Raw genomic sequence first — 144,179 nt, forward strand, 5'->3', positions numbered from 1 at the left:
TCGGGTTACTGTGAAGAACAAGTACCCACTTCCACGTATTGATGACTTGTTTGATCAGCTTCAAGGTACTTCGGTATACTCTAAGATTGATCTTCGTTCTCGATATCATCAAGTACGTGTTCGAGACGAAGATGTGCCCAAGACTGCTTTTTGTACGAGGTATGGCCATTATGAATTCCTGGTTATGCCTTTTGCTCTTACGAATGCTCCTGCTATTTTTATGGACTTAATGAATCGTGTCTTCCGAGATTATCTGGACCGATTCGTTATTGTTTTTATTGATGACATTCTTGTATATTCGAAATCGAAGAAGGAGCATGCTGAACATCTGAGACTGGTACTTCAAACTCTTCGTACTAGTCATTTGTATGTCAAATTTTCCAAATGTGAATTCTGCATGGACAAAGTGGTATTTCTGGGCCACGTCATTTCGAGACATGGCATATCTGTTGATCCTGCGAAGGTCGAAGCTGTATTGAATTGGCCGAGACCTACGAATGTTCCTGAGATCCGTAGCTTCATGGGTTTAGCTGGATATTATCGTCGCTTTATTGAAGGATTTTCGAAGATAGCTAAACCGATTACTCAACTGACACAGAAGAATCAACGATTCATTTGGTCAGATGAATGTGAAGCTAGTTTCCTTGAATTGAAGACGAGATTGACCACAGCACCTGTGCTTACTATCCCCTCAGGTACCGGAGGAATTGTGGTGTGTACAGATGCGTCCGGTAAAGGTTTGGGCTGTGTTCTGATGCAACATGGCAAAGTGGTTGCTTATGCGTCTCCTCAATTGAAATATCATGAAACTCGTTATCCTATTCATGATCTCGAATTGGCCACCATTGTATTTGCTTTGAAGATTTGGCGCCATTATTTGTACGGAGAAAAGTTTGTTATATATTCAGATCATAAAAGTCTGAAATATCTATTTTCTCAATCTGATCTGAATATGAGGCAACGCAGGTGGATGGATCTCCTGAAGGATTTTGATTGTGAGATTCAATATCACCCTGGAGCGGTGAATATTACTGCGGATGCCCTGAGCCGGAAAGTTCATGATTCTGTTTTAGCTTTTGTCAGTGTCGCCAAGGTACATGAGGATATATGTACTTCTGGCTGGACTTTTCACTCGAATTGGAATTCTGTCACTGTCTCAGCATTGCAAATTGAGCCGAATTTGATATCGAAAATACGAAAGGCTCAACGAAGCGATGCTCAGATCCAAAAGTCGAAAGAACTGGTATCTGCTGGACATCAGTCTGGATTTCAGATTTCTTCTGATGGTTCTTTACGACTTAATGGTCGGCTGGTAGTTCCTGATGATTCTGATTTGAGATCTGCCCTTCTTCGAGAAGCACATTGTAGCAAATACAGTATTCACCCTGGAGGTCGGAAGATGTATTTGACATTGAGACCTCAATTCTGGTGGAAACGTATGAAGAAGGACATTGCTGAGTTTATTTCGAAATGTTTGGTCTGCCAGCAAGTGAAAGCCGAGAGAATGAAACCGGGGGGATTGCTCCATAGTCTTGAAATCCCGAAATGGAATTGGGAACATATTGCTATGGATTTTGTGACTCATTTACCTCGTTCGCCCAAGGGCTGTGATGCTATTTGGGTTATTATTGATCGGCTTTCGAAATCTGCACATTTCATTCCGTATGATCGAACTTATCCTTATAAGAGAATGGCCCGTTTGTACATTGAGAATGTTGTGAGACTGCACGGTGTGCCAGTCTCGATTGTATCTGACCGTGATCCCAGGTGTAGTGACCCGTTCCAGAATCACCTACTAATCAAGAACTAAGCATGCAATTAACTTAATTAATAATAATCAGAGATAACAGCGGAAATATGGCCAACGACAATAGTTATACAACCCAATCGAAATCAGAACAACTCAAAATATATTCGGTACAACCACATCGAATAGAATAGTACTGAAAACTAAACCAACCAGCTACTCACTGTCCTCCTCCTGCTCTTCCTGAGCCATCCAACCTGAGGCCTGCCCCGTGGGAATGGGGTGTCCAAGATAAACAAAACCGAGGACGTGAGCGATAAGAACGCCCAGTACAAAAGCATGAGTATACAAGCCTATATGAAATGCATATGCTATGATATGATACCAGGTTAGTCAAGAAACAGGAGTAACAAAGGATCTCAAAATGCTCAGTCTAGAGGCGCCAAGTGGATAGTGCCGCGCGGTACTCCTCTGGGTCACTGCATCCACTACAAGAACAGACGTGGACCTAAAATGTCCCGGATCACCGAAGCCCTCCGGACCCGTCGGCCACTGTGTACTCTCGGTGTCCATGCGTCCACAAGACAAGATAGGGCTGAGCGGCCCCACAAGATATAGCTTATCTCGAAAGAGATACAGCTCAACAGTAAAGGCTATCTCGAAGGAGATACGGCTCAACATGAAATGCAACATGCATCATAAAGCGTGACATAATAGCATGCATCATATGACATATATCAATGCACCACATAATCATGCAACACATATAAGGATGTATACTCGACCAGGATATCTCGGATAGTACTTTCGTACCTATATCACAGCAAGCCTAGCCTTACGCAACACCGCTAATCAGGTCTAGAACAAGCCTACGCATCAAAAGCATACCCAATGAACAATACTACCATGCTCAACTAGCAAAACCAGTACTACCAAAGGTTTAGGGTTTACCTTCGTCCGTCGACAGCCCTTTGATGTTGATTGCCTCGTAACCCAGGCGTCGCTACGCTACCAATCCTGGCAGCTCTTGGCTATCGCTCGACCGACAACTAACCCTAGAAACCTTCCAAACCTCTCAAATATGAGACACAACTTAAGAATTTGCAATGCAAAATGAGGAAATCCGAGCACTATTTATAGGCTATGTTCGGATCCACCGAACCCACTTCGGAACGTCCGAACTCCTACGTGTCCATCGGCTCTTGACACCTCATGATCGGATCCACCGAACCTACACTTCGGATCATCCGAACTTGCATGTAAACTGACGTGTCGATCAACTCTTGACACCTCATGATCGGATCCACCGAACCCACTTCGGATCGTCCGAACTCTTCGATGCTACCGAACCATCTTCGGTCCGTCCGATCATGACCACGGTCAAAATTACACATTAAACCTTCTTAATCACCATTAATCCGTTAATTACCCAATTTGGAATTCGGACTACTACATTCTCCCCCCCTTAAAAGATTTCGTCCTCGAAATCAGGCTTAGAGGATGAACAAAACGAAATAACAACATCGTTATTACATCTCAATTGTTGTTGAATACAACTGATATTTCGATTACAACTGAAAACACAAACATATACAAAGCATAACTCAAAAGAGCTCTGGATGCTCCGAACGCATACGACTCTCTAGCTCCCAAGTGGCTTCTTCAGTGCCTCTGCGCTGCCACTGAACTAAGACAAGAGGAATGATCTTATTCCGCAACACCTTGTCTTTGCGATCGAGGATCCGCACTGGTCGTTCCACGTAAGACAAATCTGAATTTAGTTGAACTTCAGAGGGATGCAAGATGTGAGACTCATCTGCTACGTATCGTCTCAACAAAGATACGTGGAATACATCATGAATACTTGATAGGTACGGCGGCAATGCAAGTCTGTAAGCCAAATCTCCCACGCTTTCCAATATTTCAAATGGACCAATAAATCTCGGAGACAGCTTACCCTTGAGACCAAATCTCAAAATCCTGCGAAAAGGCGAAACTCGGAGAAACACTTTCTCACCTGGCTGAAAATAAAGAGGTCGCCGCTTGGTGTTCGCATAACTAGCCTGTCGATCCTGAGCGATCTTAATCCGTTTCTTGATTATTGCAACCTTATCAATAGCCTGCTGGACTAACTCCGGTCCCTCAACATGTCGTTCCCCAACTTCGTCCCAGAATAATAGAGTACGACAACGTCGCCCATACAACGCCTCAAATGGTGCCATACCAATACTACGATGATAGCTGTTGTTGTACGCGAACTCAATCAAAGGCAAATGATCCTGCCAAGCGGTTCCGAAATCCATCACACAAGCTCGCATCATATCCTCAAGTGTACGGATAGTCCTCTCCGTCTGGCCGTCGGTCTCTGGATGATAAGCTGTACTTAAAATTAGGGACGTACCCAATACCGCCTGGAAACTACCCCAAAATCGTGAGGTAAAACGAGGATCTCTGTCACTAACAATACTGACTGGCACTCCATGCAGTCGTAAAATCTCTTGAATATACAATCGAGCCATACGATCGAAAGTGAAATCACGGTTATATGGCAGAAAATGAGCAGACTTGGTGAGTCGATCCACCACTACCCAAATAGCATCACTATTCCTCGAAGACAATGGTAAGTGAGTAATGAAATCCATCGCGATATGCTCCCACTTCCATTCGGGAATAGGTAAGTTCAACAATAATCCTCCCGGTCGACGGTGCTCATCCTTAACCTGCTGACAAACAAGACACTTGGAAACAAACTGATAAACGCTGCGCTTCATCCCTTTCCACCAAAATCGTGTCCTCAAATCTTTATACATCTTGTTGCTTCCCGGATGGACACTCAACTTGCTTCGATGAGCCTGAGCCAAGATCTCTTCCCTCAAAGTATCATCCTCTGGTACCACAACCCGATTAGACAAACACAGAAGACCATTAGACTGATAATGGAAATTGCTATCTCCACCAACCAATCGGGCTAATCTCTGAGTCTTGAGATCAGACATCTGTACATCTCGAATCCAAGCGAACAAAGCTGGCTCAGATAAAATGGTAGCAACACGAATGCTCTCCATACCTTTCCGATGTTTGAAATTAAATCCCAATGAACAACAATCCTGGATAGTACTAATTATAGCACTGGTCTGAAGTGCAGAGGCTCTCACCTTGCGACTAAGAGCATCGGCTGTGAGATTCGCAGAACCTGGATGGTACTTGATCTCGCAGTCATAATCTTTAAGTAGATCCATCCAACGACGTTGTCTCATGTTCAACTCAGCCTGAGTGAACAGATACTTCAGACTCTTATGATCAGTAAAAATTTCAAACTTAACCCCGTACAAGTAATGACGCCAGATTTTTAGCGCAAACACAATAGCAGCTAATTCTAGATCATGAATAGGATACTTTTCCTCGTGAGGTTTCAACTGTCTGGAAGCATAAGCGATCACATGACCATTCTGCGTCAACACACACCCTAAGCCTTGAAAAGAAGCATCGGTGTAAACACTGAAACCTTCAGATCCTGACGGTAACGCCAAAACAGGTGCAGAAGTCAGAAGTCGACGAAGCTCTCTGAAACTATCTTCGCACTCAGATGACCACTCAAATGGAACATCCTTCCGAGTAAGTTGCGTCAATGGTCTAGCTACCTGAGAGAAATTCACGATGAAGCGACGATAATACCCTGCCAGACCTAGAAAACTACGGATCTCAGCCACCGTCGTCGGACGTGACCAATTCAGCACTGCTTCAATCTTGATAGGATCCACAGAAATTCCTTCCTTGGAAATCACATGACCAAGAAATACTACACGATCAATCCAGAACTCGCACTTACTCAGCTTAGCATACAGTTGCTTCTCGCGAAGAATCTGCAACACAATCCTCAAGTGCTGGATATGCTCTTCCACACTGTGAGAATAAATCAAGATATCATCGATGAAAACCACAACAAACTGATCCAGAAAATCACGAAAGACTCGGTTCATTAGATCCATGAACACCGCTGGCGCATTCGTCAATCCGAATGGCATAACTAGAAATTCGTAATGCCCATATCGAGTACGAAATGCAGTCTTGGAAATATCATCATCTCTAACTCTCATCTGATGATAACCCGATCGCAAGTCAATCTTGGAGTAAACAGAGGTACCCTGAAGCTGATCGAACAAATCATCGATACGAGGTAATGGATACTTGTTTTTGATCGTCACACGATTCAGCTGGCGATAATCAATGCACAATCGCATAGATCCATCTTTCTTCTTGACAAACAAAACTGGAGCTCCCCAAGGTGAAACACTCGGACGAATATAACCTTTATCAAGAAGATCCTGCAATTGCTGCTTCAATTCTCTCATCTCTGACGGAGCAAGACGATAGGGGCACGAGAAATCGGTGCAGTCCCTGGCATTAACTCAATGCCAAATTCCACCTCTCTAACCGGAGGAAAACTAGGAATCTCGTCTGGAAAAACATCAGGAAATTCACAAACCACTGGAATATCATCTATACCAACACTACCTGTGGAGGAATCAATCGCATAGATGAGGTAGCCTTCCCCGCCCGCCTCTAAAGCACGACAGGCTTTCAGAGCAGATACCACTGGCATCGGAGGTCGCGCTCCCTCACCATAGAAAAACCAACTAGAGCTCTCAGTCGTACGAAACTGAACAAGCTTCTGGTAACAATCCACGGTAGCTCGGTAGGTAGTCAATAGGTCTATACCTAGAATACAATCAAAATCTTCCATCTCCAGGATCATAAGATTCGCAATCAATTCGTTACCCTCAAAATCTAAGGGACAACCCATCACTAGACGCTTTGCTAACACCGAATGACCCATCGGAGTAGAAACAGAAAGAATGACGTCTAGAGAAACATATGGTAACTTATGACGCTTAACAAATCGTGCAGAAATGAATGAATGTGATGCTCCGGTATCAATAAGAACAAAAGCAGGAATACCGCATAAACGAAAAGTACCTGCTATGACTCTCTCTGTCTCATCTGCAGCCTGATCCTGGTTCAGCGCAAAAACCTGACCTTGGGCACGAGGTCGAAGATTTGAACTACCCACTGCCTGACCCTGCCTCCTCTGCTGAACAGTCGTCTGAGATCCGGAACCAGATCCTGCTCCACCTCGCAACTGAGGACAATTCTTCTTGAGATGACCCATCTCTCCGCACTGAAAACAAGCTCCCGCGGCTGATCGGCATTGCTCCGATGGATGGTTCTTCCCACAATGCACACAAGAAACCTTCTTCTTACCAAAGCGGAAAACACCGCTAGACCGTGATCCAGATCCAGAAGAAGAAGAACCAGATTTCTTGAAAGACTGAGATCGAGGGCTCAAAGTACTCGGAGGTCTAGAAGAAAGAATAGCCCTACCACGCTGGAGACTGATCTCTGCCTGGCGACACCGGTTCACTAATCCATCATACGAAGTAGGATTATCACAGACAGTGACTCGATCAAAGATCTCCTGGTTAAGACCCTGGAGGAAATGGTCATACTTGGCCTCAGAACTGCCACTGATATGAGGGGCAAAGGGTAACAACTCGAAGAACTTCTGCTGATATTCATCAACAGACATACTCCCCTGCTTAAGATTCAGGAGCTCAATCGTCTTTGCCTGGCGAAGGGCTGGAGGAAAATACAGCTGCATGAAAGCTGCACGGAAATCGGCCCAGATCACCCTACCCTGAGACTGGACTATCGGCGCAGAAGTCAATCGCCACCACTTGCGCGCACGGCCCTCGAGAAGAAAACTAAGAGTCTCCATCCTCTGCTCCTCGGTGCACTGGAATGCACGGAAACAACTCTCCATGCGCTCTAACCAATCCTCAGCATCATCGGGAGTCTCACCGCCGACTAAAGGCTTAGGCCCCATCTGAATGAAACGGTGCAAATCAAAACGCCTAGGACCATCCCGATGATGACGATGTTCACGATGACGCCTACGATCGTCCTGGTCACCCCAACGACCTACACTTCCCTGACTACTCTCATCACCAAAGTGGTCAGCCATCGCTACAAGATAGAATGGGGAAAATGGTAAAATGGTCAACGAAAATCCCAAAACAGATCTATATCCCAAAATCGTAAGCATGCTCTGATACCATAAATGTAGTGACCCGTTCCAGAATCACCTACTAATCAAGAACTAAGCATGCAATTAACTTAATTAATAATAATCAGAGATAACAGCGGAAATATGGCCAACGACAATAGTTATACAACCCAATCGAAATCAGAACAACTCAAAATATATTCGGTACAACCACATCGAATAGAATAGTACTGAAAACTAAACCAACCAGCTACTCACTGTCCTCCTCCTGCTCTTCCTGAGCCATCCAACCTGAGGCCTGCCCCGTGGGAATGGGGTGTCCAAGATAAACAAAACCGAGGACGTGAGCGATAAGAACGCCCAGTACAAAAGCATGAGTATACAAGCCTATATGAAATGCATATGCTATGATATGATACCAGGTTAGTCAAGAAACAGGAGTAACAAAGGATCTCAAAATGCTCAGTCTAGAGGCGCCAAGTGGATAGTGCCGCGCGGTACTCCTCTGGGTCACTGCATCCACTACAAGAACAGACGTGGACCTAAAATGTCCCGGATCACCGAAGCCCTCCGGACCCGTCGGCCACTGTGTACTCTCGGTGTCCATGCGTCCACAAGACAAGACAGGGCTGAGCGGCCCCACAAGATATAGCTTATCTCGAAAGAGATACAGCTCAACAGTAAAGGCTATCTCGAAGGAGATACGGCTCAACATGAAATGCAACATGCATCATAAAGCGTGACATAATAGCATGCATCATATGACATATATCAATGCACCACATAATCATGCAACACATATAAGGATGTATACTCGACCAGGATATCTCGGATAGTACTTTCGTACCTCTATCACAGCAAGCCTAGCCTTACGCAACACCGCTAATCAGGTCTAGAACAAGCCTACGCATCAAAAGCATACCCAATGAACAATACTACCATGCTCAACTAGCAAAACCAGTACTACCAAAGGTTTAGGGTTTACCTTCGTCCGTCGACAGCCCTTTGATGTTGATTGCCTCGTAACCCAGGCGTCGCTACGCTACCAATCCTGACAGCTCTTGGCTATCGCTCGACCGACAACTAACCCTAGAAACCTTCCAAACCTCTCAAATATGAGACACAACTTAAGAATTTGCAATGCAAAATGAGGAAATCCGAGCACTATTTATAGGCTATGTTCGGATCCACCGAACCCACTTCGGAACGTCCGAACTCCTACGTGTCCATCGGCTCTTGACACCTCATGATCGGATCCACCGAACCTACACTTCGGATCATCCGAACTTGCATGTAAACTGACGTGTCGATCAACTCTTGACACCTCATGATCGGATCCACCGAACCCACTTCGGATCGTCCGAACTCTTCGGTGCTACCGAACCATCTTCGGTCCGTCCGATCATGACCACGGTCAAAATTACACATTAAACCTTCTTAATCACCATTAATCCGTTAATTACCCAATTTGGAATTCGGGCTACTACACCAGGTTTGCTTTTAAATTCTGGGGTAGTTTTCAGGAAGCGATGGGTACGCGTTTGGCTATGAGTACTGCTTATCATCCACAAACTGATGGCCAAACTGAGCGTACGATTCAGACTTTAGAGGATATGTTGCGTGCAATTGTGATGGACTTTAGAATGGGATGGAAAGATGCCTTACCATTGGTTGAATTTTCGTATAATAATAGCTTTCAGACGAGTATCGGTATGGCACCGTTTGAAGCTCTATATAAGAGACGATGTAGATCACCGTTATTCTGGGATGAAATTGGTGAGAGACAGTTGACTGGACCTGAAATGATACAGGAAATGAACGATAAGGTTCAGTTGATTCGGCAGCGGATGAAAGCTGCTCAGGATCGTCAAATGAGTTATGCGAATAAACGAAGGCGACCCTTAGAATTCCAGAAAGGTGACAGAGTGTTTTTGAAAATATCTCCTTTTAGAGGCACTGTTCGATTTGGCATGCGAGGGAAGTTATCTCCTCGATATGTTTGTCCATACGAGATTCTGGATCGAGTTGGTGATCTTGCGTATCGATTGGCATTACCACCAGCTCTATCTGCCATTCACGATGTATTTCATGTTTCTATGTTGAGGAAATATGAACCTGATCCATCACATGTGTTTGCGAGGCACGAGGTTGAACTGGATCCTTCTCTTTCCTGTGTTGAACAACCCGTTCGCATTATGGATCGAAAGGAAAAGATATTGAGAAACAAATCGATTCCTCTGGTACGAGTGCAATGGACACGACATGGTGTTTTAGAATCAACGTGGGAATTGGAGAGCAAGATGCGAGATTCGTATCTGCATTTGTTTGATTCTATGACATCTATTCCATTATATTCGATGTATTCTGATCCTTATTCTGATTTTAGTTTTGATATGTACTATAACTGGTGACATATGTATGTTTACCAATTTTATGTATATAGAGATGTTTGAGATTTCGAGGACGAAATTTTTTAAGAGGGGGATAAATGTGAGACCCCGAGACTAAAATAGCTTTGATGGCATTTTGGTAAATAAGTTGAAAAATAATGAATAAATTTTTATGGACAAAATATGACATATCTGGATCATATGAAGTCCAAATAATTTGAGATTTGGATATAAAGTAGAAAACTCAAAGATGTAGAAGTTTCATGTTTTGAGTTTTGAAAAATTGGATCGTTTGACTGGTCCAAAGACGTATACCGACGATAAAATTTTAAATAGTATATATTATATTATATTATATTATTATTAATATAATATAATAATATAATATTAAAAAAAACATAAAATTGAATCGGTGGAATCAATTCCACCGTACAAGCATCACAATCCTTTCGACAGGGGAGGGTGAGACAGAGGAGTGAAAATATTTTTTTATTTCTTTTTGATCGTGCGACTTATCGGGTAATCCAATTGACGAACCGACTTCAGATCTGAGATCGTTGACACGAGGTCTTCGATTTGAGGTATAAATTTATAGTTTTGGTGATGTTTGAAATTCGTCGATTTTTGGAATAAATCCGATAAATTGTTAAATCATACAGAAACTGAAGATTGTTGAGTAGTGTATGAATTTAACGGAGTAGAGAAGATTATAGTGATTTTGTTTTGAATTATTCCTAATTTATTATAATTGGGAAATTTTAATCGTAGGGCTAAGATGGAATAATTATTTATCAGTTATTATTAATTCTGATAAATATATGCGGTAGAATAACCGACAAGAAACTCGTATTCGAAGTCGGAATTGAATATGATATGATTTGGATTTGATATGAATTTTTGAAGTTTCAAATGATATTTGAAACTCATATTAATGATTTTGGAGTATGTTATTGATTGGAATGAGTATGTTATTGATGTAGATAGATTATTATATTGGTATCTTCAAGCTACATCAACTGCAACGAAGAATTGAGGTATGTTGCAACCGGGTAACATACGACAGATATCTGTATTATATGATATATGATTGGATTGATTGGATTGGAATACATGTCTATATGCCTATTTGTTGATTTGATGTGGCATACATGACATTATGATTTGAATATCGATGTATAAAATAAATATTTTGTTAACACACGTCATTTTATACATACATCGATACATGACATGCACGTTGAGCTATGATCCTTGGATACCCTGATATGATTGGATTGGATTCCGGGGTTTGTGAACACAATCGCTATGCCGGTATTATATGACCCGTAAAGCATAGACAATTGTGGCCCCATATGATTGGATATGAGATGTGGGATTGGATGGCGCTTTGCCGACGCTATCATACATGTATTCCCATATCGGCCGGTGTGCCATCTCGAGCATTGATTTGATTTGATAGCGATTCGATTGATTCTGACATGTGCTCAGTGGATGGGCATTTGACCTGATACCTCCACGACATACATGCATTGCATACCATATATCATTGTTTAGATATATGTGGTATATATGATTAGTTGTTCCATACGGAGCTTTGCTCACCCACAAGGGGGGCTGTTGTTGTCTTTGTGTGTGGACAATGGCAGGTACTCCAGGATATCAGGAGGCCAGAGAGGGTACTTCTGGAGGGAGTCACAGTTGAGTTGAGGTTTATGTCTTGTTCCCAGTATATATATGTATCGATATACCGGGGCATGTCCCGAGGATATGAGTTGTTTGTATGTGATTGGTTTTGATTACGTGTGGGCGTGTTTTATGATAGGAGATAAAATACTATTTTTAGTATTATAAATCTAGAAGAGATATTTTGGGCTCATTGTAAAAAAAATTTAAACTCGTTTTCCGCTGTGATTAATTAACCCTAATCAGATTGCATTGTAATAAAGATTAGAAGTTAAGGGCCACACAGAAAGTCTACAGTGGGCTCTTATTTCCAGGAAATGGAGGAAGTTGCATTGGCAGAATTAGCAAATTCCGGATCACGCACTGTCCCTTTCTTGAAACGCAAGAATGAAGAACTCTCCAAGAAAAACATTCCTCCAGTGCAAACACCCTATACTTTCGATTCGTCAAAGACGAAGGGAATTTTCTATCACTTAGTGAAGGAAAAGTTTATAACATTCCCCTCAGATCACAAGCTGCCCCCTAGAGAGGAGTTAAAAGGAAGGGATTACTGTAAGTACCACAATTCCTTCAACCATAGTACTAATGCTTGTTGGGCTTTCAAGAATGTCTTGCAGGAAAGGATCAACAAGGGGGTCCTGAAATTTCCCGAGAAAAAAGAAGCAATGATAGTGGATGAAGATCTGTTTCCCCCGTAGCCAATGTGAACATGATCAGTACTGACTTGCGTTTTTAATCAATGAGAGGAGAAGGAATGGGAGTTGGGACATGTCCATTAAACCAAGACTTATCATAAAGAAGTGGTGGGTGTCTCGAAAAATGATATTTGAGGTTAAAGAGTAGAAGACAGAAGCTGCTCATGGAAAATATCGCTATTACAGTGGGGGCAGTCTGAATTATACTGAGAGGAATATGAGGTATGACAGGGAATCCATGGCCAAAAGGCCGGAGAACCAGTACCTCATAAGGAGCCCGTGTTCTTGGTCGATGAATAGCGAGAGAAGAAGTGACCGACAGTCATTTCAGAAAATAATACAGAGGCTATCTCTTCTGAACACCGATAAAAATTATGAAAGGAAATCCCGCTTTGTTGTTCCTCCTAGAGCAATTCCCGATGGCGTATGGAGGCGGGTAGAACATCCAAAATTCCCAAAACATCTTTCTCGGACCCAAAAACGACGTCTGTTGAGAAAAAAAAGCTGCTGAGAGTAGATTGAAGATGGAAGGGTCATGCAAAGAGAAGAAAAAAATTGGAAGGAAGGCCACTGAAGATAAAGAAGAAGAAGGTGACGATTTGTTATCAGAGGAAGACGTTGAACTAGTCAAGAAGGCTACTTTCAGGGTGGGACAGATCCTCATTTCATTTGAAGGTGCTACTGGCGTATTAATGCTTCCAGAGGAGTTTAAACGCAAAAGAACGTTTGAATCCGATGTATTCACTGGAAATCAAAGTGGTACATAATCCATTCAAACTGATATTTTGAATGAAAGCGTCGGTGTTCTTATCGATGAAGAGAAAAGAGTGTTAATGAAGCGACCGACCAACGAAATGACGAAACATATCAAACCACTCTACATTGTAGCACACGTGAATGGAAAGCCGTTTTCTAGAGTGTTGATAGATAGTGGATTTGCTGTCAATATTCTACCCCACAGAATTCTGCAGAAGTTGGGGAAAGGTGTGGAAGACTTGATTACGACAGAAGTCTTTATGGCAGCTTTTACTGGAGAACCAACCAAAGCTTTGGGGGTTTTACCAGCAAATGTTACTGTAGGGTCTCGATCCTCTATGTCAGCCCTTTTCGTGGTCAATTCCAGTGCTAGCTTCCATACTTTGTTAGGGAGGGATTGGATTCACTCCAATCATTGTGTACCATCATCCATGCACCAATTATTGTTGACGTGGAAAGAATATGAGGTGGAAGTGGTACATGCTGATTGGAATCCGTATAAATCTAATTCCAATGCCATAGAAGCTATATATTATGATGGAGCTTTTGGTCCAATTAAGTTTCGTAACTATAAGGTGGATGAACAACCAGGATCAGTGTACATGGACACTCAAATGGTTAAAGAAGCAGTTAAGAAAGTTGTCAAACCTACTGCCATGGTCTCTCCTAGACCTATGGTCCAACCTATTATCGAGGAGGTCGATGATTAAGTTCACTAAAGAAGATATGAAAGTGGCTGCAACTTCCGAATGGAAAGCCACATTGCAGCATCTGGTGAAGGAAGTACAATCTCAGGAGTTGTGGGACATTGACGGAACTGAAATAATATTCGAAGATGAATGTGATAACAGTGAGGAAACAGAGTTACAAATGGAGGATCTAATCTTAGCCCCGACACAAATAGAGTATCGACATCTGGAGACTCAAGATCCCTTCGAAGAAGTGAACTTGGGGACCATGGAATGCCCTAAAACCACTTATATCAGTATGTTGTTAGAGAAGGATGTGATGAAACAAATGAGTTGGAGCCAGAGCTTTATACAGAGACAATGATCATGGAACTTGAAGATTTGGATGAGTTGAGAATGCAAATGTATAACGCTTTGATACTTCAGAAATCCAAGGTGGCTAGAAGTTAAAATAAGCGTGTGAATAAGAAAATATTCGAGGAGGGAGACGTAGTTTGGAAGGTAGTTCTACTGGTCGGATCCAAAGACATGGAGTTCGGTAAATGATCGCCCAATTGGGAAGGACCGTTTAAAGTTCATCAAGTGTTGGATGGAAATGCATACTGGTTGGCGAATCTAGATGGTGAGCCACACAGGAGGTGCATCAATGGCAAGAAATTGAAGCATTATTATCCCAGTAGTTGGGTGGGGATATCAGAGATAAATGGTTCATGAAGCTGGATACGATGAAGTTTGGTACAAAGTAGGCTAGATGGCCACTTTGTTTGAATCTGTCATATCAACTTGTAAAGAGTTCTGTAAATATGCAAGGAATAGGCTTTTAAGACATTCTTTACTGAACTTGTTTGTAAATAATGATGGAGCATATGTGAATAAATAAAAAGAAAATTTTCTCACGGAATCCTTTGCAGCTGATGTGTTTTTAAGAGAATAATGTGTTGTCTTGATAGCCGAATTGATGACGTGTAGAGTACGTTTATTACATATTTCGATACTTTTATGGTGTTTGGCAAGTATGGGTGATAATGAGCCATGATGATAGCATGTTGTGATAATATTGAAGAAAACAGGCTATTTAGCCGTTGTTAATTTATTTTACAGAAATTCGGGCATAATTTAACATGTAATCGTGACATCCCCAAAATACAAATATGTGTAAACACATGTGGAAAAACCCAAGCAACAGATATAACATAATTACATCAACAAAATTTGATTTCCAAGCATTATCCAACATCCAAAATTCAACATTAAGCCAAATCATGGAAAATAAATACAACCAATCAAAAGATCTACCACAGAGTGGTCCGAACATCGAACATAATACCAAAATGAAATTTTAATGGTGATGCATGAACGCTTAAGAAAGGTCAAGACGGCGTAATTCCTCCCACTTGGATATGTACTCTGCCCGAATCTGCTCTGCTGTTTTCAAGATGTCCTCCCACTGCTGATAGCACCAGATCATCACCTAAGCATTGGATGACGACTTTGAGCTTATCAGAGGAAACTTTCAAGGCTTCACTATCATGAAGAACGACCATCATATCGGTTTTATGTTGATTTAGCCTTTCTCTCTGAGAGCATGATGTCAAACTTTTCTTTTGTGCTTTCAAATCTACCACTTGAACCAACGTCTCCGAACAAGTGAGGCTTGAATCCTGAAAAGCTGAAAACATTGAAGGCAGATTATTTAAGATATCATGCAGTGGGTGTTGCAAGGTATTGCTCATAAAAAACTCACTCGGACATACTCACAAACACCTTGAGGGCAGCATGAAATGTGACATATTCTACTATATTTTTGTGATGGAGGATTGAGAAAAATTGTAAAAGATACTTACCTTGAGAAGGTGTGGCTTGATATAAAGGATATTGATGATGACAATTTTCAGAAATTTGGATGGCATCACAAAAACAATGTAATCGGCAGTGATACGGGACATGGGATCTCCATGAGCGGTTGAGTAGTTGTCTCGAAGTGAAGGAAGATCGGTTATAAAAGCAATGAAGAATTGGAGGATTTTGGGGGAAGAAGACGAGGAAGAAGTTTGGGAAATATGGTGTTGTGAACTACATTGTCTTTTTTTTTCCCTTCTTTTCTCCTCATCCTCCTCATTTATGTCGTATTATGAATTTGGGTCAACTTGTAAATGGCCAACACAATATATTTGAATTATTAAACATAGTCAAATTGGCCCATGGACCAAATTGGCTACGGGGGACAATTGTTTAGCCCAATTAATTGGCCAATGACCCAACTTGGCTAGGGGGCAGTTTGTTTAGCCAAAATCCTTGAAGCCCACGAGCCACAGCCCAACAGATAAAATCATATATCTCCAAGCCATAGCCCAATGGATAAAGCCCAAGAAGAGTTGCAGTTTGGTCCAAGAAAAGCACGATGTCGGGATTTGAGCCATGACCCAACGTGAGTGATCGTGGAATGCGGTTGAACTTCCCTGTGGAGGGCGACAAAAACAGAAGGAGGAATCAGAAAGAACCCCGACAAAATAAACAAAGAAAACTAAAGCAAAAGCTCTGTAGAATTCCTTGTCAATTTTATGTGTGTTTATGTCAATTTCTAATTCTAGTAGCAAAGTATTCCAAATATTTCATATGTTCATCAGCCTTCTTTGTAAAAATATTGGTCAAGTTCATAGCAACATTGTTGGAAATCAAATTTCGGAGTTTGACAAACTGAAGAAACTAACTGAATTATGAGACAACTGAATATTTAATAACTGAACCCAGCTGAACAAATGAAGAAAACTGATCAGTTGGAAACCGATCAGTTAATATACTCAGTCGCATAAGTTTCAGTTAAAACATATCTCAACTGAATGCTTCTCGGGAAATAACATTCAACCGACAAAAGGACATAGTAAACAGCAAATGAATATGGAAAGCCGCACCTCAATCATTACAGCATAGAACAACGTATTTTGGCTACTGCAATTAAGACGCCGTATGACAATCAATGAAGAGAACATTGCCCAACAAATGATGAAATGGCAATCAACGGATACTAGAATTCAAATGCATATCAAAGTTACCGTTGAAAGAGAAGTATAAATATGACTGAAGAACAACAGAAGAAATAGAGACGATCACTCAATCTTAAGCTTGCTGTTACTCTGTCAAAATATTAGCTCACTTTCTTTTGAATTACTCGTAGCAATCAAGGCTACAATCTGAGCTTATTAGCACTCTATAAAAGCTGTTAGATTCAATTGTGCTAATATCAGTTACGTACTGAGAATATTGTGTAGAACTAAGAGTTTCAGTTTTGACAGTTGTAAGTCCAAACTGAAGTGGGTCTGTACAAGTGTTGTACTTGATCAAAGTCTTTTAGTGAATATCATATCCTTGTGATAGAAGGGGTGACGTAGGAGTAATTAAATTCTCCGAACATCCAGAAACAACTCTTGCATATTTCTTTCAGTTTTGTATTCTATCTTTCAGTCAGTTACTTTCCGCAACTACTCTAGTTTAACTGATTGTTATTGACCAACAAGATTCCGATATTCAGTTTGTCACTAAACTTAACTCAAAAATTGTTAAAGAACAATTTTAAGTGTAATTGTTTATTCAACCCCCCTTCTAAACACTCTTGTTACGACAATCGATCCTATCAAACATAATGATATTTGATGTTGTTAATGTATTCCTCTTAGAATCTTGTCATATACCTCATTCTGTGTTTACGTTTTTGAGCCATTTTGAAGGAACTATAACTAACGGTCAAATCGAGACTCGCAACGCTTGGTAAACGGAGTCAGATCATTCACAATTTTGGCACGATCACGTGCCTGGCACGCCCCGCAATTTTCGAGACAAACACTATGTTATTATTTTCAAACAAGAACTTGAATACATGAAGTATGAAATGAAAATAATTGTCTTTTGAGATTTTCTTTAAAAACCATCTCTCCATTAGACATCTTTTTGGATAATATTTTAACCCTAGTTTTCACTTTCAATCTATTTACTCTTCTGTTGAGAAATCAATCCCTCATTCTCTTGATCCAATATAGTGGAAAGCTACCAAAAACAACTGTATGTGTTGAAGCTCCAATAAATACAATATTCACACATCTATAGCACATTTGGGCGGGCCCCAGATTTTTTGGATCATTCTTTCCCATACTATTTCAATCTTTAAACTAAACTCGAAAAAAAAAATAGAAAGAAAGATGCAGATGCATTATTCTTCACTAAACAAGTTGTTCATGAGTCAATTATTTCCAAAAAGAATTGTTTGTTCAAATACCGGAAGAAAAAAAAAGCTTGGACAGCATTAAAGAGAGTATTTTGAAGGTACATCGAAGGTGATTACTGAGAAACTTTAGAACTGTTCATCTGGATATCGAGACCTTATTTATGAAATGCGCAGATTCAGTGCAAGATTTCCATACCAAATTTGATGAAATTGTTAGTCGATTAAGGCCTTATGGAGAAGAAATTTATGATTAAACAATTGTGGAAAATGTGCTGAGAAATTTGAATTCAAAGTTTGATCATGTTGTCGTTACAATTGAGGAGTCTAAGGACTTATCAACATAGTCATTTGATGAGCTAATGACATATCTACCACATAGTTATTTGACAACAAGGATGTCGATAAGGAATTAAAAATAATTTGGGCTCAAGTCTTGTAAGGCATATGAATACTAAAAAAATCATCAAATCATAACTCTTCGATAGATACAAGTTTACTAACCCTGAGACACACATGACAATGGTCGATGAGTAGTTCCATCATTGATGAGGCAACGGTTTTTTGATGTGGTTCTTAGCAGTCTCTCCTCCAAGTACAGCTGCTGAAGAATGGGCATTCCATTTAGTTGTAGAAGAGTGATCCCAATGTTTCTTGCATGAGATACGGCCATGATTTTTGAAATGGGTATCAAAACTAAATGGGAACGAGGCAGAAGCTCCAGTGTGTCAAGGCATGTGCTTTAGGTTGGCCATGAAGTGAATCCTCGCAAACTGATGTTGGATTCCTTCACTATTCCCGCTTCTGTTGTTGGATTAGTGTTGGTCTTTCAAGAAAAATCTTTCCTTACCAGCGACACTTTTGCTTTGTTGACCGATAGAAAATGACCATATGAAACCAGGTCGTCCATGAATGCCGCAATCCCACTCACACATTGGATATGTGTTGGAAGATTCAAGGGAAGCCCATTGATGGGAAGCCAACGCGATAGCGAAGAGAAAATGCAGTGGCAACAGAAACCCCAGCATTCAAACCGAAACCTTTCACAAAAGACCAACTCAAGACCCTCCAAAAAATGTCCGAGCAACTCACTATTGCATCTCCCACTGGTATTGGCTCTAGTAATGCAGCCCATACAAGTATATTATCCCTTTACACTTCATAAAGTGGTTGCCTAGCTCCTGGATCGTTGACTCTTGTATTTTTCAGGATTTGGCATCAGGGTGGACGATTGGCAGTGCTTAGCCTTGTTCAGGATTATATCTTCTCAATATGGATGTTCCCGAGAATCACCTGCCCAAAAGTGTTCCCAATAAACCATTGCCTCACTTTGTTTCTGCTTTGAATTCAGTTAGGGATAATGATGTTTTATTATGGCATTATGGTTTAGGACTTTCAAATTTTTGTCTTTCAAAATTTTTTCCTTTTTTATTCAATAATTAAATTTTTTTTATGTCTTAAGTTTGATCATTTCAAATGTCTAAATATACTCACATGACTTTCAGACAACACCATCATAAATCATCGTCATATTTCTCTCTTATAGACATTGATATTTGGATCCTCCAAAATCCCCAATCTTAGAGTCACACAATGGTTTATCCTTCTTCTTTTTTTATTATCGTACATGTCTCTCTTGAGTTTTCCTAAAAAAGATAAATCTCGAACTACTCAATTTTAAAAACAATCAAGGTTTTGGGTTGTTCATCTTTTGTTCATATCCACTCTCATAATCACCACAAACTTGAACAACAAGCAATAAAATGTATTATCCTAGGTTACTCTCTAGACCAGAAAGGATACAAGTGTTATTCTCCCATCACAACAATATATATATATATATATATATATATATATATATATATATATATATATATATATATTAATTACACCTTCATGGATGTTACCTTTTTTAATCTGAACCATTCTGCCCAATTCCTTGGTTCAGGGGAAACTTCCAATTTTTAATTGCAAAATTTAGAATTCATATCACCATCAATTCCACACATCAAACCACCAAAAGTTGATAATTCACCAAAGTCAATTCCTCCAGCCCTTGATAATTCACCAAAGACAAACACCTAACTTAGTTCCAACTCAAGTCCCTTGTAAATTAAAACTCCATGTGCCGCATCTTTCCTTTTTAGAAGGAACCATCCTTATCAAGAGAACATACAACCTCCTGTGCAAACTCAATATGTCCAAGACTGCTCCTTGTTGAAATTTTCGGGTAAAAACACGTATGATGTAGTTGATTCATACACACATTAACATATGGTTGAAATATGGAACTTGATGTCAGACCATTGCGTTGAGGAAAGGGGTTCGAACCTATACATTACATCAAAAATGTAACTTTGTCTAATTTGAAAGTTTTTTTCTTACATATCGTGCCTTCCTCTCCAACATAGACAAGGTTCAGTCTCCGTCCACTATTGAGGAGGCACTAAGAGACCTAAAGTGGAAAATTGTGGTCAATGAGGAGATAAGAGCATTGGAAAATAACGATACATGGCAAATCAGTGACCTCTCCTCTGGAAAGAAACCTGTTGGACAGAGACGGATTTATTCTAGGGCTGTACTGGGCTGTAGCTCAGCCCACTTTTTTTTTAGCGACGGTTTTTCAGCAACCGTCGCTAATATTTGCGACGGTTTTAGTACAACCGTCGCCGATCTCGCCGATGGGATCGGCGACGGTTTTAATTCAAACAGTCGCTATTAGCGACAGTTTTTTGAAAAACCGTTGCTAATAGCGACGGTTGTTTCAAAAAACGTCGTACATCAATGTCTTAGTCAAGTCCCGTCCATTTACAAGGATGAGACCAAATTCATCTCATATCCTCTGATCCGCCCCACCTCAATTTTACAAAATTTCTCTCCCAAGTCCCAAGCCCTTTAGCGACAGAATAGAATTGCGGACTCCCGAAGAAATCGAATTGCTCATCGGCAAGGCAACAATCCAGGTAAGAATCGGCTATACATTTTTTTATTTTGTTTTTTATAGCTTCTCTGTGCGTGATTTGTGGTTTCTTGATTGTTTGTTGTTGAGTTGTTGATTGACTATTACTTGTTTATTTGTTTAATAATTATTTTATTCTTGTTTAGGATTATAACTTGAACTATTTCAAAATAGAACATCAATCTGCTGCAAAGAAAGGAAAAACATTGATATCATCTTTCTTTAAGAAGAGAGATCGTCAAGCTAGTGAAGATACTTCAATTCCTACGGTCCTTACAATGCAACATCAATCCAGTGAAAGTCTTCTATTTCCCAATATCCAAATTCCTTCATGTTCCTCTCCTAGAGACGATCATCAGTCTTCGTCTACTTTTATTGAACGAGATCCGGGAAAAAGAAAACAGATATGTGAATATCATGTTAATGTACGAGATGAGATAAGACGTTCATATCTAAATATGGGGCCTTATCAACCAGATATGTTGGAGTATCCAGGTACAAAATTTGGAAGCCAGAATCGTCGTTTTCAGAAAAAATGGTTTCAGAAATTTTATTGGTTGGAGTATTCGCCTTCAACAAATAAGGCATATTGTTTCTATTGTTTTCTTTTCCTGCATGATGTTAATTCATCTAATGTAAATTTTTTTTAATAATATATAACTTATCATATTGACTTCAAGCCCCCCCGAACTCTTGTTCCTGGATCCGTCCCTGTTGTTGGATATGGATACATATATATCATCTTGGTCTTGGTTCGTTCACATATGTTTAGTACCAATTCCACTGATACGTAGTACTATTGTGGAAAAATGTTATATAACGAGGCCTATCTGCAATACCAATATAGTGAAAGTTTGCTATCTTCTACATATGTGTATTCGTTCACTTTTGTTCAAAATTAATTGAAGATGAGGGCAAAAAGGCTTGATAGATGCTCCCTATATATATAGCTAGTGCACTCATCTTCTCAACACATGACACGTGTGTTAAGTGATGAATTATGGTCACTCATCAATACACCATAGTTGAATGAGTGTTCATGATTTAACCACTCAGCACACATGTCAGATGTTGAGTGGATAAGTACACTACTCATGTGAGGAAGATGAATAGGGCAAAATTGAAGTTATGAACGTCGAAAGAAAATGATAATTATGATTATAGTATAATGATAAACACGATTAATTGAAAGAGAGGGGGAAAGTATCACATTTATCCGCACAATAAACAATTTTTGTGAGTAGTAGTAAAAGCTATATGGAGAGGCCGTGGAACAAACACAATTCGTATAGGAAACCCATCGAAGCTTTACCATAAAATAAACTTCTTTAATATTTTGAATAAATTGAGTCCTGTAAACTAAACATTGACATAATTCATATGAACCACTGCAACGATTCTATAATAAAGTTCAATTACCAAATTTCCTAATTTGTATTTCAGGATTCAATTAAATAAACTGAAAACATATCAAGCCCAATCATAGCAGTTACGAAAGTTGAATCGTAGCAGTGCTCGTAACGTATTTTGAGGGGTCAAATGACCTACCAACTAATCTTGTAATATTAATCCATTCCCCAAAATTATCGATCATAAAAGATGGTGGTATTGAAAAAGGAGACCGGTAGAACTCAATGCTTGCATTGTATCTTTCATTCAAGTAAACCATGAAAAGTAAAAAACAGCAGATTTAATTAATATATAGCACTTGCATAAGCTTGGCTAACAGAGTGGTGGCTATAAAAATGAACAAATTGTCATTTCTGATCACTGATTTATTTACAAACGGAGGGAGGGATGAGACCTGGGAACGTTTCAATTTCTATACAAAGAATCCACTACAAGCAAAAAGTTTATTCGCCCTCACTTCCGCAAAATATAGTAAAAAAATTAACTTGTGTACAAGTCCAATTAAGCTAGAAGGAATCTGGGAACATCACAATCACGAGGCTCCCATCTCTGTATTTCATTTTCGTAACTTTGCTTCTGTAACACAAGCCGAGCGAACCATCTACACACCATCTTTATATAAAGGGGTTGGCGTTATCATAAATCAATCATCCTTAAAATAAATTCCAGCTCGAAACAGTAAAATATTATGTTCAACTCATGCCCCACCTCCTTTCTTGCACCTGACATATTATTGTACTGCAAAGCATTCAACATCAACGTATCCATTTCAACTTCAAGAAATTCTATCATAAGCTTTTATCCAACATCCAAACAAAATCATCCACAACCGATACAGAAAATTCCTCATATGCAACCAAAATAATAAGCTGAAGTTTTTTCAGAGTACCGACTACTTTTTCTAAGACATTTCACTTAGAACAACAGACAATAGCAGATATTAAAGTTAGTTTCATAATAAGAGTTAGTAAAATTGAGGAAGATGTATCAAAGAACAAAATTACCGATTGTTTTACTTTATGGAAACAATTTCTCATCCCCAGACAAAAAACCATTTCTTCTTCTCAACATATCCCCAAATAAAATTTTCCCCATCTCTTCATATCTATAACATGATCATTACTTTAAACTTCTCTTTATTTCCCAAATATCCTCCATTAAATATTATATTCAACCCATGGTATACTATTTAGAGATTTTGTAATAACTTTATCCAACCATTTCTGACACGATTTAGCATTTCGAGTAGCAACTGTTTCCTCAAATCAAAAGCATACATTTTATTTTTACAAAATATTTTCTGATGCACTTCGCCAAAAACTCTCAAATTAAAACCAAACCCTTGTATGCACAATTGGTTCGTAAAAATTAAAATATTTTTTCAAGATTCACAACACATTCATACATTTGAATAGAAAACTGACTCTCTCAAAAAAAACCACGCACACACACACACAAAAAAACTCAAAAAAAAATGAGATAACAGATGAACAGGCAGATTGCACAATTATAACATTCGCACTGCAGATAAAACACCCAACTCAACATGCACACTAATTGAAAACTCAAAATAAAGTACTCTAAACTGATATTCACTCATAAATCCACCTTTCTGGTCCTTATTTCAGATAAAGTACATATAAAGTACACCCATACGTCACCGGGTCAAAACATCATCATAGATGAAAGAAGTTAATTTTCTTCAAAAAAATATTGAAATAAACGGACTTTTGTCTAAGAAAATTTTCCCAAAATTAACAATGTCTTACCATTGTGTATCCGTCCACTGCGCAGCTGTTCTCCTCAGCTATCACAACAAGGCCTCGGTCTTTGTTTCAGCATTTTTCCCTCTATTCACTGTACAATTTTACATTGAATTTAAAAAATTCTTCTCATCCTCTTCATTTTCAATTCTCAAGCACGTGAAAATTAGCACAAAGCACCATCTTATTCTCAGCTTGGGCTAAGTGCCTTCAAAACTGACACAACAATTCAAAAATACGTAAAATATAGTTTTCCGTAATTGGGCCTTTCTGAATCAAGCTTTTCAAAATCCAAGGAATAAAAGGGGCCAAACAAACAGGTTCTGTGCCAATTAATGTGGATATAAGAAAATGTTATTCAATCAAACAGACTCCTCTAGGAGTCTGAAAAACTCAAAAACATTTTGACTTAAGACCAGAGCATAAGAATTATAAGGCCAACCGCTTGGAGCGGATTCTGCGTTCACCGCCAGCAGAATCTTGGAATGAAAATATTGACATACCTTGATAAAGAGAAAGCCAGTGTGAGCAAAACCACAACACAGCTGGACTCGTCAATCTTCTAACCGTTGTATCTCACCCATCATGATCCGATTGCTTGTAACCTTGAATCCAAGAAGAGCAGGATCAATCTGCCTACCTTTTTTCCCCTTCTTTTTGTTGCTTTTTGATCCCTGAGCCTGCATAACCCCATCTGATAAATCTGAAATTCCAGTAGCCTGAGTTTGATTTTCTTGATATATTGGGGGTTTCTTAGCATTGCTTTTAAGCATGTCACTAAAAGATGTCTCCAGTACATCAGCAATGCTACCAGATGAAGTGCGCCCAAATTGAGCGTCTTTTTTCCCAGATTCGTCTGAAATTTTCATATTATTCCCTCTTGTTTCTCTCCTCGTCCCTACAAGCCAAAAAACAGTAGCAAGTTAACATAAAAGAAAGGCCTAAAGCAGTTAAGAGCAATAAACCATGAAGATAAAATACAAATTCCAGAATGGCAAAATCAACGATCTTTAATTGTGCGCAAAAACAGAAAATAGTGGATAATTTTGTTACTATGATTTATGTGATTAAATGTGTCATCCTCTCAAACATGTGACCAATCCACTAGGCACCCAGTAACATCAACATACCTACTAGCAACCTGAATAGTCAAAATATAAACATAAATACTAAAGAGAAACCGAACAACCTATCATTAACACACCCAGCTGAAATATCAACTACATCAAGATCAAACAACAAATATGGAAAAACGAAGACTAAAAAAGAAAGGAGGGATGCCCAACTGAAATATCCAGGTACTATAAAAATTACAAGGATGTAAAATCACGTTCAGAAGGAGAGAGACTTTCTAGGAAGAATGAAACCAAACAGCGAAAATAGTTCAACACATCATTAAACCTACCATCAGAAGGTGAAGTGTATAAGAGACTTTTTCCTCGGACACCTGGATCAGCAACAACCTCAGACAACCCCTCTAGAGAAGATGAAGTTAGTGAAACAGGTTGATGCCTCATAAAGGAGTTTTCAGGTTCTTTGAAACTGAGAGACCGTAACCTGGTTAAAATAACGAGGGTAAGAACAGCATGACTAAAAGGTTCCTACACAAATGATTAAATTTATCAATAAAGAAAGATAGCCAAGGCAATAAACGCTAAGCCCAGATCATGCAAAAATAGCAAGTTCATATACAACCATAAAAATCAACTCATCTCTTGCATTTCTCGAACCATCACACAAAATAAGCTGTTAATGCACAAATATCAGATTCAACAAATAACTCATCAGAAGAATGGTCTTATAGGATATTTCTCGATTCAGTAGTTTAGCTTTCCATACATATCCGATAGAAGCCACATCATAGTTCATGAACAGATCTTAAAATACTTCAATACAACAATTTCTGTTGGTAAAGAATAACTGAGGTAGTATCCTCTCAAAAGCATGATCTTCATTAGTCAAAATCATTCTAAAGAATTAAAAATCTAAGCAATTTCAGGAATTTCGATACAAGTACAGTACCCCAGCACAGCAAAAGTTTCTTACCTGTCCTTAGCAGCATCGTCCAAAAAAGAATCAGAAACTCCAATCTTTTCATTGTGAAATCCTGAACATTATTAGGATAGTTTTATCATGGACAGCTTGAAAAGTTGAAATTAAAATAAAAACAAACAAGATTGACAACAAAAAAAAACCAAGATAAGGGGAAAAAATACCATCAGAACCAATTGAAGAGATTCTGCTTAGGACATTGACCGGTATTTCCCCTTTTTTTAAACTTGCAAAGCCATCCTGTTCAACCATTTCCTCTAGAACATCTGTAACTGTCCCCTACATACAACCACCATTACGAATCAAAAAATTTGCTTACTCCTGCAACTGAGGTCACTTTAATAGATGCCATATCATTCATGCTAGAAAATTTGTAAATTACCAGATAATTTTCTTCAGCCTCAGAAGCAATTGCTCCTCGTTCAACAAAAGCTCCATCTTTGGATCTAAAAGGCAATCCACCAGTATCCAGAATACTGCTTGTCCCATCAGCCAGTCGACTCTGAGGTGGCCCGCTTGAATAACCATACAAGCTAGCATTGAAGGACTTTCCAAAACTTGTTTCTTGATCTGGAAGAAGACCAGGTGAATTATTTGTCATGCCTGAACCAGAATAGTCACCTGAAGGTATCCTTTTCTTGGGTGGTATCCCATTGGTCACATCAAGCCTTTCGGATGACAGATTGCCAGATTTCTGATTAAGTAACTCCATAAGCAAACGCTTTGAGCTGTCATCATTGGCTCCAGCTGACATCCACAAACTAGGATCTTCGACACTCCTTTTGGCATCTGACTCCCTTTTAAGTCTCTCATTGTGAAGGTATATCTGTTGTAGTCTTGACTCCATCCAGTCATTGGGTAATTGACCATTATTCTCATACCAATGTCCATCTCCAGTTTCCAAGTGAGAAGAACGGAATTGATTCGGCATTAAAGGGTGATGCTGAGAGTAAACACCATAAGATTGACCACCATCTTGACTTCCAAGGTTAGCGGTCATTCGAGAAATCTGTTCGTGCATATCTAAACCTTGTGTGCGAGCCATGGAGTTGACATCATCAAAATTAACCCCAGCAGCACCAACAGGCAGTGACATTGAGCGCTCAAAGGGCGACATTCCAGGGCCAAAAAAACCATGTTGAAGTCTATTTTGTAAAGAATAGTTGCGTTCAAAATGGCTCAGATGCTCCTCAGAAGATATTTGCTGAGGAACAAAATCCAAAGGGCCAAATCCCATAGATATTGCTTTATGAGCAGCAGCCGGATTTCCATAGAGATGGCTGGTTCCATCATGTGGCAAACGAAGAACACCTTGCCTTTCTTCTTCCATTTCCAATCCATGCATCAGGCCCAAAGGCATCTGTCTTCCATGCATATGATCTTGTTGAGGAATTTGCTGATCTAAAGGGTGAATCTGTCCGTGCCTTCCATGCGACAAGAGATCAAACAAATCATTTTGCTGCCGTTGATGGGCTGTTTGACCAAATTTAGCTTGAATTAGCTGCTCAAGGGATTGATCAGCTTGCCTAGATGGATATCGAGAATGCTGTTGAAGGTTATTTAAAATCTGTTGTTTTAACATTGCATGTTCAAGACTACTGTTAAGTCCAAGAGCATCACTATGAGACTGTCCATGGCCTGACTCACGCATTTGATTCCGAAGCATCTGCTCAAGAAGCACCTGTCTGGCCTGAGACAGCTGTTGCTCTTTAAGAGCCATTTGTTGTTGATGGATTTGTTGTTGCAGCAGCTGCTGCTGCTGCTGCTGCTGCTGCTGAAGCTGCAATTGCCTCTGCCGCTGCTGTTGAAGAGCCAACATGTGTTCCATATCTTGCCCTGCTTGGATGGCAAACTGTTTGTGGTGCATCAAATTCATACTAGGCCCTCCCTCCGGAAGAGCTTCATTAACAACAAAATCAGACAGCTGCAAGCCTGAACCATCTAATGCAATAGGTGGAATAGGTTCTCGGAGATGAACACCAAAACGCAAACCTGCATCCAATGAACCATCCATTGCAACAGATTTTTCTATGTCAGAACTTGAATCATTTAAATCATCACGAGCGCCTCTAAATTTCAAGTGGGGCATAACATCTCCCAACTCCAAGAAAGGCGAGTCATCAGAAGCATCTTGCAAACGGACTCGCAAATCAGTCCCAAAAAACCCTTGTTCAAACCATGAAATAATGTCCACTCCAAGAAAGGGTCCCTGAATTTCCTCTTGCGGGTCAAGATAATACAAACTTATTTCTTCTGGAGGGATTCCTCTATCAAGATAAAACTCGTTAGGACTGCTCCCAAACTTATTTTGGCCATCATTGGAATGTTTCTCTAAAGATGACATTGCAAAAAGGGAATTAGAATCATCTGGAAGTTCACTGTTATCATCAATTAAAGGGATCTTGGTAACAGCAGCATCTACAACCGTCAGCTTAGCAGGATCAAACTGAGCACCATCAAGGAACTGCATGCCATCGTTATGTTCCTCTCCATATACAGCCTCTGTAACTATATATTTTTCTGCACAAATTTCAGTTTTTACAGAAACAAAGTAAAGAAAATCATTTTTTTTATACGAAACTACTTTTCATTAGAATAATAATGAGGATTACAAAGTATAGTAATCCTAAGAACTACAGTACAATTCAGTAATCAAAATCTCACCACCCAAGAAATTTGATCTTTTTAAGTTATCCATTATCTCTTCAGCACCATCAGAGGAGAGGGCAGGTTCTCTTCCATTGATGGATTCCAAGTTTCCGGACTCTACAAAGAAATAAAGCATGAATGTATGATATCACTGGTAACAAAATAAAGAAAGATCAATAACACAGTCAAATACATATTTAGTGAAGTGACTAAGCTTAAACAACCTGTAGCTCCATTGGTTGATCCATCCGCCCTAAAGGGACTGTGAGAAATTCCACTGCTGTTTAGTTTGCCCTTCCACATGTCACTTACAATGGCCTGCAAAAAAGGAGGAAGCTTTACATTTCTACATATATTCAAGCTAAAAGCACTTGACATTGTCATGCAGAGGTAAAAAAAATATATGCCATAAGATATTAGATTTGTAGCTCACCTCCTCCTCCTCAGTAGGAGCAACAAAAGCTAGAGGCTCAACAGCAGCTAACTGAGTAACATGGTTCACTTCCTCCAAATTGTCAGGAATGTTATCCAAATAATCTTCGACATTTAGTCTACGGTAAATGTCAAGGAGTTTTGCCCTCGGATACCGATATGTTCCCATAGAAAGGCTGTGTTTTCCTGAAACAATTCCAGTCTCGTCATAATGAGCAGCACCAATTATACCTACCGATGGAGGTCTTGCTGCAGCAGCACTAGCCCGACCACGCCCTACTGCAAAACCAACAGTCGAGCCCTCCACTCGTCCCCTTTCAAGTCCAAATCCTGGTGCAGAACGAAAAGAACTAGACCCACCAGGGATTCCCTCCATCCTGTGGCGTGGTCTCCACTTGTCTCGAGACTCAGAATCACGTTCAGGAATGGAACGGGCATGAGAAACAACTGACTGACTGTCAATCTGAGATTCTTCCTTTTTGACATTAGTTCTTTTATCCACTTTAGCATCTTTTTCTTTCTCATCAGGACCCCATCTTGAAGACCATTTTCCATCATGCCTTGCCTCATGCACAGTAATACGACCGCTGACATCATGCCACCTGTCAATGGCAGGCAAAGCTCTGTTGTCAGAAATTTCTCTGCCAGATGCATTGTCAACACGTCTTTCCATCTTCCTACGATCCCTTCTACCAAGCAATCCAGTTTCCCTTTCTTCTTCACGCCAACGGCCACCAGAATCAGGCTCAGGAGCAATTCTTATCCAATCCTTTTTTTCTTCGGGTGCATCAGGGCGCCAAGCATCCTTCTGGTTCAAATCAACGGGTTGGCCAAGAGTCAAAGTGTTTGCCCCGCGTGTTTCCTACGTATAACAATACCCGTAATAATAAATGGTGATGACTGGTATGGTAACATATTTGTCAATAAGGAAAAAATAAGCAAATACATCTACGAAATCATGATCAGCTGTGATCCTAACAAAATTCTTTTCGATCACATCAAAAGTATGTTACAGGAAACATGTTGGGTTGTTACAGGAAACATGTTGGGTTTGCTTTCTAACCAGCATTGACATGATCTTATGCTCTAGGCTCCAAGCTGTAGCCAACAATAATGGGTCAACAAGACTAATTTCACAGCCATTATAGTTGATCAAATGAAAAGCTAATGCTCATAAGTAACCCTGATGTGAAGTGTACAATAACACATACCACAAATGAACATTTTACAGATTTCATGGTGCCACATTACTCTGTCACGTGTGTTGTACTTAAGATCAAATTCCTCAAATATTATCCTTTTAAGTAAAAAATTCCGACAAAAGGAGCCTATCTTCAACCACTATAGATAGAAGTTCGAACAAATGGAATCAAGGGAAACCTTGTCACCGAAATTCATTCGCTTTGACGAAAAAATAGTGTAACCACGCAATTTTTGCATTATATGTGATTGACAAGGTTGAGGATCATATCATGCCATTCAATTTAAATCAATGAATTGCTAGATTTTCACGTCCTTAACCATAAGGCATAAGTTTAAGAGTAAAAGATGCGAAAACAGTAATTCTTGTTTCAGAGCACATATGAGAAAGGTAATAACGCATCAGTACTAGAGATGACTTGGTTCTGTTACGAAGTTTTCAATTAGTTACAGTTTCAACGAAAATTATGATTTTTCAAATGTACTACTACACCAAATGAGATTTGAAAACCTTGAGCACTAAGATATCAGTTGGCGTATAACAAAGAACTTAACACAATTCAGCGATAAAACAATTCTCGAAAGCAAGTATGTTACTCCAAGGCATTGGAACTTGCCATTTTAAGCTCATTCGGCTTAGCATAGAGCCATTGTGGAGACAGTGGAATGGTGTTCTCTGGCAATGACGGATCTGTAGCAAATATGGACAACGTAAAATTAAGAAAAAATTTCATCACATGAAGTGTTCAACAGAAGACATTCATCAGGTAATAACGTTGGGATAGTAAAAACACAATTACCCTTTGAATCATCCAGCATATCAGCCAACACATTGTCCTCATCATTCCCCATTGAACCTTCATTATGAAAACAAATCAAAACGTCCATAAGAAGATATCATAAGAGCATTCAAACCGCGACCAATTCATGATATCAAACAAGAGCCATAAAGCTAACAAACTCGGCAGGCACTCAAAACAAGGAGCACTGAAATTCAATTTAAAATCAAAGTGAGGTCAAAGGGAAAAAAAATTAAAATACGAAACAGTCATCTTTCCCAGAAGAACAAAACAACCTTATAAAAATTAACTAATGCCCCTAAACCCCATAAAATTACAAACATGAGACGCGAAGATAAAGATATCTATCGTATCCAAAGTCAAAAACCCGATCTGCAATTAAATCAACAAGCCAAAGTTAAGACACCGAAAGATCAGCATAACGTAGTAAAAAAACCCAATTAAAATCAGAGAATTAATCGAAACAGTAAAATCGTGTGAAGAAACACCAAGTACCTTTGAGGGTCAAAGATCGATTGGAAGCCTTCGCTGAGATAAGATCATCCGGTAGATCAAGCTTTCTTTCGGCCATCACCCGAATCGGTGTTCCGAAAAAGTGGCTGAAAATCGAAAGGAGAGAAAAAGAGATAAGAAAGCACGCACGAAACCCGCGACGAGAGCGAAAGAAGCTCCAATCGAAGTTTGGAAGCAGAAATTTGAAAGAGAAATGCAATTCGATAGCAATTGGAGGAGCGAATGGATTCAATGTTATATAATCCAGAAGTAAACTAGGGTTAGCGGATTGCGAGAGAAGAGTGGGTTCGAGTGGTCGAAGAGCCCTAATCAACACGCGCAGATTTGTGATTTCTCCTCTCATTTCTTGGGCTTTTATTAATAATTAATTATTTATTATTTATTATTTATATATTATATATACGTTTTTAGTTGTGGGGATTTTTTTTTTTTTTTTTACTAGACTAGACAAGATTTGAATTGAAATCCATTATTTATTATAATCAAGTCACTTTAAACAAACATGGTATAATGTGATTAGATCCATAATCTTTGGACAAATTTGATTTAAATCCTCAAATGCAAACTTTAATTTGCATTCACTATTTGTCAAGTGAAAAATAGGTTTGCATTATTTATTCCATAAAAAAAATATTTCAACACTCTATTACCTATATTTTTTACAAAACATTAAAATTATAGTATTTATATATAATATATGTGCATCAATTGATTTAGATCTACTCTGATATAAATAAAATATTTTGAGTATAAAATCTGAAACATTTTATTAATATCAACATTTGTGACACATGTTTAGGAACTCAAAAATCATGTATTAATATCATATCTGACACAGTTGGTACTTATATATAATATATCAAAACCATATTTTCAATATTTTGTACCAATTTATATCCCGAGAGAAGACAAATGTATAATTAATGTCAATGTTTGTTGGGTAATCTAAAATCATATATCAGTACCACTAATTTATGCCTTTAAATTTCAAATTGTACCTCTGTGTATTTTCGAATTTGATGATAATTTATCCTGAAGATATGATTCTTGATTTTCTTGTTGAAATCTTGGTAAACAAACGTTTGAATTTCTCATGCATGCATTTCTTTAACGTGTGGGCTTTTATTTATTTCCAAAACATATTTCTATTTTCCAAAATTATATATATTTTCATATTATAATTTTGAAATCTAATGATACATTATCCTCTACTTTGATCTTCATTTTATCTTGATATGTTACATATACAAAAATGATATCCTACATCATATCCTACACACCTTTGGTGTTTACTTCCGTGGGCGACGTTAAGCTGGAGCCTACATGGCTTCCAATTTTTTTATTTTAGGTATTAATACACAAAATATGGAAAACAGAGCATGACTTCATTTCCTCCACAATACAATCGTAGGATCGACACTTGCACACCACTCTATCTGTAATGTCGGTTACTCGTACAAATGATTAATAATGTGTTTATGTCATTTATTATGTGTTTATTTGGCTTATTATGTTTCACGTGTTGATTGAGGTATCGATAGTGATATTGAATATTGTCGCGGCTCAGCCTACTTGTGATATTGTCCGCTTTAGCCCGGGGCCTCACGGCTTTAAAACGCATCACAAGGGGTTGCTACACGCTCAATTAAATGTCCATAATCTCTCCCGTTGTTTAACGATGTGGGATTTCGCCTAAGGGCCTTCTCACCCCCTTTTTCGGGACTCAGCGTCGTTGCTGAGGTTTGCCTCACCATCCCAAACTCATGCGGAGTCGCTCTGATACCAAGTGGCACGGCCCAGCCTACTTGTGATATTGTCCGCTTTGGTCTGGGTCCTCACGGCTTTAAAACACATCACAAGGTGTCACGCCGCGAGACAGGGGTTGGTTGACACCGGCGTAGCTTTCCAATTTACATTCGAAAACAACATGCCTCAGAAGTACAAAATTCAGAATCCAGTCTTTTATTCATAATACTGAATAATTCATTATCGGTTACAACTCAAATAACTAATGTTTTACAGCTGAAATGTAAAACAGACATAACATAATCTAAAACTGAAAATAACAATCTTCTTCTTCACCATCCCCAAAACTGATTCTGCTCCTCTTCTTCTAACCTTTCTTCATCGTTCTTATTTGAGATGTTTTGGTGGGTGAGTGATATGGTTGTCACTCAATAAGCGGGGGTAGGAATAACTAATAGTATTCAAAGCCATTTTTAACAGAAACAGTAATACGAATAATATACAGAAATTCTCATTTTCAGAACAGAAATTAGAATTCAGAAATCACAGATTTCAGAACAGAAATCAGAATTAGTAAGCACTGTGCACGTTAGTGAATTTCATGGATAAACTGATATCAGTCCCCTATTTGTTCTTTCCTCTAAGGGGTGAGGCCAGAATCAGAATCAGAATTCAGAAATGTTCAGAATATATATTACTATCATTAGTTCAATAGGGAGTTTCAGTGCTTCAAAATCAGATATCAGAAATCAAACATACAGAAACTGTGCTTTAAAACAGATATTAACAAACTGATTTCAAGATACTTATGCATAAGCCCACTTACAGTAATTTGTTAGAGTTTCGGTTGAAGTCTACTGGAAATCTTGTTGCTCTCGCTACTGGATCTTACAGCTCAAACAAGGCAATCTCTTAGCTCGAAAATTTAAGTAATATTCTCAAGATTTGTGTAACACCAATTCAGAGACTTGATGGTGCTATTTATAGGCCAAATTCTGACTGTTAGCCTCCCTATTAATGATCATAATCTGCTATTAACAACATTTAATCCATGTTAATGCTTCAGTTACAAGTCTAAGCTGAATCAGTAAGACAGTAACTCTCTGATGGAAATCTTGCTCTTTTGCTGCTGGATTTTATCTGTTGTCTGCTGCTGGATTCTAATCTGCTGGAAAATACATGTCTGCTGGAAAAATATCAGCTTCTGAAATATGAGTTGCTATTGAAATTTTGATAGCTGCTGAAACATTTCTAGTTGCTGCAACATGCTAGCTACTGCTGGAAATTCTGGTTCTCATACAAGGGATTGCTACACGCTCATTTAAATGCACAGCATCTCTCTCGTTGTTTAGCGATGTGGGATTTCGCCTAAGGGCCTTCTTTTTCTCCCCACTTAAAAGATTTCGTCCAGAAATCTTTAGCATTCATCTATACATAACATTGGCAAACATATAATACATCACCAGTTATAGTACATATCAAAACTAAAATCATTAAATGTATGAGTATCATTATACATTGAATACAATGGAACAGATAGAATTGAATCGAATAAATGTGGATATGATTCTCGCATCTTGCTTTCCAATTCCCACGTTGACTAATCCACACCATGCCGTGTTCATTGTACTCGAACTAAAAGAATCGATTTGTTACGCAATATCTTCTCCTTCCGATCCATAATGCAAACAGGTTGTTCAACATAGGAAAGAGGAGGATCGAGCTCAACCTCATCAGGTTAACACATGTGATGGATCTGATTCATACTTCCTCAACATAGAAACATGAAGCACATCGTGAATGACAGATAAAGCTGGTGGCAAGGCCAACCGATAAGAAAGATCCCCAACTCGAGCGAGGATCTCATATGGACCAACATATCGAGGAGATAATTTTTCTCGCATACCAAATCGACTTTATCACTTTTATGGAATTCTAAGGGTCGTCTTCGTTTGTTTGCATAACTCGTTTGACGATCTTGATCAGCTTTCATTCGCTGTCAAATCAACTGAACCTTATCATTCATTTCCTGTATCATTTCAGGTCCAGTCGGTTGTCTTTCATCAATTTCATCCCAGAATAACGGTGACTTACATCTTTTCTCATATAAGGCTTCAAACGGTGCCATACTAATACTCGTTTGAAAGCTATTATTATAAGAAAATTCTACCAATGATAAAGCATCTTGCCATCCCATTTTTAAAATCCATCACAACAGCACGTAACATATCTTCTAACGTTTGAATCGTACGCACAGTTTGGCCATCAGTTTGAGGATGATAAGCAGTACTCATAGTCAAACTCGTACCTATAATTTTTTTTGTAAACTACTCCAGAATTTAGAAGCAAATCTGGGATCACGATCAGATACAATCGAGATTGGCACACCGTGCAGTCTTACTATATTCTCGATATATAAACGGGCCATTTTCTTATAATGATAAGTCAATTCATACCGAATGAAATGTGTAGATTTCGAAAGCCGGTCGATAATAACTCAAATAACATCGCAGCCCTTGGGCGAACGAGCTAAATGAGTCACAAAGCCCATATCAATATGTTCCCAATTTCATTTTGGGATTTCAAGACTATGGAGTAATCCTCCCGATTTCATTCTCTCGGCTTTTACTTGCTGACAGACAAGGCATTTCGAAATAAATTCAGAAATGTTTTTCTTCATACGTCTCCACCAGAATTGAGGTATCAATGTCAAATATATTTTCCGACCTCTGGGGTGAATACTATATCTAGTACAATGTGCTTCGCAAAGAAGGGCATATTTCAAATCAGAATCATCGGCGACTACCAACCGACCGTTAAGTCGTAAGAAACCGTCAGAATAAATCTAAAATCCAGAAGGATGTCATGCAGATACAAGTTCTTCAGACTTTTGAATCTGAGCATCGCTTCGTTGGGCCTTTCGTATTTTAGATGTCAGATTAGGCTCAATTTGCAATGCTGAGACAGTGACAGAATTCCAATTCGAGTGAAAAGTCCAACCAGAAGTACATATATCCTCGTGTACTTTGGCGACACTAACAGAAGCTAAAATAAAATCATGAACTTTCCAACTAAGGGCATCTGCACATGCTTCGATAGTAGTCACGAAAAGTCACAAGGTTTAATTTATCTAGGAATTTGTTCAATATATGCCACAAAGAATATTGATGCACTGTCTTAGGCAAAACTTGTGCAATGGTCTTCGCCATAGCAGGATCTTGGTCAGTAACGATCAAGTTTGGTGCACCTTAAGGCATTCCTTCTATGAACATTAAACATCCAAAAAAAAGACTGAGTTTTCTCGTCAGTTAGAAAATCGCAACAAAAAACAATTGTCTGATAATGATGATTAACTCCTACAAATGGTGCGAAAATCATACCATATCTGTTGGTATTATACATCGTATCAAACGCTACAACATCACCAAATTGATTGTTTGCGCTACTTGATACAGGATGTGCCCAAAAATGCTTACTACATCTGTTATGTGAATAAGTCTCATAACCAAAGAAAAAAGTTGAATTATTTTCTTTCTCAGATACAAAGAAATCAATCAGTATGTCAGCATCGATACCTTTTCGTTCATTCCGTCTCAAAGTTTCTAATATCTCTTTCAGTGCAACCTATGTGCTCAGGTCCTCCATACTCTATCTCCATTGATAGCATTTGTTGACAAGATGGCATATTTACTTTTGGAAACTGTTGAGTCAGTGTTTTCTTTGATGTCGAAATATTACTATGTGAGCGTAGCAAATACACCTTTGAAGGAATCGAGAGTGGATGATTATGGCTTTTCATGAATGTACTGACAACAGAGTTAGGACCAGTTAGTTTCTAGATAATTGAAATATTTGACTTACATCCAGTTCTAACTTTGCCATGAGCTCTTTCATTTTTCGGTTGATCGCCTTTTTCTTGTTTATTCGACTGGATTTCATATGTACACCTTCTTTAAAGCATACAAATTTCTTCCAAACAACTTTATTTGTTATCTTATTTTTTTTTATTGTTGTTTATTCTTGCGCAAAATCCTACAACTCATGCATAATGGTTATAGAATGAAAATGCATCCTTTAGTGATACGAATTCTATCCCAATTTTTGGTTTTCAATCATCTACAACTTGGGGAATGAATAGCTAATCATCACCATGATTTTTTTCCATTACTGAGAAATATGACTATTTAGAACAATATGATGAGCATTTTATTGTAGTTATTCAAAAAAATTGTTGTATTGAAAATTAACATCAATCGCCGGGTTTAAAACTAAGATATAATAAACCATAAGAAAAAATAACAAGTTTGTGCTGTCAAATACATGAATGCATTCTAAAAACCAATGAAAGCGTATTACCATTGAAAAATAAAAGTGCAAAAAACAAAACATCCAAAAACCAGCAAATTATTAAATGTATGTAAAAGATCTTTTGATTGCCACATGTAACAACGACTAATTTTTAAATCCACTATTTGCATTAAGAAAATTCATAACAACAAGAAATGCGTAAAAAGAATCGAAAAATAAAAAAACATTCAAATTGCATTATAATTACTTGCTACTGTCTTTTATGAGAAAATGATATCAAAAATAATAAATAGTCCAGGGAAAGTGTTCTTCAAATCAGCCATGTTTTTTTTCCTAATTCAATAAAAATAAATATGTCCAACAAATCAAAAGAGAGAAATATAATCGGGGTATACCTTGGAACGGTGGAGATTAGGCAGCTACGACGGAGATCAGGTGGCAGAGTGGTGGATGATTTTCAATCCTAAGGCGGAGATTGCGCGATGGAGTTATAGGTAAGTATCGATCCTACAATTGTATTTGGTGAGAAGAAATGAAGTCGCACTTAGTTTTTAAGATTTTGTGTATTAATATTTAAAATAAAAAATTAGAAGCGCAAAGAAGTACACACCAAAAGCGTGTATATATATATATATATATATATTCATATTCATTTATCTTGTATTTTATTTCCCGATTTTAAAATTATACATCCAATATTTCGAAATACACATATACATAATTTTATATATCCAATATCTCCTTATTTTAATTCTTGGATATTTACTTATTTATATATATTCCAAAAATCGAAATATAGATATATTTTCATCTTAAATTTCGAGCTACTCAGCTACTCGGATACTTGTATACAAATATTTAATTATCCCACATAATTTTAGATAAGTTTTTTAAAAAAATTGGATAACCTAGTACAAATTTCAAGTACAAAATTAATATCTCGAGTTTAAATTTGCGAGCTTCGCCGGATAAGTGATTAATAACCAATCATGAAAAGTGAGATTGGTCAAGAAGAGTACAATTTCAGTCGATGATTATCTGTATTGGAGCAATCAATAATTAATAATGATTTTGTGTTCACAAACCATGTTCCCAAAATGGGTGCACCAGTAAAACTATTGTTATATCTAATTGCCAGAAATTCACGCAAGAAAGCACAATTGATTAATGCGGAAATAATGGAACGCCATGAAAGATTTTACTTGGTTCGGATTGTGACCAATCATACATCCAAGGTTCTGTGAATCACCCAATTGAATCCACTAATAAAATGAGTTACAAAGACATTCAATTCTCAGATATCTTACACCAAGATCTTACACCATCCATATGAGAGAATTTATCGTACATGCACCCTCACTTCTATGAACCAAGAAGAAGAAGATTCAGGGATAAACTCTCCAATCGAAAAAGAAACATTTTTGCTCTGTTTCAAATAAATCTATATCGATGAAAAAATTAGTTAGTTATCCCTTAACCAAATCAGTTTTAATTAATCTTTTGGCAGCAAAGATTGAGATGGTTTCAACCATTGGATCACAACTAATGGACACACCCAATCTTAGCCCTTCAATTAACATATACAGTCGAACTTGGTCTTTACAATTCTCCAATCTTTTGGATCATATATGTGAATTTTAGTGATTTCAACCGGTCCTCTCATGTTCATGCGGGCCAGTCATTCAAATAAGTTGAGTAGATTCAATGTATCATTGAGTTTATTTTCCGAAATAACTTTAATTAGCATGTCTGCAGGGTTAACAGTCGTGTTAATATTTTTTCATTCTGATTAACACCCTTGAAATGATTTCCTTCACAAAATGCTACCTCACGTCAATGTAATTCATTATTTCATGAAACACATCATTCTTGGATTTGTGTATAGCACTTTGTGAGTCACAGAAAATGGTTGCACACTTTTTTTCAAATCTTATTTCTCCAACAAATTCGTTTATCCATAATGCTTCTTTTACTGCTTCAGTAAGTGAAATGTATTCAACATCGATTGTTGACAAGGCTGCTTAATGTTGTAGGGTTGATTTCCAACTTACTACATTTCTTCCAACAGTAAAAACATTTCATGAGAGCGACTTTTTTTTTATCAAGGTCTGTAGCATAATATGAGTCAGTATCCTATGACTTCACATATAGATTTCCAGTTCTAGAATAAATAAGTTTCAGTTTAATGGTCCTCTTTAGATACCTAAGCAAACACTCTATTGTCTCCCAATGTTATTTATTAGGCATGTTCGTAAACATACTATTTAAGTCTGATCTATATGCAATTTCTGGTCTTGTTGACACCATAGAGAACATTATGCTTCCCACAACATTAGAATGAGGTATCGACTTCATTTGTACTGATTCCAATTCAAATTATTCACATTTGACATATTTTAGCTTAAAATGAGCATCGATAAGAGTTTTTACACTCTTTGCATTTTTCATGCCAAAAATATTCACCACCTTCTTTATGTACCCTTATTGAGATATAAATAAGGTCCTTAACTTCCTATTCCTTATGATATCCATTCCCAAGATTCACTTTGCTGGCCCAAGATACTTCATATAAAATTCAGAATTGAGGAAATCCTTTAATTTTGTATTTCCTTCAATTTTTTTGTACATGCAGTGAGCATATCATCTACATAAATGAATAGATATATGTAGGAATGGTTTGAAAGTTTAGAGTAATAAACACAATTGTCAAACTTCAAATTTGGAACCCTTTTTTCAGCATAAAAATAATCAAACCTACAATATCACGCTATGAGATTGTTTGAGTTCATAGAGTGATTTTTATAGTAGACAAACGTTTCCCTCTTATCCCTCTTTTCACAAAACCCTGTCATTAAGATACTTTTTTCAAGATTGCTATGTAAAAAGACAGTATTGACATCTAATTGTTTCAATTCCAAGTCATGAATTGCAGTGATAGTCAATAAGATCTGTTGTGTGATTTCTTGAATGCTCGCAAGCGCACGACGTCAAGTTATAGTAAAATGTATTTTTGAGCACAAGTGTCGATCCCACGAGGTGTGTGTATAAAAATATATACCAGTTCTTGTAATTAAAATAGTCAAGACTTTATCTAGAAAAATCAATAACCGGATTGGTTTGTTTGAACGAACTAATTGATGACAAATAATTAATCTAATCACCGAGTTGAAAAATAACAATGAGAGAAAATAGCTAGAGAAATGATTTCACCAAGTTTCCACGACAATTATTCCCAGTTAAAATTATATTCCTGGATTCCTATTATTTAATTGCCAATAACACTTAATTAATTTATTCCCCCTTTCCCAAGTGACGAATAACTGTATCAATCAAACTTCGATTCAATTATTCCTAATAAAAAATCTACGTTTAATTGATAAATGCAAACAATGTTCTTACCTAAGCCTCGCTAAAGTTATACGCCTTCCGAACGATATAAACAATCAACGATGTGTCTCTAATGATCTATAATCCTAGTCCCTCTCCCGAGTTGTAGAATAAATCAGATAACATGCAATTTATGGCCAGTAAATTGCAGTGAAATAAACACAGAGAAACACAATTAAATATGAAATGGGATTCAATCATATAAAATAACCACGTCAAATCAGCGTGTCCACAAAGCTACATCATTCTCTAGAATGGAAATTAGTTCATCACGAAATCCAAGCGAAAACAAGACATATTCGTAGTTCTAGACATCGCTACATAGTAGAATATAAAAAGCGAAGAAAAGATAACAAATCCGAAGTGTCGTCTCCGTCCACGGATCCATTGTTCTTCGTATTTGTGACTGTTCTTCGCACTCTGAATCTTCGTCTCGTGTATGCGCTTCGATTTCTCGTGCTTTTCTCCAATGACGGCTGCTTATCGCATGTCTTTCTTTCCCAAGACGGCCAACCCCTTTCCTGACATAGGATGCGGCTTTATATAGATTTTTTGGACGCCGCGCGCGCGATTGCGGCTGGTCTCTGGTCGCTGGTGCTTTTCTTCTCGCGTGCGGCTGCGCGTGATATGGCGCAGTCGCGCGCGCCTCTTGGGTTTTCTGTTGCTTCTGTGAGCATGCGGTTGCGAGTGAAGTGGCGCGGCCGCGCGCGCGCCTCTGTCGATCATCTCGCATATCATTGCGCGTGGCTGCGCGTGATCTCGCGCAGCTGCGCGCGAGGTTCTGTCCGATAGTGTGTTGATTGTGCACTTGTTTTCTTGGCTCACTTGGCTTCGTGTCCGCTTTTTCTCCATTCCTGAAAAGTCAATCAAAACAAACCAAAAACGCATAATTCTGTTCGAAACAAGCATAATTCAAAAATGGAATTTAATAAAAATTAAGTGCAAATCTTGCACTTATCAAGATCCCAATAAAGTTGTGCTTAACAAATGGGGAGAAAATTTAATGGTAGTCTATTCTTTCAACTTTGAAAAAACTTTTTGCCACTAATCTGACTTTATATCTTGTTGCTTTTACTACTAGGATTCCTTGTTTTCTCTTAAACACACACTTGCAGCCAATAGCATTTTGTCTTTTGCTCTATCAACAAAAATAATATTATTTTTATCAAATTACTCAATTTTCTCTTCCATGGCTTTCTTCCATTTTGGTCAATATTTACCCTTTACAACTTCGTTATAGTTGGTTGGCTCTTCAAGTTCAACAAGATCGGCCACATTCAAAGCAAAAGCTATAAAATCTGTATTTGCAAACCTTGGTGGTGTTCTTATTTGTCTTGATACTATCTTTTAAAAGTATGTAACCATCAAGTTGCCGATTATCCCGAGTATTAACATAAATTTCCTCGCCATTATGATTTTCAAGGATGTCAATGAAATAATCTGATTTATCATGTTCTTGACGAATTATCATAGGAATTTTATGATTGAAGGCAAGTGCCTCCTCATCCATTTTGATTTCTTGAAGTTTCTTCTTGAGAAAACTTATCCAAACTTGAGGCTTCACCCGAGGCTCCAAGTTCTGCTCAGCTTGTTTAGATCTAGCTATTTCTAAAGAGTTCATGTTAGTTTATAGAACACGTTTTCATTAAAAAGTACATATATATTGATTATACACTTAAGATCATCCAATTACCATATTTTATAACTTTTAACACCGTTGGGATACTAGATTCCTTTCTTTGTTCTAGGATACAATTTACCTTGACTAACATGAACATATGCCACACAACCAAAGATTTTGAGGTGCTTGTATTATGGTTTCACATGGAACCACTTGTGTTCTGGAACCATGCAATCTATGGTAGAAGATGGGGATTTATTTATGAGGCAATATTTTTTTAGGTATCTTGGCCCAAAACTTGCTACGCAAACCACTTTCATTTAACATGCATATAACTTTGTCCATAATAGTTCTATTCATACGTTTTGCCACACCATTTTGCTGTGGTGTGTGTGCGCATGTTCTATGCTTAACAATTCCAGATTTCCCAATAATTGTCAAACTCTTGATTACAAAATTCTAGTCCATTATCAGTTCAATCTCTTCATTTTCTTCTTTGTTTGATTTTCAATTCAGGTTTTCCATTCAACAAATTTTTTAAAAGCCTCATCCTACGTTTTCATAAAATAGATCCATACTTTTCTAGAAAAATCATCAATCAACGAAATAAAATACCATGATTTAGAGAGTAAGAAAGGTACCTTAAAAAAACCCCATAAATCAGAATGTATATATAATCAAGAGTTGATTTTGCATTCTGAGCTGGAGTGTTGAACTTAAGCTCATGAGCTTTTTCCAGCACACAATTCTCCCAAAATTCTAGACTATTTATCTGCTTTGAGTCCAGAGGCCTTGCTTACTAATTTCATGGAGACCTTTGATTTTCATATGACCGAGTTTTTTGTACCGTAACTCTGTATGCTTGGTAGGTGCAACCATGTTTGCCTCCATTGAAATGGTATTTTCTAGCAAGACATATAGTCATTCTTTTAAAATTCCTTTCATAAACACTAAATATCCTTTTACAACCTTCAACGTATAATTTTGAGCATTGTGGCTAAATCCCTTTTGATCCCGTACTCCTAAAGAGATCAAATTTATATTTAGGTAAGGGATGAATCCTACTTCATTGATAATCTCGACTGATCCATCCCACATCCTCGACTTTACTGAACCCATATCATGAATCTTACAAGATCCATTGTTTCCCATCAAGACTTGTCCAGAATTCACTTCTTTGAAATCCAAGATCCAATCTCTTCTTGGAGACATATGATGTTTACAACTAGGGTTCGTAATCTATTCATCCTTTGGATCATCGGTGGACATTGTTAGGACCTCTGATTATTTTTATCCTTCTAACACATTTGCTACATGACTTGTTGGATTTGTATCTTGCTTTTGATTAACTTTGCTTTGAGGGAAATTTATCCTAAAATGGCCTTATTTCTTAAATATCTATCAAGATTTCTTGGGTCTTGATTTAGATCTAGACTGATTTCTGGCTCCGTATCCATAATCCTTTCTTTCAGCATATTTGTCTGCCTCTAACATTTAGTCCTTCACTGACATATTTATATTGTTTTCATGCTACCCTAAGATCCAATTCCTTCGAGTAAGCAACACCCACCACTTTTTCAAGGGTGAAATGCCTCTTCCATACTTCAGAGTATCCCTTTGTTGATCGTACTATTTCGGCAAAGAATTCAACAGAAAGCATGATCTTCTTCATCATTGAACATGTAACGCCCCAGATTCGACGACTGTCCTCACTGTATCAAGACGAGTCTTTCCAGCGTGCTTATGTCCTCACTCACACGCACCCTAGGAAACTTCGTAGGAGGTCACCCATCCCAAAATTGTCCCAAGTCAAGCACGCTTAACTTTGGAGTTCTTATGTGATGAGCTACCGAAAAGAAGATGCACCTTCGTGATATGAGTAGTACCAATCAAATCTTTTTAAGCCCTCTTCAACTGTATAGTCTCGGAATCCTTCTCATTCCCGTGTGGGTCGGTTCATTCATGTTACCTCCACCTAGAAGCCTGCCAAGAGCCACTCATTGTCCGTGCAACTGATGGCACCGGCGATCACCCCCCGCCCTCTTCGGCCCCGGGCCTCACATGCCCACCAGCTTCCGCTTGGTTCGTCCCCGAACCACACCGTACTAAGAGAGGTCGGCTCCGATATCAACTGTAACGCCCCAGATTCGACGACTGTCCTCACTGTATCAAGACGGGTTTTTCCAGCGTGCTTATGTCCTCACTCACACGCACCCTAGGAAACTTCCCAGGAGGTCACCCATCCCAAAATTGCCTCAAGTCAAGCACGCTTAACTTTGGAGTTCTTATGTGATGAGCTACCGAAAAGAAGATGCACCTTCGTGATATGAGTAGTACCAATCAAATCTTTTTAAGCCATTTTCAACTGTACAGTCCATTACATTGAACAGTCTCGAAATCCCTCTCATTCCCGTGTGGGTCGGTTCATTCATGTTCCCTCCACCTAGAAACCTGCCAAGAGCCGCTTATTGTCCGTGCAACTGATGGCACCGGCGATCACCCCCCGCCCTCTTCGGCCCCGGGCCTCACAGAACACTTCTATGTTCTCAAAATTAGAGAACAACTTGGTAAATTCATCGATGTTTTCATCTATGCTTTTGTTCTCATCCATCTTAAATCCATAGAAATGTTGACTCATATAAATTCTATTGGGAAGAGCCTTTGTCATATACAATTGTTCTAACTTATTCCATGATTTCTCCTTCACAACTTTCTTGAGGATTTGATCGCTTAAACTTAGGACAATAATATTTCTTGCATTCTCTAAGATCTCACATTTGTTTGTAATGGTGTTTGGCAAATTTGATTCACCCTTGAGAGCATCATCCAGCCTTAAATTTCTCAGACGAGCCATCATCTTTTCTCTCCATCGATTGAAATCATTTCTTTACCTCGAATTTTGATATCGACATATTGATATTTGCCCCTGGCCAGTAGACTTTCCTCAAGGAATCAACTCAAGACTTCACTCAGAGATCTAACACCTCCATAACAACTAAGTCAAGATCCTTCAACAATAAATAAACCTAGCTCTAGTACCACTTTGTTATAACTAGTACCAAATAATCCACTAAAGAAAGCAAAAACGATTTATGCGGAAATAATAGAACATCAACACATGAATTTTACTTGGTTCAGATTATGACCAATCCTACATCCAAGGTTATGATAATCATCCAATTGAATCCAAAATGAGTTACAGAGATATTCAATTCTCATAAAGATTACAACAAGATCCTACGCCATATATATGAGACAATTTATACTGTGTATACATCCCCATTTAAAATTTATACATTTCGTATCCAAATAATTATATCCTAAATTCTATTACAATTAAAGTGTATTTCAATCCACTTCATACTAAGGTGGATTTCAAATACCACAAAAGCTCCAATAAGATCATTTTATATAAAACTATTTTGTGAGACGAATCTCCTATCCAACATAAACAATGAAAAAAATATTACTTTTCATTTTATGTATATACCAAGTTAATCGATGCTGCAAATATAGATTTGTAATATCGTTTCACGAATCATTCTCAAATACACCTGAGTTCGCAAAATCAAATATCTGTTTTTAAATCAAATTAATCGATTCGATCCAAGCTGTACTTAATAAAATATATAAAAACTTATTTAATTTCATCATGAGGTAAATCTACCTTAATTTAATACATTATAGTAGGGGTGATCAAATTTTTTTACTAATCGCCCGAACCGAATTGCACCATACCGTTTTTCATAATATTTTATAAAAACTGCGATTAAAAATATTAATCATAAACCGCACCGCATACGCGGTTCGGTTATTTTTTTGGCCAAGAACCGCACCAAACCCCACCGCCTAAACCGCTTGCCATAATATTAGGCCTAGAATTATAATAATTTGTAAATAACATGTTCAAATAAATAAGTCATCATTCATTATATCACATCTCTCTTCAAAATTATTATTTTACATATAAAACTTATCTTTTTCTCAATTATTCTTCATATTAGTCTTTTATTAAATATTTATTTCTTTTGTTACAATATATTATTTGAACTTTGAAAGTATAAAAAAAAAGATAAAATAATGTAAATGTCATTTTTGTTGTGAATGTGTTGTGTTGTTAAATTATTACTTTGGTTTTGAATCTTGATTATTGTTTTATCTATTTTGATTTTTATATATTTTGAACTATATTTTATATTTGAAGACAATATATTGTTGTTGTTTTCAAATAAATTAGAATATATATTCTAATATATTTTTCATGTAAAAAACCGTAAACCGACCGCAACCGCTTGAAACCGCAAGGCTATTTTTTCATGTAAAATCGTAATTAATTTTTCAAAATACTAACCAACTGTATATGACAATTCGGTTTGAATTTTTTAAAATAACCGCAAAACTGCACCGTGATCACCCCTACATTATGGTTTAAAAAAAGCTCCCTTCCATATCTAGGATCTGTTCCTTGTTACTAATTTTGAAAAGAAAAAGTTCAAAATTTCGAATATAACCGGCCCCTCCCCCTCCCCTCCCCCCTCCGCCCTAAATCCACAATATTCAAACGCATTCGTACCTCAATTCTACCATTGGATCTCCATTTCTTGTTGATCCAATCGATGGAGGCGATCGAGGAGTTGTCCAAGCTTTCCGATTCCATGCGCCAGGCCGCGGGCCTGCTTGCCGACGAAGATATTGACGAAAACTCATCTTCTGCTTTCTCTAAACGCACCTCCACTTTTCTCAATGTTGTTACTCTCGGAAGCACTGTGAGTTCATTATTCCTACCTTTGATTCATCGTTATTTCTTTTCAATGTCTTTGATTGACTGGTGCTGTTAGATTCACGAGCTAGCTTAGTTTTGGATCTACAAGTTCATTCTAATCATCTGGAATGTGAGTTGGCGTTATATTTCGTGTGATTCTTGATTACCATTTTATTCCACGTCCGAATGCAGTTTTAGGTTCACTAATTATGAATTAGGAATAATGAGGCGGACCATTATTTATTAGTCAATTTGTGGTTAGGTAGAATGGGTTCGTTATGGATTATGTGGTTTTGGTTTGCTATATTAAGGTGTGATTGTGCATGTCGGTGTTCTTTGTATGTTGTTGGTTCAGTGCTTAGCCTTTACCATGAATATGTAATTTGAAGTTTGTCACAATGGTATGAGGTGAGAGGCCTGGCCCAGAAGAATAGATCAATAGATATTTTGTTTATTTTCTGATTTTGTCTATATATCAGTTCACTGGATGAAGCACATATAAACCAACAGTGGTTGTCATTTGTGTTATAGTCTCTTGAAATGATAAGTATTTACTGAGCATCAGCCTCTTTTTCTATCGAAGCTACTTTTCCACGATTCATAATATTCCGGTTCACACCTTTAAAGTTAGAATCCTTTGGTCTGTTGTTTTACCAATTTTTTCCTACTCTCTTTTGGCATTGCTTGTATATTTTGAACCTCTTAAGTTGGTATGCTTTATTTTTGGTGTCCTTATCAAATTCTAAAGCTGACAAATATTGGCCTAGTTTCCAGTGAGTTTCTTGACTTGTCCTCTTTTAGAACTAGGTGCATTCTATCAAAGTCAAGTAAATAGCAATTGAAAAGAAAAAAAAATTCTCTTTTCTCAAGGAAATCACTTCTTAATTCTTATCTAAGGAAAATGAGCAGTTCCTTGATTATTAAGCATGATATAAATAACAATATTGGGGATTAATAAGCATGGTACCAATTGTTAGCTTGGATTTCACTTATTTAACGTGGATTATATCTTCGGGTCCAGTATTGAAGGGCGCTGAAACCATTGTCGGAGAGGCATAGGGATATGGAGAGGCAGAGAGATGTACCAAATAATTCATGTTTCATGTCTTTCTATTGTATGAGTACCATGCTACATGTCTTTCTGTTGTATCAGTTCCTGAGGACTTGAGATTGGGAAATAGTTGTGAATTGTGAGTTTGTCTGCCGGGATATGATATTCTGAAGTGATGAATCATTGATTGATAGACTTGTACTTCGCTGGATCATAAAAATTTGCTGGAACTTACCTGACCAAGTGTATCAGGAAATAATGATATTCTATTAATGGCATACCTGTATTTAAATCATTTTCTGTGCCATCCTGTTTGAATATTTTGACAATCGATAACAGATATCGGATCTGTGCTGGTGTTGCTCCAGAATTATGCATTTTTAGAATCTGCATCTGAGTGAGCATCTTTCGTAAAATTATATGCACAGGAATTACTTAATAGAACTATTTTTTTATCTGTATCATAATATTGTAAATTAATAATATAGTTCGATGTTGAACAATTACTTCAGGGTGCAGGTAAGTCTGCTGTATTGAATAGTCTAATCGGGCATCCTGCACTGGTAAGTATTTCTAGTTTGTTGATCCTTGATTTTTTTTATCATACGGTATGCACCCTCAATTATTTCTGTGTGAACCATATTTCATGTGTTTAACCTTCAATTTTTCAGCCAACTGGCGAAGGTGGTGCCACACGTGCTCCGATATGTGTTGATTTAATAAGGGATAACTCTCTAAACAGCAAATCCATTATGTTGCATATTGACAACAACTCTCAACAAGTTTCTGCTAGTAGGCCCTCTAACTGAACTTTAGCATATATCATATTTGCATAAGCATCAATTAGCTCTTATGTGTTTCTTCTTCTTTCTTTGTTCCATCATAGGTGGTCTTCGGCGTTCATTACAGGACAGGTTGAGCAAAATTTCAGGCAAGAGTCCTGATGAGATATACTTGAAGCTCCGAACTAGCACAGGTGCATTTGAACTAATAATTTCTTTGCTTAAAATTTTTTACAGAACTGTAGGTGGCTTTTTATGCTGTTTCCTGCATCTGATTATCCAGTTGTACAATTTACTTTTTATTTTAACTGTTGCTGGCAGTGAATTGGCTAAACATGCCCATTCTGCCCACCACATTAAGCTTCCGAGACAAGTTACTTATTTTCATCTTCACCTTTTCTCAAAGCATTCAAACGTTTGTTTTTCTGACAAAAATGTTCACTAAATTGCTTTATATGTTCATTACCATCTTGTTCTTTGTCACATTGTTTTGCAGCTCCATCATTAAAACTGATTGATTTGCCTGGGGTGGATAAAGGAAGTCTTGATGATGCATTGGTGAGAGTTTCTAAGGAGATTTTAATGCTTGAAAATGCATATGTAATTGTACTTCATATTGAATCTTGGTTTTATACTCATGTTCTGCTTTTTGCATATTGCCTGAATCAGAATAAGAATTCATAACCTGACACTTGGTTGTAATTTAATTCAATGGTCTGATGGATTGTTTTGGTCACAGGGTCGATATGCTGAACACAATGATGCAATATTGGTGGTTGTCATTCCTGCTTCCCAAGCTCCAGAAGTTGCATCGGCAAAAGCCATTAGAATGGCGAAGGAGCTTGATGGAGAATGTAGGTTACATTCATTTGTCAAGTGTGAATTTCTAAAGAGATTCTGATGTCGTAGCGTATTTGTTAAAATTCTCTATGTAAATTTGTCTAACTTCTTATTGTTTATTAGGTACAAGAACTGTTGGTGTTATTAGTAAGATAGATCAGGTTGCTTCAGAAACAAAAATTCTTGCTGCTGTAAAAGCTCTTTTACTAAATCAGGGGCCACGAAGTACAGCTGACATCCCTTGGGTTGCTTTAATTGGACAATCTGTCTCCATAGCATCAGCTCAATCGGGAAGCGTCGGAGCTGACAGCTCTTTGGAAACTGCGTGGCAAGCTGAGAATGAGAGTTTGAAATCTATTCTTACAGGAGCCCCGGAGAGCAAGCTTGGGAGACTAGCCTTGGTAGAAACTCTTGCTCAGCAGATCCGAAACCGTATGAAAGTCAGGCTTCCAAGTCTCCTCTCTGGGTATACTCTTTCTTCAAGTTACTTTTATTTTCAACTGTGCTCATCCATTTGGGAGGGATTGTTTCTTTCCATAATCTCTAACCATGGTATTACTTTTATACTTGTTTTCCTTTTAAACATAATTTATGCTGCATTTCTTGGGGAAGATGATATTTGATATCCTTGGGAAATTGTCATTTGAATACCTTTTTAGATTATGAATTGAGTCTGAAGAAACATGGCATTTTGATAAGAATAAAAAAATTGTTCCTAATTATTATGTATGAAATAGGAGGATAATACATCCTTGTGATCAATCTCTCCAAAAAGTATCTGAAGTTCAACCCAATTGGAGTGCCTCCTCGTTTCCAGATCCCTTTTAGTTGCTGCTATCACCAACTTCATTTTTTTTGAATTTTTCCTTCCCAAACATTGATTTTCACAAGTGTTACTGGTCATAATCAAATGAAAACCAGATTCCTCCAAGATCTTACACCATTTAGATACAGTGATTAAGCAAGAGAAAAATGCTATCACTGGATTCTCATTGCCATTTTTCTTAGGTAAAGATATATAATGTGTTGTGATAAAGCATGTTTTGTTTGATAAAATTTTAATGAGTATGATAAATTTTACATTTTGTGTTGTTGAGACAAAAATACTCTAAACAAACATTGATGACAATTTGGTATATAAAATGATATTTGTAGCAGTGTTTTCAAAACCGTGTGTTCAGCTGTTAATAAATAAATATTTTATAAAATTTTAAATTATAGATTATGCATTTATGTGACAATTTATTTTTTTTTAATAAAAATTAATATGATTTTGTATTTTATATCATTTTTAATATTGATTTCTAATTATTTTTCTCTATTTTTTAATTTTATTTAGTTTCATCGTGTAATTATTTATGTAATGTGTGTGCAAATAAAAAAATATAAACCATCAAAGAATAGAATTCAAATCACGTAGCTTCTAACCTTCAAAACTCATAAATTTCAATTCAATTTATATATCAACTAGTTGATAAAATTCAGATTCTTGAACTAAGTTAATGCTCAAAAACATATTTTTTTTATAAAAATTACTGAACTGACCGATACAGAATGTTGAAAAAAATTAATTCTTTGACAAATCATTTCTTCGTATTAAAGTTATCATAAAATGATAATTTAATCCCATCTAATTATGCTTCCCAACAAATTTATACTAAATTATATTGATTACATAATTAAAATATTATCATCATTAATTAATCTTTTTATATTAAAAAAATATCCAATAATTGGCCCAAAATCATAAAATGAAGGTAAAATAGATTACATGACAGACATGTATTTTAAATTCTTTCGTGGGTAAATTTGTAATTTATGTTATATTTTAAGAAGTAGATTGTGAATCCTTCTAAAAGAAAAGGATGTCTTTTCAATCAAGTAAGGTTTTTTTTTACACGGGCTTCATGATTAATTGGGCCCATAAAAATGAGACAAACATGAGTTTAACAATTTATCCTTCACTTATCACTCACACCAAACATAGCCTTAGAGTACACCAACTCGGGAGCATCTTTGAGTAAGTTGTGTGTCGTGGTATACCATGAGTATTCAAACTCGTTAACAACCCAAACTAAAACTTTTAACCTGGGAGGTTATGCCTTGCCAGGTTTCCAAATAAGGGGGTAAAGATCTCCACATAGTAAAAATTTGGTTAGAGACAAATATCTGTGGATGATTATTTTTTATGGACTGGTCATAAGACTAATTGACCTGAAGTCGTTAGTTTCAAATGAACCGAAATTCCTAGGTATAAGGGAGATGTAGGTCTCATTTGTGATGTTAATGATTCCATAGAAGTACAAAATTCACATCTTACCTCTGTTATATCTCTTATAAGATCCCAGCATTCTTGAGAAAACTTAAATTTATGAGGAGTTTTCAGTGCTGTAAGTTTTGTCAGATGCATAAAAATTATTTTGTTAATGATGTCGGATACTTTTAAACTGATCCTTATTCTCCCAGTCTACTTACAGTATCTAGAACCTATATTTGAGTTGTCGATTATATTTTTAATTTGCTACTCCTTCAGGCTTCAGGGTAAGTCCCAAACAGTAGAGGATGAGCTTTTCAGACTCGGTGCACAGATGGTTCAGAGTTCGGAGGGTACAAAAGCATTAGCACTGGAGCTTTGCCGTGAATTTGAAGACAAGTTTCTTCAACACATTTCTACTGGAGAGGTGAGATATGGAAATAAGCTCTATCATTATCATGCAAACAAATGTGAAGGTGATTATTGTAAAAGGTGCCATTTTTACGTAGTGTTGGATTTGGCAGCATACTCGATCTAATTGGTAGTGATATCAGGAATTGTTGGTGTTTCTTCTCTTTTTTATTCAATTCTCTGTATCTCGAATTCATGTGACCTTGTTCTAGAACAACCCAACTAGCATAAATTACCTGGCTAATTTTATGGTGTTTGATACTTTTGTTTTCTGAAATTGTACATGTTGTAACATTTGATGCACTTGTCTTGTTGAATGGTCGTGATGTAAAATATTGACACTTGCAATCATTATGGGGTGATATTTCCAGTATCTTGAGAAGATTATCTCGACAGCTGGACGTTGAGATTATTGACTCATCTTAAAATAATAAAGAATCTTGAATAGTTTGTATGGATGTGGTTTAGAATTTAGTAATTGCTTTGTCGCACATTCTAGGAATTCACTGGCTGTCAAATTTTGTTTTTCGCCGTCTGCCCATATTTGTTTAATTTATTCTGATCTGTTCCAATATCATTAAAGAAATGATTCCTTTAAGATTGGCACTGCTGGTTTGATTTTGTTGGATTTACTTGGTGAATTTCTTTTTTGGTGGTAGAGTGCTTATTAAATGGATGTTCCTTTTTCTACCTGCAAATTGGGTAATTTAAACTAGGATTTTGCGACATATTGAAGAGATTGTGGCCCTTTTTTCCCCTTGTTGTTGCATTCTGAGGAAACAAATAGAATTCGGATCTTTTATGCTTTTCTCGTTCTCCATGATATAGTGCTTGTTTAATTGTGCACTTCCATTTATTTATGTCTGATGCTTGCATCCACATTTCACTTATATCATCATACCCTTCATTGAAACAATCTTTTGGACATTGTTTTTTATATTATCATGCAACTGTATATTTATGGAAGATGATGTGAGCAGCATAAGTATGTTTTTACTTTGCTAAGATTATAAATAACATCACTTTTCTTCCAGGGTGGTGGGTGGAAAGTTGTTGCTAGCTTTGAAGGAAATTTCCCCAATAGGATCAAGCAGCTTCCACTAGATAGACATTTCGACATAAATAATGTGAAGAGGGTATGTGTTGTCTTACTTTGCTGCATGATCTCTAGGTATCTAATTTGAGCCATAATCCCTATTTTGCATGCTTACTGGGATGATTTTTTTTAATTGGTTCCAGATTGTTCTTGAAGCAGATGGTTATCAACCGTATCTTATATCTCCTGAGAAAGGGTTGAGGTCTTTAATCAAGGGTGTTCTGGAGCTTGCAAAAGAACCTTCACGTCTTTGTGTTGATGAGGTGAACTAGTGTTGTCTTTTGTTTCCTTTCTCAGGTTATGTTGTTTAATTAAATGTTTCCCTTGGATAGTTTCTGCTACATGTATTTGATTTTTTTCCTAATCAGTTATCTTAACATGAAATACCCTCCTATTTATATTTTCCCGATTCTTACTATTGCAATGATCTAGTCAAGTAATTTAACTTCAATTTGATCTGCAAGTGAGATCGATGAATCCCAACGACTAAATTTTCAGGTTTGTTACAAGCAATGACTCCTATAATGTGGTCCCTTACCTTCATTTTTCTTTGGTCCATCTTTCTGATCTAGAGCAATTTTCATTCCTTTTCATGCAGTAAGAAATCGTGCTTCTTCCAGTTGTGCATTGTTTTGTTCTAATGCTAGTAAAAATCTTTGAATAGGTGCACCGGGTACTCGTCGATATTGTCTCAGCTGCTGCAAATGCGACTTCAGGCCTTGGACGATATCCTCCATTTAAGCGAGAGGTAAACATGACTTGTGATTTTAAAATGCATCACAAAATTCAGATATATTTTGTTAGTTCTTGATGGAATATAAACTGTTGTTAACATAGGTTGTAACAATTGCCATAACCGCTTTGGAAGGATTCAAGAATGAAGCAAGAAATATGGTTGTTGCTCTTGTTGACATGGAACGGGCATTTGTTCCTCCACAGCATTTTATACGTTTGGTGCAGAGGCGGTGCGTTCAATGGCTAGTCATGCATTGGAAATTCCCCTTCCCTACCCCTTTAGTAATTTTTAGACGTTGAAACTTTCTTATGTCGCTTGTCAAACACATTGTATCTTTGTGAGCTCTTTTGACCCCAGTTTTTTGTTTGATGTGTCAATGTTGGCCTAAAAGCTTCCCACTTTTGTTAGCTGATTTAGGGATATCATTACTGTTAGGAACTAAATTTTCAATCGATTCAAAGTAAAAAGTATAACAATAATTCGAGTGAAACACTCAGCCAAAGGATTAAATCCTTTACAAAATACCTTAGCTCAAGCTAGTAACTCACTAAACTGTAAAAACGTGAATGAATATCTCCTAACAAACTCCTCTATTTAATCCCTCTCTCCCAATCTAGATTCTTCCGGTTATTTCGAGATATAGGAGGCTTGGGCTTCCTCTGGCCTATTTGGTCTTGGCCCACTATAAGGCCTGGGCCTCTCTCATTTTGGGCCTGACTTTGGACCTCCTTCCTGGGCTTTCTCGGTCCGACAAAAGTGGGACCATAACAATACCGTCTTCTTGAAAATAAGTCTTGTCCTCAAGACTGAAACTTGAACTTTCATTGTCTACGATATCAACGTCCATAGCAGCTCTAATCCTTAAACTGGGAACTTTTAAGCCACCGACCTGGCCAAACCTTTTAACAAAAGTATTGACCACTTCGGTTGTCAATAATTGAGCTGGAAGTTGGATTCCTGGTGATAATGCTGTCTTTCCACTTTCCAGTATGTAAAGTCTCATCAATATTTGTCATCATACCCCAGTACAATGTTCAGAATGCGAGGGTTATTGACCCAGCTCGTAGACCTCCAAAAATCGGACAAACCCCAGCTGGAACCTTGAATTTATCTTTGATCGACTGGATGGTCGGGGTGAAACAGGATAGTAAGCGACATATCAATTTACTAATCTTAACTCAACTATAAACTCGCCACATAACCGGTTGGATGTATCTTGATTCCCATCTTCTCCTTTGACACTGTTTGTATTCCCTCAATTAAAAATTTTGAGATACAGTTTCGCCTAACACCCATATACTCTGTTATCATAAAGAGAATACTAGCATGTTTTCTGATGTGTGGATCCATCCAGCCCACATAAAAAACAATTAACCGAAAACCTAGGTCTCTGAATAGATTACCAAAATTCAGAAAATCAAACTGATACTCTTTAAACCTGGTAGAAATGTTCAGTATGATTAGATTCTTTGAGTCAAAATCAAGAATCTCAAAACACATTTCCAAGAAAATAAAGCTGCTAGGTAGATCCCACCACTCCAGGTTCCCTATATCTAGTGTGATTACGTATTTAACATCAGCATGGATTAGGTCCTTAGCTTTGTTCATACATAACAACAGCCCCAATTTATTTATCTCTGCATCTGCTGCTTCTTCACCCCTATTTACGATTTTGTCAATTTGCATCCCCCATTCCTCGCTGGCTTCAATGACCACACCCACAACTACCAATGGGGCAGAACTTTTTCGACCTATCCTGCCGGATGCAACCTTTGGACCTTAATTTCTAAGCTTAGAACTAATTCTGGAACAGTAAATCTTATAATATAGGTAACAACTTTATCATTAACTTCAAAATGAGCCTAACCATGGGGTGGCAGATTCAATTATACGGAGAATATCATGCTTGGTCATAAATACGAGCCTAGCCATGGGGTTAGCATGTGGGGGTATATAATACGCGAATGGGATGTTCAAATTTAGTCAGACCCAAGTCCATGAGCTTAACATGGTATCAGAGCCCAAGCTCACTTTTATGTGTTAGACTATCCTTATGGGTCACCCTTAATGTTTTGTAAACTTCACGTTCTGATTGTTTTATTCCTGAGTGCGAGAAGGTTGTGTTTGACCACATCGACAAGATTAAGTTCTTGAGAGTTGTATATATGGATTCGGACAATCCTTTCCCCTTGAGCTAGTTTTTGGGATGATGCTAGGTTCAAATCCATGATCTTAACATGATATCAGAGCACATACCTACCTTTATGTATTGGACTGCTGTTAAGATCATCAGTTTGAGCGTAACTCCACCCAAAAAGATAGTTAAGGGGAGATGATTTTCCAAGTCCTTATATACAACTTCCAAGAACTTAATGCAGCCGATGCGAGACATCTAACACACCCTTACACCCCGGAACGAACAACTAGAGCGTGAAGTTTACAAGACATTAATTGGCGGGTCTGGGCTCTGATACTATATTAAGATCATGGACTTGAACTTAAGTTCACCTCAAAAATTAGCTCAAAAGGATATAATTGTCCAAATCCATATATATAACTCCCAAGAATTTGGTCCGACAAATGCGAAACATCTAACATATTTTTTTCACAGAATGGATCGACAGAGACGGGAGGAGGAGCTTAAAGGCCGGTCATCAAAAAAAGCATCTGAGGCTGAATCGTCCATATTGAATAGGGTACATTGTATATTTTGTTTATTTATTATTTCAAGCATGAAATTTCACAAATGCCTGAGATTGGTCTTTTTCATCGTATTTTCATTGTAATTTGTAACGTCATGCCAACTGCCATGTGTTCACAGTTCCACTGAAGAAGTTTACTTTTTATTATCTTAGAATTTGTTATTAGTGTGCTCCTCTGAGTGTCTTGAGTGCTTGACTCAGGCTACTAGTCCACAAACTGTAAGTCAACAAAGTGGGGGGAACTTAAAATCTATGAAAGATAAGCCCAATCAGCAAGACAAAGATAAAGATACACAACAAGCGTCTGCCTTGAAGACAGCAGGGCCTGAAGGAGAAATAACAGCAGGTTCATGTTAACAGTTACCTCTTTGTTTTTATTGACCTTTATTTGAAGTTTATTTTGTATAATATGAAAGAAGTTGTATTTTGTCTTTCCTTATCTACTCAATCTATAGGTGGTTCTGTGTTTATGTTCAACTAGTTGTATGTTCTGCATGATTGTAGTTCTGAACCGTTCTTGTTTGTCATTTTATAAAGTTTCAGCCCAATGCTGCAAATTGAGCCGGAGTATTTGTGTTGAATTTGAACATTTTTTGAAAGATAAATTCTGCGAGAACTGATGGTAAAATCGAGTAAGAATCAGTTTGATGAATTGAGGTTGGCAGAAGCCTGCCATTTGCATTTTCTGCAAAATTCCAACCTGAGAAACAGGTCATAAATCACTGAAGCCACAATTGATCCCATTAACGCCATGGATAAGCTAGTTTTTGTTTAAGTTGCAGATGGTTGGAAGTCAAGAACACTATTTCTATTTTGAGTTAATTTTCTTCCTAGTCTTGTTCTGTAATTTTTTTAATCTTTCACTCCATGGTTGACAGTTACATTGTTTTGCTGCAAGCTGGTTGAGTGACAATTTAGTTTTGGTAGTTCATTTTTTGGGAAAAAATTGTGGTTGACTTCTGGTCGCTTCTACAGGTTTTTTATTGAAGAAGAGTGCCAAAACCAATGGTTGGAGCAGGAGATGGTTTGTTTTGAATGAAAAAACAGGAAAAGTGAGTTGCTCAAAGTTTACTTATTAAATTGCCATGGTACTGATACCCTGCACTTTCTTTCCGCTGTTTGGGTTTGGCGTGAAGAAAATCTGAAAATGTATTTGGATTATTTTGATTGCCTTCAAACATTACATTGTAGTGTCATACCTTTTTGTTGTAAAAGAAAGTTGGACACTTTGGTTTGTCACCGGTTCTGGTTTATTCCCTTTTTATTACTGATTATCTCATTTGGTTGAATTGTCTGCATTTTGTTGCAGCTTGGATACACGAAGAAACAAGAAGAGCGTCACTTCCGAGGCGTCATTACGTTGGAGGTGTGCCCTGCATCTGATGACTGTTCGCTACCCTTTTTGGTTTTTATTTTTGAGAAAAAAAACTACCAACCTTACGGATATTCCTGTTTGATGAGAATCCTCTCAGCTTTCCGTTTTGTTTAATGTTTCTTGTCACTTTGTACCATCTAGAGAAAATGGTGGCATGGACATTTGAAGATGGCAATGCTCTTATTTTTGTGTCTTCTCAATGCTTTTAGCAATAAGAGAATATTTATGGCATATTGCAAAAACAGAAATATCTGTCGTATTTTTGTTGTTTTATCTTTTGATGTACCAATAGTTCAACATATACGTTACTTGTATAAAATTTAGGACATTTGTTGTATCTTGAATGCCATGATTTTTTTGTATTGTATAATGTTTAGCTGTTAAAGTTTTCGATATGACTTGATATGCTTGGAAGATTGGCGTTTGAAATTTCTCCTTTGTGTATTCTTTTGCTGAAACTATCAGGAATGTAACTTAGATGAAGTCTCAGAGGAAGAGGAATCTCCTTCAAAGAGTTCAAAAGATAAAAAGGCAAATGGTCCTGATACTGGGAAAACACCCAGTCTTTTATTCAAAATAACAAACAGGGTTCAATACAAGACAGTTCTAAAAGGTATGTTATTTTACCTTTTTTTCCATCATGTATATTTTTGTTATATTTACTACCAAATTAGCTAGTAATTCTTTGATGTTTGTAGCCCATAGTGCTGTTGTTTTAAAGGCTGAGAGCATGGCAGATAAAATCGAGTGGTTGAATAAACTCAGAAATGTTGTTAGCTCTAAGGGAGGTGAAGTTAAGGGTGAATCTGCCCCTTCAATGCGGCAAAGTCTTTCTGATGGTTCACTTGTAAGTGATTCATGACCTGTCTCGGTCTTCTTGCCTTCTTGGTGCATCTATGGTCCCAACCAATTTCAATCAATGATGATTGCTGCACGGTCTAATTTTTGCCTGCTTTATCCATTAGGATGTATTTTTCTATATCAATGGAGAGTTCTATAAACATGTTTTCTTTTGGTTGCCCCATGTAGGATACAGTGGCCAGAAGACCTGTAGATCCGGAGGAAGAACTTCGATGGATGGCTCAAGAAGTGCGTGGTTATGTTGAAGCTGTTCTTAACAGTCTGGCTGCCAACGTCCCTAAGGTCAGATTTTACTGCAACATGTTTTATCTTAGGCCCCGTTTTCATGTATGTATCGTTTGATTTCAGGCGGTTGTTCTATGCCAAGTAGAGAAGGCAAAAGAAGACATGCTTAATAAATTGTACATTTCTGTCAGGTAAGTTTCATGTTTTGCATCTATATATTTATTTGTTTTCGTGTTATTGAACAAATGTGAAGTTTTCTTGGAAAATGTATTTTGTCAATCTTGTTTTATTGATCAAATGATTCAAATCTATGTACGTGGATTCAACATAGTATTTTAATATTATATTTTTCATTCTTATTCTCTTATCAAGTAACGATATATATGGGATTATAGTGCCCAAAGTGCAGCAAGAATAGAAGAACTGCTCCAGGAGGACCAGAATGTGAAGCACAGAAGAGAACGCTATCAAAAGCAATCATCTCTACTTTCCAAGCTTACTAGGCAATTGAGTATTCACGACAATCAAGCAGCTGCAGCTTCCAACATATCAAATGGCGGGGGTGCAGGTAATGACTGTCTTTATCTCGTATCTCTTTTGTTAAAACACCATATCAAATGACTTCTCAAGTTTCAACTCATATCTCTTTTGTTCGCCTGATATGATAGTTAACTGAATGAAAGACGCACTCTCATGGTGGAACTGTTTCTGTAGATGAAATCTGACATAAAGTGATAAAAATATTTTTTATGGATGAAACACTACTGTCTTGTGGAGAATACTCTTTGGAAGAGAATCCAATCAGCATGATTGGAATAATGAAATGTTAATCATTATAGAGGCGAGAGGGTAAAACACAAAAAGTGACTGGAAAAGGGTAACAATAGACACATGGAGGAATGTTATTTTCACACCTATTATCATGTATACTTGATCTCCGTTCCTATTTGATCATTTCAATGCAGTTGGGATCATAATGATAGCTTCTTTGTTATTATGATTAATGTGATATCATCATTATCATTGTTTACATTTTGTTCATGCGTACATTTCTCTGTGATGTAAATTGTGCTCCTGTCCAAAATTTGCAGCGAGTAGTCCAACTGCTTCTGGTACATCAGGTGATGACTGGAGATCTGCATTTGATGCTGCTGCCAATGGTCCATCAGATTCCTACTGGGATTCTAAGTCTAATGGTCACAGTCGCCGGAAAAGTGATCCAGTTCAAAATGGTAATTTAAGCTCAGAGCCGAATTCCAGCAGTCGTCGCACACCCGTTAGAATGCCACCTACTCCTCCATCTTCTGGACAACGCTCATAGAATCGAGATAATTTTGCTGATTGATTCTTGCTTGTTGCCGAACTGTTGCGTGTATTGTGAAACATTTTATTGAGTCCTTATCGAGCTCAAATCATGCTCTATTGTATCTATAGATCCAGTACATGCACACACCTGTGTAGATAAATATGAGGATTGATGATGTCTTCGTGGTGGCTGAATTTTTGGTTGTGTATTGTCAAATGACATATTATGACGTTCATTATTCCATTGGGAATTTGTCACCGGTTGTATTTTATACAAGAGAAAAAATGGATACTCTCTTCAGTAAGCTGCGAGTAATTATTCAAGCTACTATAATCATTTTCCTGCATTCTTTTTTCTTGTGTGATGATGATAGCAGCATTGTTTTACTTTAGGATTATTTATTAGCATGTGTAGTTTAAGACACTTGCCCGATGCACGAGATGAAGAGCACCAAAAGTCAGAGAAAGAATCTATGGTGTTTTAACACAAGTTCTTATTATGCCGTGAGTTGATAAATATTGGTAATGAGGTTTTAGAAACAACAATTTGATTCTTTTCAACTATCGTGGTTGGTTTAGTGGAAGAATTCTGTTACCGAGTATCGTTGCATTTTGATTTTGATTCTGATTCTTTCATACACGCCATTTTATATTTGTTTCAATCTTAAAGTTTAAATTAATTAATATGAATTTAATTATATTTTGAGATTTATAATTTCAATGTAAAATCAATAAATTTAAGAAATTTCTAGTCAAATATTCTAATTTCTCATGCATTTAGAATCCTTTGTGAGTCATCTCGTAGATGAAATCGGGTTAGAAGGATTTCTTAGTAAAAATCAATATTAAGATATTTTATATTTATTTATTTTAAAACAAAATTAATATTCATTTAACAGTTACCTATAGCAAGAGTTGTGCTAGCTGATTTTAGAGGTTGGCATCGGTCGGTTCGGTCCGGTTTTTTTATATATAACAGTTTGGTTTTTCGGTTTTGAATATATCTGGTTCAAAACCAAACCATTTTATTACGGTTTGGTCCGATTTTTTTCCTAATAAAGTTTGGTTTATATAGTCGGTTATATATAGTTTTATAATATTTTGTTAAGAAATAAAATTATACGTCACTTTATGCTTGATGGATGCAACACATATAAAAGAACCAACGACAATAGATGAGTAGAACATATATGATGACAATACATTTATGATTTAATAATATAAGCTTCAATCAGTAACTCTTCAATAAAATGATACAAAATCAATTAATTCCAATTCTCAAACTCCAAAATGCACGTAGATTTTGTGTGTTAAATCTCAATACATTTAACAATATGAGCTTCAATAACAATTTGAACTTCCAATTGTCAAACTCCAAAATCTTGTTTTGCAAAACTAAAAACAAAAATGACATTAAATTCATCACAATAGTGATTATGAATCACAATCTTGAAGCATAACTTAAACATATGTAAACTTATTGAAACTAACAAAGATATTTCCAATCATATAAGAAAAATCCTATTTTTTGGGAAAAAACAATAAATTCATTAAAACTAGTTAGGATAACTCGTAATCTTGTAACAATAAGTGAAAATGCAGAAACTTAACTAGTTAACTTACAATATTTCATTGAAGCCCTATAATTAAATATAATATGGCCGGTTCAGTTATTTCATTTTCTGGGGATCAAAACCATAAATCAAACCGAAAAAACGAATTTTTTTAATTTTGAAACCGTAACCGGCCGAAAAATCGAACCATTTAAACCGAAGTTTTCGATCCGATGTGTTATTCGGTTTTAACCAAACTATGCCCACCCCTAGCTGATTTAGAGTGAAATCTTATTTTCATAAATAAAAAAACGAGTTCGTGATACCTAACACGGTAGAAATAAAATATTGATAATATGAAAAAAATTTATCAAGATATTCAAAATTTTCAAAAAATTCAATCAACTTATATAAAAACAGAAATATTTAAATATATTTACTATATTGAAAAAATAATTATAAATATTCTAAATACATGCAACACATTCTTTCCTGCATTAGTTATTATTATTATTATTATTATCATTATCATTATCCATACTATTTATTAAGTACTCTAAATACATGCCACACCAATTATTTTAGTTTTCTTGTTTTTGTTTTTTTTCCAAAATTTCCCTCGTCAAACTATAGAAGTCCATGGTTCCTAAAATAACAACAAACAAAGTTTTAAAATAGAGTGAGTCTCATGTGAGACCGTCTCACGGATCATAATCTGTGAGACGGGTCAACCCTACCCATATTCACAATAAAAAGTAATACTTTTAGCATAAAAAGTAATACATTTTCATGGGTGACCCAAATAAAGATCCGTCTCACAAAATACGATCCGTGAGACCGTCTCATACAAGTTTTTGTCTTTAAAATAAGAGAAAAAATTAATTTTTAAAATATTAAAAATATAATAATTATTCAATTAAATATAAATAAAAACTATTTAAAAAAATATTTATTTTTCTTAAACTATAACTTAAATATTTTGTAAAATTTTAATTTTAAATAGGATACTTCCTAAAAAATATTCATTACAGTTGCAATCTTTTTTAGTTGGAGATGCTTTATAGTTTTAGTTAAATTCCCTCATTATAATAAAATATAAATATTTAATTATAATAATAATTGATAAATAAATATCCCATTTCAAAATAGGGGGAAATTAAGAAAAAGGAAATATATTTTAAAAACTTATTTTTGTTGTTAAATAAATAAATGTTTGGAATTGAAAGCTAATTAATAAAAAAAATGTCCGATTCAGCTAATAATTGTCCCTCTGCTTGGTCCAATCCAGCTGTTGTCATATTCAAAGTAAAGACGCAACAGGCTTTTGCAGGGAAGACCATTGATTCTCCACGCGGTACAGACTACATACCAATAAATTTAATTTTGAATTTTTATAGAGTTTCACAAAAATAAAAATATAATATTTTTAAACATAATTCATAGGAAACAAAATATAATTTGCTTTAAATTATCAAAATTTGTATTTAGAATTTCTAAAGGAATTTTTGTTGACAATATGTTTCTTGCTTATTCTTCTTAATATTGACAAGACAATTGATAGTTTCTTTTAGAAATAAAAAATTCATGTATTGTTCGGGAGAATTATTTACGAATTAATTACTTCTATTATTAACTTATCTGGTTTTTTTAATGAAATAAATAATAAAATCATATACAATTGAAATATACATATTAACCGAAAACCAAGGTATATGAATAGATTACCAAAATTGTGCAAACACAAACTGATACTCTTTACCCCTCTGTAGAAATAAAGCTGCCCCAATTTATTTACGTATATAGGTACGTAGGTCCCTATATCTAGAATAGCGACGGTTTTTACACCCGTCGCCGACCTAGAATAGCGACGGTTTATCATAAACCGTCGCTATTTAATAATCCAACCGTTTTTTTTTTCATTCTTATATAACAACCGCCACACCAGCATTGATTATGTCCTCATAAACCGTCGCTATTTAATAATCCAACCGTTTTTTTTTTTCATTCTTATATAACAACCGCCACACCAGCATTGATTATGTCCTTAGTTGTCCTCTGCTTCTCCTTCATCCCTCCCTATTTACGATCGTAAATTTGCATCCCACTTCAAACTCCACCCATTAAATTATTTTTCTTCAACTCTTGTTATTTAATATGTCAACAGTTTATGTGTTTTGGGATATGGTGACATGTCCACCATCGACACGATAGCAGCTATCATTGATCGTACGCGAAATACGTAATGCTCTTGCTGTTAACTTTCAAATTGTTGGTCCTATTTTGATTTCTGCTTACGGGATAAAAGCTAACATACCCGTCACAATCCAAAATGAAATCGGCAAAGTTGACATCCGGATGACTTGGTTGCGTGAAGGTAAGTATGTGTGTTTATATATATATATATATATATATATATATATTGAATGTACGTAGTCTTATGCTTTGATTTTGTTTGTGTAATGATTATAAAAATTACATTCCTCTGCCGCTCTGCGTCTTCATCATTTGTTTGTGTAATGGTTATTTCCCGATGAGCACACGGAATTTGCGATTAAAACCAAACTTTATTTTCAATTACTTATATTTAAGTCCATCAGGTCTTGGTTTTTCACTTGTTGCATTTACTGTACATGTGTAAGTACTCACATATTTGCGTTAAATGTTGGATAAACAACACGCAAGTTTCAAATCTACGACCAATTATTTTCCGATAAATTAAAAAAGAAAGATAAAAAGGAATCAGGCGTGAACAAAATCTATCAAAACATAAAAATCATTCACATTTTCTGATTCATATTTTTTATTATATCAATTTTTTCTACCTCAAATCCATAATATATCAAATTTTATTATTGATAATTTTTTTTTTAAAAAAATTATTTTGCTCTGCAATAATAATATATTATTATTATTGATATCCTGCTTTTGATCGGCTCAGATTCTGAATCAGAATCGGAATGACAACAATTGGGCCTCTAATAAAATAGTGGGCTTGATGTAATAATAATAACTCATGATGGATTAGGAAGCCCGATAGTATTAGTAAGAACGAAAGGGTTTAAATGAAAGGTTGAAACACATAAAACATTGTCTAAGGTCATTTCTTGATTGGAAAATAATGTTCCTGTAGTTGTGATTTTGATGCAGAAAACCTATTGGGTAGATTTAAGTTTTGAGATATGTAAAGTGACTTGCAGCATTTGAAACTCGTTGGAAGCATAAAAACATGTGATTTTTTACAGCATTAGTCGAAGATTTGCTATATAATCATGTGACCTGCATCATTTGAAACTCGTTGGAAGCATAAAAATATTGTTAATTTTATTATTTTTGTTAATCAGACGAAGAACATAAGGGAGTGCTGGATTTTAAGCATAAAATCATCGCTTTGAAGTTCGATCAGCGAGAGTTAGAGAAGTCTTCATCACAGCCGCAAAAAAAATAATGTGCATGCTCATAAGCACAAATGAAAGGTTTGCGGGGCTGTTACATAAGTTGAAGTGGCAAGGTGAATACCAGACTATCTTGGTACATCTCGACGATGAACCAAGAAACCTTCAAAATTCAACTCTAGTGTGCTCTTGTGATTTTGTTTGGTCTTTTGCAGGTTTACAAAATAGAGCTGGACCGTGTTTTGAATGATATTTTTATGCCATGAAATATTTTGACTTGATTTATATATCAAAAATTTAGTCCAGCCTTTTATTTAATTCAGAGGGTGACAATTTACTATTTAAATAAGAAAAAAAAATTATTTTCCGCAAATTTTAAAGTAAAATATGTATTTTTAAGTACGAGACTTTACACAAACCGACATTCCGTACCTAAGCAAATCAGTCGACACACAACAGTCTAATAACTCGGTGCAGCAGTATGATACCTCATACTATTGTCAGAAAGATGTCTACATGGACAAAAAGACAATTCAATGGATGATATTATTAAATGCATTCAATATTATCGTTTGAATCGAAGCCTATATAAAGCTGATGAGCTCAGTTGTGAAAGAGTTAGTCATTCAGTTACAATTTACAAGAGCCGTCAATTACAAAGTCAGTTGCAATTTGTCTCAAAGATTTCATTCAATTCACAAGTTCACAGCTCACCCTTCAGTGATTTATTCGCAACAGTCACGCTACCATTTGAGCGAATCAATTAGCACGTTGTATAAATATCCCATACCCTTTCATATTTTTCACACAATTTTCTCTTATTCTCTAACTTTCAATTTTTTCTTGATTAATAGTCTCGATTATTGGTTTATTGTAAATTGTTGATTTATTTTCATAATTACTTTAATTTCATATTTATAAAAATGGCCGGAGCCAGATCAAAACGTAGGGGTGGCAAATGAAAGGGAAAATGCATCATGCCACCCGAGTTCGAGCATCACAATTTCCTTCATTCAATGTCGATGACTATTATATTGATTTTTCCAATGAAGAACATCAAGAACGTGAACAAGAGGCTCAACAAACACGTCATCATCAAAGTCAAGAAAGTACGAGCAATCCGATAGTGCCTAAAAGTAAAACTAGCACCTTGTCTCGCCCGACATCCGGTATCTTCACCAAACACTTCGAAAAGATGGTGCTCTCCTCCGATGATATGCAAGTCTAATACAAATATTTCTCGAAAACTTACATGTTTCAACAAGGAGGTGGTTATAGAACTTTGACGCGACACGTGGAGAAAAATAATCATGTGAAAATTAGTATTGATAATTTTCAAACTCAAATTCTGGCATTCTCTTCATAATAGGATAATGATTCACAATTTTTTAAATCTGACGAATCTAAAATTAGAGAAGAAACAACTAAATTCTGTGTGGTTGAACAATTTTCTTTTAGTTTTAGTGGTAAATTATCTTTTGAAAATTGATTTTCTACGAATGCAAATCCTTCTATTAGATGCATCTCACGAAATACTCTCAAACGCATACTTAAAAATTACTCGATGATGAAAAAAATTTAATTAAATAATTTGCTATTTTAAATAATATAGTTTCTTTGAGTTATGATATTTAGAGTGATCATCGGCAAAATTGTTCATATATGAGTATTGCATGTAATTTGATTGATAATTTTTGGGACGTTAAAAAAAGATTGCTTGTATCTAGATTTTTAACGAAACACACACTATACAAAATGTTTCCCAACTTATATTTGTTATTTTAGAAGAATGTGGTCTAACTTCTCAAGTTTTTCCAATTTTTTTGAAAATATTAATGCAAATAAATTTGGTATTAGTAAACTTATTGAAATATGTAAATCATCACTAGGTGTCAAATTTTTTCATATTAGGTGAACATGTTTAAATTTATATGTTCAAATGGACTGAAAAATTCACATATTCAACCAATTAGGAACGTGATTCATTAATTATGGATATATCCCCAAGTTATGAAACAACGGGACAATTTTGAAAAATAAATAGTATGAGGCGTAAACGGTTTGCACGAGACGTTCTAACTCGTTGAAATTCAACATATAAATTATTATTATCGACTTTTGAATATATAAATTTATTGTGTATATTTTTTCTTCAACATATCCAAGCTCGTGATATTTATTTTTTTAATCGATACTACGTATGCACTAGTATTTGTGAAATTTTAAAAAAAAATTAATAAAGCTAGTAACCAATTATCTCGTCTTTATTATCATACTTCTCATTTAGTTTTGACACATAGTTAAAGCATTGCATGGATTTTTAGTTAAAATATTAAATCTAATGATGATGCTTTAGTTCAATGTATTTATGTCATGAAAGAAAATTGGAAAAAATATTTTTTACAAATTTTAGATCCTAAACTTAAATTAGTTGGTTTACGAGAAATGTTAGCATTATATTATGAATCTTTAGACCTTATTACGGAAATGATTCCTAATATCTCATTGATTTTGTTTAATATCAAAACTCATTAATGTGATATTTATAATAAATATAACACGAAATACGGTGGACAAATTTTTCGACATTAAACATAACCTACTCCAAGTAGTAATATTACTTCTAAACTTACTAAATAACAACTTTTATTAATAGAACAAAAGAAACGTCCACGAGAATTTTCAGTCGAGAACTTGAGAATTATTTTACTGCAAATTTTTATTTTAGTGATGCGGATGAAGAAACTTTCGACATTTTACGACGGCACAAGAAATCTAGATTGCTTCATTTCAACGATTGCAGTGGAGCAAGCTGTTAGTATTGAAGAAAATATATTGGATGAGAGACGTTCTAGCTTAAAGTCGAAAAATTTGGAAACTCAATGTTTGACCAATTATCGGTCAAAAGTCGCTAGCCGAATACAACATATTAAAAGTGATGAAGAAGACCAAGACGAAACTAAGATAACATCTGGAACAATGACATGAAAAAATGCAAATGAATGTGATTGAACATAATGAAATGTAATTTATTGTTAAATAAGATGTTGAAAGTTGAAATTTAATAGAATTTTTATTGAATAAATATAGTAGGTTTTTTCAATTGATATAATGAAATATTTGATAAACTTTGTATAAGTTCAATTGAGCAAGTTTTTTTAATTAATTTTTTAAAAAAAAATTAAAAAAATATATAAAAATAATAATCGAACCGAACTTAGATCCGGTGATTAACCGCATTCGGACCACCCGCACTGACGGTTCCGTGAACCGACCGTAACCGGTCACATGCGGGCGGGCTAAGGGTATCCGATCTAGACCAAACCATGTTCGTGGTCAGGTCTACCTAGGTGTTCCATTATATATCACGTCCCTAGGCTACTTTCGAGCTTCACTACTATATCATTTATTATGCATAAATCATTAATATAAAAAACATTTTTATGACTTTTTTAGAACGAGTATTGCAAATGTAGATCAAATGTGGTGGGATAGGATAGTAGGGTCAATCCGGTTAGAACCTTGGGTGGTCGAAATGGTCAAAACTCAGCGTTTTGAATAGGCCCGGAACTCAGAGTAATCTCATTGGGCCAATTTAAATACTGTTCAAAATTATGGGCTGCAACTTTTAAGCATGTCCAGGCAACTGAGCCGGCATTGCATCTGGCAAGATTGATTTATTCTGCATAGAATTCTCTAAATTATTATCTCAATTTTTTTATATATAAAAACACATTTTTAAAGCCAAAAGGAACACATATATTCGAGTTAATTACAATTTTTCCCCTCGAAAAATAGTGGATTTGACTAGTGCATGCTGGTTGCACCATGGGGGACACACGGTGCGTTAAGGTGGTGGGAGTAATCCAATTCACGGCCTTGAAGTATGGCTTCATGATTCCGACGCCGGTGTTCTCACCAGAGCCACCAATCAATCTCTTCCAGGATCCATCGCCTCGTCTCCGAAAGGAATCTCATTGAGGTCCCCCGTTATCTATGTATATGCCCAGCTTATCCTCGCAAATCTCGGACAGTATGTTCTTGACAAGCTTCACGGATTAGGCTTAGCCAACACAGTTGGAGAGCAACAAACAAAGTTCCCATGGCAATATCCGTATCAGGCAGTTGGAGAGCAACAAACGAAGTTCCTATGGCAATATCCACAGCCACCACCTACACCAACTCCCTTTCCTTTCCTGTCGAATACGTTATACGAGCAACTCCTGACAACTAGACTGAAAAACTAAGACCATATCCCGTGATACTCCTATGACTTGTTTAGATGCTTAAATTGGTCCAAATTCAAGTTTAGGTAATAATAGGATATACTTTTGCAACTGCTAAGAGAAACCTAATGGAAATCATGAAGAATTAAATAAAGCAAAACGACTCCAATCTTCAGTTGTGAAGATTTTGTTACTGCGAGAACATATAAGCTAAATGCAGAGCTATCACAGTCAGCAAAGCGAAGCCTGAAATGGCGAAAAGGAAAGGCATGCTTCGATGTCACTTTTACACCCCTATTTCTGTAAGATCCTGAAGCAGAATGGTGATCAGAAGTGGGAAACAAAATTTTTTTAAGGGATAGAATGGCACAGACTGTCGGGACATATTAACCCTCCACTCATCAAGTTTCCTATTTTCTTATGAATGTCCAGGAGTGGAATTTTGCCTCGAACATAACTCTGCACCTAATGAAGAGAGATTTTTTCCAGTGATACTGCTCCACTATAGTCACTGTCCACTATTTTCCATTTCCCACATCAAAACTCAACCATAGTGGTCCACAAAAAAAGATGGTGGTATAGTTAAAACTTGGGATGCAGAGTGTGAACATGAGGTAAGCAAAACGAGATATTTCCCGTGTCAAAAAGAATACAAGAAACAATTTCAGGTGAAAATATCCCGAAAGCAGCAAATTTTATCAAGACGCTTCTATATCAGGAAACAGTAATCAACCGATTGTCTAATGTCCAAATACGAGTCAACATAACTAAGAAAAACCAATTGAAAAATCAACCAAAAGACCATTTGCACCAACAGCCTACATACAAATGAGAATATACATGCCAAAACCTCTGGTCTGTACACTACATCATAATTTTTACGCGCAACTTAGCAAACAACCAATAGCCAACTCAATCAACACACACCCTTCACAAACTAAGTACACGATTTCATGTGTCTTGGTGCAAAAGTTTCATTTAAACTCTGAAAAAAATTCAGTTACACAGAGAGGAAATATATCTTGAGATGGACAACTACTAATAAAGCTATTCAGTCAATCTTAAAAGTCACACCCTAAAACATAAAATATAAATATCAAACATCAGAAAACACACAAAACAAGCTAATGCGGTCAACGCATAGCAGGGATGGGGGTTTCCGAGCAAAAAGGAAACCATTTTTCGCGGCCACCAGACATGATTCCAGTTTCATTTTTTCTTCAGCGGTTGAGAGTATTGGCAAATCATATCGTTCAAAGTCTTGAGATCAGTTCCCTGCAAGATTGTATAATGTTGTATTGACCTTAAATTGTCTAATTTGAGCTAGGTATACAGCAAATAAAGAAATAAAGATGAACGTTGTTATCGGTACCTTAGCGTACTTTTTAGCATATTTGAGAAGAGAGTAGCCATGAGGATCTGCTAGGGCAGCCAACAAACAAGGATCATTGATCATCTGAGAGATGATTTGAGGTGCATATTTTGCTCTGGATGCAACTATCAATTTCTTCACAACATCGGTTCCATATTTGTTAGTATAGCACAGGAAAGTGAAAAACTCTTGCATTTCATCTACTAAACGCTGTAGCACATAGGGTTTCTCTAGTCCTATTAGATGCTGAATGACAGAACTCCTGAAACAGGGTGTTACAGTTTTTCAGTAATAAAGTCATTTATTGTTTCATTAAAACAGGTGGCATTTTCTTGAACACTTGTATATAGGTACGTATAAACAACAAATTTACATTTGAGATTCTTCCGTCCAAACACAATCTAAATTAATTCATAGAAATTCACAACCAGAGTTGAGATATATATTCGGCACACTTAAAGGGACAGGTGAATCAAGCATGAAGCTAGGTTCAATGTCATGTGAGATGTGAAAAGGAAACATGTGTGGGTCTACATATACATACCCATATTCATCTGTAGACAAATAAATTGTGTTCGATAGTATTCTTTCAACAATATCACGTTCGTAGCTTGATAGGAGGATTTTTAGGATGCTGGACCCGTTCTCGTCAACGGCCAACTCCAAACAATCACAAGCAATGGTATGGAGCATTGGCTGCGAAAAAAACGAGTACATTTTCAGATATCGTAAAGTCAAGAAATAATAAAATTAATAAAGTATAAAAGTCAGTCAGCAGTAAATACTTGTGTTTCTTCCGCAGGGCATGGGAAAATTTTGAAGCACTCGGCAATAACTTGAGAACCACTCGGGTGGTTTGCGAGGGGAACAACGAAATATTTGAAGAAGCGCATAATACGAGAGATTTGTTTTTGTTCCATGGGAAACCCTAGGAATTTTTGCATGGTCTCGGATCTACAAAAAGAAAATCATAAATGGAGTTGGGGCCCCCGTGAAATTTATTCGTTCGAAAGAGAAACATACCCTTGAGGGTCGATACAGACAGAAATTAGCAATAGGGGGTCAGCAGTAACCGCAGAAACCAACTGGTTCTTCTGTTCTTCATTGCACACCTCGAAAAGCTTTAGAATTACATCGCTCCCGAACTGATCAAACATCAACTGACATATGCAATCCTTCACCTCTGAAAAGATCATTTGGATGTCTTCCACTTTCCTTTCATGGAGTTTCTGGAGCAACAATTGGCAACCTCGTTCTTTCATTGCTTTCGAAAACATAAAATCTTCAAATCTTCCAGTTCCTGTATCTCCGGAGGATGTGTTATTGTCGTCATCCATAGGAAATCCACCAACATCCAGCTGGAAAGGTGTTTTTCAGCGGAAGGCGGTGGGATATGACTGCTTTCTTGCGGCGGAGCTGGAAAGGTGGTTTGGATCATTTACAACCTTACTGATACATATGAAATATATTATATTTTTTTTATTGTTATTCAACAAAAATCAAGTGAGGTATAAGATTTAATAATATAATCTTTAACTGGAAATCCACCAACATCTAGTTGGAAAGGTATCTTTTCAGCGGAAGGCGGTGGGATATGACTGCTTTCTTGCATCAAACTTTGTAGAGGCGGCGGAGCGAAGGTCTTGGAGTTTCAGCCCAACGTTTTTGGGGAAAAAACCAAAAAAATAAAATTTCATTCCAAAAACAAAATGTCTTTTGAAGGGGTAGTGTATTCGGCTTCAAAACTTTCTTTTTATTAAAAAAAAATTGAACATGGAAATGGTGATTTTAGAAGCATAAACGATTGAAAACATCATATATTTGCACATGCGAGTGAACAAACGACATGTTGAAAATCGAAAACAAAAATTATAGGGAAAAATCTTACCTGGCGAAAGGGGAAACGAGAAACGAAAGAGACAAGTCTTCTTCTTCTTCTTCTTCTTCTTCGAAACAAAAAGTGTGTTGTGCACAGGTTCTTAAATTTATGTTTCTTGCGGTTCAATCCTTTCGGTTTTGAACAATATCTTTTAAGTCCCCAAAAGACTCCCGGTCAATATTATCCAAGCTTTAGTCGGCTCGATTAAATTCTGACGGTTAAATTGCATATATCCTTCCGTCAAATATGAAAAGAGGTCATAATTTAAATAAATATTCATTTAATTCTTATATATTTTTTAAAAAAAGTTACTCCCATGATAATATTAATGTGATTATAATTTCTTTATTGTATGCAGAATTATTTTTTTAAGATATAATTCAAAATTTAATCATTACAAATAAATATAAATGGGAACCTTATTTAAAAATACCTAACCTTCTTTCCGACTTTCTTTTTACTACCCATACCTCTTAAAACTTAGTTTTAACTACCCCAAAATTTCAAAATTCCAAGAATACCCTTATTCCTTCAATTATGGTACGTGACATTGTTAGACCTATCGAGCCTGTTCTTAGAGGCATATAGCCCCAAGACATGCAGCTTCGCAAGGTTTCCAGCCTATATACCACACTCAAATGATCGATTTTTTTTAATATATATATAAAAGGCTCATCATGCTTCCGTATAATAAATTAAATATTTTATCTCTTTGACCGGAGTGCCATCGGGTTATATCCACCATATTTTACAGACTGTTCCTCACAGTCTAACCACGTGATCGCAACCGATGGTTATCGACGCAGATTCCTTCAGCAGCACTTGACACAAACCTAATTCGTTTCTCACCTTAAGGTGTACAATAAAAGATAATTTTTTTAAAATAATACATAAGAGGGGCTAGAGCAAATGATTTCTTTATTCAAACACAAACATGTGATCTCTTTTATTGCTAATAATTTTTATGGACAGTTTATTGACGATCAAAATTTGAAATTTTATTTGTATTTAATTTTTTTTTTAATTTTTCCGCAAATTTTAAAATAGTTAAAAGTACGGTACGTTACACTTCTCATAAATTGAAAGAATATGTGAAGAATTATCCCAATCATGATCTTGAGTTGGCGGCAGTGGTCTTCACATTGAAAATTTGGAGATATTATTTGTATGCAGATAAGTGTGAGATTTTTATGGTTAACAAAAGTTTAAAATACTTGTTTTCCCATAAAGAGCTGAATATGCGACAAATGAGGTGGTTGAAACTTGTCAAAGATTATGATTGTACCATTATTTACCTCTCAGGTAAAGCAAATGTGGTTGCAGATGCATTAAGTCGCAAGTCTGGTTCTTTATTGAGCTCTATGATTCAAAAACCATTGTGGTTGGATTTGCAAAGGAATGAGATAGCTATGGTAGCACAAGGAACAATAGCTCGATTCTCAACTTTGGTTATTCGAGCTACATTGACAAATAGGATTAAAAGTGAACAACCAAATGATGATCAATTGTTGAAGATGTGATCTAAAGCCGAGTTGAAAGGGAATTCCGATTTTGGGTCAAACAGTGATGGGTTGTTGAATTTCAAAGGTCGAATCTGTGTTCCTCTTGGTGATAATATTCGACAAGATGTCTTAACTGAAGCTCATACGGTACCATATTTGATACATCTGGGTAGCACCAAGATGTATCAAGATCTCCGTCGACTTTATTGGTGGCCATGTATGAAAACGGATATATCATTGTTTATTTCTGAATGCTTAACATGTTATCAGGTGAAGATTTAGCATCAACGACCGGCATGATTATTGCAATATTTTCCAATACCTCAATGGAAGTGAGAGCACATCACGATGGATTTTGTAATATGGCTTCCAATAACACAGAAAGATTATAATTCTATTTGGGTGATCGTTGATCGTCTAACCAAGTCATCGCATTTTCTTCCTGTCAAGACGACGTATTCAATGAATCAATATGCTGAAGCTTATGTGGCGGAAATTGGGAGACTTTATGGGATTCTTGTGTCAATTGTTTCAGATCGTGATCCAAGGTTTACATATGAGTTTTGGAAGAGTTTGCATAGAGCCTTGGGCACAAGATTAGCTTTTAGTACAACTTATCATCCTCAAAGGGGCGGGAAATCAGAAAGAGTTATTCAGATTCTTGAAGATATGCTTAGAGCCTGTACTATTGATTTTCCTAGTAGTTGGGATTCTACGTTACACCTTGTGGAATTGACGTACAATAACAGTTACCAAACAACGATTGACATGACACCTTATGAGGCGTTGTGCGGCAGAAAGTGCATATCACCGTTATATTGAGATGAAGTGGGTGAAAGAAAGTTGTTGGGACCAGAGTTGGTTTAACAGATAGCAGATGTCGTGGCTTTGATCAAAGAGGGAATGAAAACGACTCAATCCAGATATAAAAGTTAAGCTGATGTTCGTAGAAGGCCCTTGAAGTTTGGGGTAGGAGATCATGTATTTGTGAAGATAGCTCCTTTCAAAAGAGTTATGAGATTTGGGAGGAACAGGAAGTTATGTCCGAGATATATTGGATTTCTTCACAGAATTTTGAAAGAGCTTATCGTTTAGCCTTACCATCGGATTTGGATCGAGTCCATAATGTGTTTCATGTTTCAAGGCTCAGAAAATATATGTCAAATCCTTCCCATGTTCTTCAACATAAATCATTGGACCTTATGCCTAATTTGAGTTATCAAGAAGTACCAGTCCAGATTTAGATCGAAAAGTTAAAGTATTGAGGAACAAAGAGATTGGTATTGTCAAGGTTCTTTAGCGCAATCATTTGGTAGAAGAAGCAACATGGGAACTGGAGAAGGAAATGAAGCAATTGTATCCTGATTTATTTGCGATGTAATGGCAATTTCGGGAGCAACATTTTCTAAGAAGGGAAGAATTGTAATGTTCAGACATTCTTATGACCATTATTTACGATATTTATTATGTTTATGATTATGAATCCTCAATGTTTCTTTTATGAATTTTGTTTGATGTTTGTTATGGGATTTTGAATTAATGGTGATGTTTGGTTCAAGAAATTGAAATGTGATAGAAGCTTATGATGATCATTATGATGAGATATGTATAGTTATGGATTTGATGATTTTAAGGTGAATTCATGAAGTGTTGTAGGTACGAGGTGAATGGGAATTATTGTTGTTTAAAATGGAATGAAATTGTGGCAGTGGCTACGGTTTTTATCATGGCAAATTGTATTTTGATTCAAACAAGATGAGGCCAATTGAGATGCTTGATAAGACATTGAACTACAACTTTCATGTTTGTGATGTTCTCAAATTATGATAGGAAGAGGCGTTTCGGAAGCGATTTATGTTGAAGATGTGTGCAGGTTGTCCGAGGAGCCGGTGCTAGGGAGGTAAAATTCGATCGCCCCAGCGCCTCTTTTTGGTTTTGGGGGAATTTTGGTAGAAGAAACCGCGCTAGGACGGTAATATCTGACCGCCCGATTGCCATTGGCCGCTCTAGGACGGTGAAATTCGACCGCCCCTGAGCCCACGGTTCTGTATTTTTGGCTTCTGGGCAGTAAGATCTGTGCTAGGGGGTAAAACTCGACCATCCCAGCGCCGTGTAGATCGAAAAGCGTGTTTTGAGTTTTTAAGGCATAAGATGGGAGGTTGGATTCATTTTATCTCATTTCCCTTCTCTTCTTCTATCTTGCTATCGATTTGGGGAAACTAAGGGTTCTTCATTCTTCTTCTTAGATTCTCGTTCATTCAAGCAATTATCATCTCCATTGGAGTTGGAAACTTAATCTTTCAGGTAAATGGATTACAAGTGAGTAAGTTATTCTTCATTTTATTTGAATATCATTGAAGGTGAAGTTAAAGATTGGTGATTAAGTTCGGTATTATGGATTAATGGATGATTATTTGGATTTATGTTGCAGGATCATTACCAAATGAGTAAGATTATCATTTCTTCAAGTGGTTGTAAATAGAAATCAATTCCTTGCTGCTCACATGATCTTATGTATATGTTGTTGTGTTTTTAATGGTTTTAGCTCCTTTCAATTGTTGTACAAATGTTATATATGTAGATATGTATGTATTGTAATGCAAATATATGCATTTTTGTATGAAGGAGCTAAACAATGAAAGACGCTTTCAAAGCGTTCGATGAAATGTTTCAATGAAGTAATGTGATTAAATGAATGGATTGATAGTGATAGTAGCGGTATTGCCTCTGGTAATTCTAAATCCAGAATGTTATTGGCCAATTAATGATGAAACATGTATTCTCTCACAGATCCGTTTATATGAAGAGGTACATGTCCCTCTCACATATTCGTTTATACGAATAGGGTTAATGAATGAATGAACTATCTCAAAGAACTATGAATGCTTCAGTTGATCGATGAAATGAATATCATCCTTATGTATTGATATTATATGATTCTTGGCGGATGGTATTAAATGATGTTACGATGATGTTTCTACGATGATTTTTATGAATGATGTTGAGGCTACGGTTTAAAAAGAACTGTATATGTATTTTTTTTATCAACGATTCTACTTGTTGAGTTTCATAAACTCATTCCAGTTATGTTTATATCATGCAGATAAGAAAGATTAGGTATGTCTGAGTTGTCGCAGCAATAGGAATGCATATGCCAAGATTTGGAGAAGAAAAGAATGAAATGATTTTGATGGTTTGATATTTTGTTATAGTTGGACAAAGAAACATTTTTTGTTGTATTTTGGAAATGGCTATGTTTGGTGGTTGGAAAAGATGTTATTTTGGTTTATGGGTTTCGGAAAGATAGTTTAAATGTGTTTGTGATTATGTGTGATATTTATGACGTGTTCTATTTTTAGGGTAGTTCTGCCAATTTTTTTTTATAAATTTCTACTTTTCTCCAATTAATGTAAAGCTTCCACATTTATATATTTAAATGAGTGAGAGGTGTTACAATTCTCTAATATATCAATATATTTTGTCGAGCTACATTTATCTAATTAAAGAAATTAAATAACCAAGTTTTCTTGTTTTATTTAACAATTGCAATTCGCTCTGAAATGAGGCATGGAAAAGATCCACTGCGAAGAAGTTCTGGGAGTTACGAAGGAGGGTTCGAGCTCATATTGGTGACGGATTGAGAATTTACTAACCGTGGAATCCTCTATCTTTCAACTTATTGGACTATGACTATCAATATGTACACAACCCCATATGTCTATGCAAGTTTTATATCTATGGATTATGTTACTCTATTGTTATAAAATCTCATCTCGGTCTCAATTCTAACATATCAAATCACTTCGAAGTTAATCATGCTTCAAAAATGCAATAAACACAATAACATAATCAAGAATTACTTAAAAACAAAATTCAATTTTCAAAAAAAAAAAAAATCAAAACATAATTGTCTTGGAGTACGATCCTCTAAATCTCAACAAATAGAAAAGAGAATATGGAGAAAAGAGACACTAGTGTTTGTGGTTCTTGTTCTTTTTTGAGTTCTTCAGGTCTTGCCCCTCTTGAAGTTCTTCGGTCTTCTTTGTCCCCAAGTGGCAGCTCTCCCATCGTCTTTCTCTCAGTTTTTTTTTTCTTTCCTCTTATAATATCCAAAATTGCATCCATTCTACTCTTCTTCGGCCCACCAAATCTGCGCATAATATTATTTCCCGCTATGGTGGGGCTTTTCGCATGCTGGGTTGCTGCGTCTTCTATGTCAAGGTGAAAATTTCTCGAGCTCGCGCTTGGGTGGAGGTCTTTGCACCTCCTATTGAATCTGACTCTGCACTAACTTTTCCTTCAACTCGCGTTGGGGCGTGCCAAAATTGTACGCCCTAGCGCGAGATTTTCTGCCTCCATTATTCGATTTCTTCACAATTTCGTGCTGGGGCACGATCCTTGTTGCCTAGACCTTTTACCAACCACTTGAACTCATCTTTATGCCACTTTTTAACATATAAATCAACAATTATGATGAATGCCCGTGCGCATATACTACATCAAAAATGAACAAAGAATGCGAATTCAATACCGTAATATCATGCAAAAACGATCTCAAAACGATGTAATAAAAAATGTAAATTTGACACTTATCACATATTATCCAGGGTCGAGTAGTAGGTAAGCGTTTCCAAGGTCATAGAAAAGTTGTGCTTGAGTTTTGGGGCCTTGGCTGACGACGGACACATGTATAGCCTTGGACTCTTAGTAGCTATTGGGAGTAGTCATTAGCTTAGTTAAAAAATTTATAGTGAGATGGTGGTATTCACTTGATCTGTAGGCTTGGACTATAGACCCTGTTTACTCAACATGTCTAGTAGAAATACGTAAGTATTGACTGAGACTTGCATTTTATGTTCCATGATATACATGTTTTTCTGCTTTATTCATATGCAACATGTGCATATATCATATTGAGCATGTATCTATTTCGAGATCATTCTAGTAGGATCGCTCAGCCCTATATTTTTCAATATCTGAGTTGACACCATGAGCCACCGTGATGAATTGGACCAATGCTACGGTAATCTAGTCGAGTGTGTGAGCTACCTAGTGGATATGACCCCAGATGGTACTACTCACTCATGGCGATTGAGCGATAATATTTAATTGTTCAGAATAATGATGAAAAAACAAGATTGAAAACTATTAGAATATTGTAAAGTAAATAAATATACTGACTCGCAAGTGATATCACATATATATGACATAACAAGACTTGCAAAATTCTCACTTACATTAAATATTATATTATTTCATATTATAGAACGGAAATCAAACTATATATATTTTTCCCTGAAGCTTATAAAACTAATAACTGCAAGACAGGCAATTTAACAGAGTAACATAGAAATGCCACAAACTCAAACCATTGCTCGTGATCCTGGTATTGCTACTTGGATAGAGAGAGTGTTATGTGGTTGTTGCTATTGGCCTGTGAATCTTCTCCACAACGACAGCATCTTGTCATTTTCTAATTACAATGACTAATATTAATGTTTAAGCTCACTTTTTATTTGGAGTGCTAGTTTTTCAGAGGCTTAGCCAGCCTGCTTCATTTGGAAATCAAATGTTTCTACTTTTTAATCCCCCACCTTTACACTGTATGGTTTTATTTTGTATATAGTTTAAGGCATCAAAGTTGAAAGACTGGGTGTTCTTCATTCTTCATAGAGACAAATTAACTTTTCTCTGTTTTTTTCCCCTCGGATTCACCATGATCAATGCCTAACTTTGGTTTTCATCACAAGAGTTCTTGAGTTGATATCATGCATATTAAGGTAATACCAATGAATAAGTATTATGATTATTAGAGAAACATACCCCATACAACTTACTTACGGGAGCATGCAACACATTCAACAATAAACATCAGAATAGTGATCCACATCAAGAACAATATATCCACCAGACCAAACAGTAAAATTTCTAAGCATCAACAAATATATCCCATATGCACATCCAGAGATTCAGATAAGCATCAACAACCAACACATATTTTTACTGAGAAATTTCGAAGAACAATTGGAGTATGTGGTTGACTAATGACCAGAACTAGGTAAAAAAGTAATTAGGACATAACCTTGACTATTGATGTCAAGATTGCAATGACAGCAGCAACTTGATGCAAACTTCATATCAAGATTCAAATATATTATGAACAATAGTGGACCAAAACATGAATCGAGAAGATGCATCAGATGAGATTGGAGGAGATAGTTTGTCATTACCTCAAGTTGGTCTCAGAAATCTCTTGAATGCAGAGAGGAAAACTGAAAGAACAAGAGACCTTAGAAAAACTGATCATGTGAAAGGAAGCTAGAATAACTGTTGCCTTTTAAATTTTATTATTACTGTAAATCGATCAAGTGTTTTATGTTAATTGGGATACGAGTGTTCTTGGAATTTCAAAATCACTAATAAATTCATTCATTTAATCTTCAAAACTACACCCTAAAACACAACAAAGTATAAATATAAAGCATAAGACACACAAAAACAAACAAACAAGATGAAGCCATATTTCTCGATGATCATACACGCATCCTCGATTTTTTCTTTTTTTTTCTTTTTGGGACGAACAGTCCCTTCATGGTGATCAGGGAGCGGTAGAATGTTGCGACCGGTTTCCTGCAGGATTGTATAAGGTGAACTTCAAGCTAGCTAGATTACAAATAAACAAATAAAGATAAGCATTGTCTTTGGTACCTTAAAGCGTGTCTGAGCTTCTTCGAGAAGACATTTGCCAAAAGGATCAACTAGGACTCTGGAGAAATTAGGGCTGCGTATAATCTCATTGTAGATTTGAGCTGCTAGTTCTTCCTTGGATTTCATCATCAAAGCCGACACTACGGACTCTGCATCTTTGTGCATCGACATTTGGGCAAAATCCCCATTTAGCTGAGCTACTATTTCTCGGTGCACATCATGCGTCCCAAGTTCTATTACATCCCGCACCACACAACACCTGAAACAGGAAAAATGTTGAATTTTATGTGCAAGCAAGCTTGAGAGAGCGTGTGTACGACGTACCCGTATGTATCATAAGACAACTCATGTACATCTGCTATTAGTTTTGACAGAATACTCGGTCGGCTTTCCAGTAGAAAGACTTCTGAGTAGAGGAGTTCCCCAAGAAGGAGGTGTCCATATCGATCGGTGGCCATTTCGAAAAAAATATCAGCTATAGCATCGAGTATTGACTGGGAAAAACACAAGTGAAATATGGTAAAATATTATATAAAAAAAACAAGGAAGAATTAATTCTGCAACAAATACTTGAGTTTCTTTTGCGTGCTTGGGGAAGATACGGACGAAATGGCCGATAACTCGGTAACCAAACTGGTGCTTTACGAGCCGAGCCATGAAGGGTAGCAAGGTGGATATCACGTCATACATTTGTTTTGGGGTCCTGAGACAGTCGACAAACTCCGCAATGGCATTAAATCTGCAAAGAAACACGAAAATCCAGAAATCGCCATATATATTATAATTAGCTGAAATTTAACACATACCCGTGAGAGTTGAGGCAGACAAGCATGAGTATATGGGCATCAGCAGTGAGCGATGAAACCATCTGGTTCATCTGTTGTTCGTCGCAGACTCCGCAAAGACATATAATTAAAGAGCTACCAATTCCATTTAACATCAACGCACATATCTGATCTTTCACCTCTGAAAAGATCAATTGAATGTCTTCAGGTTTCCTATGGCGGAGTATGCGACACAAGTAACTGCTATCAATTGGATCCATTGCTTTCCAAAACAACTCGCCCTTCCAATCTTCTAAAGAGTGTGGCACCCGCGGCAGAGCTGGAGGGTTTGCGGCCGCTGAAGTGACGTACTTAAACATCGGAAATTTACGTTTTCAGCGGACGCCGATCCGTGGGGAAGAGAAGGATTCTGCCAACAGATCGATCGTAGCTAGGGTTTCAGTTTGCTTTTTTTTTTTTTTTTACGTAAATAAACTTTAGTATAATTGAGTTCATGTGATGAAAAAAATAAAATAAAAAAATATATCATATTATATTATAATATGATATATTATAGTGAAATTTTGAAAAATGGACTTGGTTGACTATTGTTAGATAAAAACAAAATACCCACAATAAAAATTATTATAAATTAGCGATCGGGCATACACATGAAATATATTTTATTTTTATTATTGTTATTCTACAAAATCAAATTAGGTATAAGATTTAATAATATAATCTTTAATATTTAAATATTTTTATATTTTTTCATGAGTGATCCAAATAAAAGATTCGTTTCACAAATTGAACCAAGAGATCTTTTCAGGCGAGTTTTGTGTTTTTTCTAAGATAAAAAATGTAGATGAAAATTTTTCCAGAATAAAAAGATATTCATGTTAAGAAAATCATCAATCTATAAATACTTCGTATTGTTCGCATTACAAACGCTCCGTATAGAACAACCATAATAAATACAATATGTATCTATACACGGACATATGATATGTAATGCATGTATCTCGTGGAGGTATTAGGTCAAATGCTCATCTACTGAGCATATATCAGAATCAATCGAGTCGCTATCAAATCAATGATCGAGCAGACACACTGGCCTTAGTCAAGTATAAGAGAATATTTGCATGATAGCATCGACAAAGCGCAATCAAATCCCAAATCTCAACCAATCAATCATAGGGGCCACGAATGACTATGTTTTTTAGTGCCACATAAATCATAAAGCCAAACATGGTATCGTTCTCACAACCCCAGAATCAAAATCCAATTATATCAAGGTATCCAAGGATCATAGCTCAACGTGTATGTCATGTATCGATGTGTGTTAAACAATGCGTGACCACGTCTTGTTCTAGGACTACTTTTGGTTTGGTCATTCTCTTTCAAAATCTATCTTGGAAAACTTCAAATGTGATAAACATCATTTTTTTAACTCAAATTTACTCCAAGACCGTAAAAGTTCCTCATACAATAAAATTACATAAAAATGTATCAATTAAACATATTGAAGGTTGAAATAATGAGAAATATGAAAATAAAAATACTAACTATTACGAGTCTATCACCATTATAACGTAATAATCATTATATTGAACAAAATTTATGTATTGACTCATGTTGTAACACATTTTGCAACATGTTCCTCTCAGAATTCAGGTTGATAAAATTTAGGAAACATCGGTCTTGAGCCATGAGACGTTTTGAAACATGTTAGTGAAATTCTTATGTCTTTTTATATTTTATCCCAAGATTTAAAAATTTAGGAAATTTGTTTAAAGCATAAGATAATATTCGAAAACATATATTAAAAATCGAGATTAAATTTAAGAATTTTAGTTATTTTATATTATTTTTTACAAAATATCTAGTAGTAATTAACTTCATAATTCTTGCATTTTATATAGACATAAATATTAAAATTATTATATATCTTCTTTTTATTTTTATTTTTATTTTTTGAAAATATATTCACAATGAATAAATGTTATAGGGGAAAAAAGGCAAATTGGTCATCTAAATTTAGATGTTTTCTCTTCAAATTGAGGAATCTCATTTCTAAATTAAATGTAACATCAATGTAATATCGTAAGTTTTTGGATTTGTTAGAAAACAATGCTTAAATTCAAGTTTTGAGAATCTAAAGTTTAATTTTATTGGTTTCTAAATGGTAATTGGTTGTATCTCGTATTTCTTATTAAAAATAAATATTAAGATATTTTATATTTATTTATTTTATAACAAAATCAATATTTATTTAACAGTTATCTGTAGCAAGAGTTGTGCTAGCTGATTTACAGTGAAATGTTATTTCATAAAAAAAAAAAAAAACGAGTTCGTTCGTGATACCTAACACGGTAGAAATAAAATATTGATAATATAATAATAAATTTATCAAGATATTCAAAATTTAAAAAAAAAAATTCAATCAACTTATATAAAAACAGAAATATTTAATATATTTACTATATTGAAAAAATAAATTATAAATATTCTAAATACATGCAACACATTCTTTCCTGCATTAGTTATTATTACTGTTTGGTATTGAAAGCTAATAAATGTCGCTCTGCTTGTTATTAATTATCACGTTCTGTAGTCCAATTCAGCTGTTGCATATTCAAACTAAAGACGCAACAGGCTTTTTCAGGGAAGACGCGGTACAACTAAAAATCTAGCTATAAGAGTAGGTCTTTTATGGTATGGTCTCACAAATTTTTATATGTAAGACGAGTCAATCTTACTGATATTCACAATAAAAAGTAATACTCTTAGCGTAAAAAATAATATTTTTTCATGGATGATCTAAATAAGAGATCCGTCTCACAAAATACGACCTGTGAGACCGTCTCATACGAATTTTTGCATATATAAAATAAAGATAACTATTTATCGTCTCCTTTATTTTGATTTCATGGTAACATATGATTTAGATAATCGAATTTATGCAATGTAATTTGCTTTAAATTGTCAAATTTTGTATTTAGAATTTCGAAAGGAATTTTTGTTGACAAATGTCTATATGTTTCTTGATTAAGTCCCTAGTGTCTATTCTTCTTACTATTGTCATTTCTTCTTATATTGATTGGTTTTAGAAATAAAAAATTCATGTATTGTTCGGGAGAATGATTTACGAATTAATTACTTCTATTATCAACTTATCTGGTTTTTTTTAATGAAATAAATAATAAAATCATATACAATTGAAATATACATATTAACCGAAAACCAAGGTCTCTGAATAGATTACCAAAATTCAGAAAATCAAACTGATACTCTTTAACCCACCTGTAGAAATAATGTTCAGTGTGGTTAGATTCCTTTGAGTCAAATTCAAAATTAATCTCAAAACACATTTCCAAGAAAATAAAGCTTCTAGGTACTATCACATTCCCACCACTCCAGCCTCCAGGTCCCTATATATATATATATATATATATATACACACACACACCTATTTACGATTATAATAAGCAAAAAATAAAGTCCTTAGGATCCCACCTTCTCGTTGGAGCAGCAGCTTTGTTCAAACACAACTACCAACTCCTTTTTTTCCCCAAAGCCTTGAAGATCTGATCTATAAATTCTCCTCCACTTGAACTCTTCTTCACCCATTAAGTTATTTATCTTCACCCCTTGTTATTTAATATGCCGACAGTTTATGTGTTTTGGGACATGGTGACATGTCCACCATCGACACGGGAGCAGCTATCATTAGTAGTACGCGAAATACGTCATGTTTTTGGTAACTTTCAAATTGTTGGTCTTATTTTGATTTCTGCTTACGGGATAAAAGCTAACATACCCGCCGCAATCCAAAATGAAATCGGCAAATTTGACATCCGGATGACTTGGTTGCGTGAAGGTAAGTATGTGTTTATATATATATATATATAGATCGAAATTTGCAATATAGATCGAAATTTGCAATAGTATATAATATATAGATCGAAATTTGCAATATAGATAAATTTGCAATGGTTTATATATATATATATATATATATATATATATATCGAAAATTGCAATTTTTACAGAGATCGAAATAAAATCTTTTTTTTAAAAATCATTTAGGTCATAAAAATTATATTCCTCTGCGTCTTCATCATTTGTTTGTGTAATGATTATGTTTCTCGGTTTTTGACTTGGTTCATTTACTGTACTCACATGAGATTTAAGCAGCTGATATCCTGCTTTGATGGGCTCAGATTCCGAATCAGAATCGGAATGACAACAATTGGGCCTCTAATAAAATAGTGGGCTTGATGTAATAATAATAACTCATGATGGATTAGGAAGCCCGATAGTATTAATAAGAAGGAAGGGTTTGAATGAAGGTTGGAACACATAAAACATTGTCTAAGGTCATTTCTTGATTGGAAAATAATGTTCCTGTAGTTGTGATTTTGATGCAGAAAACCTATTGGGTAGATTTAAGTTTTGAGAAATGTAAAGTGACCTGCAGCATTTGAAACTCGTTAGAAGCATAAAAACATGTGATTTTTTACAGCATTAGTCGAAGATTTGCTATATAATCATGTGACCTGCATCATTTGAAACTCGTTGGAAGCATAAAAATATTGTTAATTTTATTACTTTTGTTAATCAGATGAAGAACATAAGGGAGTGCTGGATTTTAAACATCAAATTATCGCTTTGAAGTTCGATCAGCGAGAGTTAGAGAAGTCTGCATCACAGCCGCCAACAAAAGTAATGTGCATGCTCATAAGCATAAATGAAAGGTTTGCGAGGCTGTTACATAAGCTGAAGTTGCAAGGTGATTACCAGACTTTCTTGGTACATCTCGACGATGAACCAAGAAAACTTCAACATTCGACTCTAGTGTGCTCTTGTGATCTTGTTTGGTCTTTTGCCGGTTTACTAAATAGAGCTGGACCGTGTTAGTTTTCTGTTGTCATTATTTTCTAGATTTTAACGAGGTGTGTTGTCTACTTAAAATATTTAATGGTGTTTAATGTTTTGTAAAATGATATTCATGTTTAAAATTTTATTGTTGATCGTCATAACATTTTAAAACTTTCCTATAAAAATGGTGTATGCCGTTCACTTTATATTAAAATATATATCCTCCATTAATATAATATTCACAGAAGTCAATTTCTAAAATTTCATAATAACTTCATGATAAATGAAGTTTATAATGTACTACAAATTAATCATCAATAAATAAATATAATTAAACTCTTAACTGATTATATATACATTTTTGATAATATAGTATATACACGTCAGTCGATTTGGGCCAACTATTAATTAGGCTTCCATCTGCCCTCAGTCACGGTTGATTCAATCCTACATGTAGAGACATTACCCTATAATAGAATCAAATATCCAAATTTAGCCACACATACATGAGGGCTACTAATTTTTTTAAAATCACATATATGTGTGAATCTTGTCCATCCAAACTATATGGGAACAGAGTCTCCACACGTAGCATCGACTTAATAGTCAGTCACCACACATTTCCCTTTCCTTTTGAATTTCGCTGGATATTGTGGGGAAAATAAAACAAATTAAATTGGATATTTTACGAACTGAAGTTCCATCAAACTAAGTGTTTTTTAAATATGGACGAAATAGTTATTCAAGTACAAAATGTTAAATCTTAAGTATATATATATTTAAGATACAATTATATCATCATAAGGTTTCAAAAATTATCATAACACTAAAAATTCGGGTGTCGATATATATATATATATATTTTCCTATTGAATATTAAATATACCCATATTTTATTTAATATAAACATATATTAAATAACACTCTATTATATTAAACTCCCTATGACACAAAGCCATACCAATTTTATACAAGTTTAAATGACCAATATCAATTTTCCATTTTAGAATTAGTCAAAAAACTTGTGTAAGACGGTCTTACAGGTCCTATTTGTGAGACGGATCTCTTATTTGGGTCACCCATGAAAAAGTATTACTTTTTATGGCTAAAAGTATTTTTTTATTGTGAATATGAGTAAGGTTGACCCGTCTCACAGATTATGATCCGTGAGACGGTCTCACATGAGACTCACTCCTAGAATTATGACAAAGCACCAAAAATATTTATAAATAGCGCATATTTAAGCCTGAGAATATGTAAACCCAATTTGCTTTTGATGTTTGAAACCCATCTTGTGAGTGTTGATAAATAATTATTTAATATTTATTGATAAATAATTATTTAATATTTATTTGTTATTAATATTTATAAACGTCTTTTTATGGTAAAAAAAAGAAGTTATTTTCACCGAAAAAGAAAGATTTCTGGAACCAATCCTATGTCTGAAACAAATTATATAATTGTGTTAAAAAGACAGCCCATCCCGTAGCAAACGCTACCTATTAAAACTAGGGGTGATCACGGTGCGGTTATGCGGTTATTTTAAAAAAATTCAAACCGAATTGCCATGTTCGGTCGGTTAGTATTTTGAAAAATTAATTGCGGTTTTACATGAAAAATTAGACTTGCGGTTTTGAGCGGTTTCAAGCGGTTGCGGTCGGTTTGCGGTTTTTTTAATGAAAAATATTAGAACATATATTTTAATTTATTTGAAAAAGCAACAATATATTGTCTTCAAATATAAAATATAGTTCAAAGCATATACAAATCAAAATAGATAAAACAATAATCAAGATTCAAAACTAAGTTAATAATTTAACAATACAACACATTCACAACAAAAATGACATTTACACTATTTTATCTTTTTTTTACTTTCAAATTTCAAACAAAATATTGTGGCAAAAGAACTTTATTAAAAGACTATTATGAAGAATAATTAAGAAAAAAATAGGTTTTATTAGTAAGAATAATAATTTTGAAGAGTTGTGATATAATGAATGATGAATTATTTATTTGAATATGTTATTTACAAATTATTATAATTCTATGTCTAATATTATGACAAGCGGTTTAGGCGGTGCGATTTGGTGCGGTTCTTGGCAAAAAAAAAAATAACCGAACCGCATATGCGGTGCGGTTTATGATTAATATTTTTAATCGCGATTTTTTTATAAAATATTGTGAAAAACGGTGCGGTGCAATTCGATTGTACCAGCTTATTTTGTGTAAAGTTCGCAAGTCACCATAAGTTCACTAGGTCGAGACACTTCCACCACGGTTTTAGTTGATCTTCCGAAAGACCAACCAAATCAAATAAAACTTTATTTATGTATGTTACTTAAAGAAATAAGTTAAGGTAAAAATTTATGTGAAACGGTCTCACGGATCGTATTTTGTGAGACAAATATTTTATTTGGGTTATCTATGAAAATTTTTATTTTTTATATTGGATATCGATAGGATTGACCCGTCTCAAATGTACCGTGGCAATCCCACCACTATCAGGCACTTCTGTCATAAGATTACTCTTCTAATACCTGCTATCTATAAATCAAGAGAACAAGTACGTCAATCAAATCGATGCAATGTCAATGCAATAAAGTAAAGTATGTGATTTAGGGAAACTCAAGTCTAAACTGACTCAAGTCGATCTCCCAATACCACATTGACTTATGCCTTTCGTTTGCAGTTTCGGTCTGGAATTCAAACTCTATCAATCCTTCGATCTGGCACTGGCAATGTCAATGATAACATATCAATATACCATTCGAATTGATAACAATCTGATCAATAATTCAAAATCAACGGTATAACCGCACAATTCCGATATCCCGGTCAATATAACATCACCAGATAATAATTCCCTCAACTACTAATCGATATCAATACACTTCTGATATCATATCTCAGTCAATTAACTTCAGAAAATCATAACAATTCCATAATCAGTCTGTTTCTTAATCTGACTTCGATTCTATGATGTCTACTATGTCAATAACATCATATATGAATTCCATTCAATTCTGAAAATATATTCATATGAGAAATTAAACGTTATTATTCTTTATAAGTTGTTTGGATAATATGTACGTTCTTGAAGTTCGATCAACGAGAGTTAGAGAAGTCCGCATCACAGCCGCCAACAAAATAATGTGCATGCTCATAAGCATAAATGAAAGGTTTGCGAGGCTGTTACATAAGCTGAAATTGCAAGGTGATTACCAGACTTTCTTGGTATATCTCGACGATGAACCAAGAAAACTTCAACATTCAATTCTAGTGTGCTCTTGTGATCTTGTTTGGTCTTTTGCCGGTTTACTAAACAGAGCTGAACTGTTTTAGTTTTATTTTGTCATTATTTTCTAGATTGTAATGAGTTGTGTTGTCTACTTAAAAGATTTAATTAATGGTGTTTAATGTATTGCAAGTATTCGGGTTTAAAATTTTATTATCGTCATAACATTTTAAAACTTTCCTATAAAAATGGTGTATGCATCCTACATTAATATCATATTCACAGAAGTCAATTTCTAAAATATACCCATATTTTATTTAATATGTTAGTGCATATTTTCACCAAAAAAGACAGATTTCATATGGTCCGTGTCATTTTATAAACGTCTTTTTGTATGAAAAAAATTTATTTTCACCGAAAAAGAATGTCTGAAAAAAATCTATTTTTTTGTTAAAAAATACAGCCCATCCCGTACCTATTAAAGCCGGTCACGGGTGGAACATTTACTGTTAAAACGTACGAGAATAGTAATAGTACAGCAGTCCTGTGCTGGTTTTCGTATTTTACAAGATTTCATGATTCAATTGGAACATAAAGATAAAATAAAAAGTTGAATAAAATAATAATTAAATTTAATGTCTACAAACACCTATGTAGACACAACAACATTTTACTTCCAATTAAAAAAAATTAGGAGGATATTTTTTTTGTGGTGGACACAGAAAAGTGTAAAAGCGAAAATAGATACCGATGATTCATCCGTATTTGGGCCCCATCATATACGAAAAAATTGGATATCAATGCAATCAATGTATGGGTTAGTTCGATTATGGGTGTGAGGGCAGTGCCCACACCCCATATGAGTGATTGAGATTCCACCTCATGGAGAAAAAAAAAATTAAAAAAAAATAAAATTGGGTCAGAAAAAATTCTGACTCTTGGATGTACCCTTACAAACAGTGCCTGCAGGGATAGGATGAAATAATCCCAATGTATCCACCCGTGACAGGCTTTGATACGGGATGGGCACGATGTCTTGCAGAAAAAAAACCTATTAGGTTGGAGAGGGTAATTTTTATTTTACGTGATTTTATTTAATTAAATTAGGAGTTGTGTTGTGTTGTGTTGTGTGTGTGTGTTCAAGATTTGAAATCACGGACTCTAGTTTTCATATGAGAGTTTTCATAAATCACGAGTTTTATAAAGACATTTAAAAATTTAAAACATAAATTAATTTATTAATACATAATTATAAAGAGAAAAAACTTTTACTTCAAGAATATATTTTAATAAAATATTTGTTTTATATTATGATTAGGCATGCATAAATTTTAAAAAAAAAATCATTTAAACTCAATAATATTTATTGTGCTTAGAAAGTGTTTGTAAACTTTTTTTTAAAAAAAGTTCATAATCACATTTTCTTAGAATTTGTAAATACTACCTTATGTTTATGTTTATTATTTTTTTTTTAGAGTTTTCTAAATCCTGCAATATTACATATCTTGACGTATTATATATACTTTTGCGTTGGGTAGAAACTATTTAAAATAATCTTAAAAGATCTTGCAATATTAGTATTCTAGGACATTTATTTATTCCACATTCTGAAAATATATTCATATGAGAAATTAAACGTTCGTTTTTATTCTTTATAAGTTGTTTGGATAATATGTACGTTCTTGAAAATGGGTGTCCCACCATTATCAATTTACTTAGTTTGTTTAAATCTCAACTCACCATGGAAGGGATTAAAGGAATTTTCATGTGTTAATGAATACAAATATATTATAAATATAATATTATGTTGTCATGTCGTCCTATAATGGAAATTTTGAGATATTATAAAAAATAAGATCAGATACTACTAAAATATATTTTTATCTTTGTTAAAAATCCAAATAATCATGTATATGTAACCGAAAATCGAATTCACAAGTATGTTACATGTTTTGACATACCATATTACATGTTTTGACATATTATTCACAATTTCACAAGAATGTTACATGTTTTAACATATGAATCACAATTTCACAATTATGTTAAATGTTTGAATATATAAATCACAATTACATAATCACAAGTATGTTCTATAATGTTATATGTTTTAACTTATTATGTTACATGTTTTGACATCTAAATCATAATTTCACAACTATGTTACATGCTTTAACATATGAATCACAATTTCAATTGTTACATGTTTTAATATATGAATCACAATTTCAATTGAATTACATGTTTTAACATAAAAATCCCAATTACATGTTTTAACATATGAATCATAATTTCACAACTATATTGCATGTCTTAACATATGAATCACAATTTCATTACATAATTTACATGATTTAACATATGAAACACATATTTAACTTGAGTCGACAAAGTAGCATTTATGTACCAACTTGGGTCGACCCAAAGTTCCAGCCTTTTGAGTATACCCATGTTGATTTAGGGTCGAGCTTTTTTCTAACACATACGGATAATTACATATTTTTTTACCACGATGAATCGAAATAAACGTGAACATTACCGGATTTTGGTTAGCCATTTATTCGATTGAGTTTGCGTCGATCTCTGGGTTGACCAATGTTGATTTTGGGTCGACCCTTTTTTAACACATGAATTGACAGATAATTATAGAATTTTGACCAATGTTGCTCGACAATTAATGGATTAAACATCTACTATTGTCGAGCAACATTGGTAAAAATTGTGTAATTATCTGTCAATTAAGCAACATTGGTCAAAATTGTGTAATTATCCGTCAATTAATGTGTTAGAAAAATGGTCGACTCAAAAGCAACCTTGGTCGACCCAAAATGAACATGAGTTGACCTAGAGATTGACGCAGACGCAAACTCAATCGAACAAATGACTAATCAAAACCTGGTAATGTTACTTAAATATTAACATAGATCGACCCACAAATCATAATAGTCGACCAAACGAGGATTGATCCATTGGGTCGACCAACTGAAACGTGGTCGATTGGGTCGATCATTTTTTTTCAAGTGAATTGACTAATTTCAATAAATCGAAATAAACGTGATAGATAATTTGTCTTGAGGACGAGTCGGCGGAAAAAAGATTTAGAGTCGACTGAAATGAGAATGAATACATAGCTAGACAAAAACTTGTGTGAGACGGTCTCACGGGTCGTATTTGTGAGACGGATCTCTTATTTGGGTTATCCATGAAAAAGTATTATTTTTTATGCTAAGAGTACTACTTTTTATTGTGAATATGGGTAGGGTTGACCCGTCTCACAGATTAAAATCCATGAGACGGTCTCACATGAGACTCACACACATAGCTAAGGCTTTCTAAATAAAATTTAATGATATATTTATGTTTAAACAAAAAGACATTTATATAAATTGAGTTCTGAATTTTTTTAAATAAGTCATCGCACCAGAATCCTTCTCTTCCCCACCGATCGGCGTCCGCTGAAAACACAAATTTCGGATGTTTAAGTACGGCACAACAGCGGCCGCAAACCCGCCACCTCCGTCTCCGGTGCCACACTCTTCAAAAGATTGGAAGGGCGAGTTGTTTAGGAAATGCACAAGTACCTGCAATCAATTGGATCTATTGCGACACAGTTGTGTCGCATACTCCATCATAGGAAACCGGAAGCCATTCAATTGATATTTTTAGAGGTGAAAAATCAGATATGTCCGTTGATGTTCGATCGATTTGGTAGCTCTGCAATTCTCTGTCTTTGCGGAGTCTGCGACGATCAACAGATGAACCAGATGGTTTCTTCGCTCACCGCTGATGCCCATATACTCATGCTTGTCTGTCTCAACTCTAACGGGTATGTACGTTAACTTTCAGCTAATATATGCTGATTTCTGAATTTTCGTGTTTTTTTTTTTTGCAGATTTAAGGCCGTGTTGGAGTTTGTCGAGCGTCTCAGGACCCAAAACAAATGTCTGATGTGATATCCACCTTGCTACCCCTCATGGCTCGGCTCGTAAAGCACCAGTTTGGTTACAACGTTATCGGCCATTTCTTCCGTATCTTTCCCAAGCACGCAAAAGAAACTCAAGTATTTGTTGTAGAATTAATTATTCCTTGTTTTTTTTTTTTTAATATTTTACCATATTTCACTTGTGTTTTTCCCAGCCAATACTCGATTGCTATAGCTGATATTTTTTTCGAAATGGCCACCGATCGATATGGACATCGCTTACTAAGGGAACTCCTCTGATCAGAAGTCTTTCTACTGGAATGCCGACCGAGTAGTATTCTGTCAAAACTAATAGCAGATGTCTCATGATTACAAGCTAATGTAAGTAAATTTTCCCGTCTTAGGCCACGTTTCTTACCTTGATTTGTTAAGGAGAATTGGTGGGATAACGAATATTATTGTTTTTTTTTTTATTTAATTTGCTGGTATGAACTGATATTGGTTTGCAGGGTGTTTGTCTTACAAAGGTACCGAAGATAAAATTTATGGTAATAATTGGGGGAGCTAAGTTCAGGAATCCGTCAGTGGTTGAAAAGGTATATTCATCTCTAATCCAACGCCCATCTGTTCACTTCTTTAGGTAATCCAATATAATTCTCTGTTTTCTTGCTTGTTGCTGAGTATTCTTTTCTTGCCTTGGATGATTTTGCTACCAAACGAAACAAGTCCAATATTTAATGTGAACTTTTCTATAACTTAAGAGTAAAATGGTAAGTCATTTTCTCTGCCATTCTCGTAAGCTGTAACAATCAATAATGAACCCGTGACATTGCCATTCAATGGACAACATCGTACCAGAGGAATAACTAAAATATTAATCTTTTGAATTTGGAAAAAGAATATTTTAATTAATAGAAGACTGTGCCTACTGTTCGCCCATGAAAGCACAATAAAGAAAAAAAATTAACTGTATGTGCCGACGAAGTACTGCGGCAATAAAAATAAGTTTGAAAATTTGGTCCTGCATTTGTTTAGTTTGTTTGTAAATTTAGTAATTTCTCTATGTTATTTTCACTTTTCATTATTCAGGTCTTTTAGGATAGGCATCATCTAATATTTGGGAATAAAATGTGTCACTACTTTGTCATATTAATCTTGGTAATTTTTTGGAAAATAGATGGGTTGTAAAAACAAAAACAAAAAAAGATTATAGGACAAATCAGCAATTTTATAAATTAAAATCAGTCGCTAGGCAAGGACCGAAAAGAAAAATCTTAATAATAACCAGAGGATAAAAAAGCAATATCGGGAGAATATAAAATCAATGAGTGAAGGAAGGAGATAAAGACAAGGTCTGGTGTGTTAATGTGACCATTCACCACAGAAAGGGGCCTAGGAAGGATAAAAGTTTTGATGAAATGTCAATATGTTGACATTAACTTTTTAGTTGTAAAATATTTTATACATGCTCAATGTCGATTATTATATATTTAAATAAGATATTTATGTAGATAACAAGATTGATCAGTGAAATTTTCATTCGGGATAGGCTGTATCATAATATTATATTTATACATGCTCAATGCCGATTATTATATATTTAAATAAGATTGATCACTGAAATTTTCATTCAGGAATCTTTCTTATTTGGTGAAAACAATTTTTTTCATAAAAAGACGTTTATAAAATTTTAATAACAAAACACTTATTTAACAGAAAACTGATAAGAGGAATCTTTCTTATTTTTCGTGTCCCATCACATGTCAAAATCAGAATTCTTTTTATTTTCTCACTTTAAATTTCCTATTTGCTGCACAAATGTCGTTGGAAATATGCAGTCTTTTCTTATTGTGTGGAAATTCACTTTCAACACCCGCTGGTGAAGCTTCATTTCTTCTTTGTTATCAAATCTGATTATTGTGTTCCTGTCACATATGTTTCTTTATTTAATTGAATCCAACTCAAGTGTATAAGCAAGCTTTCGCCATGTATTGTTGAAGACCGCAAGGTAAAAGGTGAAAAGATCGATGATCGGATAATATATTTGAAAGCTCATACTATTTTTTTTCTCTATTTTGTTTATCTGGTATAACCATGTTTCTTGTTTTCTGTTTCAAATTGTTTCTTCTAAATATAATTTTTGTTTGCTCGAAAGATATGTTCAAAAGATCATTATGTTTTTCTTTATTTCGTTGATCTCTTTTTTTACAATCTATTTTTGTTAGTAAATGAGTATTTTAACTTCTGAAATATTAAAGAAAAATATATTTCTTTTCAATTTTCTTTCTATCAGCACCAAATTCACCACTCATCAAAAAGATGATACACATATTTTCTACTATTATTTTCTTAATTTTAAGCATTATTGTAGTTTTTATGGGATTTTTTTTGTTTTTAAATTAAAAAAATTTAGTTCCAAGAACGATAAGTTGATTTGATCAGTTTCCTGTAGAGACACCAAGGACTATAAGTAAAACAAGTGGTAGTGGATCCAGTGGAAGTAAGATGCATCCATTTGGCTTGCCAGTTGTAGGGATCATGGAAAGAGATTCCAAGACTTCCGTATTGATAGATCTTGAAAGTTGTCTTGTCCTCAGCTGAAGAGTATCAAATCTGGGTTGTCACATAGTCGACGCTATAAAAGGATTGGTGTGGGAACCCAAACCTAATCCATATTCTTAATCATAATTAGGTTCATTTAATTCATCTGGGTCTAATTTTTTTTATTTTTTTAATTTGAAATATAATGCGGAAACGTAAAGTAATCAATCTGATATAAATATCAACATAAAGTACAAATCATGTACAACATATGTTTATCGCAACTAGAGTTCAGCCACTACATCAAGTACTGAAAGTCAATCTACTCTAAGTCCGGATCTCCACGCTAATCTTGAATCTCTCATTCTCTTCGTGACCCTGATCATGTCCCACCTGTTGTCATGCACACATACAAACAAGACAACAGCCGGATAACTCCGGTGAGAAATACATCCCAGTATAAACAATGTAACATGCGGTCATATAAAAACATATATAAAAGCATGAAACGCAGATTAATAACATGTATCAAATCTGAAAGACATGTATCGATATAAAGCTATAAATAAAACTCTGGACTCGTCATGTCAGACTCGACTATCCCGGTTCCTGGACATTGGTACGATATACCGAATTTCAGCGATAGGAATGAATCAACTCCTAAGCGACGTCGATATAAACCAAACATCCAGTGTCTTGGCGAATCAGCCGAAGACTTGGCACATCAGCCAATGACTAAGCACATCAGTCCATGACTCGACACCGGCTCTGCTATAATTTAATAGACTTAGTATATCAATCTCAAGAACTGCAAATATCAATGCAATATAATTCAGTATGTGATTTTGGGAAACTCAAGTTGAATCGAACTCGAGTTGTGCAATCCCGAATCAACATTGATTTATACCTTTCTTTCTGTCACTCTGGTTCTGTTGAAGTCTCGGATTCAATGCCTGTCAATACTCAATCTGGCAATGACAATATCGAATGTATCGTATCAATATACAACTCAGATCAATACTGGATATAATCAGAACTGAATCAAATTCTGTTTCAACAGCATAACTGTACCATCTCAATGTACCCAGCAATACAAATCAATAGATATCAATTCCCCCAACTCATAATCAATAACGATACAAATCTGATATCACATCTCAATCAAATCAACTCTGAAAAGCATAAAAATTCTATACGATATCCGTTCTTCAATCCGGTTTCGATTATATGATGTCTAACATATCAGAAACATCATATATGAATTATATCTGATTCCTTCGACATCATATTTTCAAAACATAATACAACGTAATAAAACTTACGTCCAGTTGAAGCTCTCGTCGTTAGAAACACGGTACTGCAGTCGGATTGAAAATCTAACGAGCGGATCTTGCGTAAATCACAAATCTATGAGGTGTAAAGGCATAAGGATTTTCAGCCGATTCTCTCTTCTCTTTCCACGTTTCTTAGGCTGGAAATGAAGTGTATATGTATATATATATCCCACTTGCATGTCTATGAAATGTGGCTCAAGAAGTTTAACCGAATGGCAAAATATTATTCAATGACCACATGCTTTCATAATATTATATTTATATTTCATCAAAGTTTCATTGTAGGCCAAAAACCAGTGTCGTCCGATACGATGAGCAAATTAACGGGAGGTTCGTTTTTTTGGGCTCAAGTCGCAAAGTCCTCCAACATTTTGTGGTCTGCTGCATCTTTCCCTGTATCAAAAAAATAACAGCCATCAAATTAAAATTAATATATATATATGTATATATATATATATGTATGTATATATATATATATATGTATATATATATATATATGTATGTATATATATATATATATGTATATATATATATATGTATATATATATATATATATATATGAAAATACGAGTACCTATGTGCTCAATGTGTGACAATATAATTCCGCTTGTTGTAATGTTTTTGTATGTGTTTTGGACATACTTTTGACTCCGTATATGCATTGATATTTATATATCTGCTACTGTACCCCAATTCTCTAAGAACATTGACTATGTAACAACTCAAACTTGATATGTTTTTGCCGGAGACATCACAATTTTCAAGGTCTATCCATACATAAATTTTGGCGTCTTTCTCCTCGATCCCCGCAAGTGTCAAACCGCTTTGATGCTTTTCACTGCGACTAAATTTGCCGCTTGGATGCTTCTTACTACGACTAGATCCACTGCCACTTGCTCTGCTCAATTTCCCGTAGAGTCACAAGGAACCATGAGCATAGCAAGTTGCAGTGGATCTACTCGCAGTGAGAAGCAACCGAGCGTCAAATCTAGTCGCAGTTAAAAGCATCCAAGCAGTTTGCCACTTGCGGAGATCGAGGAAAAGGACTCCAAAATTTCTGTATGGATAGACTTTGAAAACTGCCATGTCCCCGTAAAAAACATATCAAGTTTAAGTTGTCACAGAGTCAAGGTTCTTAGAGAATTGGGGTATAGTAGCTGAGTTATAACCATCAATGCATATGCGGACATCAAAAGTATGTCCAAAACACATACAAAAATATTACAACAAAGAGGAATTACATTGTCACACATTGAGCACATATGTACTTTTATTTTCATATATATATTGATTTTAATTTGGTGGCTGTTATTTATTTGATACAGGGAAATATGTGGCAGACCACAAAATGTTGGAGGACTTTGCGACTTGAGCCCAAAAAAAAGAACCTCCCGTTAATTTGTTTATCGTATCGAGCGACACTGGTTTTTGGCCTACAATGAAAACTTTTAGATATTATAAGTATAATATTATGATGGCATGTAGTCCTTCCAAGTACAGAAACTATCCTTTAGCTAATACTGTCATGTGCTGGAATTAGTTAGTGATAGAAAATTTGTTCTCTGCCCAAATAGAATTATACTAGTAAATTTGTTGTAATATTTACATTTATTTCTTGAAATTCGGTTAAATGTAGTTTTCTTGAACTTCCATATGAATCTTGTCATTCAATACTTGTGAATCGAAATGATGATTCCGTTGTATTGAATGACAAAATTCATTCAAAACAATGAAATTTAACCAAAAATTTCAAGAAGTAAAGGTAAATATCACAACAAAATTACTAGAAAAATTCTATTTGAGCAGGGTATAAATTTTCTAGCACCAACTGATTCCAACAGATGATGATGTTTGCTATAGGATACTTTCGGAACTTGGAATGACCACATGCTATCATAATATTATATTTATATTTCATCAAAGTTTTCATTGTAGACAAAAAACCAGTGTCGTCCGATACGATGAGCAAATTGACGCGAGGTTCGTTTTTTTGGGCTCAAGTCGCAAAGTCCTCCAACATTTTGTGGTCTGCTGCATCTTTCCCTGTATCAAATAAATAACAGCCATCAAATTAAAATCAATATATATATATATATATATATATATATATATATATATATATGAAAATACGAGTACATATGTGCTCAATGTGTGACAATGTAATTCCGCTTTGTTGTAATGCTTTTGTATGTGTTTTGGAGATACTTTTGACTTCGTATATGCATTGATGGTTATATCTCTGCTACTGTACCCCAATTCTCTAAGAACCTTGACTATGTAACAACTCAAACTTGATATGTTTTTGCCGGGGACAGAACAGTTTTCAAGGTCTATCCATACAGAAATTTTGGCGTCTTTCTCCTCGATCCCCGCAAGTGGCAAACCGCTTGGATGCTTTTCACTGCGACTAGATTTGCCGCTTAATTGCTTATCACTGCGACTAGATCCACTGCCACCTGCTCTGCTCAATTTCCCGTAGAGTCACAAGGAACCATGAGCATAACAAGTAGCAGTGGATCTAGTCGCAGTGAGAAGCAACCGAGCGTCAAATCTAGTCGCAGTTAAAAGCATCCAAGCGGTTTGCCACTTGCGGGGATCGAGGAGAAAGACGCCAAAATTTCTGTATGGATAGACCTTGAAAACTGTCATGTCCCCGGCAAAAACATATCAAGTTTGAGTTGTCACATAGTCAAGGTTCTTAGAGAATTGGGGTACAGTAGCTGAGTTATAACCATAAATGCATATGCGGACATCAAAAGTATGTCCAAAACACATACAAAAATAATACCACAAAGCGGAATTACATTGTCAAACATTGAGCACATATGTACTTTTATTTTCATATATATATATATTGATTTTAATTTGGTGGCTGTTATTTATTTGACACAGGGAAATATGTGGCAGACCACAAAATGTTGGAGGATTTTGCGACTTGAGCCCAAAAAAAGAACCACCCGTTAATTTGTTTATCGTATCGAGCGACACTGGTTTTTGGCCTACAATGAAAACTTTCAGATATTATAAATATAATATTATGATGGCATGTAGTCCTTCCAAGTACAGAAACTATCCTCTAGCTAATACTGTCATGTGCTGGAATTAGTTAGTGATAGAAAATTTGTTCCCTGCCCAAATAGAATTATACTAGTAAATTTGTTGTAATATTTACATTTATTTCTTGAAATTCGGTTAAATGTAGTTGTCTTGAACTTCCATATGAATCTTGTCATTCAATACTTGTGAATCGAAATGATGATTCCGTTGTATTTAATGACAAAATTCATTCAAAACAATGAAATTTAACCGAAAATTTCAAGAAGTAAAGGTAAATATCACAACAAAATTACTAGAAAAATTCTATTTGAGCAGGATATAAATGTCATAGCACCAACTGATTCCAACAGATGATGATGTTTGCTATAGGATACTTTCGGAACTTGGAATGACAACATGCTATCATAATATTATATTTATATTTTATCAAAGTTTTCATTGTAGGCCAAAAACCATTGTCGTCCGATACGATGAGCAAATTGACGCGAGGTTCGTTTTTTTGGGCTCAAGTCGCAAAGTCCTCCAACATTTTGTGGTCTGCTGCATCTGTCCCTGTATCAAATAAATAACAGCCATCAAATTAAAATCAATATATATATATATATATATGAAAATACGAGTAAATATGTGCTCAATGTGTGACAATGTAATTCCGCTTTGTTGTAATGCTTTTGTATGTGTTTTGGAGATATTTTTGACTTCGTATATGCATTGATGGTTATATCTCTGCTACTGTACCCCAATTCTCTAAGAACCTTGACTATGTCACAACTCAAACTTGATATGTTTTTGGAGGGGACAGGACAGTTTTCAAGGTCTATCCATACAGAAATTTTGGCGTCTTTCTCCTCGATCCCCGCAAGTGGCAAACCGCTTGGATTCTTTTCACTGCGACTAGATTTGCCGCTTGGATGCTTCTCACTGCGACTAAATCCACTGCCACTTGCTCTGCTCAATTTCCCGTAGAGTCACAAGGAACCATGAGCATAGCGAGTGACAGTGGATCTAGTCGCAGTGAGAAGCAACCGAGCGTCAAATCTAGTCGCAGTTAAAAGCATCCAAGCGGTTTGCCACTTGCGGGGATCGAGGAGAAAGACGCCAAAATTTCTGTATGGATAGGCCTTGAAAACTGTCCTGTCCCCGGCAAAAACATATCAAGTTTGAGTTGTCACATAGTCAAGGTTCTTAGAGAATTGGGGTACAGTAGCTGAGTTATAACCATAAATGTATATGCGGACATCAAAAGTATGTTCAAAACATCATACAAAAATAATACCACAAAGCGGAATTACATTGTCAAACATTGAGCACATATGTACTTTTATTTTCATATATATATATATATTGATTTTAATTTGGTGGCTGTTATTTATTTGACACAGGGAAATATGTGGCAGACCACAAAATTTTGGAGGATTTTGCGACTTGAGCCCAAAAAAAGAACCTCCCGTTAATTTGTTTATCGTATCGAGCGACACTGGTTTTTGGCCTACAATGAAAACTTTTAGATATTATAAATATAATATTATGATGGCATGTAGTCCTTCCAAATACAGAAACTATCCTCTAGCTAATACTGTCATGTGCTGGAATTAGTTAGTGATAGAAAATTTGTTTCCTTCTCAAATAGAATTATACTAGTAAATTTGTTGTAATATTTACATTTATTTTCTTGAAATTCGGTTAAATGTAGTTGTCTTGAACTTCCATATGAATCTTGTCATTCAATACTTGTGAATCGAAATGATGATTCCGTTGTATTTAATGACAAAATTCATTCAAAACAATGAAATTTAACCAAAAATTTCAAGAAGTAAAGGTAAATATCACAACAAAATTACTAGAAAAATTCTATTTGAGCAGGGTATAAATTTTCTATCACCAACTGATTCCAACAGATGATGATGTTTGCTATAGGATACTTTCGGAACTTGGAATGACCACATGCTATCATAATATTATATTTATATTTCATCAAAGTTTTCATTGTAGACAAAAAACCAGTGTCGTCCGATACGATGAGCAAATTGACGCGAGGTTCGTTTTTTTGGGCTCAAGTCGCAAAGTCCTCCAAAATTTTGTGGTCTGCCGCATCTTTCTCTGTATCAAATAAATAACAGCCATCAAATTAAAATCAATATATATATATATATATGAAAATACGAATACCTATGTGCTCAATGTGTGACAATGTAATTCCGCTTTGTTGTAATGCTTTTGTATGTGTTTTGAACATACTTTTGACTCCGTATATGCATTGATGGTTATATCTATGCTACTGTACCCCAATTCTCTAAGAACCTTGACTATGTAACAACTCAAACTTGATATGTTTTTGGAGGGGACATGACAGTTTTCAAGGTCTATCCATACAGAAATTTTGGCGTCTTTCTCCTCGATCTGCGCAAGTGGCAAACCGCTTGGATGCTTTTCACTGCGACTAGATTTGCCGCTTGGATGCTTCTCACTGCGACTAGATCCACTGCCACTTTCTCTGCTCAATTTCCCGTAGAGTCACAAGGAACCATGAGCATAGCAAGTGGCAGTGGATCTAGTCGCAGTGAGAAGCAACCGAGCGTCAAATCTAGTCGCAGTTAAAAGCATCCAAGCGGTTTGCCACTTGCGGGGATCGAGGAGAAAGACGCCAAAATTTCTGTATGGATAGACCTTGAAAACTGTCCTGTCCCCGGCAAAAACATATCAAGTTTGAGTTGTCACATAGTCAAGGTTCTTAGAGAATTGGGGTACAGTAGCTGAGTTATAACCATCAATGCATATGCGGACATCAAAAGTATGTCCAAAACACATACAAAAAAAAATATACAACAAAGCGGAATTACATTGTCAAACATTGAGCACATATGTACTTTTATTTTCATATATATATATATATATATATTGATTTTAATTTGGTGGCTGTTATTTATTTGACACAGGGAAATATGTGGCAGACCACAAAATGTTGGAGGATTTTGCGACTTGAGCCCAAAAAAGAACCTCCCGTTAATTTATGTATCGTATCGAGCGACACTGATTTTTGGCCTACAATGAAAACTTTTAGATATTATAAATATAATATTATGATGGCATGTAGTCCTTCCAAGTACAGAAACTATCCTCTAGCTAATACTGTCATGTGCTGGAATTAGTTAGTGATAGAAAATTTGTTCCCTGCCCAAATAGAATTATACTAGTAAATTTGTTGTAATATTTACATTTATTTCTTGAAATTCGGTTAAATGTAGTTGTCTTGAACTTCCATATGAATCTTGTCATTCAATACTTGTGAATTGAAATGATGATTCCGTTGTATTGAATGACAAAATTCATTCAAAACAATGAAATTTAACCGAAAATTTCAAGAAGTAAAGGTAAATATCACAACAAAATTACTAGAAAAATTCTATTTGAGCAGGGTATAAATTTCATATCACCAACTGATTCCAACAGATGATGATGTTTGCTATAGGATACTTTCGGAACTTGGAATGACCACATGTTATCATAATATTATATTTATATTTCATCAAAGTTTTCATTGTAGACAAAAACCAGTGTCGTCCGATACGATGAGCAAATTGACGGGAGGTTCGTTTTTTTGGGCTCAAGTCGCAAAGTCCTCCAAAATTTTGTGGTCTGCCGCATCTTTCTCTGTATCAAATAAATAACAGCCATCAAATTAAAATCAATATATATATATATATATATGAAAATACGAATACCTATGTGCTCAATGTGTGACAATGTAATTCCGCTTTGTTGTAATGCTTTTGTATGTGTTTTGAACATACTTTTGACTCCGTATATGCATTGATGGTTATATCTATGCTACTGTACCCCAATTCTCTAAGAACCTTGACTATGTAACAACTCAAACTTGATATGTTTTTGGAGGGGACATGACAGTTTTCAAGGTCTATCCATACAGAAATTTTGGCGTCTTTCTCCTCGATCTGCGCAAGTGGCAAACCGCTTGGATGCTTTTCACTGCGACTAGATTTGCCGCTTGGATGCTTCTCACTGCGACTAGATCCACTGCCACTTGCTCTGCTCAATTTCCCGTAGAGTCACAAGGAACCATGAGCATAACAAGTGGCAGTGGATCTAGTCGCAGTGAGAAGCAACCGAGCGTCAAATCTAGTCGCAGTTAAAAGCATCCAAGCGGTTTGCCACTTGCGGGGATCGAGGAGAAAGACGCCAAAATTTCTGTATGGATAGACCTTGAAAACTGTCTTGTCCCCGACAAAAACATATCAAGTTTGAGTTGTAACATAGTCAAGGTTCTTAGAGAATTGGGGTACAGTAGCTGAGTTATAACCATCAATGCATATGCGGACATCAAAAGTATGTCCAAAACACATACAAAAAAAATATATACCACAAAGCGGAATTACATTGTCAAACATTGAGCACATATGTACTTTTATTTTCATATATATATATATATTGATTTTAATTTGGTGGCTGTTATTTCTTTGACACAGTGAAATATGTGGCAGACCACAAAATGTTGGAGGATTTTGCGACTTGAGCCCAAAAAAAGAACCTCCCGTTAATTTATGTATCGTATCGAGCGACACTGGTTTTTGGCCTACAATGAAAACTTTTAGATATTATAAATATAATATTATGATGGCATGTAGTCCTTCCAAGTACAGAAACTATCCTCTAGCTAATACTGTCATGTGCTGGAATTAGTTAGTGATAGAAAATTTGTTCCCTGCCCAAATAGAATTATACTAGTAAATTTGTTGTAATATTTACATTTATTTCTTGAAATTCAGGTTAAATGTAGTTGTCTTGAACTTCCATATGAATCTGGTCATTCAATACTTGTGAATTGAAATGATGATTCCGTTGTATTGAATGACAAAATTCATTCAAAACAATGAAATTTAACCGAAAATTTCAAGAAGTAAAGGTAAATATCACAACAAAATTACTAGAAAAATTCTATTTGAGCAGGATATAAATGTCATAGCACCAACTGATTCCAACAGATGATGATGTTTGTTATAGGATACTTTCGGAACTTGGAATGACAACATGCTATCATAATATTATATTTATATTTCATCAAAGTTTTCATTGTAGACAAAAAACCAGTGTCGTCCGATACGATGAGCAAATTGACGGGAGGTTCGTTTTTTTGGGCTCAAGTCGCAAAGTCCTCCAAAATTTTGTGGTCTGCCGCATCTTTCCCTGTATCAAAGAAATAACAGCCATCAAATTAAAATCAATATATATATATATATATATATATATATATATATATATATATATGAAAATACGAATACCTATGTGCTCAATGTGTGACAATGTAATTCCGCTTTGTTGTAATGCTTTTGTATGTGTTTTGAACATACTTTTGACTCCGTATATGCATTGATGGTTATATCTATGCTACTGTACCCCAATTCTCTAAGAACCCTTGACTATGTAACAACTCAAACTTGATATGTTTTTGGAGGGGACATGACAGTTTTCAAGGTCTATCCATACAGAAATTTTGGCGTCTTTCTCCTCGATACCCGCAAGTGGCAAACCGCTTGGATGCTTTTCACTGCGACTAGATTTGCCGCTCGGTTGCTTCTCACTGCGACTAGATCCACTGCCACTTGTTCTGCTCAATTTCCCGTAGAGTCACAAGGAACCATGAGCATAGCAAGTGGCAGTGGATCTAGTCGCAGTGAGAAGCAACCGAGCGTCAAATCTAGTCGCAGTTAAAAGCATCCAAGCGGTTTGCCACTTGCGGGGATCGAGGAGAAAGACGCCAAAATTTTTGTATGGATAGACCTTGAAAACTGTCCTGTCCCCGGCAAAAACATATCAAGTTTGAGTTGTCACATAGTCAAGGTTCTTAGAGAATTGGGGTACAGTAGCTGAGTTATAACCATCAATGCATATGCGGACATCAAAAGTATGTCCAAAACACATACAAAAAAAAATATATTACAACAAAGCGGAATTACATTGTCAAACACTGAGCACATATGTACTTTTATTTTCATATATATATATATATATATATATATATATATATATATATATTGATTTTAATTTGGTGGCTGTTATTTCTTTGACACAGGGAAATATGTGGCAGACCACAAAATGTTGGAGGATTTTGCGACTTGAGCCCAAAAAAAGAACCTCCCGTTAATTTATGTATCGTATCGAGCGACACTGGTTTTTGGCCTACAATGAAAACTTTTAGATATTGTAAATATAATATTATGATGGCATGTAGTCCTTCCAAGTACAGAAACTATCCTCTAGCTAATACTGTCATGTGCTGGAATTAGTTAGTGATAGAAAATTTGTTCCCTGCCCAAATAGAATTATACTAGTAAATTTGTTGTAATATTTACATTTATTTCTTGAAATTCGGTTAAATGTAGTTGTCCTTGAACTTCCATATGAATCTTGTCATTCAATACTTGTGAATTGAAATGATGATTCCGTTGTATTGAATGACAAAATTCATTCAAAACAATGAAATTTAACCGAAAATTTCAAGAAGTAAAGGTAAATATCACAACAAAATTACTAGAAAAATTCTATTTGAGCATGATATAAATGTCATAGCACCAACTGATTCCAACAGATGATGATGTTTGCTATAGGATACTTTCGGAACTTGGAATGACCACATGCTATCATAATATTATATTTATATTTCATCAAAGTTTTCATTTTAGACAAAAAACTAGTGTCGTCCCATACGATGAGCAAATTGACGGGAGGTTCGTTTTTTTGGGCTCAAGTTGCAAAGTTCTCCAAAATTTTGTGGTCTGCCGCATCTTTTCCTGTATCAAAGAAATAACAGCCATCAAATTAAAATCAATATATAAATATATATATGAAAATACGAATACCTATGTGCTCAATGTGTGACAATGTAATTCCGCTTTGTTGTAATTCTTTTGTATGTGTTTTAAACATACTTTTGACTTCGTATATGCATTGATGGTTATATCTATGCTACTGTACCCCAATTCTCTAAGAACCTTGACTATGTAACAACTCAAACTTGATATGTTTTTGGAGGGGACATGACAGTTTTCAAGGTCTATCCATACAGAAATTTTGGCATCTTTCTCCTCGATCCCCGCAAGTGGCAAACCGCTTGGATGCTTTTCACTGCGACTAGATTTGCCGCTTGGATGCTTCTCACTGCGACTAGATCCACTGCCACTTGCTCTGCTCAATTTCCCGTAGAGTCACAAGGAACCATGAGCACAGCAAGTGACAGTGGATCTAGTCGCAGTGAGAAGCAACCGAGCGACAAATCTAGTCGGAGTGAAAAGCATCCAAGCGGTTTGCCACTTGCGGGGATCGAGGAGAAAGACACCAAAATTTCTGTATGGATAGACCTTGAAAACTGTCCTGTCCCCGGCAAAAACATATCAAGTTTGAGTTGTCACATAGTCAAGGTTCTTAGAGAATTGGGGTACAGTAGCTGAGTTATAACCATAAATGCATATGCGGACATCAAAAGTATGTTCAAAACTCATACAAAAATAATACCACAAAGCGGAATTACATTGTCAAACATTGAGCACATATGTACTTTTATTTTCATATATATATATATATATTGATTTTAATTTGGTGGCTGTTATTTATTTGACACAGGGAAATATGTGGCAGACCACAAAATGTTGGAGGATTTTGCGACTTGAGCCGAAAAAAAGAACCTCCCGTTAATTTGTTTATCGTATCGAGCGACACTGGTTTTTGGCTTACAATGAAAACTTTTAGATATTATAAATATAATATTATGATGGCATGTAGTCCTTCCAAGTACAGAAACTATCCTCTAGCTAATACTGTCATGTGCTTGAATTAGTTAGTGATAGAAAATTTGTTCCCTGTCCAAATAGAATTATACTAGTAAATTTGTTGTAATATTTACATTTATTTCTTGAAATTCGGTTAAATGTAGTTGTCTTGAACTTCCATATGAATCTGGTCATTCAATACTTGTGAATTGAAATGATGATTCCGTTGTATTGAATGACAAAATTCATTCAAAACAATGAAATTTAACCGAAAATTTCAAGAAGTAAAGGTAAATATCACAACAAAATTACTAGAAAAATTCTATTTGAGCAGGATATAAATGTCATAGCACCAACTGATTCCAACAGATGATGATGTTTGTTATAGGATACTTTCGGAACTTGGAATGACAACATGCTATCATAATATTATATTTATATTTCATCAAAGTTTTCATTGTAGACAAAAAACCAGTGTCGTCCGATACGATGAGCAAATTGACGGGAGGTTCGTTTTTTTGGGCTCAAGTCGCAAAGTCCTCCAAAATTTTGTGGTCTGCCGCATCTTTCCCTGTATCAAAGAAATAACAGCCATCAAATTAAAATCAATATATATATATATATATATATATATATATATATATATATATATATGAAAATACGAATACCTATGTGCTCAATGTGTGACAATGTAATTCCGCTTTGTTGTAATGCTTTTGTATGTGTTTTGAACATACTTTTGACTCCGTATATGCATTGATGGTTATATCTATGCTACTGTACCCCAATTCTCTAAGAACCCTTGACTATGTAACAACTCAAACTTGATATGTTTTTGGAGGGGACATGACAGTTTTCAAGGTCTATCCATACAGAAATTTTGGCGTCTTTCTCCTCGATACCCGCAAGTGGCAAACCGCTTGGATGCTTTTCACTGCGACTAGATTTGCCGCTCGGTTGCTTCTCACTGCGACTAGATCCACTGCCACTTGTTCTGCTCAATTTCCCGTAGAGTCACAAGGAACCATGAGCATAGCAAGTGGCAGTGGATCTAGTCGCAGTGAGAAGCAACCGAGCGTCAAATCTAGTCGCAGTTAAAAGCATCCAAGCGGTTTGCCACTTGCGGGGATCGAGGAGAAAGACGCCAAAATTTTTGTATGGATAGACCTTGAAAACTGTCCTGTCCCCGGCAAAAACATATCAAGTTTGAGTTGTCACATAGTCAAGGTTCTTAGAGAATTGGGGTACAGTAGCTGAGTTATAACCATCAATGCATATGCGGACATCAAAAGTATGTCCAAAACACATACAAAAAAAAATATATTACAACAAAGCGGAATTACATTGTCAAACACTGAGCACATATGTACTTTTATTTTCATATATATATATATATATATATATATATATATTGATTTTAATTTGGTGGCTGTTATTTCTTTGACACAGGGAAATATGTGGCAGACCACAAAATGTTGGAGGATTTTGCGACTTGAGCCCAAAAAAAGAACCTCCCGTTAATTTATGTATCGTATCGAGCGACACTGGTTTTTGGCCTACAATGAAAACTTTTAGATATTGTAAATATAATATTATGATGGCATGTAGTCCTTCCAAGTACAGAAACTATCCTCTAGCTAATACTGTCATGTGCTGGAATTAGTTAGTGATAGAAAATTTGTTCCCTGCCCAAATAGAATTATACTAGTAAATTTGTTGTAATATTTACATTTATTTCTTGAAATTCGGTTAAATGTAGTTGTCTTGAACTTCCATATGAATCTTGTCATTCAATACTTGTGAATTGAAATGATGATTCCGTTGTATTGAATGACAAAATTCATTCAAAACAATGAAATTTAACCGAAAATTTCAAGAAGTAAAGGTAAATATCACAACAAAATTACTAGAAAAATTCTATTTGAGCATGATATAAATGTCATAGCACCAACTGATTCCAACAGATGATGATGTTTGCTATAGGATACTTTCGGAACTTGGAATGACCACATGCTATCATAATATTATATTTATATTTCATCAAAGTTTTCATTTTAGACAAAAAACTAGTGTCGTCCCATACGATGAGCAAATTGACGGGAGGTTCGTTTTTTGGGCTCAAGTTGCAAAGTTCTCCAAAATTTTGTGGTCTGCCGCATCTTTTCCTGTATCAAAGAAATAACAGCCATCAAATTAAAATCAATATATATATATATATGAAAATACGAATACCTATGTGCTCAATGTGTGACAATGTAATTCCGCTTTGTTGTAATTCTTTTGTATGTGTTTTAAACATACTTTTGACTTCGTATATGCATTGATGGTTATATCTATGCTACTGTACCCCAATTCTCTAAGAACCTTGACTATGTAACAACTCAAACTTGATATGTTTTTGGAGGGGACATGACAGTTTTCAAGGTCTATCCATACAGAAATTTTGGCATCTTTCTCCTCGATCCCCGCAAGTGGCAAACCGCTTGGATGCTTTTCACTGCGACTAGATTTGCCGCTTGGATGCTTCTCACTGCGACTAGATCCACTGCCACTTGCTCTGCTCAATTTCCCGTAGAGTCACAAGGAACCATGAGCACAGCAAGTGACAGTGGATCTAGTCGCAGTGAGAAGCAACCGAGCGACAAATCTAGTCGGAGTGAAAAGCATCCAAGCGGTTTGCCACTTGCGGGGATCGAGGAGAAAGACACCAAAATTTCTGTATGGATAGACCTTGAAAACTGTCCTGTCCCCGGCAAAAACATATCAAGTTTGAGTTGTCACATAGTCAAGGTTCTTAGAGAATTGGGGTACAGTAGCTGAGTTATAACCATAAATGCATATGCGGACATCAAAAGTATGTTCAAAACTCATACAAAAATAATACCACAAAGCGGAATTACATTGTCAAACATTGAGCACATATGTACTTTTATTTTCATATATATATATATATTGATTTTATTTGGTGGCTGTTATTTATTTGACACAGGGAAATATGTGGCAGACCACAAAATGTTGGAGGATTTTGCGACTTGAGCCGAAAAAAAGAACCTCCCGTTAATTTGTTTATCGTATCGAGCGACACTGGTTTTTGGCCTACAATGAAATCTTTTAGATATTATAAATATAATATTATGATGACATGTAAGTCCTTCCAAGTACAGAAACTATCCTCTAGCTAATACTGTCATGTGCTTGAATTAGTTAGTGATAGAAAATTTGTTCCCTGTCCAAATAGAATTATACTAGTAAATTTGTTGTAATATTTACATTTATTTCTTGAAATTCGGTTAAATGTAGTTGTCTTGAACTTCATATGAATCTTGTCATTCAATACTTGTGAATCGAAATGATGATTCCGTTGTATTGAATGACAAAATTCATTCAAAACAATGAAATTTAACCGAAAATTTCAAGAAGTAAAGGTAAATATCACAACAAAATTACTAGAAAAATTCTATTTGAGCAGGATATAAATGTCATAGCACCAACTGATTCCAACAGATGATGATGTTTGCTATAGGATACTTTCGGAACTTGGAATGACCACATGCTATCATAATATTATATTATATTTCATCAAAGTTTTCATTGTAGGCCAAAAACCAGTGTCGTCCGATACGATGAGCAAATTGACGGGGGTTCGTTTTTTTGGGCTCAAGTCGCAAAGTCCTCCAAAATTTTGTAGTCTGCCGCATCTTTCCCTGTATCAAATAAATAACAGCCATCAAATTAAAATCAATATATATATATATATATATATATATATATATGAAAATACGAGTACATATGTGCTCAATGTGTGACAATGTAATTCCGCTTTGTTGTAATGCTTTTGTATGTGTTTTGGAGATACTTTTGACTTCGTATATGCATTGATGGTTATCTCTCTGCTACTGTACCCCAATTCTCTAAGAACCTTGACTATGTAACAACTCAAACTTGATATGTTTTTGCGAGGACAGATGACAGTTTTCAAGGTCTATCCATACAGAAATTTTGGCGTCTTTCTCCTCGATCCCCGCAAGTGGCAAACCGCTTTAGATGCTTTTCACTGCGACTAGATTTGCCGCTTGGATGCTTCTCACTGCGACCAGATTTGTCGCTTGCTATGCTCATGGTTCTTTGTGACTCTACGGGAAATTTATCAAATCGTAATAATGAACATAATCAAGAACTTATCGATCTTGGAACTAAGTTTTTTTAAAAAAAAATTAAAAACAAAAAATCCCATAAAGATCACAATAATGTCTAAAAATAAGAAAATAAGTGCTTCCTCTTCTTGATGTGTGGGGGATTTGGCGCTGATAGAAATAAAATTGAAAAGAAATAAATTTTGCTTTAATAATCCTTCGGAAGTTAAAATACTCATTTACTAACAAAAATAGATTGTAAAGAAAGAAATCAACGAAATAGAGAAAAAGAACAGAATGATCTTTTAAACATATTTTTCAAACAAACAAAAATAGATTTAGAAAAAATAATATAAAACAGAAAACAAGAAACATGATTACACCAAATAAACAGAATAGAGAAAAAAAGAACAATATGAGCTTTCAAACCCTTGCAAGAAGCAACAAGATTTAAACAAAATAAAAGAAACAGCCTGCCACGAAATTTAAAATACCACAAGTCGTCATACTCAAGAACAAGAAGCTGCTCAAATTGAGAGAATTTAATACATGAATGGATAGAATGTGTTTTTTTTTTTGTGGGTGGTTCTATTTTAGATAGATGATAGTTTTGCTTATAGATCCTCCACACATCAAGAAGAAGAAACACGTATTTTCTTATTTTAGGCATTATTGTGGTTTTTATGGGATTTTTTGTGTTTTTTTGTTTTTTTAAAAAAACTTAGTTCCATGATCGGTAAGTTCTTGATTATGTTCATTATTACGATTTGATCAATTTCCCGTAGAGTCACAAGTAACCATGAGCAGAGCAAGTGGCAGTGGATCTAGTCACACTGAGAAGCAACCGAGCGTCAAATCTAGTCGCAGTGAAAAGCATCCAAGCGGTTTGCCACTTGCGAGGATCGAGGAGAAGGACGCCAAAATTTCTGTATGGATAGACTTTGAAAACTGCCTTGTCCTCGGCAAAAAACATATCAAGTTTAAGTTGTCACATAGTCAAGGTTCTTAGAGAATTGGGGTACAACAACAGAGATATAACCATCAATGCATATGCGGACATCAAAAGTATGTCCAAAACACATACAAAAACATTACAACAAAGCGGAATTACATTATCACACATTGAGCACATATGTACTTTTATTTTCATATATATATATATATATATATATATATATATATATTGATTTTAAGTTGGTGGCTGTTAATTCTTTGATACAGGGAAAGATGTGGCAGACCACAAAATGTTGGAGGACTTTGCGACTTGAGCCCAAAAAACGACCTCCCGTTAATTTGTTTATCGTATCGGGCGACACTGGTTTTTGGCTTACAATGAAAACTTTTAAATATTATAAATAATTTATTATGATGGCATGTCGTCCTTACAAGTACAGAAACTATCCTCCAGCAAATACTGTCATGTGCTGTAATTAGTTAGTGATAGAAAATTTGTTCCCTGCCCAAATAGAATTATACTAGTAAATTTGTTGTAATATTTACATTTATTACTTGAAATTCGGTTAAATTTAGTTGTCTTGAACTTCAATATGAATCTTGTCATTCAATACTTGTGAATTGAAATGATGATTCTGTTGTATTGAATGACAAAATTCATTCAAAACAATGAAATTTAACCGAAAGTATCTTATAGCAAACATCATCATCTGCTGCAATCAGTTGGTGCTAGGAAATTTATACTCTGCTCAAATAGAATTTTTCTAGTAAATTTGTTGTTATATTTCCCTTTACTTCTTGAAATTTTCGGTTAAATTCCATTGTTTTGAATGAATTTTGCCATTCAAAACAACTGGAATCATCATTTCAATTCACAAGTATTGAGTGACAAGATTCATATTGAAGTTCAAGACAACTAAATTTAACCGAATTTCAAGAAGTAAATGTAAATATTAAACAAATTTACTAGTATAATTCTATTTGGGCAGGGAACAAATTTTCTATCACTAACTAATTCCAGCACATGACCGTATTTGCTGGAGGATAGTTTCTTTACTTGGAAGGACGACATGCCATCATAATATTATATTTATAATATCTAAAAGTTTTCATTGTAGGCCAAAACCCGTGTCTCCCGATATGATTAGCAAATTAACGGGAGGTTCGTTTTTTTGGGCCCAAATTCCAAAGTCCTGTAACATTTTGTGGTCTGTCGCATTTAAAGAAATGATGACCATTTAAAATCAACATTAAAAAATAACGAAAAATGAATATGAAAACATGCATACTTATGTGCTCAACGTGTGACAATGTAATTCTGCTTTGTTGTAGTGCTTTTGTATTATTTTCAGGGATACGATTGATGTTTGCATATGCATTGATGAATTTATCTCTGCTGCAGTACACCAATCCTCTTAGAGCGTCGACTATGTGACATCACATTTTTGATACTCTTCGGCTGGGACATGACAACTTTCAAGCTCTATCCATACAGAAATCTTGACAACTCTTTCCATGATCTCCGCAACTGGCAAGCCACATGAATGCATCTCACACTAGATCCACTACCACTTGCTTTACTCATAGTTTTTTGTGTCTGCACGGAAGTTAAATACGCAATTACTAACAAAAATAGATTGTAAAGAAAGAAATCAACGAAATAAAAAATAAAGAACATAATGATCTTTAAAACATATTCTTCGAACCAACAAAAATAGATTTAGAAGAAATAACATGAAACAGAAAACAAGAAACATGGTTATAACAGATAAACAAAATAGAGAAAAAGAACAGAATTAACTTTCAAATATATTATTCGATCATCGATCTTTTCAATTTTTAACTTGCGTATCTTCTTTAATCTATGGCCAAAATTTGCCGCTCATGCACTTGAGTTGAATTCAATTAAATAAAGAATCACATGTGATAGGATTTTGATAACAAAGAAGCTTCACCAACGGGTGCTGAAAGTGAACACATTAAGAGAAGACTGCATATTTCCAACGCATCAAAGGAGAAATTTAAAGTGAGAAAATAGAGAGAGTTCTGATTTTGACAAAAAAAAATAAGAAAGATTCCTGGAAATCCATCTTATGAGTTTTGGGTGAAACAAGTTTTTTGGTTATTAATATTTTATTTACGTCTTTTTTATGAAAAAAATTGTTTCACCAAATAAGAAAGATTCCTGAAAACAATTTTTTTCATAAAAAATCGTTTAAATCAACTCATGTGATAAGAAAAATTGTCTTTCTTAATTGATCTTTGATGAAATCATTCGTGGAATCTACTCATGTGATGAGAAAAATTGTCTTTATCTCTTTCTTAAATAAAATTGTTAAGAAAATCGATAAAATTTTAGTTTAGAAAATTTTACTGAATAATGAAAAGTGAAAATAATATAACGAAATTACTAAATTTACAAGACAAACTAAAAAAATGTAGTATCAAATTTTCAACCTCATTGTTTTCATAATGAATGGCAGAGTAAATTGATTATTAAAGCATGTCACGGGTTCATTGATTGTTAAAGCTTGCCCATACACTTGAGTTGGATTCGATTAAATAAAGGATCACGTGACAGGAACACAATGATCAGACTTTGATGGAACGTAACAAAGAAGAAATGGTGAACACATGTATTATCTCGTTTCCTATCACATGAGTAGTTTGACATGTACAATAATAGATCATTGCCAGAGCCTCCGTCGGCCGAAGATATCAATTCCATGTTCATCGACATTGTTGGTAGGGTGAATCTTTAGAGGGTTTATGGCATCGGCTCAGTCACAACCGTGGTTAACAATTGCGATCGTGGAGGTCACCGTTCCAGTTCTCATGACATTTCGCGGAACGGTCACGGCACGAATATGTTTAAAAAATTACTATAAATTGAAAATATTTAATAATATGTAAATCAAAATAAATATCATTTAAATAGATTATTTGAAAACAAGATGGTAAATATATTTTTTAAATTTTATTAGCATCTTATTGAATCACAAAACATATCTTATTATATATCGAAATTTCCACAACCCTCTCAAAATTAAAATATATTATTAAGAAAGTTTTGGTTTATAATCAATTAAATTTTTGAAATTTTTTTTGTCACGTCCCGAAACCGAGACGTGCCATCGGCGTTGTTTAACAATTTGTAATCAGTGTAACAACAAGCCACGTAGTACATCAAATATTCAAAAGTCAGTCTATTATATAAATCAATAATCGTCTTTACAATGCGATATAAAACGAAATGCGGAAGCGTAAAATACGATAATCTAACTTAAAGATAGAATAATAAGACTGGTTTTGAATCGGATCACCATCCCCAAAAGTATTCTTGTTCTTTATCTTCGATTTGTTCCTCGTTCTTATATGGGGTGGTAATGTAAGGGGTGAGTACTTGGGAAATACTCAGTAAATGGGGGCCAAAGGGTAGGAGAAATCACACCTTCCAGCAGCATTTCAGCAACTCATTCTTGTCCATTTTCGAAGCACCCCATTAGCCGAATTCTTGTCCGGTTCGACGCAGTCCAGCAGCATTCGTGTCCGAATTTTAGTTGTCTTTCCCTCAACTCTTTGATGATTATCGTCAAGTAAGTGAGCTTTTGCTATACTCTTACGTACACTTGCATTTCATAAGTGTGTGTATATATATATATATATATATATATATATATATATATATATATATATATACAACGACATACTTGTTTTTCGTAGATATGTCCACATTTGCTTAAAAATGCATTATGTATGTTTCTTGAACTTCGATCGGCATGATATCTTCGTTCCTATTTGTTATGAACATTTTTGAACAATTTGTTGTTGAATATTAGTTATAATATTTGAAAGCAGATTTGAAATATTTGAAATGCACTGTAATGATTCGAATTAGAAATGACAAGGAAATTACGACATTTGATATGTTTTGTTTAAGGCCATGATGCGGTGGCTGATCAGTAAACCATGACCCTAGAGGATATGATCAGTAAACCATGAAAAGGATATGATTTGAAGTGCTATGTTTGTATCTTGTTCGTATTCGATTCAACATGCTTATGATTGAAATTATGATAACGTATTCGTATAATTATCACCTTGATATTTATCATGTCCGATCGGCTCCCATTTACTGAGTATTTCCCAAGTACTCACCTCTTACATTACCAACCCAGATAAGAACGAAGAACAAATCGAAGATAAAGAACAAGAATACTTTTGGGGATGGTGATCCGATTCAATACCAGTCTTATTATTCTATCTTTAAGTTAGATTACCGTATTTTACGCTTCCGCATTTCATTTTATATCGCATTGTAAAGACGATTATTGATTTATGTAATAGACTGGCTTTTGGATATTTGATGTACTACGTGGCTTGTTGTTACACGATTATAAATTGTTAAACAACGCCGATGACACGTCTTGGTTTCGGGGTGTGACATTTAAGTGGTATCAGAGCCGTCAGGTTCATAATCCGGCCTGGGGATTTCGAAAGACAAAGTTTGACGAAGTTAGATTTTGGAAAAAACTTAGTCATTCATGTCCACCCCAATTTTAGATTTGAAAATTGGGACTTCCCATAGGAAACTCAAGAATTCGATTCCATTAATTATTCTGAATTGATGTCGACGTATAATATTCAAAGAATACGTAAATTCTCGAATTTTCCATCTTTGAACCCATTCTGAATCAAATCTCGAATGAGATGACTATGAAATTTACCGTTTGATGTTTATTCACGACCTTATCATTTTGTAAGCCTTTCCATCTGTTTTTATTTCAGGAAATGACTTCAAATTCTTCTATGCCTCGCACTCAAACCACGGCTCGCATGAGTGTTATACTAGTCTCTGACACGGACACCATCATTAAGGACCTCCGAGCATCTTTCGTCCGAGAACAGAAAGACAACGGGAAACTAATTGCAACTCTACATACTCTGCAAAAATAAAAGTACGAGCTGGAGGAACAGAAAGCTCATCTCCAGGCTCTCTTGGAGCAGACCTCTTTTATAGCGGTCTAACGACATCAGCAAGATGCAGTGATCATTCAAGAACTGCAAGATTCGGTGCAGCATCTGAATATGCATAATGAACACTTACAAAATGTAATGCCCGAGATTTAATATCGTATTAAATTACGATTATTGATTTTTAATCGAGACGATTATGAAATGGCTAACCGAAACACGAATTGAAAGTGTGCATATGAGATTGTTGGTGCGAGAGCCGAAGGTCTCGCGCATATGCGCGAAGAGTAGGCGCGCATATGCGCGAGCTGTGCAGAAACCAAGGTGCCAAAGTCGAACCTTGCGCGCACATGCGCAACGTAAAGCACGCACATGCGTAATAGGTCCAGTGAGGTTGGCGTATATGCGCCGAATGAGGCGCGCATATGCGCGAGTGTAGTTGGGCACGAGACAGTAGGTCTCGCGCATATGCGCGGCGATGGGGCGCGCATATGCGCGAGCTGCCGAGAAGTCAAGCAACGAGACCAATAGGTCTCGCACATATGCACCGATGATGTCGCTCATATGCGCGAGACGTGTAATATGTGGGATGAGCCACTCGTCCTTGTGCATGTACGAGGATATATATATATATATATATATATATATATATATATATATATATACATATATATACAAACGAATTCTTCATTATTCAGAAGAAAGAATCGAGAAAAAGGTTTCTGAAAAAGGGTTGAAAATCCTTACGCCTTTTGTGAGAAATCCGTCTATCCGATTTTGAATCCGACTTCGGTATTGAGTTCCTATCGACGTAGGCTACAACTGGACGTAAGTTTTGCTACGTTTTGATATGATTTGAGATTATGGTATTGTCAGAATATGATATGATTCATATATGATGTTCTTAGCATATTAGACATCGTATAATCGAAACCGGATTGAAGAACAAATACCATATGGAATTGTTATGATTTTCAAAGTTGTTTTGGAGTTGATTTGATATCAGAATTGACTTGTTATCGATTATGAGATATTAGAATTAATATCTGATTGATATGGTATTGTTGGGTATATTGATATTATACCGTTATGCCATCGATATTGAATTAGGTTGAGTATTGAGCAGAACAGATTTGATTTGAGTGGTGTATTGATATTATACTCCTCGATATTGTTCTTGTCGGATTGAATATTGACAGGCTTGGGGTTCGAGACTTCGACCGAGTCAGAATATCAGAAAGAAAGGTATAAATTAATGTTGAGTTGGGATTGCACAACTCGAGTGAGGTTTGACTTGAGTATCCCTAAATCACATACTTAGTTTATTGCATTGATATTTGTAATTGATAAGATTGATGTTGTAGTCTATTGATTTATAGCCACTGCATGTGTTGACTACTGAATTGTTTAGTCATTGGCTGATTCGCCTAGTCACCGGCTGATTCGTCTGGTTATTGGCTGACTCGTCTAGTTATTGACTGATTCGTCTAAACTTTGGCTGATTCACTTAATTACTGGCTGATTCGTCTAGTTATTGGCTGATTCGATTAATTCTTGACTGATTCGTCAATTCTGCGGCTGTTTCGCCCAGACAATGGATATATGAATTATATCGATGCCTTGTAGGGATTGATTCATTCCTATCGTCTGAGATTCAATATAATTTGCAATATCCAGACATCGGGATCCCTAGGTTAGAGTTGAGTCGAGTCTGAGACGACGCATTATTTGAGTCGAGTTTGAGTCTGAGTATGATTCATTGTTTGATATTAATTTATGTTTCTGATTTGATACATGTTATTAATATTTATTATATGCTTCTGTATATGCTTTTATATGATGCATGTATACATTGTTTATACTGAGATGTATTTCTCACCGGAGTTATCCGGCTGTTGTCTTGTTTTGTATGTATGCATGACGACAGGTGGGGCTGGATCAGGGTCAAGAAGAGGATGAGAAAAGACAGTTAGCGTGGAGATCCGGACTTAGGAGTATATCTGTTACATCACCTGAGATATAGTGAAGAAACAGTAGTTATTATGATTTACGATTATACATGACTTGTATTTAGATCTTGTAAATGAAATAAGACTTATTTCATATGCTGCGTACTCTTGTATTTTAAAAAAAAAATAGACCCTGTTTATGTTAATTAATTAATTGTCCCCAGAAAGTGATTAAGAATTGAATTAAGTTCGGATCCCCACACAAAATCAGGTTCAACAACTTCAGGATGCCCTTATCGACTTGGAACCTGAAATGGAACCAATAGAAGAACCAATGGAAGACGAAGCAGTAGGAGATGGCGAGATTTTAGATGATTGAGGATTTAGTGTCGCGACTAGTTGTAATAAAGATTTATAATCTATTTGCTTTCTAATGAATTTACTCTCCTTTTGTGCTTCCTAAAACTTGGATTTGTATTGCTTCTCTTTTCGTTTGAATCAATAAAAAGTTTATTTGATTTTGTTAATGGTCGATTTCAGTTCATGATTAACTCATATATATATTGGCAAACAAATATCTTAGAAGCTTGCACCCTTGTAGGATATGGACGGAAGACCGGTATGAAACAATCGCAACCCGCGTTACGGAAATCGCACTAGCAACTATTGTGGCCACTACCATCCAAGGGTTGGGTAACACAAACGCCAACGACAATCCGCCACCACCAGGACCTCCAGCACATGGGATCAAGTACCACTATGAGTCTCTACGAAAGAATCGCACTCAAACATTCAAAGGAGACCTGGACCCCGAAATTACCCAAAACTGGATCAAAAATATTGAGACCCAACTCCGCCTTCTCGAGATTCCCAACGAGTTCAAGGTGGATGTGGTGACACCATTCTTAGAATAAAAGCAGCCAAATGGTGGGAGACAGTCTCACCAGCTTTGACAGCAGATGGACAAATCACATGACAACAGTTTCGAGAGGTATTCCTGAAACAGTATTACCCAGCTGAAGTGAGATTACAAAAGTTGAGTGAATTCGAAAATTTCGCTCAAACTTTGGATATGTCTGTGGTGGAGTATACTTCAAAGTTCAACTCCCTTGGAACCTATGCACCCACTATCATGGCTGATGATACCTTAAAGATGCACCGGTTCAAGCGTGGTCTACGCAGTCGTATTCAGCCAGCATTAGCAGTTTACCAACCCACGAGTTTTGCTGACCTAATGGGTGCAGCAATACGAGCCGAGACAGACATCAAGCGCCGGGAGGATGAGAACAAGAATAAGCAACCTCCTTCTGGACAATATTTTCAAGGGAAACAATCATTCAAAAGACCAAATCAGTCCAGTGGGTCATTCAAAGGCGCTTTGTCCAGTCCAACCTACCAAGAGGCCAAGATGTGCCCCATCTGCAATAACCACCCTTCTGGGGAATGCCGAAGGAAGACTTGTGCATGCTTCAATTGTGGGAAGTTGGGACATCGAATTGTTGATTGTCCCGAGCCTAAGAAAGAGGCATGGGAATGGATTGTTGATCACCTATTTCAAGCTGAATTGATTCAACTAAACATAGTGGAGTTCGACACCATTCTGGGAATGAATTGGCTATCAAAGAATCACGCAATTGTAGACTGCCGCTTGAAGAACTTCAGACTAAGAGCTCCGAACCAAGAAGAAATCGTTTAATATGGTAAATTCAAGAAACATGAATCCTTACTATCTGCTTCTCAGACTTGGAAAGCCATGAAAAGTGGAGAAGAAGTTTACCTAGCTATGTTAAGCGAGGTAAAGGAAAGAACCACACTTGCACTAGAAGAGATTCAGGTAGTACAAGAGTTTCCGGATGTCTTCCCTGAAGACCTCCCTGGCACAATCCCCGACCGCGAAGTAGAATTTGAGATTAATTTAGTACTCAATGATACACCAATCCCAAAAGCACCGTACCGAATGGCTCTAGCGGAGTTGAAAGAACTCAGAGAACAACTTCAAGAATTGTTGGATAAGATGCAAATCCGACCAAGCGCATCCACATGGGGAGCTCCTGTCCTATTTGTAAAAAAAAAGACGGAAGCATGAGATTGTGTATTGATTACATAGAACTGAATAAGATCACAATCAAGAATAAGTACCCGCTTCCAAGGATAGATGACTTGTTTGACCAACTTAAAGGAGCTACAGTCTTTTCCAAGCTCGACTTAAGCTCAGGCTACCACCAACTAAAGGTCAAAACAAACGATATTCTGAAGACAGCATTCAGAACAAGGTATGGACGCTATGAGTTCATGGTAATGCCGTTCGGGTTAACAAACGATCCGGCAGCATTCATGGATCTCATGAACAAGGTGTTCAAACCATTTCTTAACAAGTTTGTTGTGGTATTCATCGACTATATTTTGGTATATTCATCAAGTGAGGAATACCACAAAAAACATCTTCGTCTCACCCTCCAGATGCTGAGAGAAAAATAACTGTACGCCAAGTTCAAGAAATACGAATTCTGGCTAGAGAACGTCACATACTTGGGACACATAATATCAGCAGCAGGAGTTTCTGTGGATCCTAAGAAGGTAGAAGCAATCATGGATTGGTCGAGGCCAAAGAATGTGACAGAAATTCGAAGCTTCTTGGGATTAGCGGGCTATGATCGAAAATTTGTTGAAGGATTCTCTTCAATAGCCATACCCCTCACTAAACTCACGCAAAAGAACTCTAAGTTTCAATGGAGTGAAGAATGTGAGCAAAGTTTCGAGACCTTGAAGAAGAAACTTACCTCTACTCCGGTATTGGTATTGCCAACTGAAGGAAAAGATTTCACCATCTACAGTGATGCTTCAAAAGGAGGTTTAGGATGTGTGCTCATGCAAGAAGGAATGGTGATCGCCTACGCTTCAAGAAAACTGAAACCGTATGAGCAAAACTATCCGACGCATGACCTCGAACTAGCTGCAGTGGTGTTCGCAAAAATATGGAGACATTATCTCTATGGAGCCAAGTGTGAGATTTTCACTGATCACCAAAGTCTCAAATATTTGTTCATGCAAAAAGAACTAAATATGCGACAGAGACGATGGATTGAACTCCTGAAAGATTACGACTTGACGATAAGCTATCGTCCGCGGGCAAGGCAAACAAGGTAGCTGATGCTTTGAGTCGGAAGAATATGAACAAAGTAATCCTAGCGTCACTTTCAGCACAATCATGCCTCCAGGAAACGATCAAGATAAGTCAAGAATGAGACCCCGCTTTGGTGAAACTGAAACAACAAGCTGAAGAAAGAAAATCATTGGATCTCCAGACAGATGACAATGAAGTAGTGTGGATGAAAAGACGATTGTGTGTTCCTGATATTGAAAATCTTCGACAGAAAGTGATGTCTGAAGCACACAAGTCAAACTTTTCAGTCCACCCTGGCAGTACCAAGATGTACAGAGATTTGAAGAAAAACTTCTGGTGGAGTGGAATGAAAAAGGACGTTGAAATGTTTGTCTCCAAGTGTCACGTGTGCCAACAAGTCAAGACAGAACACCAGAGACCTGGTGGACTTCTTCAACCTTTGGAAATCTCGAAATAGAAATGAGAACATATTTCCATGGATTTTGTAGTCGGTTTACCAAAGTCTAGACAAAGCCATGATAGTATATGAGTAATCGTAGATAGACACACAAAATCTGCGCATTTCTTACCTGTCTGCATGAACTATAATCTGGATAAACTGGCTACCTTATACATGAATAATATCGTACGGTTACACGGAGTTCCAGTTAGCATACTATCAGACAGATATCCTAGGTTTGCATCCCGTTTTTTGGAAGAGCTTTCAAAAAGCTACGGGGACAAAAGTTACTCTTAGTACGGCATATCACCCTCAAACGGACGACCAAACTAAGAGGACAATACAAAATATTGAGGACATGCTGAGAGCATGTGCTCTAGACTTCAATGGTAATTGGAGCGAACATCTGTCCTTAATCGAGTTCGCATACAATAATAGTTATCATAGCAGTATTTGATGACACTGTACGAAGATCTATATGGACGAAAGTGTCGATCGCCACTATATTTGGATGAAGTAGGGGAAAAAACCATGATTGGACCCGAACTGATCCAATAAACAATGGATAGAGTTGCTATGATCAAACAGAGACTGAAAACTGCACAGGATTGATAGAAAAGCTGGCTGACCTGAAAAGAAGACCCGTGGAATTTGAAGTGGGCGAAAAAGCATATGTGAAAGTGTCACCCATTAAGGGTGTGATGCGAAGCATATGTGAAAGTGTCACCCATGAAGGGTGTGATGCGGTTGAATAAAACTTGTTGAATCCTAGATATGTCGGACCTTTTGAAATCCTAGAGAATGTGAGAAAACTTGCTTATAGAATAGCACTTCCACCTGATATGTCAAGAATCCATAATGTTTTACACGTTTCGCAATTAAGGTGAGACCAAGTACTGAGACGACGAACTAATCCATATGTCAAAGTACAATGGTCCAATCACACCGAAAAAGAAGCTACTCGGGAGTGGGAAGAAAAGATGCGAGAACAATATCCTTATCTCTTTGAAGATCGGGTATAGCCAAGTTTCGAGGACGAAACTCCTCCTAAGGTGGGAAAGATGTGAAGACCCAAAGAATTTCAGGAGCCACAAAGCCATGAATTAAAAACACATTCAAGCCATGAATTCAAAGAGGAATTTGAAGAGCCATAACAACATGTTAATAGTGGTTAAGGATATTAAGAAGGCTATAAACATTGTTGTAATGGTAGCCTTTTCACCTCTCTTACATTAGCCTATAAATAGTGGCCAAAGGGTAGGAGAAATCACACCTTCCAGCAGCATTTCAGCAACTCATTCTTGTCCATTTTCGAAGCACCGCAGTAGCCGAATTCTTGTCCGGTTCGACGCAGTCAGGCAGCTTTCGTGTCCTAAATTTAGTTGCCTTTCCCTCAAATCTTTGAAGATTATCATCAAGTAAGTGGGCTTTTACTATACTCTTACGTACACTTGCATTTCATATGTATACTACTCGATATATATATATATATATATATATATATATATATATATATATATATGTTGTGTATATCTTTCAAGGTGAGGCAGCTCTTCGTGAATGGTTGGGGAAAATTGTTTTGTTGAGGCTTAGGGCGCCGAGATTTACTTTGTTACCGGTTCTTTGACAAACATGTGAAAAGTAAAAGAAAAAACGAAATCTCTCTACATTGAATACACCCTGCCACTAAATGAAACACTACAAAATGATGTTTTCTAACATTCACCAAAAACTAATCTCGAGGATTTCTGTGAGACCTCGAGACTAAAATAGCTTTGATGGCATTTTGGTAAATAAGTTGAAAAATATTCAATTTATTTTGATGGCATTTTCGTAAATAAGTTGAAAAATAATGAATTAATTTTAAGGGTAAAATGGTAAATAGTGACAGATTTTTTTCATATGAAGTCCAAATGATCTGAGATTTGGATATGACGTAGAAAACTCAAAGATATAGAAGTTTCATGTTTTGAGTTTTGGAAAATTTGATTGTTTGACTGATCCAAAGGGATATACCGAAGTTAAAATGTTAAATAGTATATATTATATTATATTATATTATTATTAATATAATATAATAATATAATATAATATAATATTAAAAAAAAAATTTCAAAAAAAATAAATAAATAAAATGATAACTTTGAAATCAAAGTTATCATTTTGAAAGTTACAGAGGGGACGATCGTGAGAGAGTGAGAAAGGGGAGAAAAGAGTTTTTGATTTTTTTTCGGTCGTGCGACTTATCGGTTTATCCAATTGACGAACCGACTTCAGTTCTGAGATCGTTGACACGAGGTCTTCGATTTGATGTATAAATTTTATAGTTTTGATGATATTTGAAATTCGTCGATTTTTGGAATAAATCGGATAAATTATTAAATCATACTGGAATGAAGATTGTTGTATAGTGTATGATTTTAACGAAGAAGAGATGATTATAGTGATATTATTTTGAATTATTCTCAATTTATTATAATTAGAGAATTTTAATTGTTGGATTGAGATTGAAGAATTATGTGTCGGTTATATATGCGATAGAATAACCGACAATAAACTCGTATTTGAAGTCGGAATTAAATTATGATATGATTTTGATTTGATATGAATTTTTGAAGTTTCAAATGATATTTGAAACTCATATTAATGATTTTGGAGTATGTTGTTAATTGGAATGAGTATGTTATTGATGTAGATAAAGTGTAATATCAATATCTTCAGGCTACATCAACTGGAAACGAAGAATTGAGGTATGTTGCGACCGGGTAACATACGACAGGTATCTGTATTATATGATATATGTCGGTTTGATTGGATTGATTGGATTGGAATACGTGTCTATGTGCCTATTTGATGATTTGATGTGGCATACATGACATTGAGATTTGAGTATCGATGTACAAAATAAATGTTTTGTTAACACACATCATTTTATGCATACATCGATACATGACATGCACGTTGAGCTATGATCCTTGGATACCCTAATATGATTGGATTGGATTTCGGGGTTTGTGAACACAATCGCTATGCCGGTATTATATGACCCGTAAAGCATAGACAATTGTGGCCCCATATGATTGGATATGAGATGTGGGATTGATGGCGCTTCGTCGACGCTATCATATGTGTATTCTCATATCGGCCGGTGTGCCAGCTCGAGCATTGATTTGATTTGATAGCGATTCGATTGATTCTGACATGTGCTCAGTGGATGGGCATTTGACCTGATACCTCCACGACATACATGCATTGCATACCATATATCATTATTTAGATATCTGTGGTATATATGATTGGTTGTTCCATACGGAGCTTTGCTCACCCCCAAGGGGGCTGCTGTTGTCTTTGTGTGTGGACAATGGCAAGTACTCCAGGATATCAGGAGACCGGAGAGGGTACTTCTGGTGGGAGCCACAGCTTGGGCTGAGGTTTTATGTTTATGTCTGATTCCCAGTATATATGTATATGTATCTATATACCGGGGCATGTCCCGAGGATATGATATGTTTGTATGCGGTTGATTACGTGTGGGCGTGTTTATGATTTGAATTTAGATATTATTTTTAGTATTTAAATATCAGAAGAGATATTTTGGGCTCATTGTAAAGAAATTTTAAACCCGTTTTCCGCTGTGATTAATTAAACCCTAATCAGATTGCATTGTAATAACGATTAGGAGTTAAAGGCCCCACAATTTCTTTTCTAAATAACTAGCAATTGTAGTAAAATGATAAAATCACATTATTCTATAATGATCAAAATGCCAAAGAAATAAATTCAAATAATCAAATTGAAAAACACATATTATCGACTGTAGTAAAATGACAAAACATATTCCATAATTATTATATGAAGCCATAATGAATTTTGAATTTGTCTAAAAAAAACTTCCATCTTATCAAATTAACTACATAAGTACATACGACTTTATTGCTTCACCCAAAAAAAAAAATGCTTGACTTTACTATCTTTCTATGTATTCGTATATTATGTTGCACACGCAACATGTGTGCATCAACGATTAGTATAAATTAAGGATCAAAAGTAACAAATAGAAGTACTAACGTCTTGAGGGAAAAATGAAACTCAACCGACACCATACTGGAATATCGTCTATTAGAATACACACCTGACGTTATTACAACATTTGGCACCCGTAGTTTTATTTAAAAATACACAGATGTTATTCATCAAGCATATATGCTTGATAATTTTAGTTTACATTAATACAACCAGAAAAGCATGCACACACACTGCATGTGTATATATCTGTGTGCATCTATATATATCACTAATACTGATATATCCCATAGTCATTTTGTGTGGCTAGAATGTTGTTAGTGGTTAGTGTGTAATCAAAGTCTTCATTGAACGTAGTTGCCATATTAGCAGCCATCTCAAATTGCTCATCGATCTGCAAAATTAGTTTTGAATAAATATATGATCGTCGAATTAAACATGCATACATAAATCGATCCTTAAATAATATTATGGATTATAAGCTATCTGTTTTATGACATAATTTTTAGTACATTATCATATACCTTGTCTTGAAGATGAACGTTTGCTGCTTGCAGTATCCCCTCCTACATATATACATATGCATATGAATTTTATCACTACAACGTTTATATATATATATTGAAGATAATTAATGAATCTGATTAAGCTGATTCATTACCTTGTTCTTCAGTAACTGAATTTCTTGAAACATAATATTCATCTATATCATGAAATCGTCGATTAATTAATCATGAAAATTTCGACTTGTATATACATATGTGTGTGTAGATGTGTTATATATAAATAGTGTGTGTGTGTGTGTGTGTGTGTGTGTGTGTGTGTGTGTATATATATACCTTAGTTGAGCGGATATGATACAAGGACATCTCGAGATGTTTCTCCAAAACATTCAATTCACTCAAGCTCATTGCACCTCCAGCTCCTCCATTTATGAAACTGTAGTAAAAAAAAAGGGAATTACTTTGATTAACTAATTATAATGAAAATAGTTCAGTAAATTAATGTTACAAGAATCTTGTGTATATATGATGGGAAAAATAAAAATCAATTACATACTTTTACCTTAATCCTTTCTGGAGTACCTCAATTTCTTGCTTCAGCATACTAATTTCCTTATTCGGGTCCTGCAATTAAATTTCTGAGAGTTGCACGAATGGAAATTTTTGTTCCGCGTTCGACGATTTTATGTACATATGTATTGTACGTGTATAGTCCATAAGTTTGTAATGTGTTTTAAAATGGAGTGGATCAAATATTGGCACTACACTTTGATCATATTATGTCACAGTTCAAAATAATATTCCCAAGATTAAGAGAATAAATCGACTTCTTTTCATTAGAATTTATAAGCAGCCACTCTAATCAAGATGTAATTCTATTCTTTAATTTGTAGAATTAATAATGAGACGTCGATAATTATTTTGCGAGGGTGTCTCATGTGAGACCGTCTCACGGATCTTAATCTGTAAGACGGGTCAACCCTACCAATATTCACAATAAAAAATAATACTCTTAGCTTAAAAAGTAATATTTTTTCATGGATTACCTAAATAAGAGATCCGTCTCACAAATACGACCCGTGAGACCGTCTCACTCAAGTTTTTGCCATATTTTGCTAGTCAAAAAGCAGATTTGAAAGGATATAGATTTGCTCATCAAACGTATAGATTATTGTTCTAAAAAAAAACGTATAGATTATTAATTAACCTGCATGTGTACATCTAACTTATATATATATATATATATATATATATATATATATATATATATATATATATATATAAAATGTAAGTACCATAATATGGCTGTCCAATTTAGGATCTTCAGCTGCGGCTCCGGGGTTACACTTGATGTACCTTTCAATCAATTCTTGCATGGTTCTTCCACAAAATACAGAATATCAAAATACATATATATAAGCATCGATATTTTTAAATTTGCATATCATGGCACGAGATCATATATGTATATGTGGTTGCTACTTATTTTGTAAGTATAACCAACTCGCAACACGCCGCCAACCGTAGGAGTCATGACATCATTGACATCGATAAAAATGTCTAAAAAATTCGCGATGATCAGAGTTAATCTATATTTTAATTTTCATCATATATATGACTGATCATATTTATATAAATAAAAATGTGATTGATTCAAGAGTAATTAAGCATAGAATTTATAATAATAATAATAATACCCTTTGGTGGCTTGTTGGTATAGCTTTCCGTGGGCGGAGAAAATGAAAACTCCAATTTCAGCATCGCACAACACAGACAGCTCCTTAGCCTTCTTGAGGAGCCCCGCACGACGCTTGCAAAAGGTCACCTGCCGGTGCACCGGATTCTCGATCCTCTTCATCTGAATCTTTCCACGAGCCATCGAACAAATATATATATTCAAAACCCGATTTGTAATTCTAAACTTAATTGGTTTTAAATTCTTGATATCGAAGACAACCTTTCACTAGTTTGAACTAGCTTCTAGTATTGCCTTCTTTTCCCAATGGACCTCACGCTTGATTACTTCATTCTTCTCCTCCATACAACTTTATTATATACACCTCCTTCATTCCCCTTCTATATATTTAATATAAACTCCTAAAAGCGTATATATATAATATTAATTTATAATATATGCACCATCATCGATCGCAAAACCCCCACTTTAATTTTAATACATATCCCCTAAAGACGAACACACGACCTTAACTTTTGTGGAGTCATAATTAAACCATGTTAATTTGGAGTCTAGACAGCATATATATGAGACATTTCACTATTTCATGTGCATCCAACTAATACATGAGCTCATGCCAATGTTGGGAATTCTTTCTTTCTTTTTTTTGGGCACTTTTTTCATCGTAGTGGACTCCCAAAACCCTTTATTTTTTTGTACTTCTTAAGGTCTTTTTCTTCCCTACCAATGTATTGCCAACCTCCCAAAGTGCATTTCATATTTTCTCTCCTTTAATTTGATCTGTTTAAAGTTAACATTTGTTAAATGATGATACTAGTTCAGATAATTTTGTTTATAAATCAGTAGCATGTGTGTTTGCATTTGTGTGTTATGTTGATTCAACTATCTCCAAGAGTCAAAATGGTGAGAACAATAATTGTCTTTCGTGGGTCTTAGATGTTAGAGTAGATGCTCAGCAAGTCAACTTCTAGCTCGAGTTTTATTGACTTTTGTGTAAAAACAAATTTTATTTTAATAATATTTACTTTATCTCTTTATCCATGCAAGATACATAGATAAATAACTTTAATATACATATGATAACGATAATGAAATTCAATTATAAGTTACTGTATATTCTAAAATGTGTTCCGAGTCGATTCAACCGTCTAAAATAATGATAAAAGTCACTAGAGCTTGAGACTAACATTTGTGATGTGGTGTATCATGTTTCATTGGTAGAGATATGGAGATATCAAAACATACAAATGAGTGATCATATGATGAATCACTTAACAACTCTCACTCGCACTTTTCAAGAAGTTATCATTAATTGAATGAATAAGTCCGCATTTATAGTTGTATACTATTAGTCATTTGATATGAGACCACATGGAGGCTCTACATATTAGAAATGCACTTTGATTCTTTTAACGACTTCACGAGAGTCCTCGGATGGTGAGTTTGGTTGTAGTTTCGACATACGTAAGAGCCGATACATTAAAGTCGGGATTCATTTTTTAGTGTAGATATCATATGTGATCTGATGGTTAATAGTGCAAAGAATCTCTGGCCAGAATGAGACATGTGCTTTATAAAAATTTGTTTCCTTAGCAATGTAACTATGATTGCTCAAAAATAATCATATAATTATCGAATTCATATGCAACTCTTGATATACCAATGGATTCGATCGAGATATATTTGTTGAAGGGATCATAATGTACGCTAATCGCAACTTATTGGTTCTTGCAGACAATTTTAATGATACCTAATAGATCATGGAACGATACTACCAGACGCTCCTATATTGATCTGATGGGTACAACCAGAATTTCTTGTGATCAAAGAGTTGTTACATAGAATGAGCTAATTAGAGTAAGCTTTTATAAGAAATAAACCTTGTTTCGAATGATATGAGTTGTGAACTCATGGCTAGTTGTATATATGAACCATTAAGGATCACACAAGTATTGAATTTTGTATTTCTATTGAGATTATCAAATTCAATTAGTTGAGTTTGGTTATTTAGTTTGATGATAATCAAACTTATGAAGGAGTTTATAAAAAGATTTCATATTTGAAAGTTATGAAAGTTAGTTTGATTATTAATTTTGTGAAGAGAATATAACTGTTTAATTTAGTAAAAGAGTTCCAAAATAGGCAGATGTCAAAATGAATTAATGGCAAATTTTGATATTATTAATTTTCACTTTGCATCATAATAGCAAGATTTTTACCCCCATCGCATTAACGATACATGTTCGTGCAATCAAAAATTGATAATACTCAACACAATCAAAATCGCAAGAAAATATAGCCTTGATTATCTGTTCTCTCTCACTCATTTCAAGTGCTCGACCACCACCATGTAAAGGGAAGCGCACGGCCGATCACTAGCATCCACCGCGCTCAGCTGCCGGATTCCGTTGTCTTCCGTAGATTTCTGGTAAAATCTAAACTAGGAATTTAGTATTCGATTGTAGACCTGGTTAAGTGATTGAAGAATGAAGTTTTTCCGATTTATTATTCGTATGGAGATATACGAAGATTTGTTACCGCCTAAATACTAGGATAGTTGAAGTCGCGCGTAAATCATTACATATAAATTATTTAAACACCTTATGAATGGAATTAGAATCATACGACAATCATTTACGTTTTGATTGTCAAAACTTTAAATTTTAAACTTTCATCGTGTCTTGGGTGCGAGAAACGGTATACCAAACAATATTAGATTGGCTAGCATTTCTAGGTTTGATAAATCGGTAAATGCTCGTTCTCATATAATTATATAATTATTAGCCAATCTAAGAACTATTGATGATATATATATTAAAATTAAATTAACATGACTAGATCACTTGGACACAACCAAGCTACATTCTTAAAATATTGTGGTTAGAGGAGCTTTTTAGACCACAATAACGAGGTAATATATATTTTATTGTCAAATCATATCAAGAAAAGGTCAGGCTGTGGTACCTTAACTTTGAAGACGAGAATCATGTCAAATCAAATACATATTATTCTTAATACATTGTATTCAATTGAGAACTCGAATTAGATTTCCTTAATCTCTTTCCACTGTACATATAATCTCTTGCATCTTGATCATTGGTTGTATGTCTCGACACGAGAATTCGGCACGTGGATATTCCGACTGTCGGATGATCGCCACGTGGATGGTACATATCTTTAGTCTAAATGCTAATGGAATACTAAGGATTAAAGTTAATGCTAATACATATTTTAATGATAATGAGGGGCTAATGGAGTTGTACATGTCGGACAAAAGTTGTGAGGAGTCCACGTGCTAAAGCTCCACTTTTTTGCTTTACTTTTACCATATTATAATAAAAATATTAATTAATATCCACTTTAGAATAAATAAGGAATTTTTGAAATTAGTAATGCTACCAAGAATATTATTTCTTTTAATTAATTATATATAAGTATTTATATATTAACAATGACTGTTATTTTTATAATTATTATTTCTAAACAACAACCAATATGGCATCAGCTGGACTATCATTTTCGTTGTAACAATGACACGACGTAAATGTGTCTGTTGCATGTCTAATCCATCACTTCCGATTGAAAAAATATTTTAAAAAAATTCAAAATGAAAGATACAAAACTTAAAGACAATTATTATATACAAGATTAAAAAAAATCAAAATGAGAAACATATAGAATGAAAAAATTTCAATATATATGAGTAGGTGGAACAACTATTTATGTTTGAAAAGCTTGGACACACACACATATATATATAAGATTTTAAAGCACTAACCTTAAGGTCAAGCAAGCATTAAGCACATTCAAAACATATATAATATGGTTATTTGATTGGTTGTCTCAATATTATTATATATTATGAGCTACTTAATTACTATATATATATTCTCATTTTGATCATGTATTTTAATTATATATCTTTTGAGCTTTTATCAAGGCATTCAGTGGATTTTCATGTGGATTGCAACTAAATCGAGATTATAAAATTTCAACTTTTTTGAATTTTCTTCTCTATGGTCCTACAAAATATCTTTTTTCAGCTTTGTCACGATTCCTTCATAACTTTTTTTTAATGTAAAATAAAATTATAAAATATTAAAAGAGGTGAATTTCAATTGTCACACATAAAATAAATATAGTTGAGATGAACAAATTACCCAAAAACAATCATCGATCAAATTACCCATTCCGAATAATATGCTTATATTGTATAGATAAATGTATATGTCATATATAATTCATGTCAAATACATTCAAATTCCAAGACATAAAATGAAGTTAAAATCTATATTTATTCAAAATACCTCTTTACGCATGTTAATTCGACTTATATCTCAACAATCCTAATGGACTATGAAATGGAAATCAACTTCAATCAGCCAATGGATTTCTTCAAAATCAAGATATAGAATAAAATTAAAGCGGACCTCAGATTATTAGGAAAGAAAATCGGAAGAGAGTCTCCGTCGAGTTCAACACATTGAGAAAAGAAACGTTTTACAAACACAAATGAAGGACACCAGCGCGCCTTGCTTAAAATCATAAAATTTTGACAAAGCTGCATATTTAAATTATGTTCTGGTAATGAGGATAAATTTGGAATTAAGGAAAACAAAATAGAGATGATTCTACAACCTCAAAATACAGGTCAAGCACAAGTTTTCTTCACTTGAAGCACTTTGCATCCAAGAGAGGCTCGCCTTCGAAAGGTTCAGCATCTTCAATCATCTGACTGACACGTTCCTTTTGAGCTTCATCGTTGATATCCACCTTAGTCCAGTCATATAGTTCCATGTCGTAACATTCGTCGAGCACAAACTTAGGAATTTCTGTTCCGCGGAAAAGCCACAATCCCTTCACTTTGAATGGGCCTTCCGAACCAATGATCAACATCTTCCCGAACGCATATTTGCGAACCAAGTCCATTCGTTGAAGAAATCCACTAACCTTGTTCAAAGTGACAAAGGAGACTGTGTTTTCATCATTGTATTTGTAGTCACAGAACCAAAGAGAGTACCCCTCAGGATCATACATGTCCCAAAAACCTGAAGATCAAGAAAAGTATGAGCACTGAACTAAACTGGTAGCTGAGCTTAAGTTTAAATGCACCCAATTATGACAAATGCATCAGATCCTATCTCTGTCTCTGATCTATATTGGTTGTCTACAGCAACTTGGAGAGTACACAAAGTATACGACCTCTGTCAAGATTCAAAATAACCCCATCACAACTAATCCAATTAGCAGTAGCTACATAAAGGAAAGGGGATGATTAACCCTAAGAAGCAGAAATTAAGCACAAACCATTAAAAACTAATAAACATTCCAAAACCGACAAAAAACAATGTTGACCTTACATCAACACACTCTCTCATAAACATTGTAATCAAGGTTGATCATCAGCGACTATGACAAGATCAAGGAATAAAAAATTATGCCATGGCCCACTCGAAGTATAGAACACAAGGAAAGATGCTAGCCAATCAGCTTCGAATTCTCAAACTGCCCCTAGCAAAAAGTTTATACAAAGAAGGGAAGCATAGCTTGATATGATTAATTCGGGGTGGCAACAGAAAAACTCTGACACGAAAGGAGAGAGTAAAGATTCCATATAGATGATAAAAATATCGATTTTTATTAACACATTAGCTTTTTAAATCAACATGTGCAATGAAATTACCTTTTATGGCAACCTCACGGAAGTTGGTTTTGGTGTTTGAGTAAAGCCTCTTCCAATCATCCAATATCATCTTACTAGGAGGCAAAAGATCCAATGGGTTTTTGGGTTTTGGCTTGGGCACATCTTCCTCGGCTACTTCTTTAGGCTTCACTTCTTCAGTCTTAACCTCCTCCTTTGGCTCCTCCTTTGCCTTCTTGGGTTTAGCAGGTTCTTTTGGCTGCGAAGGCTTCTTGGAAGCAACAGGTGGGATAGACTCTGCTTGTTTAACATCACCCAGTAATTTCTGGAAATTTGGTTGGTTAACCAGGGTCCAAAAGTACCTCTCCAAATGTGGGAATTCTGATGTAAAGCTCTTAGTCAAGATAACCTTAAACCCATAAAACAGGTTACAAGTCATAACAATGTCAGCAAGGGTGACACCATGCCCAACCAAGTAGGTGTTAGAGGCAAGATGGGTGTTCAAAGCTTCCAGAGCTCTCTTTAATGCAGAAATGGCAATCTCTTCGGACTGCACAAAAGAAGGGAATAAAATCATTAGAGCAACACCTGTGGTAAAAAGTTGCTGCCTAGGGTAAATATAACAAAGGAGTGAAACGAATGAAGGCTTGACATACTGGAGGAATATGTGGAGCATAACCAAGTCGTGGGTACAACCATCGGCCAATATTTGCGTCAATCTCGGTAGTAGAAAAGTCAATCCATTGCTCAATATGGCCCTGCCAAATCATGAAATTGAAAGGAATAGAATAAGAGAGTATGCTCAAGACACTAATATAGCTAGTGAATGACTGCAAACATAAGGTAGTGACTTGTTGGGCTCTTAGTTATACAAGTAAAATTGATTATAAAATTTTAAAATAAGTTCGTCGCACATATATTTCTCTGGGTATTATGTTTGTCGACGAGAGATTATTTCCAAAGTTGATGAAAACAAAAAGGTTTTAGAATGAAGAAATCTCACTTGAATTGCCCAAAAAAATTAATAATAGCCCAGGCAGTTTTGTTCACACAAACGAAAATCAACGCCTTACATAGTCAATTAAAGAAGATCCATATAATGTGTTATCAGGCTTCAAACGAGTCACTGCATGACATAATCAACAAATGGGTCAGAGCGTTGCGACTTGTGAGGCAGTAAGAAGGGACCAAGATTAATCAGATATGGAATTACCATAGCGTGCAATTGCGTTGCTTTCGAACAAAGCTCCATCAGGTGTTTCGAGCACAGGAACCTACGGAAAGGAAGCAAAGAATCAGAAACAGAGATAGATTCCACAATTAAATCAATTTATTGCTATTTTATCACTACTTACCTTTCCAATAGGATTCATCTTAAGAAATTCCGGAGTTTTGTTAGATACACCAGGCTCAAAGTCCTTCGCAAGCTCAACCTTCACACCACTATACTCTGCTGCAATAAGTGCTTTCAAGGCATTTTTGTTTGTGCTAGTGGCATGCAAAACCTGTATAAAAGACCGACTAAGGTTAACATAATGAATTAAATCTGAAAAGGGTATGTCCGAAACATATTTGCAACTACGTAAGCCAGGGACTGAGCAGTCAGCAGTTAGTTAGTTCATTCCAATCTTTAACCATTAATATTACTGGCAAAAAAATTAGCATTGACTTAAAGCTTTATGACAGCATCAGCAAACATGTGGAGAATAAATAAGGTATCAAATCTTATCATTTTAATTTCTCAAATAACAAAAATGTAATATCCAGTCACAATTTACAACAATTTCCAAGACATTAAAAGGTTTAGTTCATTGGCATGAATGAAAGTATATGCGGCATAAAAACAAGGGTCGTAGAATCCTCCAAAAATCCAAATCTGGTAGGAATAAATATTGAAAAGTCAAAAGTCGGTCCAAAATCTCAAAATCAGAGGTATGAAAAATCTTAATCAAGTTTCTGTCAAAAAAAAAAATCTTAATCAAGTGACCATATATTGAAGATACTGAAACGCCACAATTTATATAAGAATTCAATCTTCCCTAAATAAATCAGATCAAATGACGGGTAATAACACGAAAAAGAAGAGGTAAACTGACCAGAGCCATTGCCTCGCTGGATTAGATTGCTCACTCTTCGAATCCTCGAAATCCTGGAAACCAAAACCAAAAATTAAATATTTTTTTGTCGTTAAATTTTCGAAAACTATGAGTTCAGCAGGAATTAAAAACAGAAACAAAACAAAAATTGTGAAGAAAACGATTGGTTTACCTGTAGAGCAAAAAACCCAGAGGCAAAGTGCGACGAAGACCTAGAGTAAGATTTAGGGATTCTGAGGAGGTTGAAGAGTAATTCAAGTATTTCAGCGCATCAATTGGGCTTGTTGCATTTGTTGGGCTTTCAATTAGTTTACATTTAGATTGAAATTAGATGGATCAAATCCACCAAAGTCCACATTGATTTTGGGCCAGGGCCACTCTCTATTCTTTCTATTAGCATTTTGAGGCCCTATATAACACACACACACACACACATATATATATATATATATATATATATATATATATATAATTCCATACTATATTATAAGGATCATGGACCTTTCTGGCGTGATCGTTTTTCAAAATTTTCAAATAACTATACTATCTCAGTCCCAAAAAAAAAAAATAGTTGCAACCTTGAGTGCGACTGCACGATTAACTTTTGTAGCAATTATTTCTTATTTGATATGGCTTACAAAAATAGTTAACTCGAATTGTTATTGAAACGAAATCTATGTGAATTGTATACATGTTACATATTTTAATACTCCCGCTCAAGATGAGGAGTGAATAAAGTGCACTCACATCTTGGGTAAGATAAAACGAAACGAACAAGCAGCAGCAGCTTAGTGAGATCGAAGGTCTGCTAGTTGAGCACTTGAAGAGACATGCAGAATCTTGATAAGTCCATCTTGTAGTTTCTCACGCACCAGATAACAGTTAAGTTCTATGTGATTCGTGTGTTATGATACACAAAGTTAGAAGAAATGTGGATATCAGTTTGGCTATCACAGTACAATGTCGCAAGCTTGTCAAGGTGAACCCCCAAATCGTGCAGAAGAGATAAAAGCCACTTGTAACATTGGCCATTGATCTATATTTAGCCTCAGCAGAGTAGCTGGATATGGTATGATGCTTCTTTGAACGCCACGAAACCATGGTTTCCCTAATCAAAACACAAAAGCCACTAAATGAACGTCTTGTATCCACACAAGCAGCCCAATCAGGATATGAGAAGAAACATATTTTGAGAGGTGAAGCAAAACCATAGAAAATCCCTTGACCCAATGTCCCTTTGATATACTGAAGGACAGAATATGCAGCCTTCAAATGTGTTGTTCAATGCTTGGATACAAACTGACTCAACATAACTTTGGAGTATGACAAATCAGGGCGTGTAATCATGAGATATCACAGGTGCCCAATCAATCGACGATGCACCAGAGGGTCTGAAATAATATCACCACAATCCTGACTCAGTTCTAGATTCGCATCCATCTGAGTTGTGGAGGCTTACGCCCAAGAAAACCTGCATCAGTGAGCAACTGAATCGCATAATGACGGTGACAGATAGAATTCCTTGTGAAGAGCGAGCAACCTCAATACCCAAAAAATATTTCAGAGCTCCCACGTCCTTTAAAGAAATTTTTTTGTGAATAATTGCTTTTAACTCTTCTCCGGTTTCAACACCATTGGTGGCTACAGTGATATCATCTACACACACCAGGAGAGCAAGAAAAACAGAGCCTTGAGTACATATAAACAACAAGTAGTCAGCCTATGACTGAACAAAGTCATGCCCTATCAAAGTATAGGAGAGCTTAGAAAAAGCATTAGCGCGAAGCCTGTTTAAGACCATACAAGTACTTGTGTAGCTTAAAAGTTGCATTTGTTGGCAAAATCTCCCTTTTTCTACTATATCCCGGAGGCAGAGACATATATACTTCTTCATATGAATCATCATGCAAAAGAGTATTCATCATTCACATCTAACTGCATCAAAGTTGTGACACCCTAAAAACAATGGTGCATAAATGCATTTTTATTAGTATAAATTTTATTATTTTCACTTTTAAAATTTTATCACATTATTTTTTCGATACAAATTTTATTTGTCCAAAGTATCTAGAAATACATTAAAATACATCACAATACACTTAAAAATTCATCAAGCACTATGAGGTACCCATTCCAAAATCAAATACCCAAAATATAATAAAATATAATAAAATAATATAATTAAACTCAACATATATGTTAAGTAATTAATTACAAAAATTATTAAGTTCAATATAAGATAATTAGGTTCAATAATTAGATACACGAATATAATAATATTAAGTTTGGATAAACATGAGATTTTTTCTATTTAATAAATAAATAAAAATAAAAAAAATAATAATAAAGATAAACATGAGTCTCGGCTATATATATATATTGAATTCCATCTTCACAAATCCTCAAAACCACATATACAGCCGAGAGAGAAAAGAAAGAGAAAGGAAGAAGGAAGAGGAAAGGAAAAGAGAAGAAGGAAGAAAGGAAGAGGGAAGGAGAAGAAAATCCATACTTATTTCCGAAAAATCCCAATAAATCATCAACTATTCACCTCATATCATAAAACAATATAGCGCTGGAGGTGACGTAAGAGGATCGACCGAAAACAAGGAAATCCAACAAAGATATTCCGCAAATCGGCAACGGTATCTCGTATTCAAGCTAGGTACTTTTCGCTCATTTATCTTATAGCTACACACCAAACTAGAGGTCGGCTTGAATAACAAAGTTGTACCTCTTGTTGCATAGATGAGGCACGTACCGCCCGTCATCCCAAAATATTGCCGAAACTAACATTTTCGGAATGCCGGAGTACCCTAGTTCACCATAGGACGATATTTAAATCTGGTATCGTTCGGTTAGGAATTTGACAAAACTTTCAATAAGAAAATTCAAGATCATAAAAAGTTACACATGCTGGAAAAAAATGGGCCGCGCGTGGCCGCCGGACGGCCAGCCACGCGCCGCCGGAACGGCGAATGTCCGGCAGCCGAACATTTCTGATGATATTTCCGACTTTTTGGCCAACTTTCGTAATGTTTGGATATACCTTCTAATTAATATGAATTTTTGAAATTTAATTAAAATCAAGCGGATTAAATTTTGAACAAAAAAATAATCTGGAAATGATCAGCTAGTTACTTAAAAACTCTAACACATAAACATCATTCATAATATATTTTTAGGACTTGCTCCAGGAACTCGGAGTATTAATCAAGCCTAAATTGTAAGTTATCAGGTGAAGAAATTACTATTCATTCGTCTATTAAAGCCTTTGGCATTTGGTCTGGAAATTTCAATAGCATTTATTTAATGTTCAAATAACATCCACAGTTCATTTCAATTACTGATATATTTACTTGCATATTTATGAATGTATTGATATATCATGAATGAATGGAGTCATGGACAACGGATTTCGGTCCGAAAATTGAGTCCACTGGACAACGTGGCTTCGGCCCGGAAAATGAGTCCAATGAACAATGGGTCAAAAGTCCCGGGTATATGGTTCATCTGAACAACGCGCACCGAATATTTCGGTCCGGAGAATGGTTCACCCGACTCGTAAAAAGTGCTCAATTAGAGCCACTAATGTTAATTTATGGAATTTTCATTTATCTATTATTTCATTGCATACATTCATAATATCTAAATTTTTATTCCTATTATTTCATGTATAATTATGATGAAGTGTTATTTAAAAGCCATATATAGATTTAAACTCACTAAGTCCTCAAAGACTTAACCCTCTGTTTCTCTTCGTCTATTGTAATTTTCAGACACAGGAACCCCCGAATTGGAACAAGAGGAAAATAACTGAAGCTGATATAAGAGTATTGGAAAGTTGAGATGATCTGTTTATAAATGAATGTTAAACTTCCGCTGTAACATAATTGTACATATGAATGTTAGACGTCCGCTGTAAAATAATTGTACATATTTGAAATAAGAATGTAAATATTTGTAGATAATCCTTAAATTATTGTAGAAAATATTCAAAATTTTATCTACAATATCTTTCTAATAATAATAATGGTAAAAATAAAAATAGAAGTTCTATATAGAAAGATTGAAGGTAAATGTGGCACCTAGTAAGGGAATAATTATGAATTCCTAAACCGAGCGCCACAGAAGTGGTATCAGAGCCTAGGTTTCTTAGAGCCTAGAGTCTAGAGACAGGATCCTTAAGGTTTATTATAATGTCATACTTTATGTTGTCTTCATAATTGAAATGTTAATAATCATCATCTTTTGTAGGCATGATGATTATCATAGTCATCATTTTTTGTAGGTAAGATGACTCAGTTTGCTTGGGTATTGTAAATATTTGAAACATGTCTTGTTTATCAATAAAACTGACTGTTTAACCTCTGACAGAACTATGTACATTCATTACAAGATATGTTCATATTTTATATTTATGTGTTTAGAATGACGTCTTCACAAAATAGTACTCAAGCCAGAATCGGACAAGACATCCCCCCTCAAGATGACCACAACTCGACAACTGGTGGAAATTCCAGAAACGCTCAACACGAGCCCCCCCAAGAACAAAACATACAAAATATGTTTGAAATAATGCATCAATTTGTGCAGTTTTTTCAGCAAAATCAACAACGACCTCATGATCAAAGCTCAAGAACATCACCTTGAGGCGAATGATAGAGCTCTTGAGAGATTTTTGAGATTCAAACCGCCAAAGTTGAAGGAAAACCAGATGCTTGTCAAGCAGAATCTTGACTAAGCAAAATCAACAAAATATTCTCTATTCTCAAATATCCTGAAGAACAAAAGGTGAATTTTTCCACTTACTTATTTGAAGAAGCAGCTCATAACTGGTGGCGTATAGTGGAACATAGGTGGACAAAGAATCACACCCCAAAAACGTGGGAAAATTTTCTGCAAGAGTTCGAAGGTAAATATATAACTCAAGTTATATTAAATACCCGAGAACGGGAATTTATGGATTTAGTCCAAGGTGACATGACCGTAGCTCAATATGAGGCAGAATTCCACC

At 35.4% G+C, this 144,179-nt stretch overlaps 6 protein-coding genes and 3 long non-coding RNA genes across 13 annotated transcripts; 4 read left to right on the forward strand and 5 right to left on the reverse strand.

Annotated features, from left to right (window-relative positions):
* Positions 1 to 22,933: 22,933 nt before the first annotated feature.
* LOC140819542 (uncharacterized) lies at positions 22,934 to 32,353 on the reverse strand. Of its 2 annotated transcripts, none has more exons than XM_073179677.1 (13): positions 32,001 to 32,353; positions 31,506 to 31,562; positions 31,323 to 31,396; positions 29,507 to 30,367; positions 29,298 to 29,391; positions 29,089 to 29,190; positions 26,807 to 28,944; positions 26,589 to 26,703; positions 26,419 to 26,479; positions 25,778 to 25,929; positions 24,876 to 25,270; positions 24,379 to 24,466; positions 22,934 to 23,331 (listed from the first exon to the last, which is right to left on the reverse strand). In XM_073179677.1, the coding sequence occupies exons 1-11, from the start codon at positions 32,074 to 32,076 to the stop codon at positions 24,927 to 24,929; spliced, it is 4,074 nt and encodes a 1,357-aa protein (XP_073035778.1). In that variant the 5' UTR covers positions 32,077 to 32,353; the 3' UTR covers positions 22,934 to 23,331; positions 24,379 to 24,466; positions 24,876 to 24,926. The 2 variants fall into 2 exon arrangements, with proteins under 2 accessions (XP_073035778.1, XP_073035777.1); XM_073179676.1 differs by having other exon boundaries at positions 22,934 to 23,347.
* A 15,193-nt stretch (positions 32,354 to 47,546) lies between these two features.
* LOC140819035 (dynamin-2A-like) lies at positions 47,547 to 61,738 on the forward strand. Of its 2 annotated transcripts, XM_073179041.1 has the most exons (23): positions 47,718 to 47,846; positions 49,233 to 49,290; positions 49,406 to 49,456; positions 49,565 to 49,685; positions 49,780 to 49,869; positions 50,172 to 50,233; positions 50,415 to 50,529; positions 50,639 to 50,981; positions 53,049 to 53,196; positions 54,215 to 54,316; positions 54,420 to 54,539; positions 54,941 to 55,024; positions 55,114 to 55,241; positions 57,624 to 57,708; positions 57,916 to 58,060; positions 58,690 to 58,766; positions 59,024 to 59,080; positions 59,555 to 59,702; positions 59,788 to 59,936; positions 60,119 to 60,232; positions 60,299 to 60,366; positions 60,571 to 60,743; positions 61,267 to 61,738. In XM_073179041.1, the coding sequence occupies exons 4-23, from the start codon at positions 49,646 to 49,648 to the stop codon at positions 61,494 to 61,496; spliced, it is 2,478 nt and encodes an 825-aa protein (XP_073035142.1). In that variant the 5' UTR covers positions 47,718 to 47,846; positions 49,233 to 49,290; positions 49,406 to 49,456; positions 49,565 to 49,645; the 3' UTR covers positions 61,497 to 61,738. The 2 variants fall into 2 exon arrangements, with proteins under 2 accessions (XP_073035141.1, XP_073035142.1); XM_073179040.1 differs by lacking the exon at positions 49,233 to 49,290 and having other exon boundaries at positions 47,547 to 47,846.
* A 9,694-nt stretch (positions 61,739 to 71,432) lies between these two features.
* Positions 71,433 to 73,360, reverse strand: LOC140820269 (pumilio homolog 12-like). Its single transcript, XM_073180607.1, has 5 exons — positions 73,047 to 73,360; positions 72,809 to 72,977; positions 72,568 to 72,719; positions 72,024 to 72,285; positions 71,433 to 71,926 (listed from the first exon to the last, which is right to left on the reverse strand). Exons 1-5 carry the CDS (start codon positions 73,358 to 73,360, stop codon positions 71,861 to 71,863), a joined length of 963 nt encoding a protein of 320 aa, XP_073036708.1. The 3' UTR covers positions 71,433 to 71,860.
* A 4,132-nt stretch (positions 73,361 to 77,492) lies between these two features.
* Positions 77,493 to 78,769, forward strand: LOC140818995 (uncharacterized). Its single transcript, XR_012115182.1, has 3 exons — positions 77,493 to 77,708; positions 77,836 to 77,878; positions 78,508 to 78,769. It is a non-coding gene; the product is annotated as an uncharacterized lncRNA (long non-coding RNA).
* A 532-nt stretch (positions 78,770 to 79,301) lies between these two features.
* Positions 79,302 to 83,366, reverse strand: LOC140819830 (pumilio homolog 12-like). 3 transcript variants are annotated; one of them, XM_073180069.1, is made up of 5 exons: positions 82,919 to 83,366; positions 82,683 to 82,851; positions 82,437 to 82,606; positions 82,113 to 82,371; positions 79,302 to 79,898 (listed from the first exon to the last, which is right to left on the reverse strand). In XM_073180069.1, exons 1-5 carry the CDS (start codon positions 83,254 to 83,256, stop codon positions 79,866 to 79,868), a joined length of 969 nt encoding a protein of 322 aa, XP_073036170.1. In that variant the 5' UTR covers positions 83,257 to 83,366; the 3' UTR covers positions 79,302 to 79,865. The 3 variants fall into 3 exon arrangements, with proteins under 3 accessions (XP_073036170.1, XP_073036169.1, XP_073036168.1); XM_073180068.1 differs by lacking the exon at positions 79,302 to 79,898 and adding an exon at positions 81,724 to 82,034 and having other exon boundaries at positions 82,683 to 82,815; XM_073180067.1 differs by lacking the exon at positions 79,302 to 79,898 and adding an exon at positions 81,724 to 82,034 and having other exon boundaries at positions 82,919 to 83,365.
* Positions 83,367 to 94,419: 11,053 nt separating this feature from the next.
* Positions 94,420 to 118,317, forward strand: LOC140819911 (uncharacterized). The gene is made up of 4 exons (XR_012115309.1): positions 94,420 to 94,821; positions 94,888 to 95,298; positions 95,427 to 95,557; positions 117,415 to 118,317. It is a non-coding gene; the product is annotated as an uncharacterized lncRNA (long non-coding RNA).
* A 10,972-nt stretch (positions 118,318 to 129,289) lies between these two features.
* On the reverse strand, positions 129,290 to 131,918 carry LOC140819755 (agamous-like MADS-box protein AGL12). The gene is made up of 7 exons (XM_073179945.1): positions 131,427 to 131,918; positions 131,025 to 131,109; positions 130,292 to 130,353; positions 130,066 to 130,165; positions 129,888 to 129,929; positions 129,751 to 129,792; positions 129,290 to 129,620 (listed from the first exon to the last, which is right to left on the reverse strand). Exons 1-7 carry the CDS (start codon positions 131,606 to 131,608, stop codon positions 129,498 to 129,500), a joined length of 636 nt encoding a protein of 211 aa, XP_073036046.1. The 5' UTR covers positions 131,609 to 131,918; the 3' UTR covers positions 129,290 to 129,497.
* A 3,921-nt stretch (positions 131,919 to 135,839) lies between these two features.
* On the reverse strand, positions 135,840 to 139,439 carry LOC140819524 (elongation factor 1-gamma 2-like). The gene is made up of 8 exons (XM_073179653.1): positions 139,335 to 139,439; positions 139,163 to 139,215; positions 138,422 to 138,571; positions 138,280 to 138,340; positions 138,140 to 138,192; positions 137,723 to 137,824; positions 137,109 to 137,616; positions 135,840 to 136,473 (listed from the first exon to the last, which is right to left on the reverse strand). Exons 2-8 carry the CDS (start codon positions 139,169 to 139,171, stop codon positions 136,094 to 136,096), a joined length of 1,263 nt encoding a protein of 420 aa, XP_073035754.1. The 5' UTR covers positions 139,172 to 139,215; positions 139,335 to 139,439; the 3' UTR covers positions 135,840 to 136,093.
* A 2,263-nt stretch (positions 139,440 to 141,702) lies between these two features.
* Positions 141,703 to 143,045, forward strand: LOC140819624 (uncharacterized). The gene is made up of 3 exons (XR_012115246.1): positions 141,703 to 141,827; positions 142,348 to 142,400; positions 142,942 to 143,045. It is a non-coding gene; the product is annotated as an uncharacterized lncRNA (long non-coding RNA).
* The last annotated feature ends 1,134 nt before the right edge of the window (positions 143,046 to 144,179 follow it).

This window comes from Primulina eburnea, chromosome 18, assembly GCF_022965805.1.
Source record: "Primulina eburnea isolate SZY01 chromosome 18, ASM2296580v1, whole genome shotgun sequence".
NCBI lineage: Eukaryota > Viridiplantae > Streptophyta > Magnoliopsida > Lamiales > Gesneriaceae > Primulina > Primulina eburnea.

What these genes read in the sequence shown, in the direction of transcription:
- LOC140819755 (XM_073179945.1), bottom strand. Translation starts at nt 131,608, where the DNA reads ATGGCTCGTGGAAAGATTCAGATGAAGAGGATCGAGAATCCGGTGCAC. An exon ending in TTCAGTTACTGAAGAACAAG is followed by an intron (nt 129,793 to 129,887) that starts GTAATGAATCAG and finishes GTATATATGTAG; the next exon opens with GAGGGGATACTGCAAGCAGC. An exon ending in ACGTTCATCTTCAAGACAAG is followed by an intron (nt 129,621 to 129,750) that starts GTATATGATAAT and finishes CTAATTTTGCAG; the next exon opens with ATCGATGAGCAATTTGAGAT.
- LOC140819035 (XM_073179040.1), top strand. Translation starts at nt 47,697, where the DNA reads ATGGAGGCGATCGAGGAGTTGTCCAAGCTTTCCGATTCCATGCGCCAG. An exon ending in GAAGGAGCTTGATGGAGAAT is followed by an intron (nt 50,530 to 50,638) that starts GTAGGTTACATT and finishes ATTGTTTATTAG; the next exon opens with GTACAAGAACTGTTGGTGTT. An exon ending in ATCAAATGGCGGGGGTGCAG is followed by an intron (nt 60,744 to 61,266) that starts GTAATGACTGTC and finishes CAAAATTTGCAG; the next exon opens with CGAGTAGTCCAACTGCTTCT.
- LOC140820269 (XM_073180607.1), bottom strand. Translation starts at nt 73,360, where the DNA reads ATGGATGACGACAATAACACATCCTCCGGAGATACAGGAACTGGAAGA. An exon ending in GTCTGTATCGACCCTCAAGG is followed by an intron (nt 72,978 to 73,046) that starts GTATGTTTCTCT and finishes TTCTTTTTGTAG; the next exon opens with ATCCGAGACCATGCAAAAAT. An exon ending in ATGCTAAAAAGTACGCTAAG is followed by an intron (nt 71,927 to 72,023) that starts GTACCGATAACA and finishes ACAATCTTGCAG; the next exon opens with GGAACTGATCTCAAGACTTT.
- LOC140819830 (XM_073180067.1), bottom strand. Translation starts at nt 83,256, where the DNA reads ATGTTTAAGTACGTCACTTCAGCGGCCGCAAACCCTCCAGCTCTGCCG. An exon ending in GTCTGCCTCAACTCTCACGG is followed by an intron (nt 82,852 to 82,918) that starts GTATGTGTTAAA and finishes GTTTCTTTGCAG; the next exon opens with ATTTAATGCCATTGCGGAGT. An exon ending in TTGTCTTATGATACATACGG is followed by an intron (nt 82,372 to 82,436) that starts GTACGTCGTACA and finishes TTCCTGTTTCAG; the next exon opens with GTGTTGTGTGGTGCGGGATG.
- LOC140819524 (XM_073179653.1), bottom strand. An exon ending in AGATGAATCCTATTGGAAAG is followed by an intron (nt 138,341 to 138,421) that starts GTAAGTAGTGAT and finishes TCCTTTCCGTAG; the next exon opens with GTTCCTGTGCTCGAAACACC. An exon ending in CCGTGAGGTTGCCATAAAAG is followed by an intron (nt 136,474 to 137,108) that starts GTAATTTCATTG and finishes CTTGATCTTCAG; the next exon opens with GTTTTTGGGACATGTATGAT.
- LOC140819542 (XM_073179677.1), bottom strand. Translation starts at nt 32,076, where the DNA reads ATGGCCGAAAGAAAGCTTGATCTACCGGATGATCTTATCTCAGCGAAG. An exon ending in ATCAACCAATGGAGCTACAG is followed by an intron (nt 29,191 to 29,297) that starts GTTGTTTAAGCT and finishes ATTTCTTTGTAG; the next exon opens with AGTCCGGAAACTTGGAATCC. An exon ending in AAGATCAAATTTCTTGGGTG is followed by an intron (nt 28,945 to 29,088) that starts GTGAGATTTTGA and finishes AAATTTGTGCAG; the next exon opens with AAAAATATATAGTTACAGAG.